This window comes from Candoia aspera, chromosome 8 (genome assembly GCF_035149785.1).
Source record: "Candoia aspera isolate rCanAsp1 chromosome 8, rCanAsp1.hap2, whole genome shotgun sequence".
In the NCBI taxonomy this organism is placed as follows: Eukaryota; Metazoa; Chordata; class Lepidosauria; order Squamata; family Boidae; genus Candoia; species Candoia aspera.
In genome coordinates this window covers 64,058,789-64,187,028 of record NC_086160.1, presented here as the reverse complement: position 1 = coordinate 64,187,028, position 128,240 = coordinate 64,058,789, and the positions used below count along the sequence as shown (strand labels likewise).

Sequence of the window (128,240 nt, the reverse complement as noted above, 5' to 3'; positions counted from 1 at the left end):
TTAAGCACCAGTCGAAAACTCAGTCCCAAACAGCTGCGCTGGGCTGAGTTTTTCAACCGCTTTGACTTCACCCTTAAATTTATACCAGGCAGAAAAAATTTCTTAGCTGATGCACTCTCGCGCAGACCCCAAGATGCTGGCCCAGGGCCAACGGTCCAAGGCACCGTCTGGACCGACAAACAATTAGGTTTGGCAGCGGTGACTCGCAGCCAGACCCGAGCGCAATCAACTCCGCCTCCAGCCGCTCCGCCTTCCAGCCGCCCGCCTCCCTTGTCAATTCCCTCCGATTTGCAACAACAGTTGCTCTCCCACCTTAAAACAGATACTTGGTTGCAAGCCAATAGACACATTTTAACTTTCACCGATGATCTTGCCTGGCGCAACGATCGTCTCTATGTACCCGAATCAATGCGAAAAACCATACTCCAGCGCTGCCACGATGACAAGCTAGCTGGGCATTTCGGCTACGTGAAAACTTTGCACCTCGTTCGCCGCCAATTCTGGTGGCCAACTTTACTCAAAGACTTGAAGGAATATGTCACTGCGTGCCCTGTATGTGCGGCGATAAAGCGCAAACCGGGCAAGCCCCAGGGTCTCCTTCAACCTGTGGCCACTCCATCTGTCCCTTGGCAGGATATCTCCATGGATTTTATCGTTGATCTACCCCCTAGTCAACGCAAAACTGTCATTTGGGTCGTCAAAGACTTTTTCTCCAAACAAGCCCACTTTATCCCATGCGCTTCTATCCCCACCGCACAACAGCTGGCACGCCTCTTCCTCATCCACGTGTACCGCCTCCACGGTATCCCCGCCCGTTTGGTGAGTGACAGAGGCACACAATTTACGTCACAATTTTGGCGGGCATTTTTGAAACTTTTGGGTACAAAACAATCGCTTTCTACCGCCTGGCATCCGGAAACGGACGGATCTACAGAGGCGGTTAATTCTACATTGGAACAATACCTCAGAGCTTTTGTTAACTACCAGCAAGACAACTGGGTCGATTTACTCCCATTTGCTGAGGTCGCTTACAACAATTCCATTCATCAAACCACTGGTCAAGTTCCCTTTAAAACAGTTTTTGGACGTGAATTCGTTCCGATTCCTGAACTTCCTCATCCTCAACCGCTCCCAGCCACCCTCGCTGACTGGGCAGACTCTCTCAAGGACTCATGGTCTAATATTCTACTCGCTCTCCACCATGCCCAAGCTACCTACAAACGCCATGCAGATGCAAAGCGTTCCCCGGAACCATCTTTTGCAGTCGGAGATAAAGTCTACTTGTCAACTAAGTTTATCAAATCCCCACAACCCTCTAAAAAACTTGGTCCTAAATTTGTCGGTCCTTTTCCAATTGTTGCTCAACTCAACCCTGTTACGTTTAAACTTGATTTACCTCACAACCTTAAACGTTTGCATCCTGTTTTCCATTGTAGTTTACTCAAACCCTGCCTGTCGTCGGACCGTTGGCATCCGCAACCCATTCCTCCACCTCCCCTCATGATTGACAACCAGCAACACTTCGAGGTGGCATCTATCCTTGATTCCCGACGCCACCGCTCCACTCTGCAATACCTCATCCGCTGGAAACATTTCCCTCATCCTGAATGGGTTGCTGCTCCAGACGTGCATTCTCCTCGTCTCGTAGCCCAATTTCACTCTGCCTATCCTAACAAACCGGCTCCCTAATTTCTTTTGGGGGGGCAATATGTCATGTTCTCATTCTAATGTATGGTTAACATTGTAACGTTTCACATGTCATTCTCTGTTCCGTGTTCTTTCACCCGGGGTTTTTCCATTCTTTCGCCCTCTCTTGTTTTGAGGGCTTGGAATGCATGTTTGGGTTTGCGCTCCTGTTCAAGGTTACTTTCCCAGGCGCGTCTAACGGCTTCCAGCACCTGGGAGGGGGAGCGTCCTGACGGGCGACGGGGCGGGACCTGCTCACAAGCAAGGCTTTTAAGTTTGTATTTGGCGCGCTTTTGCTCATTCTCAGCTTTCTCTGTATTTGCATACTATTCCTTTAATAAATCAGTTATCTTTAAGCCCGAGCTTGTGAGACTGAGTATTTGGGTTTAGGCAATCATTACATATCCTTCCTCCAGACCACTCAAAAACATTCAGATGTTTTCTGATGCTTTTGACTTCATTCCATTGCTTTCTGTTAGCATCATCTTAATGTATTGGGCTCCCTATTCTTTTACTTACTTAAAATATTTGTATGGCTGCCCATCTTAAACACAACTCTGGGCAGCTCACAACAATAAAACCAGTAACTATAAAATCATAAACCATAAAATCAAAAAACGAAAACCTGGCACCTTAAATATTACTAAATATCTCTTCCAGAAATATCATACTGCTTTTATGCTAATCTTGTAAACCTATGCTTATTATTGGCACTTGATTGAGTAAAATTGTGTTGCCATCCTCCACATATCTATCTAACATATTAAATGATACTATCACATTGACTAGAGATATTTTACCGTGTGTATGTGCACATCTTTACATGTGAGTGTATTCATTTACTAAATCCTGCCTTATTTCCTTTTTCCTTCAATATAAACCAAATTGCCTGTTTTCTTCCTTTCTTTCAGACATTGTTGCTTCTTCTCCCTCCTCAAGAATATTCATACAATGTAGAATACTGAACAATAATCTACCTGGAGATAGGAATAGTTCCTGCTCCCAACCCCATTACTTCAGAGCCAGTTTTGGGAATTCCCCAAAGTCTGCAAACCTAATTTAAAATAGCCTGTAAAGAAAAGAAATCCTAAATAATTACAGTTTTTAAAATCTTTCATCGACCTACAGTATTAAGCTGTTGCTTTGAGTATTCCTCAAGACAATTCATGACTTTTCCTTCACAAAATACTTCCTGAAAAACTCAACCTACCCAATGAAACACACCAAATCCAAACAACACACATAGTAATCATATCTCAGGTTATATTACTTAGTTGAACTGAAACTTTAATCCACTACCTTTACAAGGGGGACCAGACAATATTTTTTCCTTTAAGTTACCATTCATCACCTATGCTCTTTCTGTTGGCAGATTGCTGGGAAAGCCTTTAGCCCAGGAGAGATCAGAAAAGTCACACACACCAGGCATATCTATAAAAATAATTTATTTACAGAAAGCAAAACAAAAGCAAAACATATTTAAAGGACTTAGCTCTCATTGAGAGCTACCTGGCTTGCTACATGCCTGCACAGAAGAGAAAGAGGAACTGAAACAAGTCCGGGCAGGTTCCTCCCCCCAGGTGCAATAATTAACATTCGAAAAGGGGGGCAGTTGAATTCAACCTCTGCACCGGGCCAAAATGATTAGATACAATAGCACCTTAATCTGTTAGTAGGAAAACCATTAACGCTTTCTACCATTTTCAAAGTGCAAGTGTCCATCTCCCAACACTCCTTCTAAGAGAGAACAAAAGGTTAAATTTCCCAAACATGCTTCAATATTAAATTATCCTGTAAATTTCCTTTTAGAGAGCTTCTCTACATGACTCATAAATGTTACAAAAGCATGATCAAGCACCCTGAAAATGAATCAGCAAATTTCAGTGTTTTCAGTTCTGCTTGCATGCTGTGGATTACTATTACATCGATATCAGGGAGAAAGTTCATTTTCCTGAGAGACGTTCGTGACCTCTTTAAACTGATCCATGGTATACTTACTTGCCTCAGTTTTAACTGATCCAAATATAGTAATACATACCTTGTTTTTTCAGGGCTTCATTTTGTACAGCCTTGTTCAGCTAAATCTGATTTTGCCATGCTAACTGTTTTGCAAGAGCTCAAAATCTCTAGGAGGCTCTGCTTCCCTGTGTCCCATATTTGATTGCATTCTGCCTGTCTGGGCTATCCACGGGGGTCAAAAAAATAAAGAGGGTGACCACCACCATGTGACTGAAACCCCACTCTTTTTTATTTGTGTCACATGGTGGTTGCTACCCTCTTGGCTTTTTTGATCCCCTCCTGCAGACAGCCTTGCTGTCTGTGCTGAATATTGCAAACTGTTAAACTAATGAAGACCTCAGACTCCACTGAAAGCCATTTCTATTCTGGAAGTCCTCCCTTTCCCCCTTCTCCATTCTCAACATATTTCTTAATTTTCTCCAAATGTCAGGACCACAACTAGATGTGGGGTTCAGGTTACAATTCTTATCACAACTCAGTGCATCATCCTCTGATACTCCAGTACCCATTGCTGGCTTTAAAAATTGCTTTGTTTCCACTTAGAATGTGTTCATCATAGTCCCAGTTGGGGCAGTAGTATCAGCACTGCTGTTACAACAGTTTAAAACACTGAATAGATGCCGTATTTAGTAAACCTATTTAGGCAAGGAAAGGGGGAAATTCCATTTTATTAATTACATGTTTAAGACATTGGATCACAACTATACCCTCTAGCATACTTTCCAAAGGCTACCATTACTCACAAGGCCACAATCATAGCAGAAGATATAATTACCAAAAAGGACGTCTCCCTGCAGTCTCAAAGCCAGTCTTGTATCTTCAGGTAGAAGGGAACAACCTTTCTCAGTTAGTCCAGGGTGATGCTCTAATGAAAGAAAAAGTAGTACATCCTCGGATCAGCTGAAGAGGGAGACTTTTTGAAGTCTTAGGATCTTCACCACAGTTGCAGCTGGTGCCAAATAACTCTCAACCTTTTTCTTGTTCTTCCAAACGTAGAGAAAGCCTTAGTAAGCATCCGGGTGGAAAGCAGAAGTGCCTTATTATGGGGCAAAGGCTATATGTTTCTGGTTCTCATTTTACTGGAGCATAGAAACACCATTGCCATGCCCTTTACTTTTTTTTCCTGCTTTGATCACATGCCATGCTTGGTCCACATTTTGTCAATTCTGCATGTGTCACTTGACATTCATTAATACCAGCTTCTCAGATCAGCTGAACCCAGATCAGAATCCATGGTAACTCATCCACTTCACTGTTTTTTTCTACATGCAAGGAAATATTTGTCTCATGGGCTTACGATGGTGGCTTTCCCCCAAAATGATCCAGGCCCCCATGTGCAGGGGGGATGAGCAGGTGGGAGAGGGTACAGTTGACTTCCAAACCTTTTCACATTGCTTGAGAGGTAGTCAGAGGGAGGCCAACAGTATTTGCTGTGTAATTAAACACATTGCCCTGCCTAGAAAGCCAGAGGTCTGAATTGCAGAAATGAACCATCTTTCCTTAGCCAGAGGCCACCCTGGGCATAAGGGCCACAACTGGTGGAATAAGAATACAAAATGAATGGGGCTTCCTGATTCACCTGGAGGGAGGTGAGATTAATGACAGTTAGTTCTGGAGCTTCTCAAAAATGATAGAACCATAGAGTTGAAAGGGACTGGTGGTTACCTAGTCCAATCCCCATCTAAGGGCAGCAGTTTTCTTGGGTTCTCCAAATGGTGCTGCCAGTCTTAGATAACTGTGACTGGAAGGACATTAGGAGATGCAAAGAACTCCTAAACTAGAAGTAGCCTTACAGTAGGTATAAGAGATCAAGTGTGGCAGTGTGGCTGAGATGTTGGACAAGGACTAGTTCAAGTTCACCCTCAGCCATGGTAGTTCATTGAGTAACTTTGGGCCAGTCACTTGTTCTCAATCCAATTGACCTCACGCGGGGATAAAAAATTAGAGGAGGGGGTACTGTGGCTCCTTGATAGGCAGGATGTGAATCTATAAATATTAAATACTACTTTGTCTAGCACAGCTTTCTGCCAAGATCATCCTCTGATTTTCCTTGCATGGGCCCTCAAAAGCTTTCTGATTAGCAGGGAGAATAGATAGCATTATAGCCCTTACTAGGCTGCCATTCTGATCTCAGTGTGGAACTGTGGACATGATCTCTGGATGTTGTCTGCCTTAAGGCCTGTAAGTGATTGTGGGGAGGATGGAAAAAGAATGCAAGGGAGAATACTGTAGATGTGAACAGCCAAGAGCCAGGAGGACAGTCAGCTGGTAGCTTATCTATAAACAACAGCTTAGTTCAGCAGAAAAAAATCTGGACTGAAGTGCTTCAAAGCATTCAAAAAGTCTCTGCCTTCATGAATTCACTATAAATAAGGGTGGAGAGATCCTTTTACAGTGTCCAAGATGCCATGTCTTTTCCCTAGACTAGCATTAAAAATTGATTGATTGATTGATTGATTGATTGATTATGTGCCATCAAGTTAGTGCTGACACTTAGCAACCACATAGTGAAGATAGATTTTTCACCATGATGATCTGTCCCCAACCTGGTCCTTCTGGCCTTCCAATGGTGAGCATTGAAGATATTTCCCTGAAATCTGTGCAGTTCTTGTTTTCTTCATCTTGCCCAGCCGAGTGGATCTTAACAAGGCACTTCACTTTTCTCAGAAACATCTAGGCATGCAAAGATGGCCAAAAACTGATGTACGCAGGATGAAAGGTAAGCTTGGAGCTCACATTTTGTAAAAGGGTGTGATGCCATGCACAATATCATCTCTCACATTTTCTTGGAGGAGAGAGTTAGTCTACGGTGGCAAAAAATCAGGAGTACAGTAGCACATTTTCCAACTATCAAATTTTATTGAAAGGCAAAACAGTTGTAATGATATTGTCATATCAAGCAAGAACAACAACACCATACATCTCTCTTAACACAAAAGATTATGACTCAGTTCCTCCAGTTCCTGTATATGTAACTTAGAAAAGCATTTCTTTGCAAAGATCAGTGGTAGCCCCTGGTGGCCTACAGTGGTACTGCAGGTGATCCCTGATTCTTGAGTCTTCCTTTGTTGTTGTTGTTTATTCGTTTAGTCGCTTCCGACTCTTCGTGACTTCATGGACCAGCCCACGCCAGAGCTTCCTGTCGGTCGTCAACACCCCCAGCTCCCCCAGGGACGAGTCCGTCACCTCTAGAATATCATCCATCCATCTTGCCCTTGGTCGGCCCCTCTTCCTTTTGCCTTCCACTCTCCCTAGCATCAGCATCTTCTCCAGGGTGTCCTGTCTTCTCATTATGTGGCCAAAGTATTTCAGTTTTGCCTTTAATATCATTCCCTCAAGTGAGCAGTCTGGCTTTATTTCCTGGAGGATGGACTGGTTGGATCTTCTTGCAGTCCAAGGCACTCTCAGAATTTTCCTCCAACACCACAGTTCAAAAGCATCGATCTTCCTTCGCTCAGCTTTCCTTATGGTCCAGCTCTCGCAGCCATATGTTACTACAGGGAACACCATTGCTTTAACTATGCGGGCCTTTGTTGTCAGTGTGATGTCTCTGCTCTTAACTATTTTATCGAGATTTGTCATTGCTCTTCTTCCAAGGATTAAGCGTCTTCTGATTTCCTGACTGCAGTCAGCATCTGCAGTAATCTTTGCACCTAGGAATACAAAGTCTTTCACTGCTTCTACATTTTCTCCCTCTATTTGCCAGTTATCAATCAAGCTGGTTGCCATAATCTTGGTTTTTTTGAGGTTTAGCTGCAAACCAGCTTTTGCACTTTCTTCGATTTGGGCAGGGTTCTTATAGATCCATGTTTGCTAGAGGAATAAGCATCTCTGAAATATTTTTAGATTTTCATGCAGTACCTGTTTTAGACCCTGTTGCTTTTAATGGATCGGCATTATTTTTATTTCTTTAAATATGTTATTTTTTAAAATGTGTATTAATTGTATATGTGACATACTGAGAGCCATTAGCACAGTGTTTTCCAACCTTGGCAACTTCCAAGTGTATGGACTACAAATCCAGAATTTTCATCAATGGCCATCCTAGGTGTGGAATTCTAGGATTTGAAGTCCACACGCTTGGAAATTGCTATGGTTGGGAAACACTGCAAAAAGTAATTCACACACATTAGGAATAAGTTAATAAATAATAATGTACACAGTCTCTAACACAATATAGGAATAGGTAGAACACATATTTTGGTTTTGTTGTGCTGTGCTGTACTTTTCAGGAGCTATTTATTGTAGCTGCTTTGGTTGTGGATGACTTTTTTTTTTTTAGACAACCAACAAAAGCATATCTCTGGTCAGATAACCAGCAGTGGGCATTAATCAAATCCTTAAGGGATCTTTTCCTAGAATCCCTACATAATGGAAAACACTGCTTCAGGGAACAGAGAGTAAACATGGTTGCTTTGCTCTAAATTGAAGTTACTACCCATGGCTTACCCCTGGACTCGCTTTCTGTAGCTTGGTGCTTTCCAAATACGGTGGACTATAGTTGCAGAGGAACTGAGGAGCCTCATGATGAAGGTGAAAGAAGAAAGTGCAAGAGCTGGCTCGCAGCTAAACCTCAAAAAAACCAAGATTATGGCAACCAGCTTGATTGATAACTGGCAAATAGAGGGAGAAAACGTAGAGGCAGTGAAAGACTTTGTATTCCTAGGTGCAAAGATTACCGCAGATGTTGACTGCAGTCAGGAAATCAGAAGACGCTTAATCCTTGGGAGAAGAGCAATGACAATTCTCGATAAAATAATTAAGAGCAAAGACATCACACTGACAACAAAGGTCCACACAGTTAAAGCAATGGTATTCCGTATAGTAACATATGGCTGTGAGAGCTGGACCGTAAGGAAGGCTGAGAGAAGGAAGATCGATGCTTTAGAACTGTGGTGTTGGAGGAAAATTCTGAGAGTGCCTTGGACTGCAAGAAGATCCAACCAGTCCATCCTCCAGGAAATAAAGCCAGACTGCTCACTTGAGGGAATGATATTAAAGGAAAACTGAAATACTTTGGCCATATAATGAGAAGACAGGACACCCTGGAGAAGATGCTGGTGCTAGGGAGAGTGGATGGATGATATTCTAGAGGTGACGGACTCGTCCCTGGGGGAGTTGGGGGTGTTGACGACCGACAGGAAGCTCTGGCGTGGGCTGGTCCATGAAGTCACAAAGAGTCGGAAGCAACTAAACGAATAAACAATAGTTGCAGAAGGTCATGTTCACTCTTTTCTGATGGGTTTTTGTTGTGGACAGAGGGCCTGGGCTGCCTGTGTTTTCATACTGATGTTTATTTTTTGTGAATTTCCATGGGAAATTAGGGTGGAATAGAAATATTGAGGGGCTGGGGAGGAGAGAAAGAGTTCACAATTGGAAAGGAACTTCCTGGGAAAAGTTTCTCCAGAACATCTGAACCTGTAACGTAACTTCAGTGAAAAATCTGGCAGGCATGTCACCTGTGCGTAGACATCCATAGGAAGAGAGCACAGGGGTGAAGTGATGAAATCTGCATCACAACATCATGATGCAAATTCCACCTCTTACATGTTTGTGTCTGACATTACAACACAAGTACAAAAGGGCAGAATGTTCAAATGACCTCAAGACAAGCATCATGATTTTGGCATCATCATAGCTCAGAAGAGCTGTCTATGCTTCTATGCATACCTACATCTAGTCAAAACATATTTATATCTCTCTGCTCTGAGAGCTTAAAGGAAGGTGGACTGTATATATTGTTCGGATAGATTCTATTCATTCCTTCCTGCACTTGCTGAAAGCCAAGATTTGGAAAGCTCTTAAAGGTAATGCACTGTATATAGTCACCTAAAGTGCAGGGGTCTATGAGTTCAATTCCCAGTTGAAGGTTTGAACCCCATAGAATAACATCTGGGTCTTGCAGCTGAACAGTCCCAAGATGAAACTGATTACATAATGCCTGCCTCCTGGTGGTCAGTGTGACTCAAACATCAGGAAAGGGCCTTTAAACAGCTACGCCTGGCCTTCAGGAGACAGGACACTTCAAACAATGAGCACAGAGAGGCATTTCAGTGGTTTTGTGAAGTGCTCCTCAAAATACCTTGTGTAGTACTACTAAGTAGGCATGGGCCGGGTTAATTGTTCAGGCTACCCAGAGCTTCCTCTAACTACAGTATATAAGAATAACTTTTTTTAAAAAAAATAATCCATATTTCTCTTTATTTAAAGCTGCATCCCTCACTGGCTGGGGGAATTCTGGGAGTTGAAGTCCACCCATCTTAAAAGTGGCTGAGGTTGAGAAACACTGGTCTAGATGACAGCAGGGGATTGCAGGGGTAAGAAGCCATCGAGGAGAAACACAGGCACCTCATGTGGAAGGTCCCGATAATATTTATTTATTTATTCTGGAAAGGAGTAAAGACCTGGCTCTGCCATCTCGCATGGGGTGTGAAGAGGGGTGGCCAACCCTAGGGTTGGTTGGCACCCTAAAGATGCTCCCTAGAAATTAAATTAAGAACTTTTGACCAGCCACTTCTTGGAACATATTAAGAAAACTATTTTTAATGTACTGTTTTATTGTTTTACTGTTTTATTGTATTTTAATTAATGTTTTATTCCTATTTTATATAAACCGCCCAGAGTGAAATGGGCAGGAAATAGATAGATAGATAGATAGATAGATAGATAGATAGATAGATAGATAGATAGATAGATAACTCGGGGCGAGCCATTCTCAGTCAGTGACCTTGATTGTTTAGCTCTAAATGAATGTGTGTTGCTTATTTTGCTCCTAAGATGGAAACTTATCCTGATGCTTTTTTTTCTTTTTTACTTTTAGAGGGGAAGGCTCTTTGTAACTTGGCAATCCAGTGAATGCACTGAGGAAAGTGCCAGCTGCCTCGATGGAATATTTTGGCTCCAGGCAACACTCTATGTTTGGCATGAAGTTTGAAAGAGGGCTGGGCATGCAGAAAAAGCTACGATTGGAAAAGGCAGACCACACCTGCTCAGGCATAGCAGAATGGTGTTGACAGTAAGACCGTCTCTGTTGCTGCTGCCAGTCCTGTGATGGCTTGTGCAGATCTGATCTGGCTCTCTTCAAGTTGGGCTGCTGTAGGACCAACTAGAAAGACTCTTTAGAAAGACAAAATATTTGCTACTCCTCGAAAAGAAGGATGTTTCAGCTTCCTGATAACTGAGATGATTATTTCTTTACCAATCTTTCATTGCCAAGTCACACAACCCCTGCTTAGAAGATTGGGAGGGAGCATTGCAAATGCTTCTTCAAAGATGAACCAAATAGCATCCAGTAATTTAAGCAGAGGGCTATCTAAACAGGCTTTTTTATTCTTCAGTCATTCTGCTCTCATCAATTAAATTTTACAGAGAATCCAGGTGGTTAGGAATTAGTTTTATGCTGCCTTTGAATTGGTGGGGCCTACCTGCCAGGAAACATTGGGTGAAATTGGGGTGTGACTATTTTTCTGACCCAAGTTTAGCAGCCAAACCAGAAATGGCATTGTGTGAGAATGTAAACCGCCCAGAGTCAGTTTATTGTACACCGCCCAGAGTCCCTCTTCTGGGGGAGATGGGCGGTGGCTAAATATGAGTAATAAATAAATAAATAAATACTCTGTCTGGAAGGACCTAAGGAAAGACAATCTACTTGTTATTAAACATTTTAACTTTTTAACATTGGAAAGAATTACTGCTGGAATTTGCATCTTGTTCTGTTCCAATCTCTTTTCTAGGATCAAACTGATAAATTCGAAGGGGGGAAGATGGAGAGAGAGTAAGCAAAGTCTTCTAGCTTTACAGGGTGTGATAGGCAGGGCTAAGCAACCTGGGTTACAAAATTCCAGATGACTAGTAAGGTCAGCAAAGAGGCACAAAACTGCCAACTTTTTGTTGCTAACTATTGGGTGTCCAGATGTTTGCTGTCATATCAGGTAGGCCTCCTGACAGGTGAATTTTTCCATTCTAGCATTTTAACTGGATTATTATAAATTGGGAATACTGGGATTTGAAAGAGGAATGCTGTATATTAAAAAAATGGTATCCTGTGATGTTGAGTTAGAAACATAGCTATCCACAAAAGGAGGTGGGAAGGGGTGGCAAGTGGTGTCTCATGAATCATGGTGTCAAGATACAAATCACATAATTCAGGACAGGTATGGCATCAATGTACCTTTGACCAATCTCCTTGGCTTTCATCTTTCTTATGACTCTTGTGTAGTGATATTGATCTATTCACATTGCTTAATATTTCAAAAAGCATGAGTAATGTTGAGATTTTCTGCCTATCTTAGTTGTTCTGTTAATACATTATTTTAAAAAGTGAGTAAAAAAAATCACAGGAACAGCTTTCTGCAACCTGCTGTGACTAGCAGGTGTGTTAAGACTGCCACCAGAATTTCCAACCAGTATTGGGAACTCCAGAACTTGTAGTCCTGACACATCTGGACTGAACTCTGTAATGGACAGTTGGTTCAAGGGAAACATTATTCCATAAATAATAGAGAAAGTTTTGCATTTTCTGAATCAGAAACACATGTCTTTTGCAATATATGTACTCAAACTTTTTTTTTCCACTTCTAGTCAATGGAAAAAACAGTGCTTTGTCTTCCCTGGCAAAGCTGAATGTTCCTTCCCCATTACTATCTTGTATATACATTTGGAGCATGTAAGATGATGTGGCAGGTGCTTCTCCACATGTGTCATAGTCAGTGTTGGCCAGTATTTTGAAAGTGATTTTTATATCTGGGTCACAGCAGCTGTCACTAAAGAGGGCATATCTTGCTCTGTATCTGAGAACTTGAATTTAGCAGTAAGATCAGCCTATTTGGTTTCTGTCGCCAAACAATTTGGCTTAAAGTGACGTACTTTTGAAAGCTGCTACTTCAATTACTAATTAACTTGACAGGCCCTTCTCTCTGCTTGCTAGGGAAAGCCCTGGCAAAAGTTTACAAATAAGAATCTCATCTAACATGGCTGGTTGCTCTCAAAGTCTGCCATGGAGAGGATCCAACTTTGCATTACCTAAGCTGTTTGACATTATGATCACTTTAACATGTGCTCGTCTCGTGCCAACATCTTCCACTTCATGAATTCATTTGTCCGAATTTTTGCAGCTGTTACTTAGCTATTCCTCCACGTTATACTGTATATTGCAAGCAAACATGTAGAAATAGCTGCCTTTGCCCTTCAAAATAAGGCTTACATTTTCAGTGTTAGTGACATGAAGTGGATCTGCTTGAAAAAGGAATGAGTAATACCATGCTTTTACTGAGCTCCCCTTTCAAGAACAGCTTCTAACACAGGGTGATCAACCATCATTCATGGAAGCTTTCATTTGGATTCCTCCAATCTGTGATTCTGTGAATGGAACACAAGAGCCTGGTTCACACATTATCCTTAACCATAATGTAATTTGTTTTATTCAGGCTTAGTGTGTTGTGTAAACTTAACCATTACAGTTTGTCAATTAGGGTGATAACTTATCATGTGAACACTCCAATGGTTAAGCAAATTGCTGCTGAGCACCATGTGGTCAATATCAATGGTCTAGGGCAGACTCATGTAACAAGTCAGATTATTTGGTTACCTAACCCAGCATTCTCTGTTCAGGCTGGCAGTAACAAACCATTGAGAACTTTTTAATTGGAGATCCAATTAACATCTGTATAGAAAGGGCACATTCCTTCAAATTACATCCTTCTTCTTCGACAAAGTAGTCTGAAATTCTGCCTTAGGTCCCCACCCAGCATGGCAATAAAGCTCAGAAGCATAATTCCAACCACAAACACTATGGCGTAAATGTGATGCCTACCGGTAGACTATTTCCAGGCAAGGGTTCTATTGTGCCATCATTCTGTCTCATTTATTCAACCTCACAGGCAAGCAGGACTCCAAGGTTGTCTTCTATTATAACCCTCGTGTGTTATCCTGCTTCTACTTTTTTCCCCATTGCTGGCTGGGAATATCCAAGGGATGCTAGATTTGGGAAAGATTGTGTATTTATGAAAATCTATGCAGTTGAAGAGGGGAGAAAAGGAAGAGAGAAAACACTTGGGAACAAGCTCTTTATTAAAATGTGTTTTATTCTTCCACCTGCTCCATGACAAATACAGATTTGTAAAAGCAACCATTTAAAATGAAGTAGCAAACCAGTCACACAATCTGTACACTTGTTCAATATATGTACACATCTGCTCACAATTATAACCCAGATTACAATCGTCTGATACTGTTTTTCCTGTACAGGCTATTGGACACAGTCTTGCCTTCAATCCAAACAATTGAATGGTAGTGAAAAGCAACCAAGAGATGCAGTGTCATGCATGAGTACATGAACAAAGCACCTCACTTTGCATCATTAAAGCAGCCATGTCTTTTGCAAGGCCTGAGCAGATTCTCTGGAAACTGCTTCCAGGGAGTGCTGCATACAAGAACATGCATCATCACTTTGCTTCACTGGAAAGAAACAGGAAGAAAATGTATTGTACCAACAAAAGAGTAAACAAGTCTGAGAAATAAGTGTATTCTCATAAACACTTTCACTACACTAATCATTTCCAATCTCACATCCTACAGAAATACAGCAGCCAGGACCAGCACAGATCTTACACCATAAATTTAAACACCTCTCCCAGGAAACTGGATTATCAAGTGTACATTTTCACATGCATCCTAAAACAAATGTACAAAGCAATTTATACACACGCATATTAGAGTCTTTAAGTCATTTTGATATGCCAAGCTGCCAAACCATTCTATGTATCCAGGAACAGTAATCATTTTCTAAATATTATTGGCTTCCTCCTGTGCAGGAGGCTCTGCAGCTTAACAACCTTGGAAAACTTTAGAAATCCTCCCTACAGTACATTCCATGTGGTGAAAAAACTGCCTATTGTTTGGTATCGACAAACTGTGTGTCAAAACACATCTAAGCTTCCTTTGTCCAGCCCCTAAATCCCAGCTAGTTTGCATATTCCCTTTCCCAAATGTATACTTATGCAGCTTAAATATGCTGGAACCAAAGAACGTAAACTTATGGTGGCTTTCACTAGACCATCTGGCTACCAAACTCACCTTAAATGAGCTGGTCATAGCACACTAATATGCCATGCAGGTAAACCATCCCAATCAGCTGGTAGTTCCATCTATACAGTACCACCATCCAGTTTCTCCTTGTTACAAAGGAGATGGGCAACTGTGTTCAGTTCCAAAATGTCTACTGAACAATCACCAAATCAAAAAGTGATGCAGGAAAATAAATATCTTGCACAGTCCTGTGCAACCTGTAGCATTCTAAGCTGAATGGGGATGACTATTCTTGTAACTCAGATGCTCGATAAACCTCTTTTTGCAATCCACAGCAGGAAGCAAAGAAATAAGTCTTCCAAGCCCCCATTTCTTGACAGACTGCTACACAGGGCTAAGATTGGCTTAGTGCCCTGATGCCTGCAACCACAACCTAAAATAATTTCTTTGGAAGTTTTATGCATGTTTTTTTCCCCACCATAACCACCAGCTGCCCATCTCTCCTTTTAATGTTATGCCTTAAAAAAATCCTATTAAGATTAGCTTTATGAATTTCCTGATTCGGATTCCCTTTATTTCTAGATTTATGAGGGCCAAAGGAGGTATGATCTGCATGTCCTGGTGTCTACTGTGCAGCTTTTGAAAAAAATATGCAAATGTCAGCTGGAGGGATGGATAATTAGCAAGATTAGAGCAGGGGTGGCGAGAGAATTTGTGCTCTGGAGGAAAATTCCTTCTTCTGAAAAAGGTATTTACTTTGTAGGGGTAGAGTTCCACCGGGCTGGGCCAGAGTAAGGGAAAACAATTATGTTTGCTTTCTTTGCCTTCAGTAATTATCAACTTCCTTTTCTCTAGCTGCTGCTATTAAGATTTTTTTTTTAAAAAAAGAGAAATGGAATCATGGCCAAGAACTGCCCGTTCACCTGGAAGGAGGAGAAACCGTAATACAATTTATTTGCATCATGTATTTACATTAGATAATGGTGATAATTCTGATCGCTTGCTAAAGTTTGAAGCATTGCCTTTCTTAGCCCACGGAAGAGCTGGTGTTTTTGTTGTAGCAAACAACAAGAACAAAAACCCTTGTAAAAAAAGAACCTAGGAAGAACAAAATGTTCTTAACATCAATACACACCCCTGTAGTGTCCTAAAGTGACAGCAATGGATATAAGTGTGTATACAATTTTTACACATACCTTTTAAAGCCTATATAACCATGTTACAGTATATGGGCATACAGAACACAAACAAATAAAAATATACAGCAGATAAAAACAGAACAATACCAGGGCACTGTCTGCAAAGCATTTCACAAGTTCAAAGGATCATTCATGAACAGAAGGATTTACAGCAGCAGCATTGGAATGATTGACACCAAAAATGGCCCTTGGTGCTACGGGCTTTCAGTTCAGTTGTGTAAATCCATTGTTCACATTGTGACCAGGGTTCAACTAAATGGCTCAGCACTATTATTCCCAGATGCAAAGTAACTCTATGGAAGGGGAAGGCGAGTATTGTATTTTTATTTAATGTTATTTCCCTTTTAGCCCAAGGAAATGCTTCACATATTTATACTGGAGCCATAGGCATCTGTTAGAAACCACAGTAGCATCCAAATTATGAGACGTGCATCATGACACAATTACAACGTTATGGAATTTGCATCTGTCACAGCTTTGACTGATGCCAATCACAACATTTGTCTGATGATGTCATGACACAGGTCACATCGTTTGCTCTCCCAAGGACACCTATGACTCAGAAGAGCTACTGCTTCTTACACCTTTGGGGTACGGAAGTAATGTTAATAGGGACTGGAAACTCAGTGCCCACCAGTAATATAATCTCAACATGTGTAGATGGCACTGGCCAAAATTAGGGGTGTTTTCAAAATCAGTTGGGTTTTTTTCCACAACGGCTGGAAGCTTCTGAGATCCTCAGATCTCATGAGGTTGCAGCTTTCTTGCTCAGGCAAGAATGCATATTTTGGCACTGTCATGAGATCTCACAGCTGAGACTGAAAATTTCAGATTTAGAAATTAAGATGTTAGCATCAGTACTTTGGCTTTCTTTTCCACCTGATATTCTCTAGATGAGCTGGATACTGAAACTCCTGAAATTCCCAATCAGATGTGTACATCTGCTCACCCCCGCCAGTATCTTAAAGACAGAAAGTTGGGGAAGGTTCCCAGAGAAACTGAGAGATACCTGTGCCACAAAATTAAACCTTGCTTTTATTTCAATTACTACAGACTTGCTGAGAAACACACAGATTGTTCCCTTCTCAGCTGGATTTTAAAATGGGAAGGGATAGAATCTTTTGAAAATATATTACTGGTCTCTCTAAAACATTCATTTCCCTCCAAGTTTTACTTTAGGTAAAAGTTAAGGGCAATTCTAAACAGTCTCAGACTGTGCTTTTTTGATAGCCACAGTGCAGAAAATCAAGTGGGCATACTCGTCTTCTTGTCAACTATGAAACAAACAAAAAACCGTATTGCCAAAATTAATTGCATTAATGCTCTGCATTAATATTTAGGAAAGGAACTGCCAAACGTTTGTTTAACAGTAGCCAATGTGGAACATTTTTTTTTTAAAAAGGGGGTTCTTAGCATTGGCCCCTTTAAAGAAAAAAAACTAGAGAATTCATCTGATCTCTTTTGGAAAGGATACTAACGTGGTATGCCCTTGTTGGTACTGTGTCTCAAGGACTGCAGTGTCTCTCTCGAGCCATACACTAGACAAAGATACAGATATTTAACCAAGTGTAAAACTCTCTCTGCTTTTCAAAAAAAGGACATCAATATAGGAAGTGTACTGCTGACTGTCTCTGCCACTGGACCTCCACAGTCCTGAGGCTTATCCCCCTGAGACCAAAATACATCCTCTCAGAGTTGAGCTATCTCTGATCTGACAGTGGTGGTGAGCTAGCAATTAAATCCACCTCTCACTCTCTCCAACCTTCTAGTAGCCTCTGGATTTCCTTTAGGCAGGATGGCATAGCAAGGGAGATAATTTTTTTTTACTTGTTTTCTTGTCCTTGGCCTGTGCTTCCCCAACTGCAATGCTGTGCAGAGCCTGCTTGCATTTGCCATGTTCTCCCACCCCCTAAAATACCTCAAGAACATCAGGAGAAACAGGTGATACCACAATGACAGCCAGAGTCTCTGCAAAGAGTCAGCATCTTGCTCCTGCAGAAATCCACAAGTGAGGACCGAAGGTGTGAGAATGCTCAGTTTGAGATAAGCAGTAACAAAGACATTTGTTAAGAGGTGACATCAAGTTAACAGCAGTTTGTTACCCAGGGAGAAAAGGCTTGTTGCTCGAAGAGATGGAGGTCTTCTACCTACATACCACCTTTCTGCCTTCTATATCTTGAATGTTCAGCGGCTTGTTGCAGAAGATGCTCATGCCCACCTCCCGCTTGAGCCAAAGCTCCGGCTGAAGGAAAAGTTAATCTCAGAGTTTTTGTATTTGCCCCACGCTCCAAATGGCACTACAACAGCAGTGCTGTTATCTTCTGTCCCATACTGCACAGCCTTGGAGAACAATGAGAAAGGGCAGAAACTTTAGTTAAACTATCAATCACCAATCTTCAAACAAACAATTTCAGCTGCACTCTTGAGGAATCTGACATCCACAGGTAGCCATTATAATGCCAGCCTCAAATGAAATTTTTAACGGCTATTTTAAGGAAGGGGGGGAGGACGGGGGGGAGGGGAAGCTGCCATACTGCAGAGCAAAGGTGAATTTCTACTATCATGTTCCTTTAGACATGATATGTGGTGACAGCTCATTGCTTTGTTGGGAAGTATGTCCAGCTCTCACAGAAGAGCAAAGATAAGCTAAGCAAGGGCCCAGCTACAGCAAAAGTATTAAACTACATCAGGGAGTCTTCTTAGTTACTTCTAACTAAAGAAAACTGTAAAATCTAATGGAAGATTTCCCTATCAGGACACCCCGTAGAGCAATGCTTCTCAACCTTGGCAGCTTGAAGATGTGTGGACTTCAACTCCCCATGGCTGGCTGGGGAATTCTGGGAGTTGAAGTCCACACATCTTCAAGCTGCCAAGGCAGAAGACTGAAACCCTGCTCCAGAGAGAGAGGGAGGGAGGGAGGGAGGGAGGGAGGGAGGGAAAACTTCTTCTGGCTCCAAAACCAAACTGTTTCTCTGCGTATCTTATCGGAGCAGATATTATCCAGGTGTGAAGGCCCCCACAGCCCAAAGGATGGGCAACTTTTCCTGCCCCTCCCCCCCAATCACGCTGGAGAGCCCCAGGTGCTAGCTGGAAGGATGCCAACATTACCAAAAGGAACAGGGATTAATTTTTTGGCCTTTTTCAAAATTTTGGGCAGCAGCTCAAGGGTGGAAATTTTTTCACACTTAAGCCTTCCAATATTGGCGACATTGCCAAATCAGGGGCTTGAGAAGGGGTTTAAGAGTAGAAATGGGAGGGAGGGAAGAGAATGCTGGGGGAGCTGAATGTGACCCACATATGGCCTGTAGACTGCCCCCCCCCACAAACTCATAATCTCAGAGACCTTATCTGGGTGGCAGGCTGCAAGCTCTCCATGTTGTTTTAGAATTATCACCACCCCCTCCAAAGACATGAAACAAAATAGGCTTTTCTGATTACATCAGCTGTAAGAGTTTGTAACAGGATACTTCATCTATGAATTGTGGAATTTTGGGTACTCTCTGAGCCTGGTTGTTTGCTTGCAGACATTTCATTACCCAACTAGGTAACATCATCAGTGCACTGATGATGCTCACACCGATGATGTTACCTAGTTGGACAATGAAACGTCTGCATGCAAACAACCAAACTCGGAGAGCACCAAGAACTCCACAGTTCAACCCTGAGCTACAGAGATTGTCTTCTACTGGAATCATCCATGGTCTCCCAGAAATGCAGGTACATTTAGCTGAAGGCTGGTCAGTAGCAACTGCTCACAAGGCAGAAATACCTACCTGCTCGGTAATGATGTGGGCTGCTTCGGTTGGATCATGGCACTGGTTAACAAAATCACAAATCTCTTGGCTGTTTACCATAAAGTTGATGCCATCTGTGGTCAGGACCAAGAAGCTGTCGCTTGCATGGTGCAGCTAAAACAACACAAACAGTATGCAACTTGTCCAGACATATGATGCTCCAGTAGAAACTGCTACATAGCGATGAAGAGTAAAAAACTGTTTGGATTCTATTTTTAGGCCAACTGACCTAATTTGCTTTTCCCAAACCAATAATGGGAACACAGAATCTAGATGGCACATGTCCCAGTTCAAAACTCACATGCAAAAGCATGCATATCAGATAAAATTGCAATTAGAGCAATAATGGGCTTGTTTGTGAAGTGTTTAAATAGTTGGCTCCAGTCACTCAGGTGACATCATCACATCACTGCTAGGGCCCCCATGGCCCTTGGAGACCTATTATTATTATTATTATTATTATTATTATTATTATGTGCAGTTTTCAGCTGAAAAATACTTGCCTATCCCTGATTGAAGAAAGGGCAAGCTTCTGAATTCTGCAGGGTGGTAGACTTATATGTATGTATATGATCCATACCACACCCACAAAGTACTAGGGGCTCAGTACCTATGTACCTTTTGAGCTGAGCAGTGTTATAACTATACAATGAGGCAATAAAGTTCATAGATATTTTTAAAAAAACATTTCTCAGTCCAGGATATGAGCATCTGCACACTCCGTGCAGCCTAAAACAAGGATGTCACAAATAGGTTCCACTTCCACCCCTACAATTTCTGTTCCCGTACCAAATCAGCTTTCAATAAAGTGCACCTTCAGATGTGTGAGGGGAGGCATCCTACACAACCACTGACCTGCACTCGTTTGGTTTCAGGTTCTGCAATCACGCCACATTTCTTAAGATCCAAATCTCCAATACTACGGCTCATTGCAAGCCTGCCATTCACATGGGGTTGCCCCAAGCTGTTCCAGGCGATAAAACCACCACATTTCTTGATCCTTTAATTTAAAAGGAAAAAATATGAAATAACTGCCACCATCATGCATATTATGTTTCTACAGCCAATTCACACAATAGTTTTACTTGAAGGATCCTGCCCCCCTTCACAAAGCATCCTGTTTCTACAATCCAAAAGACGTCTCTTTAAAATTGGGGAAAAGAATTAAGCCCAAAGCTGCACATTTTGCAGAGGTACCTTTCTTTCTCATCCTTCCGTTCTGGAGTATGATCAATGGTCAGCTTCTCAGCTTTTCCTTTGCGGCATAAAAGCGCCCGGCTATCACCCACGCTGGCCACCACCAGCTCAATGCCATCGCGCAGCAGGGCCACCGTGGCTGTGGTCCCAGCATTCAGCAAGGTAGCTATAAATGTCACACAGAGAGAGGTGATCAGCACCTGAGCCCCCAAGTTGCCTGCAGTATCATTTCTTCAGCTTTAAACTGCATGAATGGTGCTAACTCCACTAAAGAGTCATTGCTTGAAAATGTTTTAGCTATGAAGACAGAAAAGGATGGAAGAGCAAGAGAAACACAACATGGCTTCATGCAAGGGGAAGGTGGTTACTAGCTAACAAGGCCACAAGATACTAAAACGTATATTAACGGGCACATCCCCCCCCCAAAATGACACATCCTATAGAGTCCTTGACATTCTTCGAGGACAGAAATGGACAGTCTGGAGTCTTAGGGCATATGTGAACCCTAGAGACCATCTCTAGTCTTTTACTGCAAACCATCTCTAGTCTTTTACTGACTCTGGACAGGGTCACACTCTCCCTGAAAAAGCAAATCTGAGATTCAGGAGTCCTTCAGGCCTACTATGACTCTTTTGAGAACACCAAGCCTCAGCAACAGTGATTCATGCTTTTGTCATCTTGAGGTTAGACTGCTGTAAAATACTATACTTGGGGCTGCTTTTGGAAACCAGTTGGTCCAGAAGGCAGTTACCTGCATGCTGATGGGTGAAAGCCACTCTGACAGCATAGCATCTGCTGAATTGTTCACTGCTTACCAGTAGGTTTCCAAGTACTATTCAAAGTACAAAGCTGATGTCGAATTTAAATTGGGGGGTGAATGGGTAGCAAGATGCTTGGTTCCTGGTTATCTGAAAGGATCACATCTTCCAAATAGATTCAGCCCATCCTGGGCAGATTAAAAAATATGCATGAAGCCTTGTTGTGCCACGAAAACTCCACAGATCAAAGAAACAAAAAGGAAAGAAAATAGAGATAGGTCCCTGAGGCATTACTACTACTACTACTACTACTACTTAAAACAGGTATTTAAAATAATTCTTAAATATGGTCCTTGAGTTTTATATAAGTCTGTCTATTTCCAGGGAGGTAAGTTTTCTTTCTCCTGTTCAACCTCCACTCCTTTTCTGCAGGCTGCATATTGTTAAAAGTCAAATGTTCCTATTATTTTACAGCACATGTTGGCAGCTAACTCCAAGGATGCATCTTTGGAAATGCATCACAGCATCGTGCTGAATGAATCTTATTACCAGGAAAGTATGCTTAGGATTTCAATTTCTGTTTCATTATTATGAAGTACAAAGAATTAATGTGCATTACATGCAGCCTACTCGGAGTGCTTAAAATAAGAGAGTTGGGAAAAGAAATAGGGCAAGCATAACTGAGACAGGCAAGCATAACTGAGACAGACAATTTGAATCTTTTTGTGTTCTCAGTATAATACCTGTTTTAATCAGTGAGTAAAACATTGTGAGATAGAAGACAGTTGCTTTCTTCCCCTCAATCCCCTTCAACGTTTAAAGCAGTGTTTCTCAACCTTGGCAACTTTAAGATGTGTGGACTTCAACTCCCAGAATTCCCCAGCCAGCTTTGCTGCTGGGAGTTGAAGTTGAATTCTGGGAGTTGAAGTCCACACTTCTTAAAGTTGTCAAGGTTGCTTAAAGGCTAGGTCTCAAGACCACCAAAAGTCTCTCCCAGTTGATTCCTTGCTTTAGGAAATGCTGCTTCCAAGAACAGAGTCCTTTTGTCCCAAGATGCAAACCCTGAGCCACCCAGAACTCCCAACTCCTACAGGGCCAACCTAGCTTGGAATGATCAGAGTGGCAGTCCAACATCTCTGAAGGGTACTGGGTTGGGGAAGGTCAATCTAACTGCTGAACGTACCAAATCAATGGACTTATTTTTTCATATATTTCAGACTGCATTTAAGATCAGATGGTCCTCCATTTAAAAACAGTGGAGAAGAAAATGGCAGATATGGTTTTGCGGTGGAGAACACACTAATTTTTTCAAGGTCAGGATAATGTTTCATAGTATCAATAGGAATTAAAAAGTGATGATTCTTGGATCTGGCTGACACCCTGGCTGCATTCACACACAACACTAAACCACAATGCTCCAACTTCTCTTCAGATTATATGTGTTTCATCTTTTTACTAAAAATTACAGCAAATGATGCCTTAGCAAAATGCATGAACACAGATACTATGAATTCAGTACTTCCCTCCCCTTTGAAGCTACCAATGCAGCATCCTTAGAAAACTGCATGACTTAAGTTTGCACATGATGCAAAACTATGGTTAGATTAGCCATTAATTGGCTGGGTTCACACAACAGTTTAAGCCTTAAGCCATTGTTTATAAAACAGCTGAGTTCACATAACATACTAAGCCAAAAGTAAACAAACCATAAACACTGGTGTAATGTCATGAGAATCCAGCCAACTGAAATTTGAGAAAGCTCCAGAAAGTAACTATGGATTAGCACGAAATGTGTTGACCCAGTCTGAGTATACTATTCTTGAAGGCCTATGAGAGCCTATTCATGTAGCTAATCCATCTACAGAACCCCTGCATTGCATCCCTGTTATCAGGATTGGACAAGTTAGCAATGCAGCACCAGGGACCAAAATTGTGAAGGCTGTTTCCAGTGAAGCTAACTCTGCCCCTTTATCAGATCTGGGTGGAGTCAATTTGTTTCAGATTGTTTCAGAATATTTAGGATCAACTGGGTTGTTTTTCAACTGATGAAGTCTTACAGGGTCAAAGAAGGAGAACAGAAATTTCCTACTTCATATGTACCCATGAAATGAGTGCCAATCCTGTGTCCTCAGTTCCTAGTTCCATTAAGTGGAATCACTTATTCACCACTGTAAGATTTTAGACCAGCAAGCCTTCTCTAATCTGGTACTAACACCCATGAAGAGCATCAAGTTAAGGAAGGTGACCGTAAGAGAAATTTAGGTCCACTTCAGCTTGGGCTTAAAGAAAAGCCTTCACAAGCTACAAATGAATGGAATGAAAAGAAGCACAGCAAGAAGGACAAGATCTAAGCAGCAACACAGCTCCAAAATCAAGGAATCACATCATTAATCAAAATCACTTATGCTTATTTCCAAATATATTTATAAGCATTTTTTTAAAAAAAATCTGACTACACAGCTTAACTTGTAAAGCATAAATATGACATTGGTGGTTTCCCAAATAGCATCCATATATTATTATCTAAAAATCTTTCAATAGGTATCTTTGCACTCACTGGACATTTTTAGAGCATGTCATCTCAACTAATGGGACAAAGTGGATGTGGGAACCTTCCAGCAGTCCAGGCTAGGAACCCGCCAGACTCCTTCACCTGGGACCACCATAAGCAGATCTCTTTTTCCACTGGAGCCCAGCATATAGAGTCCCGGGCCTCCAATTCTAGAGCTGTTGGTCGGATACCGTGTCTGCCATAAATCACATGTACACACAGAGGCAAATAGGAAAAATTCACCCAGGAATTTTGCTACAAATAAAGAAAGAAAACCTGCAACCGCTGGAAGGACAAGAGCTGCAAAAGAGAAGCAGAATTCAAACACTGTTCAAAGAAGTTATGGGAGCAAAGAGGGGAAATATTATTGTTTCCCATTTTTATATGCATTAAATTCCCCAAGCAATCTCATCAATCTATTTGAGTGCTCACTACGGCTACACAGTGGTAATTTGAAAGGTTAAGGTACTCAAGGGCTTTTAAAAAAAAGCATTTTGTTTTGAACACATGTACAGTTTTATGTACCTTAAGAAAGAATGCAAAATTCCCCAGAGGCAAAATAAGTAGCATTTCTTCAGAGGTTTTGCTTTGAGAATATTGCAAAACACTGGGATAAGAAATCACCAAATAAGACATAAATGTGCTATTGTACATGTGTTAAGAGTTACAATGTTCAGACACAAACTGCTGGTTTCTATGTGTCTTGTAACTTTTAGTAGGCTTCAGTCATGTGCCTAGTATCACTATAAAAAAAGTTCTGCCATTTATACAATGTCATTTTTAAGGGCACAGTAATTACTGTACTCCAATGGAATTAAAAGTTAAAGAACAACCTGACATTCTTAGAAATACAATTAACTGCAATCTCACTAAAAAGAATTAGAAAGGAACTAAACTTTAGTTTTTATAAAATATATTCGATGATGCAAACTAAATAATTTAGTTTTTATAAAATATATCCGATGATGCAAAAAATGTTTCTGCAGCTCTCTCACTTCTTCAGTGTTGCAGGTTAACATTTTAAAACTTAAAAACCATGGCTTTGACTGACACCTTCTTCAACTAGGAAACCCCCAACATTTTCATCTATTATACTTTCACCATTTAAGTTAATGTAATAAACATCATAAACATCATTCTCGGAAAGAGCACATTTAATTATCTGTAATAAAGCAGGAATACTGAAAATGGGTGGGTAATTCTTCAGGAACTCTTTCTTTTTCCTTGCTTGCTATATAATGTAAGCCAGCTTCCCCAAACTGATGGCATTCCAGTTAATTGGACTCCAGTTCCCATAATTCACACTTCACGTGGATGTACACTTGTGAATTACATGAGTTGAAGACCAATGCATTTAGAATCCTACCAGATTGGAGACAATTGTTGTAAAGGATCCATGTGGGCTGAGGGGGGTTTTCCACCCCAAAGGCTAAATATGTGAAACATATCAATGAAGGTTTGTCTCTGCCCACTAGATGTTTTTGATTTTCCTGGTGATCTTAACACTTCCCCCCTCCCCAATTTCTCCATCTTATTTACTAGCTCAAGCAAAGTTAGAAAGACTTTTCTAGTATTATGTCCATCATCTCTCACATGGACACGGTTCCATCTTCAGATGTACACGTTTCAGAGATGGGATACAGAGCTGCTTTTATTTTTTACATGAAGTTGCTTAAAGTCCTTAAATATGAGTACCATCTAGGGTGGCAGTTACGCCAGGAAACAAAACAAAACAAAAACTGTTCCTGCACCAACACCATATATGTACATCAAGAATATCATAATATATTCTTGATGTAAATATATATTACACAGAAATAATATTTACATAGTAGTAGAAACCAGCTATCTAAAAGCTAACCTGCTATTGATAATTATGGAGCCAGCCCAGAACAAGGTTCAGCATTGGGACTGCACACATGTCATGTTGTGTGAGAAAGCAGGATACTGATAACTGCAGGCATAACTTATTATACCAGGGTGAAAAACAGTTGGTCAGCAACCAAAAATTTCTTTTGTCTCCCTTGACTGGGCTGATCTGAGCAGACCTAAAACACTCTCAGAACCTCACAAACCACTTTTGGCCAATACTCTTCTATGAAAGCACAATCCATCTTGGGTTGGTCTGTTTCATGGGAAACCAGAACATTCCAGAGCCAGATCGCTTTGCTTCACACGTTTATCTGATACCATCTGCCCATAGCTCCAGGCAGTTGTTTCTGCATTGACTGGCAGTAGCTTTTCAAGATTTCAGACAGCAAGGGCACTTAGAACTTTATGACTTCAAAACATATGTCTCATTCTTAGGATGGTTTCCATTTGTTTTAGCTGCTACATTAATGGGCTTTTCACCATACCTAAGTTGTTTTAAGAGATAATACAGAGCATGTTCTCCATAGCCACAAGCTATAATGCAAGACTATTTTGCATAACACTACAGACTCTGAGCCATGTCTGTTTTGTTTACATTGATTGCCATAGAATTCAAAAGCCTTTAGTACTGAACTGGCATCTCAGATTAACTGTAGCCCACACCTTTTCTACAGCCTGAAGGAAACCTCAGTGAAAAAAGGTGCTTAGTCCTAAATAGAGTATGCCTAGGATCATAACATAATCTTTATATGCTTAGAACTGATGTATACAGTGTCAAAGCTGCTCAGCATTACATGGAAGCTGATGCATTACTGTTGATGATAACCAACTGTTTTAACAGACCCAACAGATTTGTTCACTGAGTGACAACTGATAAATTTTTGCTCATAAAACATTTCATTTTCAAAAAAGCCTTCTAGATTACAGCCAGTTTATTTTAAATTAAGTATGGGGTCTTCTCAGTAGTGACTTCCAAATAAATATTTGGAATCAACTTCGAGAAAATTTGGTCCCAAAGCAGACACCACTTAATTTTGAAATTTCATATTTTTCTCTTAAAATTGTTTGTAGTTCACAGACACAAACTTATTCCTGATTTATCCAAGATACTGATTTAGCAAATCCTTGCACATTCAAATTGCAGTTTTTCCCCTGGGACAGCTAGCCTGAAGCTTCAGTACCACTGGTTGCTAGATGAATAAATTTCATTTCTCTGTTACCAATGAACAGAAGCACATTCAGTACTTACCATCTGCAGACAAATGGGCATGTCTCATGTATGCTTTGTCTATTTCTAGAAAAGCTTTAATCAATACTAATTCCATGTTGTGTTCCTCAGAGAGAAATTCTCTAAAAAACAAAAAGTAATCATGTTAAAATATTGCCTGAGGGAACTAACCATTTGCTCTCATCCATAAATTATTACACATCAATATTCCAACTGGTATGGCTTAAATCCTATAATGTTAACAAGTGGCCTCATGGATTACAACTAGACAGAGTAAGATAAGCTTTCATTAATAATTCAACTATAGCTATTCAGAACACAGAGTCAGTGGTTTTGTTATGCTATAATATTTCTGTTTTACCAGCTCTGTGTGATATGTGAATTCAGACATTATAGTCATGACATCTTAGCTGAGATCTAGATCTTGAGCAGAGTAAATTCTTCTACAGTATTTCCTTGCCACTCCCAAATCAAGCACAACTTCCACCAATATTAAGAAGGTTCATATAGGAACCACACACAACAACTTCACAATACTAAGGTTTGAGCATAAATCTCTCTAAGCCACTTATTTGGCACTTGAGACAACAAAACAAACATCAGAAGATAGCATACAGGGATTAAAGCTGTGCTCAAAAATAAAGAATTGATGATCCTTCTACCTTATTCTCCCCATGGGGCCACCTTACTAAGTACAGGGTTGAGTTCAATGCACTATGCTTTTCATTCTGAGACCACCTGGAATAAGATGTAAGGAGGGTGACAAGTATAATCAGAAGACTTGAAAATTAAGGTATAGACATAGCTGTCTGTGATCAGCTTGAAGATGCCTCACTAACCTTTCTTGAAGGTCACATTCTCATGATACAGTACAACCTTCCTGGGGCCTCCTAGCTTCATGGTGATCTGCTCTAATATTAAAGTGGTGCTTCCAATCTTTTGACACAAGCTAGTTACATGCATGATCATGGTGATGATGCAGCAACGACTAGGATTTATCCAGCTTCTACTAGCTGCTTTCAGCAGACATGCCTCCTTCCTCTAGTTGCTGAGAGTAGCAAGGGTGATCAGGCACATCTGCTCATGTAATAAGTGATCCGCAGGCTCATGTATACAGGTCTAATGGTCCAACATATAAAAAAATGCCTGAACTAAGAGGTAGCTCATGCAGCAGATCAGCACTGGCTAAAAAGGGAAGTCTACCCACTAGCATCTGTCAACTCCCCCCCTTCTGTTTTAAATAGAGCAAAAAAGACAACGAGAGAGCATAAGTGAGAGAGGACAGGTGAGCAAAGCAAGAAAATCAAATGAGCAAGAATTAGAGCAAGAGAATGCAGGACAAGCAAATGATTGAGAGGCAGAACAACCAAGAGCTAGCAAGAATATCTGCATATCATCCTATTAAAATAGAAGAGGAGCAATGTTTTTCTCCTGCTTTACTAGGAAGCCTCCACCCATCCTAAGTATTAGCCACAGCGCATGATCTGTGAGGACTTCACAGTAAAGCAGAATAGATGGAAAGCCTTTCCCTACCCCCACAGATCAACGTCTGAGAGATGGCCACACCCATAGGTCTAGCTGTCTGTCAAAACCCATCACCTCTTCCACCAGCCCCAGCCCTATCCTCTCCCAGCCCTCCATTAGGGAGAGCAATTGCTGGATGTTTTCCTGCTAGCAAAAAATCCTCCAGTTGCTACACCTTAACTTGTCCTGCAGTAGACTGACAAGACACACCACTTGCCCGCCTTCTCATTGAGACAGAGTAGAGACCAGCTCCCAGGACAGAGCATGTGATGCTAGAGTGCTTTTCTTTCCCTACTGACTGGAGAAAAGGATGCTAAGCCAGTTTCTCACACTAAGCCAGTCTAACCTGGGCTCACTGACTAAATTTGAATGGCTGAATTTCTGCACCATGCTAAGCCATAAATCACAGCTTCTGCACACAGTAGCTAAATTCACATGTTTCACTAAGGCAAAACCAAACTATATGACTAAGCAACTGAGCAGCCAATGTCTCTCTCCTTCCCTCGCAAAGCCAAAGAATCCATGTACTCACTGAATGTACTTCCGCATGTACTTGTTGCAGAAGTCAGCTGCTGCCACCCCGCCATGCCCATCGTAAATAGCAAAATATAGGACATCCTCAGTCAGCTGGGCATAATCAAAGCGGTCCTCATTTTCCTTCCGTTTCCCAATATGGGTGGCACAGCCCACGTTCGACAGGCTGACCTTGGGAATCAGCTTCCCATACTTGATGCTGGGGGGGAGCAAGATAGGCTCATCGAGGCGGTTGTCCCAAATCCCAAAGGAATCCCAGGTGGCAGGGCAGCCACTCCCATCCAGATCGAAACGCGAAGCCCTGCAGTCACTGGTGGAAATCTGGCGCTTGGGGCTGTGAACCGCACAAGATGCGAGCAGTGCCCTCTGCAATTGGTGGCCTCTGTTTCGAACCAGATTGATTAAAGCAGCCGTGGACATAACTTAATTCCAGAGAAGGTGATAGGGAACCAGACAGTGGGAAGCTGGCTTTGAAAATGTCCCCCACTAAAAGAGAAGCCTGAGGAAAGAAAAATACATAGAGTTGAGATCTAAAACATCTGCCCCACGTATAATTAAAAGATAAAGTCTCTCACAAGTTGAGCTCAGCTCCCGGGGAGTTCATGTTGTTTCCTTGGCAGCAATATGGACATGGTTTCCATGGGAAATTCTTGCTGCTGGTCAGGTTCTTTAACAGCTAAGCTGTAAACTGGCTGTTTGGCCTCAGCTTAACATGTTATGTGCATAACCCATGATTTATAAACCATGATTTTGGGGCATGACGTGTTCTGTTGACTCAGCCAACTGGCAATTATTCGATGAATAAAGAGCAAGTGGTCTAAGGCCCAGGACTGCATGCAGCCTTCAAGCTTTGGGGGTTAGGGGGAGGGGCAGTTTTACTGGACAGTTCTCACCTCATCCCATGGATTCTCTGTCCTTCAAGCTTGTTTTGAGTGCGGGTTCAGTGGGAAAACAAGCCTACTGAAAGCTAAGCATGAGGCTGGGGGAGCTGTCCAGTAAAGCAGAGTTATCCATTAAAACTCTTTCCAGGCCTGTGGGACAGATAATCCTTCCCAGGCCCACCCACCACCCCAGGAAGAATTACCTGTCCCACAGGCTGGAAAGAGTTTTAACGGATAGCTAGACACTCAAGTCCATTCATCTTTCAATATCATCTGCCAGCCACAGCAATATGGTGATGGGCAGATTGTTTCCCACCAGCTGGTTATGTTGAAAAGAGGTGAGGGCAACTAAGCCAACAAGTTCCACCTTCATACTTCCTGCACATTTCAAATCAGGACACTGCTATTTGGCAGCAAATCAGAACAGAGGCTATAAAGACATAATAAGGATGGGTGGCAGGGTTAAGAAATGTTTCACACATTTATTCTGCTGCCAGCTCAAGGATGAATGGGTAGCATTAACTGAGCCATGTGGAAAAGGCCCTAAAAAAGCTTGCAAAATTACTAATGTGCAATATTTCCATTTAGGTGTTTATGTGTATGAGAGATTTATTTTTATTTATTTTCCTGCAAGTCAGTCCAACTACAGGGACAAGACATTTTCAGAAAGGGTTTGCCATTACATTCTTCCAAGGGTCAAGAGCCATTTGGCTTTTGTGTCTAAAGCAGGACTGGAACTCAGGGTTCCCTGCTCCTAATCCATCATCTTAACCATTAGACCAGGGTTTCTCACCCTTAGCAACTTCAAGATGTGTGGACTTCAGTTTCCAGAATTCCCCAGCCAGCCTTCTGGGAGTTGAAGTCCACACCTCTTAAAGTTGCCACGGTTGAGAAACCCTGCACTAGACCAAACTGGCTCTCATACTGTTATGTATGTGGTCTGCCAAATGAAGATCAGAGACCCGTACTCTTTCTGAAACCGTTTTCTGCATCTCTGTGGTGGATATCCTTTCACTGACCATTGTGTTTCTCTGCTAGGCCAAGAAACAGGGCCCTCTATCCCTCAAGTCAACCTGTTCATTCATCTGCAACACAATCCTTAACAATTCTTTGGCAACAAGGCATCTATTACAATTCAAAACTGCCCTACTTCAGGAATGCTGTTACTGAGAATTTGAGTACTGAGTGGTTGAACCTCAGCTTGGGTAGTAAAATAATGCTTGATCTGCCACTGTAAGAACATTTTTTTCAGTAATCTGCGGTAATTTTGCCTTGAGAGTAGAATCTTCCAGTCACTGCTCAAGAATAAGAGCAACTTAAGGGAGCAGCCCAGCTAGCAGAACCAGAAGAGTTAAAATAAGTTTAGTGGAATTTTTTTTAAAGCTACACAAGGGGGAGGAGGGGAAACCAGAGCAGTGACCTTCCTTGCCAAAACTTATCAAGCATGACAAATGGAAATTCTTCAGGAAGATGTCTACATATTCCAAAAGACAGTGAAAAAAAGCCTCTCAGGCTCAGAAACATTTCAGTGATTATAAAAGGTGTATGTGGGGGAGGAGGGAATAATCCCTGTGTTAAAAAGAAAATCTGTATTTCTCACTAAGTGAAAAAAGGCACAAAACTGCTTCCTTCTTTGCTTCACTGACCCATCACCTATCCACTTTCCTTCAAACTTAACTGTTTTCAAAATTTCCAAAGACATAATTGATGGGGAAATACAGATTTCTTCTTTCACATAATCTAATTATTTACAACCATGCAATCCAGATTCAATTGATATAGCCTTCTGCATATCTCAAAGAATGGAATGCAAATAAGCTGGTCATAGCATATGACTCAGTTCTTCAACAATGTACTTGCAAGTATGGTTCAGAATTTCACATGTCTAGAACTTGGGATCCGTACAGCTGCTTTTACAATATCCAATCCTGAATCAAAGAACCAAGACTAGCCAAATAATAGTGTGAACTATATAGGATGTGTGTGAAGAGCTGGAAAAATTGCAGTCACCACCAAAGGGATGCTTCTATTCATCCTAGTATATGGTAATCAGCAAAAGTTCAAGGACTTCCTTCCTCTAGCTCACCATGCACTCAGATAACAAAAAATAATATTTTTAACTATTAAAATTAATATTGTGAAAGGTGAAAGGTCCCCTGTGCAAGCACCAAGTTATGTCTGACCCTTTGGGAGGACGCTGCTTTTGCGACATTTTCTTGGCAGACTTTAGCGGGATGGTTTGCCATTGCCTTCCCCAGTCGTCACCTTCCCCAGCAAGCTGGGTGCTCATTTTACCGACCTCGGAATGATGGAAGGCTGAGTTGACCTGAGCCGGCTGCCCAAGGATCCAGCTTCCGCTGGGATCAAACTCAGGTTGTGGGGAGAGTTTCAGCTGCAATACTGCCGCCTACCACTCTGCGCCACAGGAGGCATCCTAAAATTAATATTACCACTGAATATTAAAAACAATGGCTGGACGGTAATGCAAGTTACCTTGTATTGGTGAGCTGACTGCATTTGGACTAAATCACAATTTCATACACCAGGGTTTGAGAACCACTAGTGTTCCAGGAATTGTGAATTTGCAGTAGCTCCAGCTAGCATGGCCAGCAGTAAAAGATGCTAGGGGCTGTAATTCAGCAGCTTTTAGAGACCCACAGCCTCCCCACATCTCCTATAAGCATTTAAAAAGTTGTAAAACACAACAGATATACCAGCACCATCATTCCAGTGAATCTGACACTATGATACAGCCCATGTTCTAATACTTATTTTTTAATTGGGGGAGCTGTAGCCTGTTTTTTGCCCATATCAGGAATATATAAGTCAAGTCAAAACTGAGACAACTCCTGGGATTATTTTGTGACTTCCCGGCCTATGCTCTGGGACTTCCTGATCGCCACTCAAGTCTTAACCAAGTCCTAACCTGCTTAGCTTCCAAGGTGTTGAGAAAGAATGTAAAAACTGTAAAGAAAGGAATGATAATACTCTCGAGAGGATAGGGAGAACCAAGCAGAGCCAGGCGCCTCGTCGCGTGTCAAGAGAGAAGGAAGATTAAGCACCGAGGCGCGCCCCTGGGAGAGCCACGCAACCAGCCCAGCAGCATCAGCGCAGAAGCCTGGCAGCCCAGCCTTCCCTGTACTGGGCACCTCCTTCCAGGGTCTCGCTCCAAGTGCTCGGCCTTCCTCTCGGGCGAAGCGAGCGCCATCCACTACCCCCGGCGGGGAAAGACGAGCCGGGCGTTTTCCTCCTTCTCCGTCCGCTGATCCCCGAAATAACCGGAGCGGTCTCCCTCGCGCATCCCCGTGCCTTGGCGCAGAGACGCGGAACGTTCCCGCCCCCAGTTCGCCTTTCAAAGCTACCACTCATTTCCTCCCGGGAGGAAGGATCCTGCTAGGCCCCGCGTCCCAAAACCGCGGAAATCCGCGCGAAACAGAGAAAAGAAAGCGTCACCACTCAGCAACTTGGCCATTAGTCACGCCACAAAAGGGTTGAGTAACAGGATAGTAAAGAATTCAAGAAGCGCGGAGGCTTAATGGCAAATTAATGCTAGTGGAGTATTAACAATTATATTATAGCTCAACAGCAGTGCCAGATACAGATGTCTTGGACGGCAACTTCATAATCCCCAGGCGTCCAAACTGGGAATTGTGGGAAGTGACGTTTACATCTGGAGGGCACCAGGTTGCTATACAACGGGAAGGCAATCCCGTTGAACTTAATAGGGCTGCTGAGGATCCGTACAATAAGGTGCACATTTAAGGTAGCGGGAGAGAAGCAATTAAAGAGTTTATAAGTGATCTTTATCTGTGATAGGAAAAGTATATTGTATTCATGCTTGCACGACCGAAAATGAATCCTCCGCGTTCAGAAGCGGTGTCTCTTTGCAAGACTGGAGGTGACTCGCTTAAATTCATTAGGTGGCCTTAGTCAAGCCCCCTCCCCATACGGATCAGTCTCCAAATGCATTTGGAGTAAGAGTAATTGGAAAATGCATTTGAAATATTTAATATATAAATATTTAAAATACTTCAAATTGCTAGATAATTAGCACTTATAAACTAATAGTCAGCTAATTTGGTGTACTGGTTAAGACATCAAGCTAGAAACCGGGAGATTGTGAGTTCTAGTCCCGACTTAGGCACAAAGCCAACTGGGTGACCTTGGGCCAGTCACCCTCCCTCAGCCCTAGGAATGAGGCAATGGCAAACCACTTCCGAAAAACCTTGCCAAGAAATCTGCAGGGACTTGGCCAGGCAGTCTCCGACAATCGGACACGATCGAACAAAAGAATACTAATCGTAAAAAGATTCTCCCCGTATTTCTTAAGATCTGACACACACACCCCCAACTGCAAGAACCGGATGAGGGGTGCAGGTGGCCCTCGAATCTGCCCCCTTCAAACTGTTCTGGGGTATGTCGGAAAGCTTCCGCGGTGTTAGGCAGGTCCATTCTTAAGCGAAGACGCAACCTGCAGTGCACTCCCAAACAATTACTCCACTGGTAATTAATGCGGCAGCGCTGATGCAATTTAAGGTAGCTCTGGCGTGGCCGCGCAGTGACCACGAAACGACAGCGACCCGAAGGAAAGGTTACTTGTTAGCATGGGCGGAAGGTTCGAGGCAAGCCAGCGCCCCACCCTGTTCTCCACCGCAAAGCATCCCTCCCATAGGAAGGCTTTGGTTGGGGACCGCCAAAGTGCTCCAAACGCGCGGCGTCCCGCCTTCAACCCGACCGAGCAAGCAACAGAATCGCGGCCCCACCCGGGATGAATGGAAAGCGCGTAGGCTCTCGCCTCGACAGTACCTGGCACCTAGCCGGCTCCTGGAGGCGACGCGCAATTACGCGGAAGGCGCAGCCTCTCCCGCGGGACCCCTCGGCTTTTTCCACCTGGGATCGCTGCAGAGCGACAGCGGACCGACCGCCCCGGTAAATTCCCGAGCTCCTTCCCGGATAGCGAAGCCCCAAGCGAAAGGCGCAGCCCTGCCCCGCGGCTCTGCTGCTCTATAAGGAGAGCTCGCGGCCCGCCTTCTTTCGCTCGCTGGCCCAATGGCGGCTGCGGCACCGAACGAGCCTCTTCCCTTCCTCCTTCTGACAGCCAGACTCGCTGCGCAGCGAGTGATGCAACGCAGAGAAACGACTGCGGTTCGGCCTCCAGCGGAGGCGCCTTCCGACCCACCCTCCGCCGGGTCCAATAGCAACCGCGCGCGGACTTGCGTATTGAGCGGTTGTCGCGTCCCCCTCCTTCCTCCTCCTGGCGGCGTCTCTGGGTTTTTTTCCAGGCCGCTTCGGAGGAGCGTGAAGTTCCAGCTTGCAAAGCGAGCGGGCGGGCGGGCCGTTGCGCCTGCCAACCGGCGCATCCTCTCCCTGTGTACTGACAAAACACGGTGAAACAGACTGGCTCCAGGTGGGCAGAGAAGTGTGACAAGGCTGTATCCTCTCCCCTTTTTTATTCAGCCTATATGCCAAAGATATATTAAGAGAATCGGGATTGGAAGAAGATGAGCGTGGTTTTAAAACTGGAGGAAGAAATGTCAATAACCTGCACTACACTGATCCTGATAGTCAAAAATGCAAAGTCAAAGAGCACAGTAGGAAAATGATACTGAGATTAAATATAATGATCAGACTAATGACAACAGATAGAACAACCAGCCTTAGAATTGACAATGAAGATATCAAAGTAGTGGATAATTTCTGCTTTTAGGATCAACCATCAACAGTAAAGGAACAAGCAGTCAGGAAATATGCCACAGATGAGCACTTGGTGGAGCAGCCATGAAGGCCTTGGAAAAGATATCCAAATGCTGTGAGGTGTCTACAAAGATCAGAATCATGCAAACCATGGTGTTCCCTGTGACACCCTACAGAAGCAAGAGTTGGACTTCAAAGAAGCAGGATAGGAAGTATTGACACCTTTGAACTTTGGTGTAGAGAAGATTCCTGAGAGTATCCAAGAAAACATACAAATGGATCTTCAAACAAATCAACCTGGAATTCTCACTCAAGGCACAAATGACCAGGCTCAAATTATCCTGGTTCAAACACTTTATGCGAAGACCCAGCTCTCTGGAAAAGGCTCTAATGCTGGGAAGGTGGAAGGAAAGAGAAGAGGACGACCAGCAGCAAGGTTCATGGGCTCAGTTACAGTGGCGATGAGTATGCCATTGGGAGACAGGTTAGGGGTGGATCGTCATGGAGAAAATCTATGTGGTTGCTAGGAGTCAGAAACAACTTGATGGCACATAATCTGTCAAAGGGAGCATGCAGTAAATCTGGACCTCTGGCTGTACCACCTAGATTGAAAAGTTGGCAGCCCTTAATCCAAACTGAATCTTTGTCCAGAAGAGCGCAGACCACCTTTATTAGGCAATAAACCCCATTTATTATTGTGATGCTTACAATGTGAGGCTGTTTATAGGTTAGTATTTTCCCAGGCGTAGTTCTAGATCCAGTGGTCTTTATCTAAGGCATGGGTCTTAGATAAACTTGAATGGGATCCCAAATGATTGGCTGTAATCTATATTACATGGCCCAAAACATGCAAATTATTATTGTGCAACAGGTAATAAAGGCAACAGCAAATATATTCAGCATTTTTCCTTACAATAAGTAGAAGAAAACGTTTAGAGTCTGCAGTTGGTCCTGCTGGTCTGATAAGTGTATTCGTTTTTTCTTTTAAAATACATTGTCCTTTATTGCTATAAGATTAATTCTTATTCCCAAACAAAATGGTATGAATTGCTTAATAAATTGCGGGCTTTGTAACTGAACCATGGCTAAATAAAGAAGGGTCCTGTAACCCCACTGAATCTAGAGTCTGGGGCGGGGGGGTGGAATTCCAATAGATGTTTATGAATGAAATGAGACATAATTATTCAATCTTCACTTCCTGATTCACTTCCTGTTACTAAAAAGGCACTGTTCTAGGAACACATTTGTTGCTAAAGAGAACCATAATAGGTCCTGTAAAGAAAAGTCTGCCTCCTTACTATTTCAGAGTTTTTTGAGAACGTAAAGTATCAGGAGAGCCTCATCCAGTTCTTGCAATGGGAGGGGGCATGTCAGATCTTCCAGAAATACATGGAGAATCTTTTTACTATTAGTTTTTTTTATCCATTCAATCATGTCTGATTCTTGGAGACTGCCTAGACAAATCCCTGCAGTTTTCTTGGTAAGGTTTTTCAGAAGTGGTTTGCCATTGCCTTCTTCCTAGGGTTGAGAGAGAGTGACTGGTCCAATGTCACCCAGCTGGCATCATGCCTAAGGGGGGACTAGAACTCACAGTCTCCCAGTTTCTAGCCTGATGTCTTAACCACTAGACCAAACTGGCTCTCACAGGGTCTTACAGGATGCTAATCAAAACCAAACAAATGACTATCACCTAGAATGGGGAGCCTACAGTCTAGGAACCTTTCGCTTTTGGGTTTGATGTGAAATGCCATAATGTGGCTTCTCTGGCTTTGACTTAGTGCGCTGTGCGAACCCAGCCATTGCTGTTCAATGTCTTAGCATTATGCTGTATGTGAATCAGTCCAGTGTTCTTGTTCCAGAAATCATAGAGAAACAAAACAAAACAAGCCATAGTTTTTAAATGGTGGGAATGAATTCTGTCTCAGATGTTGCCAAGCCACTGATAACCAGATTAGACAATGCTGAGCATGATGGACAAACAACCCAACATAATTTAAGGCACAATCCTCTGCTCTTCAAGGCAGTAGTGCCTGATGAGTGAAATGCATTCCTAAACTGAAATTACACTACCATCAGAGAACAACCATTCCAAATATAGCTTCCTACGTAACTGACACAGCCAGCAAGCAGAAGTATGCAATGAAGTTACAACCGATCTCAGAAATTGGGCCTGGATGATCTCTATGAATGCAAGAGCACCAGAACTTACAGTAGCATATCCAGATAGGGGTCACAATTGTTGGCATTTGTTTGCTTTTGCAAGGACCAAGCCACTACGTTACTTTGGTAACAAATCACTCTGGCAGGGTGAACAGGTCAAACTTAAGAATCCTCAGTTTGGGTGTGAAAAGAATGACCATATAAGGAAATTGCCTGGAGGGCAGCTTGCCTGGGCTTGTTACTAGTTTCAGTTTCCTTTCTACCAGTCTCCTTCCAGTCCTCTCTGAGCTCGTGTGAATGCATAAGCTTGTAAATATGTTTTTACGCTTTCTGTAAATGCATTTATTTTTATAGAAATGGCTGGTGTGTGTTTTTACTGATCTCTCGGGCCAAACGCTTTCCAGCAATCTCTGACAACAATGCTAAAAATGATGTTCTTGTTTAGCCATTCTCTTAGATGTGAACACCAAGGCAACACCTCAATTAAATGGGTTTGGACCTCATTTCAGCCATAGCTGTGCTCTGCCCCTGCTATAACTGTGTATTATATTGTTACCTTATTGAGAATGACTGCTTGGGTTTCTAGGAGAAACCTCCCCCCCCCCAATAGTTTTAAACCAATGGTAGGAATCAGATTTTTAAAACATAAACTGGATGTGCTGGCTTAATTTCTTTTTTTAAAGGGCCAGTACAGTGCCTCAAATAGGGATGGGACAATGCAGGCAAATCTCAGTCCTTAAATAGGATGGCTCCATTTTAGCTCAGCTCAACCTAATCTGTACATCCATCTCTAGCCCTGTACTAGACACCCTCCCATCATCTGTCCAAGGAAAACAGCCTGAACGTGAAAAAGAACTCACAGGCAGCAAAGAAATAATACAGAGACAGTGATCCCGTAATACGTTTACCCATGGCTTACTCAGTTAACTCAATTTACAATGCTTGTACAGCATACTGAATTATAAACAAGTTTCATGGGTTGGATATGTACCACGCACAAGGCTGAAATGTAATTGCCTAATTTCTAGTTCTAGTTGTGCAAACAATGCCACAGTGGAAAATTCTGTACTGCTAGCTTTTAAAATCTCTCTTTGGCTGTAAATTTACCAAGGAATCATAGGTCTTGCTCAGCTGAGCAGGAACAGAAAGTTGTTTGTCATTTGCAGCTATTATATATTTGTCTATATTGTGCAAGAGAGCCAGTCTGATGTAGTGGTTAAGGCATCAGGCTAGAGACCATGAGTTCTAGTCTTACTTTAGGCACAAAGACTGACCTTGGGCCAGTCACTTTCTCTCAGCCCTAGGAAGAAGGCAATGGCAAACCACTTCTGAAAAACCTGCCAAGAAAACTGCAAGGACTTGTCCAGCCAGCCTCCAAGGATCTGACACAATTGAATGGATTAAAGAGAGAGAGCGACAGATAGATATATAGTGCAAAGACACCAGTGACTTGTTTTACTTTGGCTTAGCAGCCAGCTGTAGTTTAAGCAAATCATGGTTTGGCATGAAATATGAAACCAGTCAAAGGGAGGCCTTGCAAACAGCCTCTTCTGTCCAAAAGAGAATCTCCTACCAGCTGTTTCCAATTCCTTGCAGGGTTTAGAAAAGTAGCGTAAAGGAGCTGATAGGCAAGGGGAGACTGAAGGAGAATGCTAATGGGGCTTTTTGGAAAACACATTTCTTTTTAATAGAGGGTGGGACTGAAACTGAATAGTGCAATCTCCAAATGGAATTCACTTTTTTCTTCTCTTTTTTTAACCCAGTAGATCATGTTTCTCAACTTGGCAGCTTGAAGATGTACGGACTTCAACTCCCAGAATTCCCCAGCCAGCCATGCAGAAGACTATCTATAGAGAAAATATGGATCAGATTAACTCTCAAAGCAGAAATCTGTTGCAACAAAATGTTTTCATTGCAGCATGTTGTCGTCAGTTCTGGAGCAGTGAGAATGTTGCCCTGGAAAATCTCCACACAGTGAGGAGGAGTTGCTTAATAATGGTGCTAGACTTTGCAGGGGTGGAGGTGCACAAAGAATTAGCTTGAAAGCAGATAATAACCATCTTCTAAAGAACGTGCATTAGACATGGGAGACCATCCTGCAGGCATTTTGCCCTTTCTCTGGCAATAAAACCATTCAATAACTCACATTAAATCACTAACAATTTGCTACCCTTTCACAGATCCCAAACTCAGTTTGTACAGCTGCTGTATTTTGCCATCCAGGAGAGAGACAACAACTTCAGATAACAGTAAAGGAAACCATGGTCATCTCTGGTGAAAGGAAGAAGTCAAATGCACCTGATGAAAGGATTTTGCAGACTTGGTATATCTATGGAGAAAGACCTGTCTCAGGTCGATGGCAGCTTAGCATACAATAACGACGGGGTGAAGACCACATTCTATTTAAACTCAGGTTAGCTTAGATTATCTTCAATCAAAGTTTATTGATTAGCCCTTAGGCCATATCAGAATACAAGATCAAACACTGCATGTTAATAAAACTCTATATAAAATTAATATAAAAAGACAAGGAGTAAATAAAAATACAGTAAATAAGTATACATATAAGTGAAAATACACATCATATTTCCGTGTCACCTCTACAGTTTATCCCAATCAACCCCACATATGTAGATCTCAAGTGTATTGGTTTACTTAAATACAGAGCTATATTATATGTTATTTTGGGGTCTTGGCCACACATAAAATACGTTGTTCTAATATGTGATTCCCAGTGGGTCGTTGGTTTAATATGTGGGCCAAGTTGCAGATCTCTCTTCTTGTACGAATTACAATCAAATAATATATGTGCTATATCCTCAATTTCAGCCTTCCATCCTTCCAAGGTCAGTAAAATGAGTACCCAGCTTGCTGGGGAAGGTGACAACTTGGGAAGGCAATGGCAAACCACCCCAGTATAGTCTGTCAAGAAAAGGTAACTAAAGTGGTGTCCCCCAAAAGGGTCAGACATGACTCGGTGCTTGCACAGGGGACCTTTCACCTTTTTTCATATCCTCAATTTCAGGCGCTCCGCATATACAAATGCTTTCATTATAAGGGATGCTGTTACATCTCCCATATCTGACCATTGTATCAAGCTGATCAAATCTAGGTTATCTTTACTTGCAGTTAGAGGCCATGATTCACCAACAAATCCATAAGAAGACACTGAAGTGGAACAATGTAGATAACATACAAAATAATAAAGATTATAATACTGTGCAGTAGATGGCAATGGCAGTTTAACAGAATTTCTCCTTTTCTTCCTGGACTGAATATTTTGATGGTCTTTTTGGTGGTAACAGCACAGACACAGCTCTTTGATCTCAGCGGATGAACAGATTCATGAAGAAGTGGGTGATCCTGACATATCCTGAAGCCAAGCTTCAGGGGTACAGTTTTCACTTGGAAAACTGTGATCAAAGAAGTATTAGAGTAACACACTCTGTACAAAGTACTACTGTGCAGTATATTGCGAAGTATTGCAGTGCCTATCTACAGGCCCGTAACTAGGGTCTGTGTCACCCGGGGCAAGCATGGATTCCACACACCTCCATGGGTTGGTGAGGGAGGTGATAGAAAGTTTTATTATTCTATTATACATTAAATTAATAAAACATTCAGTATACAAATACTATTTTGTCATTTTGGCACACACACCCCCAGAGCAGCGCCCAGGGCACACGACCCGCTTGCCTCCCCAGCTGTGGCTCTGCCTATCTAGAAGGCCCATTCTAATGTTCCTTCCTTTGTTTTATGTCCAAGTTCTCCACAAGTAGGCAGTATTCCATCTCTACCAAGGATGTCCAGGCTTCATTGGGTTATCTTGGTTTATTCTTCTCTCTTAGGATTCCCCCCTTCCTATACAGACTTTCTTGAGTTACTTTCCCTGATGTACTTTCCTGTGTAGGCACTGAAACTGCAGCAGCTTTCTACGCAAGCAAGCCTGTGGTCCTAATGGCTGAAGGTGGCAGTCCAACAAGTGTATTTTTAAAAAGAATTAAAATGGCAAAAATCTGATCTGTTTTCACCTGAGATTTGTGCCATTTTTAATTCTTGAAATAGAGCCTGTATAATTTCATGATAACATCCCCTCTCTGAAGCATTGGTTGGTCCCTGGTCTATGCAATCTTATATACAATATAGGAAGAACAATACCTTTTACATGCCTTGCTTCTACTGTTATTTCATATTATTAAGGAAGAAGCCTCTGTGAAAAAGAAGCTTGGCACAGTATGCAGGCAGAATAGTGGGTTTGACACCATCCTTAAATGTTTTCTAAATCAGATTCTTCATTGGTCTCTGATTCTTTCATTTGGTGGAAAAAATGGGAGAATACAACATGATTGGCACATTTCTATACATCCCCTACATGTAATGGAATAAACCTACCATTACCACTAGAAGGCTTTACTAATGAGATAATTGCAGTGAATTGCATTTTGGCAATAGCTGCATTCCATATGGTGCCAACCAAACACACTGGATGAATCCCAACAAAGTAACACTAAACGTGGCTAGTGTGAGAAATTAATGTATTTATGCCGAAGTTCCACAAGCAGTGAAAAAGTTGAGGAACAATGCTACAGGATTCCATGATATCTTGGATAAATTGTACCACCACTCAAATGACATAGCCCAGGTATTTGCTGAACTTTCTTACATGTTGACTGAAGCACTAGGTTGGCAACGCAGCACTTCCAGATGTCATGACAACAGCCATTCTCCTGAATACTGTCCATGGAAACACCATCTTAATTTTAAATAAAGAAATCTTCCATTTTCAAGCGGCCACCAAATCTGGTGAGATTTCAGCATCCTTGTGTGACATCTTGTAAGGTTCCAGGAATTACTCTGTTAATATTTCATGAGATTTCTGCCCTTTCATTTGTTTTCTTTTCAGTGTTTAATTTGGGTGCTTTACTGTTCTCAAGATTACACAATGCCCCCAGCATCTGAAAATATAGCTAAACCTCTCCTAAGTCATGATTTAGCTGTGGCTTTTTAAATAAACCACAATTGGTTAGGTTCTCAAATATACTGAATCATAAGCCACAGCTGACAAATTGCAGTAAGAGCTCACACAATGTGCTATGCTAAAACCAAACAAACCACTTCTTGGCTTAACATAGTTTGTAAGTCCAGACTTCCCCTCTCTCTTACTGGGTGCATGTGTTTATCTATGATAAGAATAATGTATGACAAACAAAAAATAAAAACATGTGAGGATATTGTGAAATATGTTTTTTTTAAAAAGCCCTGACTTCAGGCCATACCTCTGACAAAACCAAGTTGATTTCATGTCAGCAAAATTCATTCTTCTGTATCGGTGTTTCTCAACCTTGGCAACTTTTAAGATGTGTGGACTTCAACTCCCAGAATTCCAAGTAAAGCAAATGCAATTCAAAAAGTAAAAGTGTTTATCATAATATGGTTGTCTTAGATGCAGACTAAAAGCCTGGCCCAGCTCTCAATGCCAAAAAGTAAATTTATTTTAAAACACAGAGGGTAGGATAGTTTCACTTCAATCTAAACTTCACCTTGAAGAGAGAATAAGGCAGGCAGTTCCCTTGTTTCTAATTTTACTAACAGTAGGCCAGGTAAGAGAAAGACACAGGGTCCTGTGAAGATACTTCTCTTCATCTGTCTCACCATTTGCCCTGGGGATCAAAAGGCTCAGAGGTGCAAAGGGATGAGGTCATGTCTGACAACTCCCACCAGCACAAGTTTTTTGCTTGGAAGCTGCCCACTGTTTATTTGGAGGGAAGCCTCCTTGGGGCTGGTAAAGCATAATTGGCCCCAAGCCCCAAAACACATCATCAGCCTCAGAAATCAGCTGCTGTACTTACATCAGCTTGCAGTTCTTGGAGCCAAAGGTTTAAAGGTTCAGGATTGCACATGCGGATGAAAACAAATCCAGCCCGAGCCTTAAAATAGCCTTAAAGTAACCATACTTATTGTGCCTCCAGGAAAGAGATCTCCTTAATTTGGGGCACAGGAGCTGACGCCTGTGTAAGCATGCTTTGAACTGAGATAGAATTGCACAGGAAATAAACTCCGTGAAATCCTGCGCAGCCATTAGAAGCAAATCTTACCCAGTGGGATTTACTCCCAGGTAAGAGTGTAATATTGTATTCTGAAGAAATATGCAAATGCACATTTGCTCACCAAAGCTCATCTGTTGCATTGTTGCAACATCTGCCAGGTCTGTGTAAATGTACGCTTTTGCAAGTATATATTATTGACTAACTATCAACACAGTACATGATGCTTTGCAAAACATAAAAAGGCAGATCTGTACTGTGAGAGGCTCATAATCTAACCTGGTGTCCTCAGTGACACCTACCTTTGATATTTATCAGACTACTAAGCACACTTCACTTTTCTTTTTCCTTTAAATATTCTTAAAATTAAGTAAGAAGCCAGCATGAGTAAAGCAAAGTTGGTATCCAGCATGATTTTTTTTTCTAAGAAGGCTTCTGGATCCCAATAGGCATCTTCCACATTCTTTGAAAGTCACAATGCTATATGGCTGAAGACCATGGCTTCTTTGGAAATGTGTCCTATGGCCCAGAAGAACAGCAACATAAATGGTAAAATGATGTTGTAGGAGCAAAGAAAGTAGTGAGAAACTCCCCCCGTTTTGTACTAATAAGTTTTTGTGTCTGTCCACCATAACAATAATTTGGTCAATGGAGAAAGCTTCTCCATGGCAGCCATTTTATATACTCTGAAGATGTCCCATAGACCAGCACTTCTCAACTGGGGTCTATATGGGCCCCCCGAAGGCCCTAGGATATTTCAAGGGGGCCACAGGTGAAAAACATGTAACTGGGGCCATGGCACATGCCAAGAGGGCCATAGAAAAGCTAAGTGTATTATACTGCAAATATTGTTGATGCCAGAAAATGCACCAGTTACTGTCCCATGTCCATATCTGACTGGCAGACTTTTTCACTGGTAATGGGACCTAGACAGGGGAAGCCACAGGAGAAGAATAAGGTTGGAAGGGGGGCATGGGTGGAAAAACAGTTGAGAAACACTGATATAGACCATCTGGCCCAAAAAGTTTGAAAACTGTCACCTGAACTTTGCCATGGGAAACAACATAGGAAGGGCATATACAAGGAGTCACAGATACACATAAGAACTAATGTGTGTGCATTCCTGACATGCATTTTCATTAGGGCACTTTCAACAACCACTAGCTTCACCCAAACCCTGAGAAGCGTTTTTGTACTTCCCACCTACAGTATGACTTCTTCATTACCATCTTTGCAATGTTCAGTTCTCCCCAGGGGTAGGAAAACACTCCTTCCAGTGTACCAATGAGAGAGCACAGAGCTGGTCCTCCCTCCTTGCCATTACTTCATTGGGTTGTTTTTTGTGATGCCATCCTTGCTATTACCACAGTGCTTTTGTCTGCGGGGAGAAAGGTCACTCTGAGAGATTGTTGCAAAGCTCATCTGCTTACTTTGAAAAGCATGATGAAATGGAAGGTGAGGCACCAAAGTGCTTTGACTTCAAAAGGAGGGAGCCATGAGGTTGGATGAACTGAGAGGGTTCTCACCAAAGGGAGATGGCCCACCTTATAGGTCCAGTTACAAATCTTCACAGATTCTGCAAAATAATCTTCACAGTACCAATCAAAGAGAATTATCTGTAACTCAGGGTTGAACTGTAGAATCCTTGGTGCTCTCTGAGCCTTGTTTTCTTGCAGACGTTTCATTGCCAGACTAGGCAACATCATTTTCGCACTGAAGATGTTGCCTCATCTGGCAATGAAACATCTGCAAGAAAACAAGGCTCAGAGAGCACCAAGGACTCCACAATCTTCACAGTGGGTCCTGTTGCACTGCAAATTAATCACCTCAGCTGCAGAAGAATGCTGAAGAACTCTGTGGTCTTGAGAACCCAAGGGCAAAGTACCACTCCCAAATGTACACAAATGGTGAAGAATATTCTGTACATTTAGACTAAAGCAGTTTTCTCTAACCAGTGTCCTTTGGTGATGTTAACTGTCTTTCATAACTACCTCACCCTCCAGTCAACATGCAAGGAAGGAAAAGGGTAAGCTACAGATTTTAAGAAAAGGTGGAGGGGTTTGAAGGATGCAAAAGATGTGACATCATCATTATCTTCTGCAAAGTAAGAGACATTGGCAGCTTTCCAGAAAGAGCAAATGATCTCCAGGTATTCAAAAGCAGTCTTGATGGAACATAGTTTTCATACCTCGAACCCACTTTTGGTTTCAAAGATCCATTTAGGATCCCACTTTTAATTTCTTTAATTATTATTGACTTAAAGTAGTTTACATTCTACTGTTTACCCGAGTATTTTGTCCTATGGTAAGTGGCTACACTTCCGCAAAGGATCGTTACCTTGTTGTGGTGCTGGAGCTTGAGCACCTCAATGATGCCATGAGCTAAACCGTGAAGGGCCACCCAAGATGGGAAGGTCATGACAGAGAGGTCAGACTAAATGTGATTCCTGGGGAAGGTAGTGGCAACCCACCCCAGTATTCTTGCCGTGAAAACTAAATGGATCAGTACAACTAGAGATATGTCGGGATACCATCGGAAGATGAGACCCCCAGGTCAGAAGATGGTCAAAATGCTACTGGGGAGGAACAGAGGATGAGCTCAACTAGCCCTAGATGTGATGATGCAGCTAGCTCAAAGCCAAAAGGATGGCTAGCGGCCGACGGTGCTGGTGGTGAACGGCGAATCCGATGTTCTAAGGATCAACACACCATTGGAACCTGGAATGTAAGATCTATGAGCCAGGGCAAATTGGATGTGCTTATTGGTGAGATGTCAAGATTAAAGATAGACATTTTGGGCATCAGTGAACTGAAATGGACAGGAATGGGCCACTTCACATCAAATGACCACCAGATCTACTACTGTGGACAAGAGGACCACAGAAGAAATGGAGTAGCCTTCATAATTAATAGTAAAGTGGTGAAAGCAGTGCTTGGATACAATCCAAAAAACGACAGAATGATCTCAATTCGAATTCAGGGCAAGCCATCTAACATCACAGTGATCCAAATATACACCCCAACCCCAGATGCTGAAGAAGCTGAAGTAGAGCAGTTCTATGAGGATCTGCAGCACCTACTGCACAACACGCCTAAAAGAGATGTTATTTTCATCACAGGAGACTGGAATGCTAAGGTGGGCAGTCAAATGACACCTGGAATTACAGGTGAGCATGGCCTGGGAGAACAAAATGAAGCAGGACATAGGCTGATAGAATTTTGCCAAGACAACTCACTCTGCATAACAAACACTCTCTTCCAACAACCTAAGAGACGGCTTTATACATGGACTTCACCAGACGGACAACACTGAAATCAGATTGACTACATCCTTTGCAGCCAAAGGTGGCGGACATCTATACAGTCAGTAAAAACAAGAACTGGAGCTGACTGTAGTTCAGATCACGAACTTCTTCTTGCACAATTTAGGATCAGACTAAAGAGATTAGGGAAGACCCACAGATCAGCTAGATATGAGCTCACTAATATTCCTAAGGAATATGCAGTGGAGGTGAAGAATCGATTTAAGGGACTGGACTTAGTAGATAGGGTCCCGGAAGAACTCTGGACAGAGGTTGGCAGCATTGTTCAGGAGGCGGCAACAAAATACATCCCAAAGAAAGAGAAAACCAAGAAGGCAAAATGGCTGTCTGCTGAGACACTAGAAGTAGCCAAGAAAGAAGGAAAGCAAAAGGCAACAGTGATAGGGGGAGATATGCCCAATTACATGCAAAATTCCAGAGGTTAGCCAGAAGAGATAAGGAATTATTTTTAAACAAGCAATGCGTGGAAGTGGAAGAAGACAATAGAATAGGAAGAACAAGAGACCTCTTCCAGAAAATTAGAAACATTGGAGGTAAATTCCAGGCAAAAATGGGTATGATCAAAAACAAAGATGGCAAGGACCTAACAGAAGAAGAAGAGATCAAGAAAAGGTGGCAAGAATATACAGAAGACCTGTATAGGAAGGATAACAATATCGGGGATAGCTTTGACTGTGTGGTCAGTGACCTAGAGCCAGACATCCTGAAGAGTGAGGTTGAAGGGGCCTTGAGAAGCATTGCTAATAACAAGGCAGCAGGAGACGATGGCATCCCAGCTGAATTGTTCAAAATCTTGCGAGATGATGCTGTCAAGGTAATGCATGCTATATGCCAGCAAATTTGGAAAACACAAGAATGGCCATCAGACTGGAAAAAATCAACTTATATCCCCATACCAAAAAAGGGAAACACTAAAGAATGTTCAAACTATCGAACAGTGGCACTCATTTCACATGCCAGTAAGGTAATGCTCAAGATCCTGCAAGGTAGACTTCAGCAATTCATGGAGTGAGAATTGCCAGATGAACAAGCTGGGTTTAGAAAAGACAGAGGAACTAGGGACCAAATTGCCAATATCCGCTGGATAATGGAAAAAGCCAGGGAGTTTCAGAAAAGCATCTATTTCTGCTTTATTGACTATTCTAAAGCCTTTGACTGTGTGGACCATAACAAACTGTGGCAAGTTCTTAGTGGTATGGGGATACCAAGTCATCTTGTATGCCTCCTGAAGAATCTGTATAACGACCAAGTAGCAACAGTAAGAACAGACCATGGAACAACAGACTGGTTTAAGATTGGGAAAGGAGTACGGCAGGCCTGTATACTCTCACCCTACCTATTCAACTTGTACGCAGAACACATCATGCGACATGCTGGGCTTGAGGAATCCAAGGCTGGAGTTAAAATCGCTGGAAGAAACATTAACAATCTCAGATATGCAGATGATACCACTTTGATGGCTGAAAGTGAAGAGGAACTGAGGAGCCTTATGATGAAGGTGAAAGAAGAAAGTGCAAAAGCTGGCTTGCAGCTAAACCTCAAAAAAACCAAGATGATGGCAACCAGCCTGATTGATAACTGGCAAATAGAGAGAGAAAATGTAGAGGCAGTGAAAGACTTTGTATTTCTAGGTGCAAAGATTACTGCAGATGCTGACTGCAGTCAGGAAATCAGAAGATGCTTAATCCTTGGGAGAAGAGCAATGACCAATCTCAATAAAATAGTTAAGAGCAGAGACATCACACTGACAACAAAGGTCCGCATAGTTAAAGCAATGGTGTTCCCCATAGTAACATATGGCTGTGAGAGCTGGACCATAAGGAAGGCTGAGAGAAGGAAGATCGATGCTTTTGAACTGTGGTGTTGGAGGAAAATTCTGAGAGTGCCTTGGACTGCAAGAAGATCAAACCAGTCCATCCTCCAGGAAATAAAGCCAGACTGCTCACTTGAGGGAATGATATTAAAGGCCAAACTGAAATACTTTGGCCACATAATGAGAAGACAGGACACCCTGGAGAAGATGCTGATGCTAGGGAGAGTGGAGGGCAAAAGGAAGAGGGGCCGACCAAGGGCAAGGTGGATGGATGATATTCTAGAGGTGATGGACTCATCCCTGGGGGAGCTGGGGGTGTTGACGACCGAGAGGAAGCTCTGGCGTGGGCTGGTCCATGTAGTCATGAAGAGTCGGAAGCGACTAAATGAATAAACAACAAGTGGCTACAATCAATTGGGGCTTAAGCATGTTGGAATAGCACTGATTTTACTTGCCTGAGGAACAGAAAGAAGGCTGGGCCCATTCATAATGCTATGGGGGCCATCCCAGGGAAGACCTGTCATCTAGTCCACACCCCACATATTTCTTCAGGAGCCAAGACTCTCAACAAGCTTTCCGTAGAGGTCTGGGCTGGACAGTGAGATTCAGTTCCAGCATGGCAGTGGAATATGAAAGACATTTGCTATTTCTTTCTTCCAGGATGTCTTCTCAACTTTAGTCTTGCACCATTGTCCATGTGTGTGACATTGACACACATGCAAATGGGGATGAATTTGGATCATGCTATCTTGTCTTTTTGACACACACATAAACATACACACACACCCTGTGAACATTTGGACCGTTTCCTCCTGGCTTTGGGAAATCTTCTTAAACCTTACTTTTTCAATGGGTCTTTGATGCTCATGAGGTCTCCTGGGAAAGGAAGATGGCCATCTTTTTATTTAGCTTTTATTATCATCTTTATGTGATCGATCATTTGTTGAGCTTCCTGTACACTACCCAAAGCCATAAGTGTGGGCAAATATAGAAATTATGTTAAGAAATAAAATGGTAAAAATAATGATGTAATGGATGAAATGAAGGATGGAGAGGTTCAAAAAATGGTGTTGGTAGAACCTACTGATGCAATTATATTTCTTTTTCTTATTTTAATCCTTTAGTTCTTTGGCTATTTCTTGCTCCCTCCCTATTTTGTGTAACATTGCTTAACCCCAAAAGGAAAGATTACAATGGGTAGTTACATACAGTATATGGAAGAGGCTAGGAGCTCACTTTTGCTATGGAACAACGCTGCTCAAACTTGGCAAGTTTAAGATGCAGGGACTTCAACTTCCAGAATTCCCCAGCATGGCAAGTTTGAGAAACATTGTTCTTTAGAAGGTCGGTCTAGAAAGAATGCAGTTTCTTGCCTTATCTCTCAGCTCTACTTTAAAAGATCAAAATTTCCTGATTTTCACGCTAGTTATTGGAAGAACTAAAATATTACAATGAAAACTTGATTCATTGGATTGAACTACCCCATGATCCTGAAAGCTGGTTGTAAGACATACAAAGTTTTGCTTCTTTCTTAAGATGAGGAAGGACGGAAAACCTTCCTGTACTTTAAGAGCTGTCTAATAGGCAGAAGATCAGCAAGGAGAGCTTGCCTTCTCAACAAGCACCACCAGCAGAAGACTATGGAACATTTGCCTGAAAATAGGAATAGGAATACAGAAAGCTGGGGGGGAAAACTCCTACTGACAGTTGCCACTTTCGGGGGTTAGGGAGCTTTTCCTCCCTGTTATATTTTTAACACTTGCACGACCCAGCAACGTTTCAGAAGCAGCTCCGCAGATCCCTCCTAAGAGATCCAGCCCGGGTCAGAGGACGTTCGCCTTCCTGAACTTCAGCGCATCCAGTGGGACCGGGAAGGGCCAGAGCCAGTGGGCAGGGCTGGCTAGGAGGGCAGCATTTTCTGACGCTCGTCAGTCTGAGCTGAGCCGCCTCGAGGAGATGGTCGGTGTGGAGAAAGGCTGAGCTCCGCCCCGATTTGTCGGGCTGGGAGAAATCGCGGAGTGAAGGAGCGAGCGACCAAGAGCCAGCTAGCCATGCTCTTCTGCTGGGGGAACGGCTCCTACGGGCAGCTGGGCTTGGGCGAGGAAGGGGCCTCCCAGCCGGTCCCTCTCCGTCGCGTTCCGCCAGCGGGTGGGAGGCAAGAGGTGGCCCTGGCGGCTTGCGGGGAGCGGCGCACGCTCCTGCTCCTCGCCGACGGGAGCCTGGCTTCTTGCGGGGACAATGGCCAGGGGCAGCTGGGAAGGAGGCTCCCCCCGGGACAGCGGAGAGGCTACGTGCCAGATAGGAGCGGGCAGGGGAATAAGACCCAGCCCGGTTCGCTCCAGACGGGCTTCATTTCGCGCACCGAGCGCCGTTTCCACCAAACGTGGCCCGGGTTAGCCCTTCGCACCCAGGTGTGGCTTGTTTGATCGTGGTTTGTTGAACCGACTGCCAACTCAACACCAAACTACCTCGGTTCGGGCTTAGCTCGATGGCTCGGCCGGCCTAGATTGACCAGCAGCGAATCCACAACCGCCGGGTCCTCCGGACAGCCCGCGCCGTTTCAGTTTCGCTTTCCTTTCTCGGAGCGGAGTCGGCGCGCTTCGGCTTCCTCCGCAAAGGAATCGCTTTCGCTTTCCTCTTTTCTGCGGCGGGGCGGGGCGGGGCGGGGCGAGGCGGGGGTCCCGCCCGAGTTGGGGATTCCAAGCGGGGTGGGGGGTCCTATCAAACTGCACCCCCTCCGAAATAGACACTAATTTACATGGCTGAACGGGAAAGGCTACAGACTATCGCTCTTTTAAAAAAAGGGGGGGGGATTTCTCATCGCGGTAAACTAAACTTGGTGCGCTGTCCACAAATTGAAGTGTTTATCTCCCTTTCCCTACTCTTAAATCTCCCTTTCAAATTATGTTGTAATTCCAGCCGCATAAATGGATGGCACGCACAAGACATCCCATATTTTTTGTTAGGGATTTTCCTTGAGATTTTTTCTTGCTCCCTTTTGCCTTTGTTTTGGTCATGGTTTGTAAGAAAAGACAAGACAGGGAAAAGTGAGCAATTTTGTTCCCCCACACCTCTCACCCCTGTTCTTAAACTAGCTATAAAAATATCTCTCTGTAGAAACAGCCTTGTGCCCCCCTTGACTTAGAGGACCCTGAACCTAAATCATGTTTGTCTCTACTTAGGTTAGTGCTTGTGCATATGATGGACTGAACGCATCCAACTAGCATTTCTTGGGGGTGGGGGAGATTATATAGGGTAGGGTTCCTCAACCTTGGCAACTTTAAGATGTGTGGACTTCAACTCCCAGAATTCCCTTGCTGGCTGGGGAATTCTGGGAGTTGAAGTCCGCACAGCTTAGAGTTGCCAAGGTTGAGGAACCCAGATACAGGGCACATTTTGGATGCAGTCCTTCAAGCAGAAAGGAGCGTTTCCTGCCTCGTGTAGCTCACTGGAGGAACTAGCTCTGGAGAGTTCATGCCAGGTGCATGTTGGATACACAATGAGTGGTTTGGGTTCCAAAACCTGTCTCAGTACAATGGGAACAAACCTCAAGCATGCACCCTTCTTTCGGATTCCATCTGTATACATGCAAAAGAGATTAAAAACTGCTGTATTAGCAATTCCTGGGCATCAGAAACTTCAAAGAAATACAGTTTGCTTCAACTGCATAGTTAAAACAATAACATAATAATAACAGTTCTCTCTCTCTCTAGTCTGAGAACTCATATAAAGGAAGGTATACATTAGACTTCTATATGTCTCCCTGCCTACCAACCTAAAAAGCCACAGGGTGCTATAGCTCATAAAGTTAAGGGCACTGTATGCAGTTGAAGGGCCTATGAGTTTGATTCACAGTACTGTAGAGGGGTTTGAACCCCACAAAACCTAAATTAGCTGTAGAATAATGGCTATATGGGCCTGAAGAGTCCTCATAAGGATGCAGTTGGTAGCACACTGCCTCCTGGTAGTCAAGGGAGGGGTAACAGTCACAGGAATATATATTAAAATAAAGGAAAATCAGATTGCTGGATTGTTGCCTTGTCTTTCCTAAGGAATGCGTGTTCAGGGCTGCCTCACTCCCTTCCCCCACCAAAAAACTAGCATGAGAACTAGAAACTGTCTTTGGGGCCTTCCTTTCTCTTCTACTGAGTTAAAGCACTATTAAAGCACTATCTACCCTCTCTTAGGCTAGCCCAAAACAATATTGGGCTATATTTGCTGTCCTTGCAGCCAGTCCCCATCCTGCCTCTATTGTGCCTGTTCCACCTCCCTGCCAGATGGTGTTCTCCGGGTTTGTGGGTGTGGCATGCATTATAGGCAAGGTGAGCCATTTCCTCCCCTGGCTTTGCTTCCGTCCCCTTTCAGCCAGTCCCCAATAGGCAGGGGAAACGTCTCCGACACAGGGCACTGCAGAACCAGTGGAGTGGGTTGGATTTCAAGACTCTGCCTGGTTTAGAGAGGCTGATTAGTCTGCTTCCTTCTGGGAATTTCCCCAGTGAAAATAAGGTGGAAAAAAGGAACAAATGGGAAGACACCCAAAGAGGAGGGAAACAGACCTTGCTCTGCTTGGACAACGCATCTGTAGTAAAGTGAGAAAATTAAACTGGCTAATTGCTGGGCAATCACATCTCTTCAACAAGAGAAGAAAGCAATGAGAATAGACATGGACATGGACACTGGCAAGTCAGCATTTGCACCTTCAGCATTTCTTTTCTGCCATCTCCCCTCAGTCATTCCTAAGCTGTGTGTGAGCCAGATTCAACTCCACCTTAGCTCAGTGTTTCTCAACCTTGGCAACTTTAAGATGTGTGGACTTCAACTCCCAGAATTCCCCCGCCAGCAAGGGAATTCTGGGAGTTGAAGTCCACACATCTTAAAGTTGCCAAGGTTGAGAAACACTGCCTTAGCTGTATCAATGTTAAAGTTATGTTTTCTCCCTCTTCTGAGACTGTCCAAGAACAGGCTCAAGGGGTATAAAATCTGTTGGGCTGTGTCACCCATTACCTTGGGAAGAAGTCAGGGTAGTGCAGAGATTTGGAAAAGAGGCCCTAGAGGCAAGGTGAGGATCAGCATTTGGACAGTACCTTTCATTGGTGCTAGACCCTTCTCATAACCCTGCAAATGAATGTCCTTTTTTCTCCTTTGTACCTGAAAGAACAAGTCCAAGCCCTGGAAGCCCAGACTATCGTCTACATAAGCTGTGGAAAGGAGCATTCATTGGCCATCTGCAACCAAGGGAGGGTATTTTCATGGGGAGCTGGTGGTTTTGGACAGCTTGGCACTGGAAAACTAGAAGACTCTTTGATTCCAAAGTAAGTAACTGCTTGTTCTGGTTTTGGTTGACAAGTTAACCTTGCTTAGGCCATAGGAGTCCTGGGCTTCAGTTAGGAAAATGCAGGTTTGAATCCTCACTTCACTGTACACTGGGGGCCCTCTCTTTCTTCTAGCTGTGATCTGTGCTGCATTTCTCACTTAGAATAAATGTGTAGTTTCCAAACCCAAGTGGGAGATGTTAGGAAATGAAATTGTGACCCTCTGCATGTTCCTCTTCATAGATGTAGGGTGTTTCCTTGCTGGGTAAGAAAGTTTGGAAGGGCTGTTGCAACAGGAGTAAAAGTGCTTGGTTCACATCCCTTCTATAGCTGGGGATGGGAGGCTTCCTGATGATCAAGTAGATGCTGCTTGCTTAGATGGTTGAGGCAGGCTTTCCAAAATAGCCCTTGGTTTGAGTTTTATGAAATCATCAAAGCCTCTTTTGGAATGATGGAGGTTATAACTGGTGACTATGCATGTAGAATGCTTTGTTTCCTATGTGTACAAAACAATTGCTTATTTCTTCATTTGTGTATTCTTTCAGGAGACCCTGAGAATGTCTTCATTCAACTTCCTTAGCAATTAAATTTAAGCAAAAGAATTTTAATGTAGAAAGTTTTTTTTTCATTGCCTTTGTTTGTTGCTTTCTTGGATGATGATGGCCCCTCCTGTTTTTCTCTTTTTCTTGAAAAAATGATTTGTGCTTTTTAACAGGTGCTATAGCTGTGCCTTTCTGGTTTTTGAACTTAAAATAACTTCCCAGAAGAATAGTCATGTTAGCCTTTTGCAAATAGATAGATAGATAGATAGATAGATAGATAGATAGATAGATAAGGGTAACAAAATTATTCTTGCATAAGCTTTCATGGCCCTCAGTTTACTTCATCAGTATTCTTCCATTTTATTATTTGTTCTTTTTTTAAAAAAAGCAATGTTACCGTAGATTAGGTTTCCCTAATCTGTCCTCTCAAATATTTTGGTTTATAACTCCAATTAGACACCATTGAAGATGATGGGAGTTACAGTCCAGCTAACCAAAGGGCATCGATGTGGCAGGAAATCAACCTAAAATAGAAGCTAAAGAAAGAACTAATTTAGTGGATTTCTCCAAGAAGTCTTGCTTAACGTTCAGTTAAAATATTTTTTTCTCTGATTAGCATATGTGTCTAGTGTAATTAAGATTTGAAATCATTACTATTGATTAAAATATCAATTGGAAGATATTTTTTTTTTGTAATGCTTATCCTATTATTTGGTTAATTGACAAAGCCATTTTTAAAAATTTGGTAAATCCCAATCTTCATTTCAAATAGATAGAGCTGCAATGCCAAGAATCTTTACATGATGATGTGATTCTGTATCTGGAATGCTAATGAATTATTTCTCTTCTTTTTCGGTAAATTCTATAGGAAAATAAATTCTTTATCTAGGTACAACGTTATACAAATTGCTTGTGGACACTATCACTCCATAGCATTAACCAAAGGTAAGAACTGGTTTTACATTTTTTTTCAACAAGTTTTGCTTTTTTCTGCATGTAATTATTTGGCGGGGGGCTAATTGTTGTGCTAACGTCATTGTTCTGTGCGTCTACACAGATGCTCCTTCTTAGTTTAAGATTTTCCTAGGCAGAGACTAGATTCCTTAAAGATTAAGTTACTACAGATCTGGTTTTCATACAGAATTTAGAAGGCTAAGCTTGGTATAAAAGAACTGACAAGCATACAGATAATGCCCTTCTCATCCACATCAATGCAGTCAAATAACTACTGGTAAATTCCTTCATTTCTTCCTGCTGATTTTATGCTATTAACTGAAACCCCTCCCATTAACTGGCCTTTTTCTCTACTGCCTTCATTATCCAAGATGGAACTCTGATGATTTCTCGGAAATCATGCACTTGATGAACTATGGTCCATCCCCAAAGTTCTTGCTGAGTAACTGCAGGATCAGTTTCAGAGTTATAAAATAAATAATGACAAGCAGCTTTCCTCAGGGAAACCTGTCCTCTACCAGTGATGTTAACCTGAAATATGTAGCCAAGGAGAATGCAGATATACACATGTGATGACACTTAACTAGCCTGGTAGTTGTCATGTGTGAAAGCTCTCACGTTAGGCTCTGAAATCTACGGCCCCAACAGTTCAGAGAAGATAATGTGACACGGAAGGAATTTCCACAAAATAGAAAGCTTGAAAGCTGTCCTTCTACTTAGAAGAAATGGCAGTGCAAAGCCTGTTGGTATAAAAGCATTCGTGTTAACTTTCAATGGTTTTTATGAAATTCCACCAAATGGTTAAAATCTTCCAAGAGGTCTACAAGATTTCAGGAGACAGGACATATGATTTTGGGGTGTGATCACTGATAACTCATGAGATCTGGCAGACTTGTGAGATGTTTGTCATCATAAAAGTTGGGGGGTTATCTGTGCTACCTGAAAAGGTGCCAGTTGATATTCTAATGAATGTAATGGGTTGGTTTTTTTGTTTTTTCCCCCCTTTTTTCCCAATGAAGATGGTCAAGTCTTTTCATGGGGACAGAACATCCATGGTCAGCTGGGTCTTGGTAAAGGACTTTCATCCCAAACTAATCCGTGTAACGTTTCCTCTCTCGCTGGCATCCCCTTGGCTCAGGTGGCTGCTGGTGGGGCACACAGCTTTGTCTTGTCCCATTCTGGCATAGCCTATGGTTGGGGAAGGAACAGTGCCCATCAGCTGGGCTTGAGTCAGAGGACTTCAAAAGGTAAGGCTGTCTTCAAATTACTCAAGGAAATAGTGTCACTTCGATAATCCACGCTGCTTGATTACTTCCTTTATTGAAGAGAAGATTGGAGAAGATCAAGAATCGAATTATCATGTACAATAAAAATATAACAGTAAATCCTTTGATAAGTTTCTTATTTTATTGTTTCAAAAAGAAGGTATGTCAGGCTTGGCCCTGCAAAACACGTTACACACTGAATAAGTAAAAGTGGATTTTGTTTATTTAGAGTAAAATCCTTCCTTCTGGCTGACAAGTGCAGGTATCAGCATTATTGAAAGCAAGATTGGCCACACTAAGCCATAGTATGTCTGGTTTGGTTTGGGTTAAGTGTTATGAGACCCCAGCCACTGTGGGTTGTAAACATGGTTTCTGTCTAAGTGCGTTGTGCTAGTCTGGCCAGTTGTGGTTCATTCAATAAAACATGAACCTAGTCTGATATGTGACTCCAGATGGATAACCATCTGGACTTCTGCCTGTCAACTCAGTGAAGGTTGCCAGATGCTGGACCTTAGATTTCAGAGGTAGATACACTGCCTCCTTTTTTATGGATTATGATCATAATCTCAGCCTATAAACAAAAGAATCCATACCTAAGGGTTGGCTCTGTATGGATGAACAGGTCCCTCTCCTAGAGTTTTCCCTTATTTCCTTAAGAGCCAGTAAAGGCAGATAGCATATAGACTTGCATCTGGATATATCTGGTCCCTCCAAGCTGAGCAGAAAAAGTTAAATCAGCACAGTTTTTCAGTCTAATGTATTAAAGTCTAATGTATTGGTAGACTGACTGAAAAATCAGCAGAGATGAGTTAGAAATGGTAACTTGCTTAAAATAAAACCTAGATATATAAACAAATTGGAGATTTTAACCTTTGGGGAACTTCCAGAAGGACTCCTTGACACTGTAGAATATGATGAAGTCTTTTTGCCAACTTTTGAAAATTAAGTTTCAATAAAAGAAGATTTGGAGGGAGGGAGGGAGTTAGTTTCTAAGGATAGACTTGTAAGCCAAATCAATGGATACTTTGGGTGACCTGATCAGATTCTCTTAGGTGATTGCTAAAGGTCCTGTTCGACATAGGACTTAGTCCTAGGAAAGTCCGTTTCTCCCTAGATGACTTTATAGAGCTGACTCTGGTTGGTCCCTTAAGAATATATTTTTGCTTAGAAAAAAATTGTCTGGCACAGGATTGCAGAGAACTAGGTCTATCATACCCAGTCTTTAAAATAATACAACATAATTATTTGATATAATTATTAAAAGTTTGGATGATAGGATAGAAGGTGCCCATTCAAATTAGAATGTGAACTCTAAAAACTGGTAGTGATGGCTTGAGCATGTGCTTGTTCCCTTGTTAGAAAATGTGCATTCAGCCCATTCAGCAGCTTTAAAATGCTACCTGGCATAGTGTAGACAAGCAACTGCTTCTCAAGCCAAGTTCTTCCTCCCTCACTTCAAAGATAGAGACAATTTTAAGGTTTACATTTTGGAAACTGTGGCCTTCCAAGACTTGCGGTGACTACTTTAATCCAACATCCATTAATGGTTTCAGTCATAGTAGTTTAATAAATAATGGTATATTATAACAGACTTTGGGATGGTTCTTGGAATATTAATGTAAAATGTTACAATATCCTGGTGTGTGTTTTTTTCAACAGAACAGATCTTCAAACCCTATTCAATAGGTGCCTTGAGGAACCTTGAAGTGACTTATATTAGCTGTGGAGATGAACATACCGCTGTTCTCGCCAAGGTATTCTCTCCTTAAATGAAGTTTCTATATTGCTAGCAGCAGTTTGTTAAGTGGATTTTGGGAACATCACAACTAGCAGCTCTTGATGCCAATTACTTGATGACAACTGTTCCATTGCAAGTGATGTAATATAATAAGCTTTTTTGAATTGCCTGCGGCAGGACGTTTCACAAGACCATATGGCTTTAGCAGCTAAATGTACTGTGGAGATAGTGACTTACTTCACATGTGCCAAGCCATGTTTTCTTAAATCATGGCTTACTGAATATATCACAGTGGGTTCTCACAAAATGCTAAGCCATAAATTGTAATTTGCAAATCACAGTGGCTTGTTGCATGCAACATGCTAAGCAAGCCAGAAGCAACCAAATGGCATTATGGATGTGCAGAACCTATGAATGTAGAGCTGCTTCACAATTAGAAGTATTTTCAGACACTTCTTCATAAGGGTTTTATTTTAAATGGATCATTCTGGTAGGTAGGATTTGAATCGGCATTCTTTTCTAATTTGCTCATAAGTGAATGGTTTTTATTCTCATTGGCTAGAAGCGTTTTTAGCTTTTTTTAAAGCTTTAATCTTGCTCTTCTCCTTCTTGCTCTTCCCATCCATACCATATTTTCTAATGTTAATGCGGGGTCAGAGCTATGAGCTTACAGGTTCTAAGTGTGTGGAAGGGAAGAAAAGGGGTTGGGACTTTCAAGCAATCTTGGTTGATTTCTTTATCTTGTTGCAGAAGACAGGGTTTCAGAATGATGGCTGTAGTTGGGATCAGGCACATTTGCATGCAAACACAACTTTGGCGTCTCTAAGACAATATCATGTAGTAGCAGAAATGTATAATAAAACTAATATATCTGGCTGGGGAAAAAACTGATAGAAATAGCTGGCATTAGCATTGGTAATGGTGCTTGATTTGTTAAAACCCTTAATAGAGTGGCAGCGTTTTCACATTTGGAGATGACAGTGCTGGACAGCTAGGACACAACGCTTCAACACCAAAGACTGGTCCTCAGAAAATTGATGAGATAGATGGTCCAGTTTCCCATGTGTCATGCGGAAGGTGTGTATCATCCCTTTCCTCCCATGTCTGTGTGAGTGTTTGTGCATGTGTTTGCAAGGGAAATTAAATGGCTTAGGTAAAAAAAGAATTTGTTTAAGAACTAATTTAGTTGTAACCTCCATTACATTGGGCATGTCTAACATTTTGGAGGCTGCTGGTTTATCAGGAACTTTAGATGAAGAGAGGACTATATAGTACATCTGAGAAATATTTAGTGAACATTTATTAATCTGGTTACTCTAAACCATAACAGTCCAAAACAGAGTTAGAGTTCCAATGAAGGCTTAGGCTGTCATTCAGCTATTACTATTGGTCAGGAACAGCAATTATTGCAGAATAAAAATGCACTCTTCTGTGTAATATTGAATGAACGGTATGTGAAACTACTATGCTATTTTTTTCTTTATAAGAATAAAGTCCTGCCAGATCAGAGAAAGGCCCATATAGCATTTTGTTTCTCAACAGCCAAAAAGAGAGAGAGAGAGAGGGAGATTTCATAAAAAACAAACATCTGAGTAAAAAGAACTTCATCAGGAATTTCAAAAGGAAGATGAGAACAGAGTAATCAAGAAAGTTGCTTTTTCTGAGGAATGGTGTGTTTACCTCTGGTTTCAAGAGAACTCCTGATTGCCCAGTGTTGCGGATTGACTGATTGTTTTCTGCTGAGTAAGTAGAGACTGTAGGAAGGATATAAGGCATCCACATTCTGGGAAGCAAGCTCACGGAAAGGAAAAGAAACAGGCCTTTGCCACTGAAGTTTAAAAGGCAGTTTGTATAATGTTTTCCTCCATGTGAACTGTGTGTACCCTGTTAGCCTGAAAATCTGAGAAAGGAACGAGAAGAAATAAAAAATTCTTTGGTGGTACTGAAGAAACAAAAATTAGATGAGCTAATAGGGCTCTGCAGCTGGGACTTGCAATGCTTAAAGTCTGTTTATAGTCCTTCCTCAAAACAACTCAGCATATATTTTCAGCAAAAGTAGACTTGTAACAATGCCCAAAGAAAAACCTTATAGCCTTTAGAGGGGATTATAGCAAAAATGGTCAACTGAGAAGAGAGGGGAAGATTTAGCAGTTCTGACAAAGCAGTCACTGCCACCAGCTTTCAGAAAAAAGAGTTCTTCATGAGGAGGAATATCAAACAAGTAAACCCAACCATGACAATCTGACCCAAACAATGTTGGAAATGTTTTGCATCGCCAAACTCAGAAATTTGCTGGCATATAGCATGCATTACCTTGACAGCATCATCTTGCAAGATTTTGAACAGTTCAGCTGGGATACCGTCGTCTCCTGCTGCCTTGTTATTAGCAATGCTTCTTAAGGCCCATTCAACCTCACTCTTCAGGATGTCTGCCTCTGGCTCACTGACCATTCCATCAAAGATATCCCTGATATTGCTATCCTTCCCATACAGGTCTTCCATATATTCTTGCCACCTTTTCTTGATCTCTTCTTCTTCCATTAGGTCCTTGCCATCTTTGTTTTTGATCATATCCATTTTTGCCTGGAATTTACCTCCAATGTTTCTAATTTTCTGGAAGAGGTCTCTTGTCCTTCCTATTCTATTGTCTTCTTCCACTTCCGCGCATTGCTTGTTCAAAAATAATTCCTTATCTCTTCTGGCTAACCTCTGGAATTTTGCATGTAATTGGGCATATCTCCCCCTATCACTGTTGCCTTTTGCTTTCCTTCTTTCTTGGGCTACTTCTAGTGTCTCAGCAGACAGCCATTTTGCCTTCTTGGTTTTCTCTTTCTTTGGGATGTATTTTGTTGCCGCCTCCTGGACAATGTTGCGAACTTCTGTCCAGAGTTCTTCCGGGACCCTATCTACTAAACCAGTCCCTTAATCGATTCTTTACCTCCACTGCATATTCCTTAGGAATATTAGTGAGCTCATATCTAGCTGATCTGTGGGTCCTCCATAATCTCTTTAGTCTGATCCTAAATTGTGCAAGAAGAAGTTTGTGATCTGAACTACAATCAGCTCCAGGTCTTGTTTTTACCGACTGTATAGATGTCCGCCACCTTTGGCTGCAAAGGATGTAGTCAATCTGATTTCAGTGCTGTCCATCTGGTGAAGTCCATGTATAAAGCCGTCTCTTAGGTTGTTGGAAGAGAGTGTTTGTTATGCAGAGTGAGTTGTCTTGGCAAAATTCTATCAGCCTGTGTCCTGCTTCGTTTTGTTCTCCCAGGCCATGCTTACCTGTAATTCCAGGTGTCATTTGACTGCCCACCTTAGCATTCCAGTCTCCTGTGATGAAAATAATGTCTCTTTTAGGTGTGTTGTCCAGTAGGTGCTGCAGATCCTCATAGAACTGCTCTACTTCAGCTTCTTCAGCATCTGTGGTTGGGGTGTATATTTGGATCACTGTGATGTTAGATGGTTTGCCCTGAATTCGAATTGAGATCATTCTATCGTTTTTTGGATTGTATCCAAGCACTGCTTTAGCCACTTTGCTATTAATTATGAAGGCTACTCCATTTCTTCTGTGGTCCTCTTGTCCACAGTAGTAGATCTGGTGGTCATTTGATGTGAAGTGGCCCATTCCAGTCCATTTCAGTTCACTGACGCCCAAAATGTCTATCTTTAATCTTGACATCTCACCAATAAGCACATCCAATTTGCCCTGGCTCATAGATCTTACATTCCAGGTTCCAATGGTGTGTTGATCCTTAGAACATCGGATTCGCTGTTCACCACCAGCACTGTCGGCTGCTAGCCGTCCTTTCGGCTTTGAGCTAGCTGCATCATCATGTCGGGGGCTTGTTGAACTCATCCTCTGTTCCTCTCCTCCCCAGTAGCATTTTGACCATCTTCTGACCTGGGAGTCTCATCTTCCGATGGTATACCGACATATCTCTGATTGTACTGATCCATTTAGTTTTCACAGCAAGAATACTGAGGTGGGTTGCCATTACCTTCCCCAGGGATCGCATTTAGTCTGACCTCTCTGTCATGACCTTCCCATCTTGGGTGGCCCTTCACAGTTTAGCTCATGGCATCATTGAGGTGCTCAAGCTCCAGCACCACAACAAGGTAAGGATCCTTTGCTGAAGGAAGAACACTCTAAGCATCTTCAAAACAATATGCTAAGTATCAGATTTTAACAAGAATTTATCAAGAACAAGCCTTGCCGGAGTAATCTAATCTCATTTCTTGATTCAGTAACTCTTTAGTTGATTGTCAAATGCTTTGCTGAAATAAAAATGTATTACATCTACAGCATTCCCACTAAGTGTCCCCATGATATTTTGATAAGCATACTAGTTAAATGTGGGTAGATGATACGATAGTTAAATGGATACAAGAATTAAATAAAAGGAATGGTTCCTTATGAAAACAGAGTAAGATATCAAGTGCCAGAGGATTCATTCTAAGGCCTACATTTTTATTAATGATGTGAATAAAGAGATGGAGGAAATGCTTATTAACTTTGCTGTCGATATAAAATTGAGAAATAGGTAATATCCTATAAGACAGAAATAAAATTCAGAGTAATTCCAATAGGCTAGAGGGCTGAACATAACAATTAAATTTAACAGAGGCAAAGGCAGAAATCTTCAATCTGAAAAGAGAAATCAGATGCACAGACACAAGATGCAGTTAAGTGACTTGGTACTGGTACTTACGAAAAATATATTGGAATAGCAGCTGAACATAAACTGAATATGGCTGAGTAACATGACGTGGTTACAAAAAAGAGAAGTGCAATTTTAGGCTGCATCAATATTTTCCAGATCACAGAAGTAATAATTCTACTTTATTCTTCACTGATCATAGCCCATGTGTCCAGGTTTGGACACCATACTTCAAGAAAGGTCCCAGCTGAAACGAGTTCAGATAAGGGCAGTAAGGATGATTAGAGGGCTAGAAATGAAATCCTATGAAGAGAGATGAAAGGTGTTGAGTCTATCTGGCCTTGAGTAGGGAAGACTTGATTATGGCCATCTTCAAATACCAAAAAGATGTTGCATAGAAGACAGCCTATAGTTCTAGCATGCAGGGCACAGAATAATGGATTTAACATAAAACAATTAGATTCTGATTGAATGTTACAGGTGTTTTGTAACAATAGCAGCAGTCTGACAATGGAACCAATTACCCAGGAGCAGGAAGCTCTGGGGGAGGAGTCAAAAAAGTCATGATGGCAGCCTTTACTGTACAATCAACCGCCTGCCCCTGAAACACGTAAAAAGGGGTGGGACTTCACTCACACAGTCACAATTATCGTCTTGACTTTTTCAAACCCTTTTTCCTACTCGCAAACACCCCTCTGCCCAGACTCCCCTTCCCAGGAGCTATTGTTTATTGTCCTGCTCCGAGCAGGGGTTGTACTTAGTGGCTTAAATGGCTTCTTCCAACTTTTTTGCAGGGATTCTAGAGTTGAAGTCTCATTTCTGAAACTATAAAATCCATTTGATTCAGGTCCATCCTCACTTTGGATAGAACAAACAGCCTCCTTGAGAGGTGAAAGCAGAATAAGAATAAAACAATCACTTATACGTTGAGCAAGCTGTATCTAGTTTAAATACAGCCTTCCGGAACAGCTATATTGGCTGCACTGGAGTCTAGCAGAATTAAGTCCAATGAAAGTGGAGGGCATCCTTTGGTAGCAAGCTGTATAAAATGATGGATTAGATTAAATTAATTTGTAATTGGAGGGGGGCTGTCATAGAGTAGGGTTATATTTTCAAGTGGTATAAGGGTCCCCCTCTGAAGTGTAATATTCCACTAGACCAGTGTTTCTCAACCTCAGCATGGCTGGCTGGGGAATTCTGGGAGTCAAAGTCAACACAGCTTAAAGCTGCTGAGGTTGAGAAACACTGCACTAGATCTATATGACATTCTAACAGGAATAATATTATTTATCAAAAGTTTTGCTTTAGATTACCTTAACAGTAACTGGCAGGGGAAAAAAACCCTGGAGTTTTATAGTCTATGGGGTGAATGCAGAGTGGTTCACGTGGGAAGCTGACAGTGTCTTGGTTTTTCTGCAGCTATCACACGCTTTGTGTCTCTGCTTCTGGGCAACTGTGGTCTTTTGGACATGGACTTCTGCAGCCCAGGGAAAGTCCAGCATCAGACAGCAGACAGGAGGAGAGAAAGTGTATTGACATCAGTGCTCTTCTGGAACCTACTGGTACCTCTTTGTAAACACAAATCCAGAATGCAAAATAATGTTAATACTATAACACAGGGGGCAACATCCAGCCAAACATTTAAGACATTCCATTGCTTTGAAAGAATCAAACAGATGGTTAATTCTTCCTCTGAAAAAGTGATACCTACAAGTCAGATTTGATTTGAGGATATTTTGTTCAGTGTTTGATTAGCTTATATTTTTTGATATTCTGATCAAAAATTCTTGGAAGTTCTACTGGGTCAAATCTTTCTAGATCTTTCTAGATTTTTGTTGTGCATTTACTCTAGAAGCCTAAGGTGATATACGTAAGACTCCACATGAGGTGGTTTGGGTTGAGACTTAGTGGCCAGACCTAAGCCACCTGGTGTGCTTCCATGGCTGGAGGTGGACTCAAAACTGGTTATCCTTTGTCCTAAATCAAGACCCTAATTGCTGTATTATCATGGCTCTGAGTTACTGCTCAAAATGATTTTTAAAATGTGGGAACTATGAAGTTGTTTTTTCTGCCCATTGATGGAGCAAATGTCATCATTCCTTGGGTTTGATTAGCTGGCAACTTTTGAATTTCAGAACAAGATATTGTGCCATCTCCAGCTGACAAGAACTGGGAAAAGCACAGATGAATATACAATTATCCTGGGGGTGGAAGAGGATGCAGTAATTTCTCACATTTTAATCAGTTGGCAAGAGGGTAGAGATAGAAAATTGTACAGGCCTGTGAAAGCAAAATAAACTTTTTTTTAATACAGTAAATTATGAAATTGTAATCTCTTAAATTGCACAACATTCTGGTTGTAAAATTAAACTTAATGCATGATTGGGATGAACACAGAATTCTCTTTTTGTTTGTCATGCAAAGGAAACAGATTTCTGTTAATGGAGAAAAAGAGTGTTGCTGCATGTTATGTTAGGAAGTTTAATGCAGAAGAAAGATTTTGACGGATAAAGAAATTGTAAGTTACAGGTAGATTACTTTTGGAAATTTCAGAAGCACCCCTACAATGTTACACTGTAAATCCCAAGAGAAAGGAAGAAGAAACTACACAAATATTGTACTTAATGTGATAATGATTCACTTATATTCATATCATTGCAGAAGTGTTGGGAGTCCAAGTTTTTGCTGGAACATATGTCAACTTTGTCAATATATTTCAGGTACATTCCTTATTTCTTTCGTAAACTGTCTTGACTGCAGGAGTTATCCTAAGGGAAGATAAAACCAAAAAGAGCTTATTAATTAGTATACTACTTAGATCTCCTTCCTGCACACTTCATTTCCCATAATTTCTCATTGAGAATTAAAGTCCAAAGTATCTGGGAACCACCAGGGGATGTCTGACCACTTTTACTAAAGTAGTCATTTCCCCACTGGTGCGGTACAGTGTCTTTATCAAACCATCAGTATGCTAAATTAATAGTGATGAGGACAGGCTTTGTATCACTTCAGTTGTTGTTTATTCGTTCAGTCGCTTCTGACTCTTCATGACTTCATGGACCATGAAGAGAGCTTCCTGTCGGTTGTCAACACCCCCAGCTCCCCCAGGGACGAGTCCGTCACCTCTAGAATATCATCCATCCACCTTGCCCTTGGTCGGCCCCTCTTCCTTTTGCCCTCCACTCTCCCTAGCATCAGCATCTTCTGCAGGGTGTCCTGTCTTCTCATGATGTGGCCAAAGTATTTCAGTTTTGCCTTTAATATCATTCCCTCAAGTGAGCAGTCTGGCTTGATTTCCTGGAGGATGGACTGGTTTGATCTTCTTGCAGTCCAAGGCACTCTCAGAATTTTCCTCCAACACCACAGTTCAAAAGCATCGATCTTCCTTCTCTCAGCCTTCCTTATGGTCCAGCTCTCACAGCCATATCACTTCAGTTAGGAGATGCTATAAAGACACTATATGTGACTAATAGGGAAATAACTAGTTGTCCAACAATCTGAAGTATGATCCCATTTTGGATCCAAATTTAGATAATTAATGAAAGCTTTCAGTCTTTCTTTCCTGTGCCCTCTAAAATAGTGGAAGAATAATGGTTGGGTGAACACATCAACTTAAGTGTAATTTATTGAATAGATCACTGTTTGGGATCACCCAGCATGCTGTGTCATGAACTGTATAATATGGTCCACATGGATTGAATCCACACAATATACAAAGACAAGCCAAACAATCCATATTAGAACTTAGTATGATATGTGGAGGCCTCGTGTCCTAAGGCATCCCCCAAAGCCTTGGATGCAGCCTGCAGAGAACCACCAATTACCCAATTAAGATGTTTAATGAGACAGAAGAAGATAGAAAATTTGAAATGCGTGACTGGAAAGTAATCACGTTAATATTAGTAATTTAATATTAACACTTAAAATATGCAAAGGACTTCCTGCATCTGTGCATGTTTTGTGAATGCAGTTATCCTAGTAAGTACCAACTTGCCTAAATGAGATGTGTTTTTCCACTGCAAACAAAAGTTACTTCTCTCTGGATCAGGGTTTCTTCACCAGGGATCCATGGAACCCTAGGGTTCTGTGAAAGGTCACTAGGGGTTCCCTGGGAGATCATGATTTATTTAAACAAATTATTTCCAATTCAGGCAACTTCACATTAAAGAGGTAAGTATCATTATTTTTAGTTTAAGAACACTGTGAATGCATGTATACAGGCCTACCCATGAAACAAATATAATAATCTTGTAGACTGGCCTATATTTGAGCCTGGATGTGCAGGGGTCCCCGAGGCCTGAAAAATATTTCAAGGGTTCCTCCAGAGTCAAAAGGTGGAGAAAGGCTGCTCTGGATAGACATTTGGATGATTCATCAACGTACAACGTTTTCAAACATTACACTGATGTCAGTTTCCCCAAAGCTGCATCCCCACTTCCTACAGGAAAATTAATGAGAATTGACCATGGACCTCTACCTTCTCAAAAGTTTACATTATGAAGCATCAGTTGTGTGAGATAGTAACAACACTTTTTCACTTGGGTTTTTCTTTGTTAAGGCTTCTGCATGTACAAATGCAGCCACCTCTTTGGAAGTCTTGCCTAGGATCAGCCAGCTGGACAAAGGACTGATTGAGAAATGGAAGTCAGCAGAAGAAGGAAGTGAAATACAGCAGAATGCTAAAAGGTTGCTACTTCTATTGCCTTGTTTCTGGTGGGAGAATTGTATTTCTGTAAGCACCTGTCAGCCCTTTGTGGTAGTCCAGGCAAGAAGCACACCCAGTACTAAAGGTAAAGGTAAAGGTTTCCCTTGCTCTATCTTTATTGTAAGGTTACATTAGCAGAATCTTGCAAGTCTGAAAGTACATCTCTCCCCCCTTGCCTTTAGGATCCAAAAAACCAGGGAGGGTCCCTTCTGAGATGTTTGCCACACCCCCATTCCCTCTGCAGACTCAGCTGCCTCTTATTTGACTGTTTAGGCTGCAGCTTTTCCTCCTTCTCCCAGGGTCATTCCCACATACCATTACAGCACCCCTGGGCCATTAAGGAAATTGTGAAAGGTGAAAGGTCCCCTGTGCAAGCACCAAGTCATGTCTGACCCTTTTTGGGGGGACACTGCTTTCGCGACGTTTTCTTGGCAGACTATAGCAGGGTGGTTTGCCCTGCAAACCAGTCGTCACCTTCCCCAGCAAGCTGGGTACTCATTTAGGAAATTAATGGAATATAAATACTCTAAAATATTGTGTTCCATCCTGATCTTATCTCTGAACTTGGAAATTGTTCTCTAGCAGATAGATGAGTCACCCTTCTGGTGTTATTAGAAGTGGAGAAAGTTCTGTTTCTACCCTGCCCCCAGGGCAACTGATCACTGGATGGTTCGGTCACGTCTATGGAGCTTGAGCCAATGTTAATGAAAGCAACTAAGGTGTTATGCACTGTGCAGGTTCCCCATACAAAGACTAATGCTATTTTTAAATGTACATCAAAATTCATTCTGTTACAGGGAACCTGTAGCTCTCCAGATGTTTTTGAATCCTAGTTTCCAGCATTTCTCACCATTGGCCCTATCAAGAGCTGTTTGAAATTGAAGTTCAGCAACATCTGGAAGGCAGTGATTCCTTACACTCGCTGTATACAATTTTGCTCCCTGTCAATTGTGGCACTTCATTCAGTGCCAAAGTATGATGTAATTAATTATTTCTGGCATAATAGTTAACCTTAAAGTGAAGAAAAACACAGGATGTGAGACGTGTACCTGGATGTATCTGGAAAGTAAACTTTGTCAAGATTTACATGGATGTTGATGAAGTGTTGTTTATATTATCTGATTCATGCTTTATTCAGACTGTAAACTAAAGTAAGTGATTTAAATCACATTGAACACAGTTGGAGTTATTTCCAAGCAAGCATAATATTGCAATGGTCACCATACAGGTAGTCCTTGCTTAACAACCACAACTGAGACCAGAATTTTAATTGCTAAGTGAAGCGGTCATTAAGCGAATCTGTTCCAATTTTACAACCTTTTTTGAGGTGGTCACTAAGTGAATCACCACAGTCATTAAGCAAACCACATGGTCATTAAGCGAATCTCATGGTTCCCCATTGATTTTGCTTGCCAGAAGCTGGCCAGAAAGTTGAAAATGCAGATCATGTGACCACAGGATGCTGCGACGGTCATAAATGCGAACCGGTTGCCAAGTGCCCAAATCATGATTATGTGACAGTCATAAGTGTGAGTACCGGTTGTAAGTTGGTTCTTTCAGCACCATTGTAAATCTGAACCATCACTAAATGAATGGTCATTAAGTGAGGACTACCTGTATAGCCTATTTTTATTATCTCTGGTATTAATTCTGAAAATTACGATTATATCTGTAAATTTTTTTAGAGTGTATGAATCAAGAAAACAATCTGACTAGTCCAACATGCATAAAGCTGGGCCGGTATGCTATTGTTCATTAACTGCTTTTCTTTTTATCTTTTTGGTAGGGAAATAGAAGTAATCTTTTCCTCACCTCCTTGTTTAACAGCGAGCTTTTTAAAACCAAGGTGAGTAGCATACATTGTACGTAGCAGTGCTGCTCAGGTGGGGCTTTGGGAGGCAATTCCAAATGAATTTAACATCTGAAGGGATTGTTTGTTTGTTGCCACCTTTCTTCTATCTGCTCAGGACAATGTTTCCAGTCCAACTGTATCCTCCCAGCCTCTTTGCAAGGTCAGCTGGGTTAAGAGTAGTTAGTAGCCCAGTTACCCAATTAGCTCTCTGACTGAATTAAGACCTGGATGTAAGTCCATTCAAAATTCATCAAATCATTATGCCTTACAAGATGTCCCACTGTCTTTAAAGATGAAGGCCCTGGGCTCATGAGATTATTAAGGGATTTCCACATTGCCACTGCTTCCATACCCATAATCCTGCCAGATGGTTAGAAAACAACCTTTCATTGTCCTCAAACTAGTTCATCTCAAAATATTGAAAAGAAGGAGCAAAAATCATTGCCATGCTATGGGCTACTCTGAGTCTTACAGTGACAAACACCCCATCACCGCCCCACCTGAGGGGATAAAATAAACTGTTTGTCCTTCCTGCCCATGTTCTTATTTCAGCTTTTCTCTGGTTCTATGCTTAAATAAGTAAGCAAATAAAATCCCAGTGGTTTCTTTGAAGGACAGCTACAAATCCTGTTAAGTCAGCTTTCTCTCTGAAAGATCTGAAGCCCAAGAGCTGGGACGCCTAGTGTAGCATGTACAGGCGATCATTGTCTAAAATGCTATCACCAGTGATATAAACCACTGAGGAACATGTGGTAGAGCTTTTGGACTTTCCTTAGAAAATACTACAGGGATACTTTTTCCTCCTAGATCTGCTGTGTTGACAGACTATTATATCCCAGTGGATCTGCAAGAAGCAAGAGAAGTTTTGAAGGAACTTAGTGTGAGAGATTGGATTACTAATCAGGCAAGGAAGAATTATTTTTATTTTATTTATTTATTTATTTTATAAATTTATTCACCGCCCATCTCTCCCCAACGGGGGGACTCTGGGTGGCTTATAATAGAACAAGATTAAAATATACGATTACAAAATACAATAAAAATATAAATATAATAAAATCTACATGGCGAAGAAATCTTAATCAGAGCTTCAGTGTGGTAGGTCCCTCCGGATCACTTCATGGCACTAGCCATCCCCAGGTGTAATTATTCACCCTCCCATTCCAAGCCTGCCTACAAAACCAGGTCTTTAATCTTTTTCGAAAGTCCAGGAGCGAGGGGGCCTGTCTCACCTCTGGGGGAAGGATGTTCCAAAGGGCGGGAGCTACAGCAGAGAAGGCACGCTTCGGAGACCCCACTAGATGGAATTCCTTTATAGATGGGGCCCGTAACATGCCCTCCCTGCATGACCGGATGGGGCGGATTGATGTAATAGGGATGAGACGGTCCCTCAGATACCCTGGTCCAATGCCATGTAGGGCTTTTAAGGTGATAACCAACACCTTGAATTGGACCCAGAAGCAAACTGGAACCCAGTGGAGCTCACGCAACAAAGGTGTTATGTGTGCAAATCTTGGAGCACCCAAGATAGTCCACGCAGCCGCATTCTGGACCAGTTGTAGCTTCTGGATATTCTTCAAGGGTAGCCCCACGTAGAGCACATTATGGTAATCTATATGGAAGATGACCAGGGCATGAGTGACTGTTCGGAGGGCCTCTTGGTCCAGGAAAGGGCGTAACTGGCGCACAACACGAAGTTGTGCAAAGGCCCTCCTATACATATACAAGAATTATTTTTCTTGTATACGTATAGTGCATATACTCTTGTATAAGTATATGCACTAGAAATAATTGGATAGTCTGCTGATTGTTCTGTGATCAGGTGAGGGAACGTATAGATGGACTTATATACAGTATATTCCTTGTGTCCTGACTGGCGCTTCCAGAGGTGTGAAGGTTGTCCTAAGAGTGGGTGTAGGATAAAAACCCAGAATGCTAATCTAGAACATATGGAGAGCACCAGGCTTCCCACCCCAGCTTTAGATGCTTTGAGATAATCATGATCTCCTGTTGGAATGCAACTTCTATAAGAACTTGCTGCAGGTCTCCCATGGAATTGAGAGCCCTGCATCACCAAGAGTTCCAGTTCCATTTCCATTTCATTCATAGCCCATGTCAAACCAGAGTACAACAGAGTAAAAACATCAAATAACATTAAGAAAGAGCCCATCCACTTTCCCTTACCCTGACAGATGCCACAAACCAACAAGATTGAAAACACAGTGGAATATAGTTATGAAAAGCTAAGCAGGACGTGACTGTATGAAGCTCTGTGGGTAGAAGGTTCCAGAGCATGGGAGCTATGACAGAGAACGCCTGCTCCCTGATCCACCAATCCCAACATCATGGGAGAGGAGCGGTCCTTAGGAGGCCTCTCAATATCTTATTACAACATAGGCAGGTTCAATCCTGGCAAAGAAATGCCTGGTGCAACCTGGTGCTACACCATAATGGGCTGTATAAGCTGAAATTCAGGAGCAGGCAGGGAATCTGATGCAGTCCTTTCCCCTTCATGCATCTGCTTTTCCTCTGAAGCTAGATCGATCTGTACCTGGCTATACCTATTGTCTTTTGAACAGATCTCTTCTTCTCTGATAAACCACCTACTTCCTGCTCTTCCACTGAATTCTCCTCACCAAGAAGCTCTTGCTATTTTTCTTCTGGTGCCTGAGTGCTCTGCTGCTACTGAAGCCCAGAAGATTCTGTTGTTAACTAGTTATTTTGCAGAAGCTATCACAGGTCTGAGCAAGCAGTCTTCCAACATTCTAGGTGAGTTTGGAGCAATTCTCCCTTTCTCTTCCCACCCCCCGCCCTCCCATGTGCCTCTATTCATATATTACATTCCTCGGTCTCCAAGCTCAAGAGAATTCTACATTCCCTCAGCAAAAGCAGTAGAGCCATAGGCTTAGAAGGTACCTCAGAGATTATTTAATCCAAGATGGCTATCCAGCCTATGTTTGAACCCACCCAGTGAAGGGGAACCTACCTCTTCATGAGGCAACATATTCCACTGATTGAGAACTCTTACTGTAAATAAATTTCTCCTAATATCTCACTCTAATCTACTTCCCTATAGATTCAACTCACTGGTTCCGATCCTGCCCTCCAGGGTAACAGAGAACTAGTGCATTCCCTTCTCTATGTGACAAGCCTTTAGATGTTTGTTTGCTTGTTTGTTTCATTAAATTTAGAGGCCATCCAATTCTGGGTGGTTTCCATTATAAAATAAAACAGAAAAAGAAAAATGAAGGAATCAGAACATCTGGAAGGAGAAACCCAACACCTCAAAAAACTCCCCAGAGAAAAAACAACAGGAGCTCAACAGCTACCCTACTCCTTGACCTGGGAACAAAGTCAAGTTTTCAGTGGCTTTTGGAACACTATTCAGCCAGGAGCTGCAGGGATCTCCAGACAGATGCTGTTCCAGAAGACAGGTGCCACAACAGAGAAGGCATACCTCCTGATAGATGACATTGTTTAATTGAAGGGCCCTGGAGCATGCCTGATTTTACTACCTCGGGACTATCTGAAGACTGCTATCATACCTCTCCTTAGTCTTCCTTCTGCAAGATAAACATACCCTTTACTTGTAACCATTCCTCATAGGACTTAGTTTCCAGTCCCCTCAGCACCTTGGTAGCCCTCCTCTGAACCCACTCCATGTTTTTCAATGTCTTTTTCAGAACTGGACATAATATTTCAAGTGGGGCCTGATGAAGACATTGCAGAGAGGGACAATTTATTTCACAGCATTTGCATCACACTGTTGGCTCATGTTGAAATTGTGATCTACCAGACACTCAAATCTTTTTCACTTGTACTATTGCCAAGCCAGGATTCCCTCAACCTATTTTTGTGCCTTTCATTCCCACCATCAGGATTTTACATTTCTTCATGTTAAATTTCATCCTGGTTTTTTTTTAGGCCCAGTGTTCAAGCCTGTCTTGATCTTTATGGATCTTCTCTTTCTCTTCTGAACTGTTAGCCACTCCTAGTTTTGAGTCATGTTGGAGATCTGAAGTGAGCAGTAGATTTGAGACTATGCTGAGTGTGATGAAAAAAATATTTGTAGCAGAATATCCCATTTTTTAAAAAAGTTGATAATGTGTTGGGTGCAGTATATACTTAGCCCACTTATCAGTGAACGCTAGCAAACACTGTATTTGAAACAAAAACTAGATTTATTAAGAAATACATGAAGAGAGAAAAACTTAACTTCTATCTATACTAGAGCTTGAAGAGCAGGAAGCACAAGAGTGTAAGAGAAGAAGTTGTCAAAAGCCTTGCTGAAGTCATGATATACCTATATCATTCCATCAGTCTATTAAAGAAGCTAAGTGGATCAAAAATGAGATACATTATCATTTAATTCTTATTAACACTTCAGTGTAAATAGACTTAACATAGCTAACAAAGAAAACCATCAAATTCTCTAGAGGTAAAAGCCTTACTATCCCTAGGTGCACCCCAAATGTCTGAGTGTTCTTGCATCTTTATCTTTTTAAATCTAACTTTAGCTCCAGATTTGGCACATAGATATCCTTGGGGGGTTTCACTTTAGTGATATTCTTAATTTTCTTGGGGGCTTTGCATATTATTTAGTACAGTATGTTATTGGAACATTTGTGGGGAATTGCTTGGCTATGCCCCTTCATTTCAGTCCTCTCTCTCTGAAAGTGTTATTGGAGGACTTCTGCTCAACCCTTGGGAACTGTGTTGGATGGATTATAAGACCTACAAGATTCTTTCTTGTCTTTTATGTTAATTAACCTCTGCATGAAGCTGCCAGGACATCTTATTCACAGGATTAGAACTAAGTGCTATCAATATACTCAGCTGTAGTTCCATCCTATGAGTTCAAGGTTAGATTTTTCTATGACCTCCATGTATCTGTAGACTATAAAGGGATGGATATGGGCAAATAATCTGAAATTAAACTCAGAGAAGACAGAACTGTTACTGATGTTACTGATGCAGGCACTAGTGGAGACTTTGGAACATATGCCTGTTCTGGATAGGATTGTGTTTTCCTTTAAAATGCAAGCTTGTGGTCTGGGGGATCTCCTGAATTCAGCATTAACGTGGGACAGCCACAGAACATCAGTGGCAATGAGAATCCTTTGTCAGCTTTGGCTGATAAATTGAAATAATCCCTGCCTGAAGGAGGGAAACTGGGACTTATACTTTTGAGGCATGCTTTATAGGGCAGCCCCTGAAGAAACCAAAAAAATTGCAGAAGACATAGAACGTGGCCTAGAATGTACTCACAGTACTGTTTAAAGCCTTACACAGCTTAGGTTCAAGTTACCTACAAGGAATACATCCACCATACAGTTCTCGCCACACCCACCATGGGACACTTTATGTGGGTCCTCCACACATTTATCATCAACAATGAATTCTGCTTTGTTCTGTATTGCAGAACAAACTGCCACTGGGAATTGAGCAAGACTCTTCTGTATTTAAACTGCTTTACACAGGTCTTTTAATGTTTGAATATAGTTTTATACCGTCATATGTTATATGTCTTAATCATTATTTTATGGATGTTTTAATACGTTGTTACAAACCCCCCAGATTTGTAAGAAGAATGAGCAACCTATACATTTTTAAATAAATACATAAATATCTCACCATCCAAAAGAAATTAAGAGCTGCCTCCTACCTGTCAAAATATTGCTGATTTCTTCTGTAACCGCTTCAAGGGTTTTCATCAGTTTGGCTTACTTAAAAGGTAAAGGTTTCCCTTGACATTAAGTCCAGTTGTGTCTGACTCTAGGGGGCGGTATCCATCTCCGTTTCAAAGCCGAAGATCCGGCGTTTGTCCATAGACACTTCCGTGGTCATGTGGCCGGCATGACTAAACGGAACGCCATTACCTGCCCGCCAAAGCGGTACCTATTAATCTACTCACATTTGCATGTTTTCGAACTGCTAGGTTGGCAGGAGCTGGGACTAGCAACGGGAGCTCACCCCGTCACACGGATTTGAACCGCCGACCTTCTGTTCGGCAAGCTCAGCAGCTCAGCGGTTTAATGTCTTGAAAATCTTTCTTTCTTTCAGAAAAGTATTGGTCATTGTTGCCAGGTCCATTTTTAGAGCAAATAGTTCAAATGTTGAAGAAGGGTGTATCTTGTCTGTTGCCTGCTTACAATGTTCCTCCCAGGGGCGTGGTATGGATTCATCTCCTCAAAGTGCTTAAAAAGCTGTATAAGGTATGTGTGTCTGGTGACTTGGAAGTGATTGTGGAGATTTGGTACTGTTTCTTGATACAAAATCCATGGCTTTGAACTCAAAATATTGTCCCTCAAGGTCAACATGAAGGCTAAATGCAAACTGCAAATAAGTACCTTCTGCATAGATCAAATTCCTGAAAAAATCGACATGGTGCAAGATTTTTGGAGATGGAAGGAGTGGGTTGAAAACAGTGTAAGTATTGTTTTATGCTGTCTCTTGGCCTTCTGTGGAATGAAAGTATTTGAGCTCATATAGCTTGGACAGAAGTGATAATCTGATAAATGTTCTCGCCTATTTTAATTGGAATATATTCTTGCTTTACTCACCATCTCCCCTCAGTTAAAAGTAGTTTAGGCAGGAAATCCTGGTTAAAACATCGCACTAATCCATAATGTGGTTTGTTTGGTTTTTGCTTAGCAAGTTAGGTGAACCCTGGCCTTGTGGTTTATAAACTGTGGCTTGGTTGTGCAAACTAAGTTAATGTTAATCTTTCCAGTGTTATACTTCTCAGACTTTCTTACCCTGGGGTTGACTTGAAAATCTGAAAATCATGAAAGCCCCTACTTACAAAATGGCAGTAGGTTTGGGCAAGGTAGCACACAGAACAATTAGCATGTTAAGAAACCTAATTGCATTTTATGAGAGGAACATAAATATATAGTACAAAAATATTCAGTATTATTACCACTGTTATTAAATATCAACTTGCGAACCTCTACTCCAACATACGTTTAGATTGTTACCCTAAAGCTCCTAATCACATCATTTGCCTGAATTAAGGCAGGAATTAAGAATCTCCTGCCTATTTTTATTAGGCTTCCAACTCATGTCACGTATAAGCCAATGTACATGCAATTGTATGCTTGAAGGCTTTTCTCCCGGGAGAGTTGTGCTGCTTATGCTGTGGTTTGCAAGAAGCGGTGATTATTTCAATGACATGGCTGGGAACAGTGTCAAAGGATGTGGCTTAATCAAAATGCTCATGTGGTGACCAGTCTAGTTGTTAGCTTTCACCCCACAGGCTGGACTAGAACCACTTAAGCAAATTCCTATGAATTTATAAATTTAAATGAGGAACTTTTAATATTGCCATCTTGGATTTTATATTTATATTTGTATTTTAGAAGTATGGCTTTTTAGTGTATTTTAATCCGTATTGATTTAATTGTTTAATCTGTATTTATTTTTAGCTTTATTGTAAACTGCCCAGTCACTTCGTGCAAGATGGACGATGACAAAATTTGAAATATCAATCAATCAGTCTAACAAGAAACTCAAGAACTACAGATAAATATTATTTCCTGAGTTTCAAGAGCAAGCTTTCTATAATAAGAGTATTCAGAACCTCTTGAGTATCTTCCTTCTTCCCATCCTAAGCATCTACTTGCCCACTCTTTTGAGCAGTCTAGCCTGTCACCATCTGCCTTCTGTTTTTGCACTGATCAGATCTGCTGTTGCATCGTTTATCACTGACTGTGTGAGAACTCTCTGATTCATTTTCTTAACACTTGAATGGGCCTTTTCTCTTGCTATGACATATTAGCCTGACTAATTAAGAGCTGAAATGGACTATGTTGTGGAATTACAAAAATCAGAGCATGTGTGATTTTCCCTCTCCAGTTTATAGCAGATAACTACTTGTGCACAAGCATACACCCTTGTTTTTATAGAGATGACTAATTGTTTTTATTTTTGAGGAGACTCAGAAAACAGTTGAGTTCCTCATTGAGTAGTTTAGCTGTTGGGTAAATTCTTTTCTTACCAGAAGAGAGCAAAAATGTGTATCAATGCAGGTGGGAGGCCAATGGGACAAAGGCAACTGGGAAGGGAAGGTCGCATGAGATACTCTTCCATTTCAAAGTATTTCCATGCCCCATTTTGTTCCTTGCAACATGCAGAGTGTCGAAGAAGAAAAAAGCCTCATCTCTTTCTGCTGCTTTCCTTTCGTCTACAATGTATCAAGCAAAAGGGAAATACTTTATTATGGGTCCTATGTGGTACAAGAGGTAAAGAATCATCATCATCATCATCATTACTATTATTACTATTATTATTATTATTATTATTATTGCTTGTTGGAGAGTTGGTGGGGTTTCTTTTGTTTGCAGTCCAGTGCAAAAGAATTGGGGACCTGACAGGGGAGCGGAACTGTGTCAGTCTGTGAAAAGACTGGTCAGGCATTTGCTCTGGGGGGTGTAGCTGTCCTAACTGCCAGGAACCACGCTGAGCCAAGGACTTGTCTCTAGTGATTTATTGCAAGTACATAACAGGAATCCTAACAAACTGAAGAAGCGTGGGAAAAACCCAGACATATAAACCCCAAATGTTAAGGCGGTCCCAATCTGTGTCTCTTTGAATGGCTGCCCAATTCCTCAGTGCTACGCATGCGCTTAACAGTCTGGATGGGAGCCCCCTGCTTGCCATCCTTACTCATGACAGTAGCCTTTGTTTAGAGCAGTGTTTTTCAACCTTGGCCACTTGAAGACGTGTGGACTTCAATTCCCAGAATTCCCCAGCCAGCCTACCCCTCCCTTCTCTCACTTTTACTCTCCCAAAAGTAGAGAGGGTCTCTTTGGAGATGCTTTCGCCACCCCTCTTCCTTCAGGCTCAAATTTCTTTTATTGGATTGTTGTCTGGGCTGCAACTCTTCCTTCTGTCTCCTAAGGTCATTCCCACATACCTTTACTGTAGCAAACCCACTGCCTTGCCTCATCTTGCAGCCTGCTTATGTCCTCTTTCTACTCTAAGTAGCAAGCCAACCCCCACGTAATAATAATAATATCTTCCTGCCTTTGTCAACATGTTTTCAGTGTGGTCCTGCCCCCTTTGCCGTGCAGGCCCAAATATACCATTCAGTGACTAATGTGGCCTTCAGGCTGACAAATGTTAGACAGCCTATGTTTCGGGGAAGTCTTTCTGATGACAGGGCAGCTTTCTGATGAGGACAATGCTGCAGGGCTATGTTTTGAAGAAAGGAGGACTCATTCAGAAGGGGGAAAAAAGGTTATGTATGGCACAGAATGTAAAAAATAGCTACCTCCTACTGGGAATTCCCAGCAGAAGAGTTGCAAGGAGGATCATAATTGGTTGCAAGAGTTGTGAGGTGGATCCTACCACTGGTTGGAGAGGATTAGATTGAGTTTTCTCAAAACAAACTGAAAGTGTACATTTCCAGAGGGCACTGCAACTACTCAAAGGAACCATTGTTGAACAAGAAGGCTCATGCAAGGCTTGAAATCCCTGGGGGCCCCAGTCATTTAGGCCCCTTCTGCACATTTGACAGTTTGAGAACTTGTCATGAATGTTGAAAGAACATGGGTGCCCTGTTCACACACTTGCTGCACACTCTGTGCCTAGTCACAAGGAAACTCTGTGCCAGAAAACAAACTAGGGGTTCCCCATTGCTATCCTCTTTAGCCATTCATTATCATTATATATATTTATAAGCAGAACATAAGCTGTGTTCACTCACCCACTTTGTGAGAATGTGGGATTCTAAGGCCATTTTGGAAATTAAGATGATTTTGGGGGCTGATGCTTTGCTTTGCAGTGTGCCAAATTGTCAAATGTGAAAATAATACTTGAAAACGTTAGAAATGGGGAAAGGGAGGGGTATTCTGGTCCCAGAAAAGTGGGCATACTGGTGCCTTTCAGTACCATGTTGGGAATCCTGAACTATTCATCTTATTTCTCAAAGAAAGGAATGCAGATGTGATCTCTGATTTTCTAAAAAGGCAAAAAAGGAAGGAAGGAAGGAAGGAAGGAAGGAAGGAAGGAAGGAAGGAAGGAAGGAAGGAAGGAAGGAAGGAAGGAAGGAAGGAAGGAGAAGGCAAAAAAGAGAAGAGAAGCAGTTGAAAAATGCAGGACCTTCCTACTCAACCCTTTGTCCCGCAGCCTCTCTCCTCTTGTATTTTTGTCTCAGTAGAGATTGTGCATGGTACAAGGTATCTTGGACGTTGGAAGCAATATAAAAATGAATAGAATAAAATAAGTAATATTCTTAAAGGGCCCAATTTGGTTACCGTTTAAGGAAGCTCCAAGCCCGTTTATTTTATTTCATTCCTTACCATCTTCCTCTGCTAGGACTTTGGAATGGGGATCTAAGCAAATGGTTGAATGCTGCTGTGTTATTTTGGGGGGAAATTATACTTAAATATAAACACCACCATCGAAATTGCCTTAAAAGAAGTCTTCCTTTGATTTCCCAACATTTCTTCCATGGTAAATAGTGAAAACAATGTATTGGTTTTTATCTCTTTCCTCTTGGGCTTCTCCAGCACTTAAAAATACAAGCTACTCTGGATTTGCTCTACAAGCAAACCACTGAACGTCCAGACCTACCTACCTTTCTTCTGAAAGTGCGACGCCACCATCTCATTGAAGACACGTGGCACAAACTGGATAAAGCAGAAGACATTTTCCTGAAAAAGCAACTGCTGGTAAGCTGCCTATGGTCTGCTGTTACAAGGTTACCTGAGCTTTGAATTTCAGAACTCATTGGCATAGCCTTAAAAATTGGGACTGCATTTTTTAAAATATATCCTTATGTGTTTCCTTACTATTTATTTATTTCTCTAACAATTATATTTTGCCTTTATTCTAAGAAGCTAGAGGTAAAGTACAGGGTGAAGGTCACCCCTGATTTTTCTGCACCTAACAGCAGTCCTCTGGAATAGCTTGGCCGAGTGATTGTGCCTGGTCCAAAAACACCCAATGGCTTCCGTAGTTGAATGGGGGCATGGAACCTGAGTTTTGGATTGCCAATCCAACACTACACCACCTTAGTTTTCTTACACACAGGGGACATTTATTTCTGAATTCCGTGAGGCTTATTTCTGAAATGATCTATCTAGCAGGATTGGAAAAATCTTTTGGCTGAGAGCCCCTAAATCTTTAGGTAACATCTCAGAGGCGTAGGACTAATATAAATTAAATTTGATTTATTATTTAACTTAGATTAATTGTAATTACACTAGGGCTGTGTAAACTTCAAAAACAATGTGGAAGAAATGCTTTGGACCTTCTGCAAATTCAGAGCTTCTCTGTTATTCATTAAAGGACCCAACATTTTTCAGTTTTCTGTGTCTACCTGCTAGTGTTTTAAGCTGTCAGTTCATTGATGCAATTCATAAAACTGCCACTTTTTTTTTCAAACTTTGCAGAAGCTTGAGCTGCCTGTGCACTCTGCAAGTCTGTTCAGAAACCCTGGGGAACCTGCAAAGCAGATTTTGAAGCAGGATGGGGGGGATCATGGTAGAGGACTGTTCTATTATTGGAAGCAGCTTCATGCAAAAATTTGAGATCTGCTTTCAATACTTTTTATATTGATTACAATTCTTAATTTTATTAAGAATTATAAATGAAAAAAAAAAAAACCAATACAAGCCACAAAAATTCGAACAGAAAAATACAAAAGAAAAGAAAAAAAGTGTGAAAAAGAGAAAAAAGGGGAAAAGGGGGAAGAATAGAAAAAAGAAAGAAGTAACTTTCTGCTTCATCCCAGCAAGTAAAGACAATCTTAATAGCTTATCACTATCTCTAAATACAACATAATCTCTCTTCACCCCATATATCAACTATTGAATTAAAAACAAAAACAAAATCCAAATGGTCCATCAGTCATTTCTTTGTCAGCAAAAATCCAGTAAGGGCAACCAGATGTAACTATTCTTCTCCTTTAGCCCTGATCAAGTAAGCCAATCTTGTATTCCTTCCCTGGGCTTTTAAAAATATCTTTTAACCCCTTCAAAAAGAGACTTAGAGCTAGTTTTCTGTTCATCAGTGTTTCAGCCAAAAACCCTTCAGAATTTTAGCAGATTTCTTTTGTATATCCGATAAGTAAACTTTGTCCTTTTGTTTGTCACTTCTAATAAACTCCTTCAAAACCTTAACAGAGCTCTTTTGTATATCCAGTAAGTAAGTAAGTAAGTAAGTAAGTAAGTAAGTAAGTAAGTAAGTAAGTAAGTAAGTAAGTAAATCTCTCTCTCTCTCTCTCTCTCTCTCTCTCTCTCCAAGTTAGTTTCCTGGTTCAATATTTGTACATCTCCTTTTGGAAGTAAGTCATCCACCGGTTCCATTTATGTGCCCATGTTGTTTATTCGTTTAGTCACTTCCGACTCTTCGTGACTTCATGGACCAGCCCACGCCAGAGCTTCCTGTCGGTCGTCAACACCCATATGTGCCCATATCTTTCTCCATATCTTTCTCATTACTTGCTACATTTAAGTCCCCCTTCAAAGTAATTTCAAAATCATATGTTGCAACTTGTTCTTGTTCTGCAATTTCATGACAACATGCTCTGTCAATCTTGTCAAGAAATTTATCTTGTCAAAAGGCTTGGTGGACAAATCTTCCCAAATCTGTATTATAGATTTCTGCTCCCTTTTCTTTATCCTCTAGCTCCCTCTAGTGTCCAACCTTCAAGGTCCCCTTATCATGAAAAAACTCAAAACAATCACCATTTTTCCCATGGGAAAATTTCTTCTGGTTAATCCAAAGCTCTTTGTAGGCATTTAAAATTATACTTCCAAGTCTATCTGAGCTTTTAATCCATTGTTAAACTTTCTAAAGTCCATATTCTAAGCAAGCTTTTAAAAATCTCATTTAAAAGTTCTTTCTCTAAGGATATGGTGACTCACCCAGACTGTAACTTGCCATTCTGAAGGGTCTTAATGATTTTAAGGCAGCAGAAAAAAAATCCAAAGTGATTAAGAAGTGAGGCTCCATCGAGTTTATTGTCCTTTAAAAGGCTGCATTAACCTGAGCAAAGATGGTTCTTCCCTCCATGCCCAGCCACTCGACCCGTAGGCAAACTGCAAAATGACGATTCCTGCAGTTTGCTCACGAGGAGCAGCTGTGCAGAGTCACACAGGCTATCTCAAAGATCTCTCCTTAATCCAGAGAGCATTTCAGCAGCCAGGATCCTGCATCCTGTGCCAATCTCCATCGTAACGCCGTACCGCTACAAAAAGGGATGTTCAGCTCACCATGGCTCTCAACCAGTTTTGCTTTCAATCATATTTGTATTGATACACAAATGAGATTGCAGGATTAAGGCTAGCACAATTGCTAACCTCTGCTTGAGGGCTTCTATGGAGACTGATTCCTCAGTTGTTTTCTCTCTGTGAGGTCAATACAAATGCCTTGAACTACTTTTTCTTTTCTCTTTCCTTCCTTATTTTGGCAGATTCAGTTTGAAGGTGAAATGGATGGTTATGAAGATAAGGGTATCCTGTTGGAATTCTTTTCACAAGTGTTTAAGGAGGTGGTGCGGCCAGACTATGGGATGTTTATGTATTGTGAAGACAATTCCCCAGCATGGTTCCCTCCCAAGGTAAGCTTGTCAGACCTGATTCCGGTTCAAATGGACTCACAATTCATCAAGATGCTACCTTTCCACTCCCCTATCGACCCAATTTTGGGGATGCTGGATCTTAATGGGGAAAAATATATGCAAGTTTGATTTGTGAAGTTCTATGCATGGTCTTTTGTGCAAAAAAAAAAAAGTTTGAAAAACTTCAAAACATGCTAACTGGGAGATTATGAGGATTTGTAGTCCCAACACCTCTTGAGGCCCCAAGGTGTGGGAAAGATGCCTCAAGGCACTACAAAAATTGGGTTGAATGAATGGTAGCATTTAACCACTCAGCAGTATGCACTTTGAGAAAGAACACTAATTTGAAGTAGGTTTTCTCCTGATGTGTAGCAGGAAATTATAAGAGGTCTGGCAGGAAGAGATAAGACCTTTCATAAGGTCACTATTTCTCCACTGCTATTAGCTGCAAAAAAATAGGTATTCATTTCTAGGTGCAGGGAACAGTAAGCAGACTCTAGTAGAGTATGATAGTGCAGCTGAAGAAGCTGGTGGTTCATACTGTATGTGGTCTAATGCTACTCTTCATTTTACTAAGATATTTATCCCATTGTAGAAGCTTGTGTCCCTTTAAATATTGCAGAAGTACTGTTATCTGTATAACAGCCTTGTGTGGCACAGAGTGGTAGGTGGCAGTTTTGCAACCAAAACTCCCCCCACAACCCAAGTTTGATCCCAGCAGAAGCTGGATTCTCGGGTAGCCGGCTCAGGTCGACTCAGCCTTCCATCCTTCCGAGGTCGGTAAAATGAGTACCCAGCTTCCTGGGGAAGGTGACGACTGGGGAAGGCAATGGCAAACCACCCTACTCTATAGTCTGCCAAGAAAAGGTCGCAAAAGTGGCATCCCCCAAAGGGTCAAACATGACTCAGTGCTTGCACAGGGGACCTTTCACCTTCACTGTTATCTGTATTCCTTCCCATTGACTGTACTTGTCGAAGTTGTAGTGATGTTCTGCTGGTGTAATCTTGTGTTCTTGCAGCCTTCTGTGGAGAAGAATAAATATTTCCTTTTGGGTATTCTCTGTGGACTCTCCATAGCCAACAGAGTCACAGCCTACATACCTTTCCCACTTGCTGTCTTTAAAAAGCTGCTTAGCAAGAGACCAACTCTCAGTGATGTGAAAGAACTAAGCCCTGTCCTAGGAAAGTAAGTGAATTCAGTTCTATCAATTTACTAGGGTCATTGAATCTCTTAACTGATTTTGTCCAGTTGTTGCATTCACCCTATTTGATTGGCAATGTTTTAATATATGCTAAAAAAACTTTATCTAATACTTCATTTTCTATTTTCTTTCGTTATCAAGAAGTTTGCAGGCAGTTCTTGATTATGAACATGATGATCTTGAAGACATTTTTCAGCTGTGTTATTCTGTGAGTATCTGCCAGGTCCCAGAATTCCTTTATGATGCCTCTTCAAATGTTTAATAAGCTGGAATAGAGGCTAAAAATGGAAGAAACCCAGGGGCAGTAAAATCAGTTAAAAGATGGGAAAAGCTTTTTCTTGCTGTAAGTGAACAAATAAGTTGAATAAATAGGTGGGCGATGCTAGAGAGATCATTCTGAAGACTTATTGCCAATATTTGGAAAAAAAGATCTGATGTTAATTACCTTGTCTTGAGAAGAAGGGAGTCCTCCAGGGCTGTGGTCAAAAATATCAAGCTGGTACCCATGATAGTGCAATCAAAGCTCAGCCTTTTTTTTATGTGCATCATACTTTTTTGACTACATCAAGCAGACACCCTTGGGTCCTCCATAGAAGAGCCACCAAAGGCTGAAACTTGATTCACACAACACACGAAGTCATACGGTGATTTGTTTATTGTTGGTATGCTGGGTGACTCATGGCAACTCAAGGGCAACTAACAACAACAACAACATGCTGTGTGAATCCAGCCATTATGGTTCACAAACTGTAGTATAAAGTTTAATTGTTGTATGAGCCTTCCCAGTTATTTAGTAAACTACAGTTAAACAAACCATGGATTGAGACCATATATGAACCAGCCAAAGAATTATTCAGAGTTGCTTCATTAGCTGAAACTATTGATGCCAGCTATCCTGTAAATAGAAAGTCTTGATACTGTTCAGTACTAAGACAGCACTATTAAATTAATTTTAGTTTTTAACAGTTTTCCCTAAAATGCATCAACTTTATTTTTCAGATTCCCTGGGACAACATGGATGTAGACTTAATTACAAATGGCATTTTGACAGCTGTAAACAATTCCAATAAGTACGTTATCAATGACTCCTAAAATGATCTCCCCAAACATGCTATGATACCACTCAGATTATCCCCAGCCACCATGACCAGTGATGGTAAAAGTGATGGGGAAACATAGTTCAATACATCATGTTGAATGTAGGAATTGGAATATGTATATTTGTGTTTGTGTATACGTGTATATACATGTATATGTGTATGTGTGTGTGTGTATGTGTGTATATGAATGAATGAATGAATGAATTGGAATAGGAATAGGAATAGGAATCCACCATGTAGGAATCAAATAAGTTCTTAAACTTTCAGCTATCGATATCCCCAAACTTCTTGAATTTCTATGGGATTCTTCTTTTCTTCAAATCTAAACTACCAGGTAGTCCTTGAGTTATGACCACTCATTCAGCAACTGTTCAAACTTACAACAGCACTGAACAAAGGGGACTTAGGACACGAAGTTGTGGCTGTTGCATCATCCCCATGGTCACGTGACCGTGATCCGGGCACCTGGCTCGTGATTATGATGTCACAGGGAGCTGTGGTCACTCAATCGCTATTTGCAACCTTCCCTGCCGACTTCCCACAAGCACAGTCAATGGGAAGCCAGCAGCGAAGATCTCAAGTTGCTCCCATAAGTCACTCCCATCACTTTTTCTCCCCAGCACCTGCCTGCACCCCTCACCGCCCCACCGATGCTCCCCTGCACCCACCTGAAGCTCTCGCCAGCCTGCCTGCGGCACCCCCACCCACCCTTCCGTGGCACCCCCCCATGCTCCTTACCTGGCACTCTTCCCGCTTAACAACCCGTGAGGTGCTGGGGTTCCTAGAGCAACTGGGACTGCCAGGATTGCCATCACTAAGTGATGCAGTCATGTGATGTTGCGCTTTACGACTGCATTGCTTAGCGATGGCAATCCCAGTCCCAGTTGCCACAGTAACCCAAAGACTACCTATATGGTGAGAGTTCAGGAAAGGAGGGAAATGGAGGGGGAAAGGGGAAACTTACTTAACAAAAATGCAACAAGTCCAACCCTTATTTTTTTTATCCTTTTACAGGTAGTGCTCGACTTAGGACCATTTGTTTAATGACTGTTCAAAGTTACGATGGTGCTAAAAAAAGTGGCTTATGACTGGCCCTCACAGTTATGACCACTGCAGTGTCCCCCAGTCATGTGATCAAAATTCAGGCACTTGGCAACCTGCATGTATTTACAATGGTTGCAGCATCCTGTGGTCACATGATTGCCATTTGCAACCTTCCCAGGGGGCTTCTAACAAGCATTGTCAGTGGGGGAAGTCAGATTCACGTAATGACCACATGATTCACTTAATGATTGCGGCAAAAAAGTAAATTCAGGCATGACTGACTTAATGACTACATCGCTTGTCAACGGAAGTTTCAGTCCCAATTATGGACATAAGTCAAGGACTACCTGTAGAATTTCAATCTTGTTCTCTTTTAAAGGCCTAAATGTTTTTTTTAATAAGAACTTTATTAATTTCAAACTATAGTTAAAATACAAAATATAGAGTATAGAAAAGCTAGAATACAGAAATAAAGAAAAAACTATAAAAGTGTAAAGTAGACAGAAAATAGAAACAGAAGGTGACTTCCGACTTTCTCCCATTCAGATATAAGTAAATTTGCAAATATAATCTCATTGGTTAAACCTTAGTAACATTATTTCTATCAAAACGAACCATTTAATTACGAAAACCCAAAATCAAAGCTTCATTTTTTTCTGACACAAGCAAGTTATCTAAAAGTGGTTTAAAGGCCTAAATGTTGAGTAATGGATACATTTTGCATTGTGGTACAAACCAAATACCTCAAAAGACTAATCTTTAGTCCCAACTAATTCTTGTAAATATCTAGTAAAAGAGCTCGTGAATATTTGTTACATTAACAAATAAATGTAAGCGGATAGTTTTACAGTTATGTGTATGTCAACAGAATTTCGCCAAAAGAGACCTGTTTTTGAATGCTGATAAGTTTATTAAAATGCCAACTTCTATTTAAGAAGAAACTTGATTTCTTGGAAAAAAAAAACAGACTTAATGCTGTTTTATGGGAGCAAATTACCTAGTTCTGTTTTTTAAAGGAAAGACTTCGTTGACAAATACATGGATTACATATTCAACAGATCGGTGGATGACATTTTCAGAGAGTTCAAGAGAGGATTTTACAAAGTCCTTGATGAACAGCTAGTTGGCATCTTTGAGCCTGAACAACTGATGGAAGTGGCAATTGGAAATGCCAATTATGACTGGGATTTGTATGAAGAGGTAAGTAGATGGAGGGATGTATTTTACAGTAAGGACCTGCACGAGCGGGATCATGATCGGAGGGATGGGACTCTTGCAGCTGGCCAGGGCACAATTTCCCATTGGCATGGGTGGCATCTGGTAAATGGAATTAATTTTTCTCCATCACAACTCTACTCAACTCTCCTAGCTTATCAAAATAGGTGAACCATAGAATTGCACGGATGGAATTTAGGAATTTGGACACGGCTGCAGACAAAGTTTCTAAAGGCTCTATATGGTCTGTGGGTATCCCAGTTTTTTTATTCTTACTGCTTCTGTTGTTGACCTTTTCCCATTGTCTGATTTACTATTCTTGCACCGAAGAATGCTGCGTACTCTGGCACATACAGCGCAACGCACCCAACCATAAAGATGTTCTGGGAGGTTTTTCATGAGCTGACTTTGGAGGATAAAAAGGGTTTTCTTTGTAAGTATCTATATGCGACTAACTCATCACTCTTCAAAAGATCTTGAAGGTGAACCTCTTGTCTGTGTTGTGAACTGTTATGAACCTCAGCAGAAGGCATTCATAATCCTCCAAAAGCTTTTCCTAATACGGATAGACAAGGAATTGAAAAGATGGTCAAGAAGCAACTCTATAATGTAGGGCTGGATTGAGAATCACCACCATAATGGTCCCAGCAGGATAACAGATGTTTTATTTTATCATTTTAGAGGCAGTATTATCCTGATCTGAAGAATCTCATATTTTTAGAACTGTCTAGGTTCTACCTCACGTTCCGTATTCAACTGCTTATTTCCCACATTTCTAGTATTTGTTGTAGGAAGTGACCGGATCCCCGTGACAGGAATGAAATCCTGGAAGATAATTCACCCACATGACTCGCCCTCAGAGGATCTTATCCCCGAGGCCCAGATCTGTTTTCATATCTTATTGCTGCCAACTTATTCAACAAAACAAAAACTGAAGGAGAAGCTTCTATGTGCTATCCACAACAACCAGGGCTTTGGCAGAGGGAGGAGACTACACTGAAACAGGAACTTAGAGATGCCACCTTTGGAGCTGTATCCTTCTCTTGACCTCAGATGTGAGGACAGATTGTCCCAAGGGATTTTGGTCAGATGACTGTTCAGTGATTTTCTGCATTAAAGATGTAATATTTAGAAATAAAGTAGTTATAGACAATATAAAATCAAATATATAGTACTTCGAAAATACACAGTTTTGACTGAAATGTAATTAGATTGAGTTAATACGTTCTTTTTAAATATACATATTTTATTAATCTGGTTATTTCTGAAAATCCTCCTAGATGATCTTATTCCTACTAATTTACTGGATTTTATTATTTTTTAACTGTCATGGTGGCCAGGGATTGATTCAATCCTGACACAAGGTAATTATTCTCCGACATCTTGGATACTGATGGATATTGAAGTGAAAAGTTAGCATCTTACTGAGAGTACCCAGTTGCTACCTTGCAGTTAAGATCATGGAAAAAAATGACTAAGTTTTGGGAGAAAGTAGTGGATCATATAAACGCGACTGTGCAACAAAAGTAAAAATTTCAAAGGACAATATTCTCTTGAATTACATACCTAGTACATGGAATTTGACAATTGCCCTTATTATGGCCAAAAGACTGATATTGCAACATTGGAAAGACAAATGTAACTGCAAGGACCGATTGTAACTACCATTCCTTCAGTGCCATCTTAACTTCGGTAACTGAACAAATGGTGGTTAAGTGAGGAATACCTCTACTGATGGTACCAAATCCCAAACCATGGGATGACCTAACTCAGCATTTCATGTAGATGTTGAAAAGAAGGGGGGAGAGAACCCTGTAGCACCCCACAAAGGAGAGGCTAGGGTGGCAAGTTGAAATCCCCAAGCACCAAGAGTCCCCAAGAGCAATGGAATTCAGCAGCTCAGGTAGGAATGTCACTGGGCAGCAAGGAAGGGGGTACACCACAACAATCCCAACTGTTCCCTTAAGCCCAATGTCAGATTCCCCGGATCAAAGGATTCGCAGAAGCCCTTATCGGGGCATCTGCCATCGTTTCGTTCTCAATGGGTGTAGACTCTGTGTCGCCAGATGGGAGGGGGTGCGAGGTTGGAGTGTGAAGTGGATTATTATGGCTATGGAAGACATCAAGGACAATGACTTGAGATACACCAGAAACACCGCCTGGAGGGGAGGGGGGGTGACTTTTGTTTGAAACTTAATAAAATTCTTATAAAATCAAGACTCATTTGAGACAAGAGCAATTCCACATAGCAGCCTTAAATTGTTGGCCTTCCATGTTGCTCCTAGCTAATCCTATAGCTGACTTAATAAATTCCAGTCTGGATTTCAGTGCTCTGGCAACAGATGCTCAGTCTGGACTATGGTCACCACCACTGGTTATTTCCCAGTTTTTTGCCCCTCCCATTTGTGCAAGGAAGGCAAGCTTTGATGCTTGGCCCCTGCATGAGTGGGTCTACTAGTGCCACTTGGGGATTTTTCCCACCTCACCTCAGGTAGTCGTTTAACGACTGCAATTGGGACCAGAATTTCAGTTGCTAAGCAAAGTGGTCATTAAGTGAATCTGACTCAGATTTACCACCTTTTTTGCAGTGGTGGTGAAGTGAACCACCATGGGCGTTAAGCAAGCCACGTGGTCATTAAGCAAATGACATGATTCCCCACTGATTTTGCTTGCCAGCAGCAGGCCAAGAAGGTAAAAAATGGTGATCATGTGACCATGGGATGCTGCAATGGTTATAAATGCGAACCGGTTGCCAAGCACCCAAATCATCACATGACCATGGGGACGCTACATCAGTCGTAAGTGTTAAGAACTGGTCATAACTCATTTTTTTCAGCACCATCCTAAGTCTGAACTGTCACTAAGCAAATGATTGTTAAGTGAAGACTACCTGTAGTCCCCATCCTTTAATTTTGCTTTCTCAGATTTTTGTATACATGGATTTATTCGTTTATTTAATAAATGTATTCACCGCCCATCTCTCCCCAATGGGGGACTCTGGACGGCTTACAATAAAACAAGATTAAAATATAAAACCATTACAATTACAAAATACAATAAAAATATAAATATAATAAAATCTACATGGCAAAGAGATCTTAATCAGAGCTTCAGTGTGATAGGTCCCTCCGGATCACTTCATGGCACTAGCCATCCCCAGGTGTAATTATTTGCCCTCCCATTCCAAGCCTGCCTACAAAACCAGGTCTTTAATCTTTTGCGGAAGTCCAGGAGCAAGGGGGCTTGTCTCACCTCTGGGGGAAGGATGTTCCAAAGGGCGGGAGCTACAGCAGAGAAGGCACGCTTCCGAGACCCTGCTAGATGGAATTCCTTTATAGATGGGGCCTGTAACATGCCCTCCCTGCATGACCAGATGGGGCGGGTCAATGTAATAGGGATGAGACGGTCCCTCAGATATCCTGGTTCCATGCCATGTAGGACTTTAAAGGTGATAACCAACACCTTGAATTGGACCCAGAAGCAAACTGGAACCCAGTGCAGCTCACGCAACAAAGGTGTTATGTGTGCAAATCTTGGAGCACCCAAGATTGCCCGCGCGGCCGCATCCTGGACCAGCTGTAGCTTCCAGATATTTTTCAAGGGTAGCCCCATGTAGAGCGCATTACAGTAATCTATATGGGAGATGACCAGGGCATGAGTGACTGTTCGGAGGGCCTCTCGGTCCAGGAAAGAGCGTAACTGGTGCACAACACGAAGTTGCGCAAAGGCCCTCCTGGCCACGACTGCTACCTGCTCTTTGAGCAGGAGTCGTGAGTCCAAGAGGGCCCTCAAGTTATGCACCGGATCTGTCTGGGGCAGTGCGACCCCACCCAGCACTAAAGATGACAAGTTCCTGGGACACGAGGAGCCATTAATCCACAGCCACTCCATCTTACTAGGGTTCAGTTGAAGCCTGTTGTTCCCCATCCAGACCCCCACAGCCCCCAGACACTCGGAAAGGGTGGTCATGGCGTCAGTTACTTCACCCAGGATGGAGATGTACAACTGAGTATCATCAGCATGCTGATGATACCTCATCCCATGGTGATGAATGATCTCACCCAGCGGTTTCATGTAGATGTTAAAAAGGAGAGGGAAGAGTACTGATCCCTGCGGCACCCCACAAAGAAGGGGCCATGGGGCCGATCTCTCCTCCCCTATCAACACCAACTGAGACCAGCCCTGGAGGAAGGAGGTGAACCAGCACAAGACCATGCTGCCCACCCCCAACTCCCTGAGCCGACCCAAAAGGATACCATGGTCAATGGTATCGAAAGCCACTGAGAGGTCAAGAAGAGCCAGGATGGATGCACTGCCTCCATCCCGCTCCTGCCAGAGATCATCCATAAGTGTGACCAATGCCATTTCCATCCCATAACTGGGTCTGAAACCTGACTGAAAGGGGTCTAGATAATCCGTTTCATCCAGGATCCTCTGGAGCTGCAACGCCACCACTTTCTCAACCACCTTCCCCAAAAAGGGGAGGTGGGAGACTGGGCGAAAATTGTCCAGCATGCTGGGGTCCAGTGATGGCTTCTTGAGGAGGGGGTGCACCAGCACCTCCTTGAAGGCTACCGGAAATACCCCCTCTCTCAAGGATGCATTTATCATCGCCTGGACCCAACCACATGTCCCCTCCCGAGCTGCCTTCACCAGCCAGGAGGGGCATGGATCTAATTGGCAAGTGGTGGTGTTTACAGTTCGGAGGATCCTGTCCACTTCCTCGGGCCCAACAGGATCAAGCTGTTCCCAGATAACAGGGTAAGAACATGCCCCGGGTATCTCCCCAGATACTGCCTCACGCTCAGAGTCCAACTTGGAGTGGATCTGAGCGATTTTATCCTGCAGATGCCTGGAAAACTCCTCAGCTCGGCCCTGAAGATGGATCTCTAGGTCCCCTTTCCCCAAAAGGGATCGGGTAATCTTGAACAGGGCCGCCGGGTGGCATTCTGCATATGCAATAAGAGCGGAGAAATACTGGCGTTTCGCCACTCTTACCACCACAAGGTAGGTCTTAATAGCCGCTCTAGCTTGTGTTCAGTCAGATTTGGTCTTTGTCTTCCTCCAGCGGCGCTCCAGATGTCTCTTAATCCTCTTCAGAACCTCAGCTCCTCCGTGAACCACAGGGAGTGTTGGGTTCAATGGGATGAGAGAGGCCGCACAGGGGCGATTCTGTCCAAGGCCCCAGCCGCCTCCCTATTCCAGGCGGCAGCCAGGGCCTCCGCTGGACCGTGCAGCAGATCCCCAGGTATAACCCCCAGCTCCAAAACCCTGCTGGGTCAATTAGTCGCTGGGGGCGGACCAATCAAATAAGTCCTGCCTCCCTGCAGAGGGTGGTGGCATAGGAGAATCTCAGGCTCACCAGGGCGTGATCTGACCATGACAGTGGGGATAGCTGTAACTCTCCCCTCAGATCACGTTGCCACTGCTCCAACAAGAAAACTAAGTCCGGGGTGAGGCCAGTGTCCCGAGTTGGGTCTCGAATGATCTGAATCAGGTCCATGGTTGCCATGGTGGTCATGAACTCCCAAGCTGCCTCCGAGGTCCGTCCCAGGGATGGTAAGTTGAAGTCCCCCAGAACCATAAGCTTGGGGAACTCCACCGCCAACCCCGAGATGGCCTTCAGCAGCTCAGGCAGGGAGGTTGCTACGCAGCAGGGAGGCTGGTACACTAGCAACACCCCCAACTGTTCCCGAGAACCCAACTTGAAAAACAGGGTCTCACACCCAGTCACTTGTGGAGCAAGGCCCCTGAAGGCCACAAGAGATTCCCGGATGACAACAGCCACCCCACCTCCCCTGCCCTGAGATCTCAGCTGGTGCCATACTCGAAACCCGTCTGGGCACATCTCTGAAAGAGGGACACCTCCCTCCGGGCCCAGCCAGGTTTCAGTAATACATGCCAGATCCACCCCCTCGTCTGCGATCAAGTCGCAAATGAGGGGGGCCTTGTAGTTAACAGACCTGGCATTACAAAGCAGCAGCTGTAGATCAGGGCCTCCATGGGTCTGCTGACCAGGGCCTGGGTTTGAGCATGGAGGGCCGGAACACGCCACTGGTAGTAAGCATCGGGGGCATCTTCCCCGTAGATGGCCTGCCCTCCGGCTCCTGTCATAACGTCCCTGGCCCATCACCACCTCGATCCTCTGTCCCGCCCTACAATCCCCTGAAGTTTGTAATCCATTCACCCCCAATCCTGGACTCCAAAGACCCCTGGTTAAAAATAGAGATTCCTCCATCCAAGCATACAATCACTCACCCCCTCATACACTCACTCAATCATAAGGTGGAGGGCCCTTCAAACACATCAGCCCAGGCTCTGGCATTGTCAGGCCCTCACCATCGCCTACCCATTCATTCACTGTGCCCCCCTTGGCTTCTCTCACTAGTTGGGGGGGGCACACAACCACTACTCCTCGCCCCGTCTCTCACTCAGGAGGCGAGTATTCCCATACAGTCCTTCCCAATCAATAACCCGTACTCCCTTTCCATTCTCTCAGACGTGGGAGGGAATACCCCATTCAACTTGGAGGAATCTCGACAGAACTGATAGGCTGTTGATGACTAAAAGAATGGTGGGTGATCCACAATAAGGTCTCAGTTCTTAAAACAAAAATCAACACCCGCAGACCAATTCTTCTATTGGGGAGTCTAGTTCTTCTATAGGTCGCTGGACCCCCACTCAGTCCATTTATCCAGGGGCTGCCCCGATGTTGCTGCTCACCCTGCCTGCTGCGCCGTTGATGTTCACACCGGTTGAGCTGGGCCAATGCCCCGGGAGCAGTTTTTCACAGCCAGGTGGTTCTTTCTATCGGCGACTCACACAAGGTCCGCAGCGCTGCTGGTATTCGCAGCATTCACTGCTCTCCACAATTGCCGCCCCCCCAACTTGTTCAGGGGGCTTCAGCACACTTCCAAGGCGTAGCTCCGGCCACACCTCCAATGCCCACATGATGCCCGTTGCGCCGCGGCTATCCCCCGCATCCAGTCGCCGCCGGGTCCACTGTGCTGCGGGCATCCGTGTCCGCCGGGTCCTGGTGTCGTCGAGGCCCAGTACAGCCCAGCCGGAACTCCCCCTTCATTCAGGGGGCCCCAGCAGTAGCAGCCCCGGTTGCAGTTCCAGCCGTGAACAGTTCCAGCCATTCCAGCCTCCACAATTCTCCGCTCCGCTCCAGCTCCCACTCCGGTCCCAGGTCGTCCCAGCTCTGCACTCCGCGCCCCGCTAGGACCTACCTGCCTCTGCTGTTGCTCCATCCAGGGGGCTCCCCAGTCCCACACCAGCCCATAAGGTAAGGGGTTACGAACATCCTAACCTCAACTGGCGGACCAGCGGGCTGGGGTGAAGTTTAAAATTTAAAATTGGAGCCCATACCCCAGAGCGTTTGCTCAGCGTTCACTTGCAGCCGCCATGTTTTTTTCAAAGTTGCTGCCATGGATGCCTTCCCACGTTCTCTTATTATTTATCCAATTTTTAGGCTGCCCAACTCCAAAACAATTCTGAGTGGCTTCATAAAGTTAAATGGAATTTTATTATATAAAAAGAACAGATGTCCAAAGTAATTACATAACCCTTCCATGTCACTCTCAACTTAAAGGGGCCTGTCCAAATACTCTAACCCAGCATTTCTCAACTTTTTGACCTGGAGAAACCCTTAAATCTTTTTCAGGCCTCAGGGAACCCCTGCACATTCAGGCTCAAATATAGGCCAGAAGTTACAAAATTATATTCATTTCACGTGCAGGCCTGTATATGTGCATTAACAGTATTCTTAAACTAAAAAGAAAGAATGAAACTTACTTCTTTAATGTGAAGTTGCCTGAATTTGAAATAATTTTTTAAATAAATTGTGATCTTCCAGGGAACCTCCAGTGACCCCTCCTGGAACCTGGACAGGCAGACCTGGTTCCTATGGGGCACTAGGTTTGTTCAGTTCTGTCTTGTGGGAACCCAGCACTGTAATTTGTCCCCCATGGGTTCTGGCTTAACATCTTATGCACTCACCTGCCTCATCCAGACTTACCACACATGATTGTTGGGAGAATAAAATGCATTTTCTTCCCTTTGCAAAACCTGCCAAACGCTCTTAAGTGACCAGACCCAGCTGTCCACGTGGAAGTAAAAAAAGTCAAGATGTGGCCATAATGTGATCATACCTCTGACCTATTTTACACCCGTGCTAAAAAAAAAAAAAGGCGGAGCTTTGATTTCATGGTTTGGCCACCATCTTGACTTTTTTGAGCCCCCCGCCCTGAGACTCCCTTGATGGCTTTGGACCAGTTCCTCCCCGCCCAACCTACTTCACGGATTATGGGGATAAACAGGGCAGTCGTCCATGTAAATCGTCCAGAGCTTCCGAGAAAATGCACGCAATCACGAAATAAAACGAAATCCTGGGGCCGAAAACTCAAGCAGCCGGCGGCTGTGTTCTCCGTGCAAAGCGCCAAGGTCCGGATAGGCTTCCAAAGAAGCGACACCCGTGTCAGGGACGAATCGACAATTGCTCCCTTATCCTCCCAGCCACCACCTCCTTCCTTACACCGAGAACGAATCTGTTTACGGACTACGACAATCACCGCAGTTTCGATTTCCTTGCAAGACACGCCTTCTCTTACGTTTGGAAAGTCCAGCCATCCTAAAACAGCCCAAAGGAGAGGAGAAGACTCGCGTCGGTTTGGATAACCTCCCCGTCCTTTCTCAGGCGCTCAGAGGCGAGCATCCTCCACTCATGCGTGGCGCAAGGGAGAGAAGCCTCCGCGGAGTCCGTAGTTCCGCCGCGGGCGCGCGGTCCACACCTGCGCGCCCCGTCCAGAGGCCGGGGAAGACAGTGGCCGAAAAGATGCGCAAGCAGCGATCCGGAGCCAAAGGGAGCGGCCGGTTGGACTCGCCGGCTGCCTCCGCCCCGCCACCCAGACCCCCGTTGCTCTTGTTCCCACAGGCGGGCTACCACCCCAGCATCTTCGAAGAGGATCCTGAAGCCCTTTGCCAGATCACCTGTAAGCAAGGTTACCTAGCGGTGGCAAGGACGCCCCAAACTGTGCTCCTTTTTAGCCGGGCGACAGACGAACAGCAGCAGCATCTCGTGGGCAGTCGCAGTGAGTAGCCAACGTCTACATCCTCCAAATCCGGACGGCCGCCAGGTGGCAGCAAAAAAAAAAGTTTATGTACCTGTTTGGTGTGTGGGACGCGGTGGCGCTGCGGGTTAAACCGCTGAGCTGCTGAGCTGGCCGATCAGAAGGTCGGCGGTTCAAATCCGCCTGACGGGGTGAGCTCCCGTTGCTAGTCCCAGCTCCTGCCAACCTAGCAGTTCGAAAACATGCCAATGTGAGTAAATTAATAGGTACCGCTTCGGCGGGCAGGTAACGGCGTTCCGTGTAGTCATGCTGGCCACATGACCACGGAAGTGTCTACGGACAAACGCCAGCTCTTCGGCTTTGAAACGGAGATGAGCACCGCCCCCTAGAGTCGGACACGACTGGACATAATGTCAAGGGAAACCTTTACCTACCTCTTTGGTGCCCTCTCGTGGTCGTCCGGTGGGTTGGGTTTGTTAATATGTTTTCTACTACAGATTAAGGTTACTATGGTAACTAATCATTTTGGCCAGGTGAAGAGGTTGAATTTAATTGTCCCCTTTTCAGTTGTTAATTTTTGCACCTGGGGGGAAGAACTTGCCTGGACTTGTTTTCGTTTCAGTTTCCCTTCTGTGTAGGCACCTAGAGAGTTAAGCAGCTCTCACTGAGAGCCTTTAAATGTTTGTTTTCTGTAAATAAAATTATTTTTATAGAAATGCCTGGTGTGTGACTTTTCTGATCTCTCCTGGGCCAAAGGCTTTCCTAGCAATCTGCTAACAGGGTTGAGAGAAGGTGACTGGCCCAGAGTAACCCAGCCAGCTTCGTGAATGAGTGGGGATTTGAACCTGGGTTTCTCAGTCCTAGTCCAATACTCTAACCCAGTGTTTCTCAACCTTGGCACCTTTAAGATGTGTGGACATCAACTCCCAGAATTCCCCAGCCAGCATGGGTGTCTGGAGAATTCTGGGAGTTGAAGTCCACACATCTTAAAGGTGCCAAGGTTGAGAAACACTGCTCTAACCACTACAGCCTATTTACTCTCTTCTTCTATCTTGTTAAAAATGACAAGTCCTACCAAACTAACTTGCGGGAAATAGTTTATTAGCATGTTAGTTTTTTCTGCTAGACAGGCAACCTATGCAATCCTAGAACTGAAAGCAAAAAAGTTGGCAGGAGATGAGGCTTTTCATTTGGCACCTTGGCTGTGAGAAGCTCTCCTGGATCTTTAGAGTGGAAGCCTGTGTAAACAGAGGAGTAGTTTCCCCGGACTTCTGATAAGAAGGCAAAGATATCCTTCAGTTAAGCCTGTGATTATATCCATGTTATGAAAAGTTTGCCTTCTTATGGGATTTTTTTTTCAACTTCCCAGTTCAGCCAACAGGCATGATGTCTCTTTTTTTCTTTTTTCTTGTTGTTATTTAGAATTTCCAGGTGGTTTCTATCCAATACTAACCAGGTCCAAACGTATCTAGCTTTGGAGATCGGCCTATCACCATCTGCTGAAGTTTTAACATGTGGAGTCCTTGGTGCTCTCTGAGCTTGCTTGATTGATTGCTTGCAGACATTTCATTACCCAAGTAGGTAACATCATCAGTGTGAGTGAGTGTGGGATTTGTGCCCTGTTTATATACAGTAGCTTGCCCTGCCAGTGTTGGTGGGGGTGTGGTTTTCTCCTTGGTCATTCCTTTGTATGACCAGGGTAGAATGACCAAGGAGAAAGCCACACCCTCACCAACACTGGCAGGGCAAGCTACTGTATATAAATAAACAGCAAACCTCATACCCACATTGATGATATTACCTAGCTGAGTAATGAAATGTCTGCAAGCAAACAACCAAGCTCAGAGAGTACCAAGGACTCCACAGTTCAATCCTGAGCTACAGATACTCTCTTCTGTTGGAAGTTTTAACATTTAATAGCTACCTTTAATAATACAGCTATATATATAGCTATATTTAATAATACATTTAATAATACAGGGAAAAACATTTGAGGAGGTAGAACAATGCCTAACTGAAGCCCTGGAAGAGCTGGATCAATACTATTGTGATATCCAGTTAAGGCCAAACCCAACAAAATTCAGATACATATCTTCCATATTCACAATAAGCAGGCTGCTAGGAAGCTGCAAATTACATGGAAAGGAGTGTTATTGGAGCATTGCTACAACCCTAAATACCTAGGGGTTACTTTAGACAGGGCCCTAACATGAACAGCACTGTATCAATACTAAATTGAAGGTCAGTGGAAGAAACAACATTCTCAGGAAACTAATGACCCCTACTTGGGGTGCCAAACCAATGGTCCTTAAAACAACAGAATTAGCCCTTTGCTGCTCGGCAGGTGAATATGCCTGCCCAGTTTGATATAAATCAGCACATGCTGGGAAAGTAGATGTTGCTTTGAATGAAACTAACAGAAATATTACTGGATGTCTGAAACCTATGTCTCTAGATAAGATCTACCATCACTCCGCCTGCTGTCAGTAGAGAAGCAGCAGCGTATAGAGAAGAGAGGCTTAAATCATCAATATCCAAACAACACCACCTGTATGGCCTACAACCAGCTCCTCAGAGATTAAATCCAGGAAAAGTTTCCTTAGGTCGCTGGAAGATTTTGATGAATTTAAAAGTAGGGTGGACCTATGGAAAGCTACAAAGAACCAACACTGGATGGAACCAGCAGAGGAGCTGGCACCTGGCTTTGGCGAAATTTGGGAAGTATGGAAATCGCTGAACAGACTGCACACGGGCATAACAAGATCCAGAGATACTCTGAACAAATGGGGCTATCCAGTGACCTCTGCCCTTCGTGACTGTGGAGACATGCAGACAACAACACATATGTACACTTGTCCTTTGTGCCCTGATCAATGCACATTTGAGGATCTCATGACAGCACGACAGAACACAATGTTGCCAATTTCTGGGCAAGATGTTTAACTTTTATATATTTTAACCTCTATATTATATATTTTAAATTCTGTGTTTTACAGTATGCCTTATTCTAACTGTGATGCTTCTGACACGAATAAATAGATTTAATAGTTGAGAGAGAGGGCTTTCCCTCATGACCCCCTAACCATGGCATGCTTGTGTCCCTGTAACTGTGTGTGTGTGTGTGGTGTCTTCATGATGTCATCTTCTCTCACCTCGAGCCACACTGAGGCAGCTTCAAGTCATCTTTAGCTGTTCTGTGGCCAATAAATATGGTCAGTTACCTATTCAGCTATCTTGGTGTTTTCCCACCTCAGTTTTTTAAAAATGGTTTTTGCATATCTCAGGGCTTCCGTGTATTTTAATTCTTCCACCAAGCTTGTGGACACTTCCCTCAAGGAGACATTTTGAGTGCATATAATATTGAATTCTGCTTTTTGTTAGGGCATCTATCAATACATATAGTTCTGCTTTAGCAGCCGTATGCCTAAAAATCCTACCTATTTTGTCATTCAGTATTTTTTAATTATTACTCAAGGAGCTAAAGGCAGTGCAGTTGAAGGTCTCTCCTCTTTTAATCTTGTTAACCTCCACATAGGGTAGACTGAGCTGGGAGATAGGAATTGCCCCAGATTAATCTAATGAGCTCCATAGCTGGGTGAAGATTGAAAGGTGATATCCTCTGCTCCTATCTAACACTTTCCCACTTCACAGTGATTTCAACCTTTCAGTCCAGCATGTATGTATAAATTCAGCACCAATTAAAATAATAATTGGTGAAAATCATGGTGGACTTTCTCTTGCTGTGTCTTGCAGGGTGCATCTGCCTAAAAGAGAAAACCAAGATACATTCACTGGATTGTGAAACATCTCATCTGCTCGTTCTCTCTTCAAATGGAAAACTTTCAGAGCACAATATTGCAACCAAAGGAACACAACCAAGGTGAGAGACCTCCTATTACATGCTAATGGCAAGGCAGTTGTTTCTCAAACCTGAGTGAACATGGCTCACGGGTGGGAGAACAACTAACCACCCGATTTACGGATTCCATGAATTTATACAAAGAAACAGATACTTTAATTAATAAATAAACTTTGTAAAAGAATGCAACATTCTGGGAGTGTCAGGGTGGCTGGCACCATAATATATCCCTGAGAAATTTTAACATTCACCATTTTGAGTTTTAACTTCCTATTTTATATATCTAAGAGCTTTTATTATATTGTATATTTGTATTTTATGGTATATTTTTCGATGAGCAATTAATTGTTTTAATTGTAATTGTTTTAACTGTTTTATGGTTTTTATTGTTGTAAGCCGCCCAGAGTCACTTGCTGAGATAGGCGGCTATAGAAATCAAATAAATAATAATAACAACAACAACAACATTAAAACAATAGGGGTAATTTTTCCTGCAAGTTTCTGCTTTCCTTTTTGCTGTACTTTTGATGGCATTGTTGTAATGAAAATAAACTTAATGCAAATATCTACCTGAAAGTCTTATTCTAAAAAAAAAAAGTGTTGCATTGTTCTCACTATTTCGGGGCACATTTAAAAAATAAGATACTCTCATGCCCAGATGGTCTTCTGAATCAACTACTGTCTTCAGGATGACAACAGCAGAATGTCTCAGCTTTAAATGTATTGCACTTTTTCTGCTGTATAAAACTGGACACTCCTGGGGAAAATATAGAATTCCTAGCATTATGAGAATTATAATCCAGCCCACCTGGAGAATACCAGGTTTGATCACGTTAACAACAGGGTCTGCATTAGTGTTGTGACAATTAAGGGCTCTCTGGCCAGAACTGTCTGGCTCCAGACTACTCTATTGCCTGATCTCGGGAAACAGAATAAAGAAGAAGATGGAAGAAATTTGAAAATTAGAGGTACGTGCAGTTTTTTTTTCTAATTTACAAGCTTTCAGAATCAGAGTTGACAATGGCTATTTAGCCCCTCAAGCCCAACTGCCACTCAGTGCAAATTGAAGCACCCCTGATAGATGGCTGTCTAGCTTTCACGTGAACAAATTCTATGAACTGGAGATGACCACTCTGAGAACTAGTTCCGCCGTTGAATGGCTCTTACTGTTAGGAAGTTTTTCTGTCATTCCGTTGGTCTTTGCCTGCCTGTAACTTAAATCAGTGATTCCATCTTCTTCATGCTGCTACAGCAGAGAAGAGGACTTAACTTTCTTCTGTCCTTCCTTCCTTTCAGGTATTTGATGAGCTCTATAATATCCCCTCTCCATTATCTTTTCTTGAGGCTAAACCTATTCAGCCCCCTCAATCTTCTTCATAAATCTTAATTCCTAGTCTCCTATCAATTGTGTGGCCTTTCCCTGAACCAGTTTCTATTTCTCTGAATCCTTAAAGTGTGCTACACTCTTTGAGTATAATTTTCAAGCCAGCTATGTATATATTTAATTGTCTTGCCATCCAACCCTCATTTAACTAAGTTGCTAATCAGAATGCTAGAGTACTTTGTCAAACACTTTGCTGAAATCAAAATATATTAAATCTACAGCATCCCTACAAACTGCTAAGGTTTTGATAAATCCATGTTCACTTCTGGTAATTCTTTTCAAGTTCCTTGCAGAACAACCTCTTCACTGAGAAGCTGATATTCTGATTTTTTTCCTTAAATAAGCCCTAACTACTTCATCTCATCCCATTCTATCTCACTCCATCCCCTACTTTCAGACATTTGTAGGGATTGCTGAAAAAATTTAAGGCCTGTGCAAACCATGTAAACAAAGCAGAATTACTAAGTCCACCTTCTAGTGCAAGGAATGGGAGTTTAGCTGGCTGGCTGAGGACATTCTAATTCAATTTTTTTCTTCAAATTCTATAAACAGATCTTAATATGATGGAATTGAAAATGGGAGCTAAATTCATTACCCCTGGGTTGATCCTAATATTTGATTGATTGATTATGTGCCATCAAGTCGTTTTTGACTCCTAGCGATCACATAGATAGATATTCTCCATGATGATCTATCCCTAACCTGTTCTTTCAAGTTTCCCAATGGTACATTCATTGCCACTCTGAGTCATCTACCTTGCTGCTGGTCGTCGTCGCCTTCTCTTTCCTTCCACCTTTCCTAGCATTAGAGCCTGTTCCAGAGAGCTGGGTCTTCATGTAATGTATCTGAAGTAGGATAATTTGAGCCTGGTCATTTGGGCCTTGAGTGATAACTACTGGTACAGATAATCCTTGCTTAACAACCTTTCATTTAGTGACAGTTCAGACTTACGATGGTGCTGAAAAAACCAATTTACAGCCGGTCCTCATGCTTACAACCGTTGCAGCATCCCCGCAGAACTATTTTGTGAAGTGCACATTTCAATGACAAGTGTTTTTTTCCTTGACTCTTGTCCAGTTCATATATAAGAGATATTAATGACTGAGCAACATTATTAGTATGCATTTCTCCTTGTTTTTTTGCAGACTACTGAAAGAATTAGGAAACAAACAGATTGTTCAGATTGCATGTGGTGACCATCATTCCATGGCTCTTTCAAAAGGTATTGACTGTTTGCATGTTTCTTTTAATAGCTATCTTACTTGCCTTTTGTTTCAGTTGGAATGTCCCAGCTGATTTGTATAAACAGTTTGGTCTAATGGTTAAGGCATCAGGCTAGAAACCAGGAGTCCATGAGTTCTAGTCCCACCTTAGGCATGAAAGCTGACTGGGTGACCTTGGGCCAGTCACTCTCTCTCAGCCCAACTCACCTCACAGGGTGGTGGTTGTGGGGAAAATAGGAGGAGGAAGGAGTACTTGGTATTTATAAAAATAATAAAGGCAGGATAGAAAAAATAAAAATAAAATAAAAAATAAAACATTTCAAAATTAAACCCTAAAACCAATAAGGAATGTAAGTAATGAAAACAAAATCATTCCCAATCCCAAACATGCATGGACACAGAGAGAGAAGGGGAGAGAGAGAGAAGGGAAAGGGAAAGAAAGACCGAAGTAACCAATCTAGGCCTGGATTGGTGGTTGGACCAAAAGTATGGGAGATGTGTTGGGAGCTAGAGTTTCTTAACGCAGGAGTGCTGATTCTATCAACAGCTGACCACTATCTACCATCAAGCCTGAAAAATGCTAAGCTAGGTATCTATAAAATCATGGGAAAGATGGGGGGGGGGGAAGTATTGGATTTAAATGGAAGTGGGTATAAGAAAGGACTACACCCTTATGTTGATGGAGGGCAATCAACTGCTGTAAGTGGATTCATTCTAATATACAATAAATATTCCTATCTAGCAATGCTGAGCCAAGGTGTCTGGGTAGCATTTGCCAAATTCAAGCTAGAGAAGCTAATAAAAGAGTCCTGAGAGATTTAGACAGGAAAAAGCATGCATTCAAGCAATGTCTTATGAGTGGCATTCTGAAATGGAAAATTTTATCAGTAAAAATCTGCTTTCCCCTCATCCCAACAGCTCAGATGTTGGGGAAAATGGACAAACATCCTCAGCATATTGGGACAACATGGAGAGGAATAGCCATTTATGTTTTCTCCTTTCTGTGTGCAGCAGGACAAGGGTGATTTTTGTTATGCCATAACTTGGGACACAGCATTGATTGAGTGATGGGTTTGGGCCTTGTCCTGTTGGTCAGCTGGGCAGCACACTGATTGGATTGTGCTGTTCTCTGCCTGTTCTCAATCTTCTGAACTTGGCAAAAGTGAATACAACTGCTTTGGAAGAATCTAGTAGTGGAAATAGTGCCATATAGAAGTGTCTTAACCTATGGCCATAACTGTCTTTTGACCTCTATCTTACAAGCATTTTGTAAAAACAAAAATATAATGGAGAAAGGAAGGAACTGCAGACTGCACCACCCATGCTTCTCCATAGGGGCCTGCTCCCTACTGGGTCCAATACGTTTAAATCTTTCTGGAAAGTGTATAGCATAATAGTTAAAATGTTGGGGTGGGACATGGAAACTCAAGTTAAAGGCCTCATTTGTCTATGGAATTCTTGATTTGGGGTTGTCAGTCATTTCTCTCAGCCCAAACTATCTCACAAGTTAATATTGTGGGGATAAAATCGAGGAGGAGTTTCATGTGTACCATTTTGAACTCTCAAGGCAAAATGGGATAGAAATAAATACAGATAACTCTGTATCAACAGTTTCCTTTTGTGTGTTGTGCTAAGGAGGAGAACTCTTTGTCTGGGGTCAGAATGAACATGGCCAGCTTGGCGTGGGAAGGGAGATGGACCTCATTAAGGAACCACAGCTGGTACAAGTGCTGGAAGGCATTCCTTTGGTTAAGATTGCAGCTGGATCTGCTCACAGCATGGCCATCTCTGTGTTTGGTACTGTCTACTCTTGGGGAAAGAATATGTTTGGACAACTAGGCCTTGGAGACACAGAAGGTGAGGAGAAATTCTGTAAATGTGGTGGAGGGGGCATCTGAGATATACTCATTCATAATCACCTGAAAAGGGTCATCTAGATTAATTGTCTCTAGTTTTTCTCTTAATCTTTTGGGCTATGACTTTATAGCCATGCTGTTCAATAGATTTAAAAGATATCAGGAAGAGATGGATCTAGCTCAATACTAGGACCTGCAGCAGCTCTTCAAGATGTCAGGCAGGGTCAGTTTTTCTAGGCTGATCCCTTGGAATCTTCTGCAGGAAAGAAGATTCCTTTGCCATTAACCCAGGATGATAAGAAGAAAGAAAGACTAAAGAGGATGGGGAAGTTCTCCACAATTACATATCATCTAAGCCAGTGCCAGACCAAAGAGAATTTGTTCATTGCTTAGTTACTAGTAGCAATGTCTAGAATGATAGGCAGCTGGGAAGAGGTTCTTCTTTCTGTTGAGTTTCAGTCATATATATTGTGGAATAGCCACTCATTGCTTACCAAGGGTCATTTCTGCTGACTTACTTTAGTTACATGGCCAACAATGGCCCCAACTGCACAAACATTGCTGGTTTGTAGTATAGTATTCTCCGTTAACATAACAGTCCATATCTGAAGAAAAAGAGATACAGCCACAGGTTTTAAGCCTTGAAATTATTCTGGTCATTCATGTACTGTAGATCTTGAAAATGTGATGATTGTGGATTTCAGTGGAGTTCTTTTGCCACACTAAGGTACATTATTTTCCATTATCTTCCTTAACCTGCTGTCCTCAAGGCATGTTGAACATCAGCTTCCTTTTGTTCTGTTACTTCAGCCTTCCCAAACTTGCTGCTCTCCAAACCATACTGGCTGGGTATTATGGGATTCATTTGATTAATGATTACATCACCTGTATCTCCACTTAATTCAATAACACTGAGCGGGCTTACATTAAAAATCCCCAAAGCAACAAGAGATAGTTATACTGAAAAGCAGAGATTAAAAAAATTAGAAACTCTGACAGTGAAATGACTTAAACATAATCTAAAAATGGTCAATGAAACCCTGAAGCCTGAAAGGCCCAGCTACTTTCCTAGCTAATAAGAGGGAATCATCTGAGCCTTGGGGGCCAAAGTATCCCATAGAGCTGGGACAGCCACTGAGAAGGCCTGCATCTCAGTTCCTGTCCCTCCAGGAGGAAATAACTGTAGTACTGTATCACTCATGGGATGATCACACAGGATGGGCAGATTCTTCTAGGAGATGGTCCTGAGGGTAATTTAGATCAACACATCTGGAAAGCTCAGATACAGCTTATGTTCCTAAATACAGAAAGGAAGCACAGCGTCAGGGCCAGCCTCGTTCCGAATAAGACACGGACTCACCTAATAGGGATTAAGGATTTCCGGTTTATTGCAACGGTACTGACAGAGAGAAAAACAGGAATGGAGGTGTGGTGGCATGGTGTCCTGTTTATACCCTCTTGCCTGCCCCCGTGCTCTTACACCTTCCATTGACTCCGCTCCCCTTGATGGGATTTGTGACGGTTGGTTGGGCGTTTTCCCGGCTGCCGTCTTTGTCCTCTTGGCACAGGTGCAACCTCCAGGGCATTAGGCGTGGGTTCTTCTGTGCCGTTGATGCTTATCTGCATCACCTTGCGAAGTCCTTCCATTGAGTTGTAGATTCATTCCTGGGTGTGGGTGCTTTGGGTGATTAGTTTGAAGGTTGATTTAATCATCTCCTTCCTCTCTTCCTGATGATCATGATCCACGTTGTGAGGCTCTTTGTGCCTTGCAACGGGGTCATGACACACAGTACTTCATAAAGAATCCAAAAGCAATTTCCAGCTCTGACAAATGAGTTATTTTGCCCATTTTTTAAAAAAAGCATCTGTTGTCACTATCTGGAAGTGGTTATGTTTAACTTTCCTTTCACCTTTCAGACAGATACATTCCTGCAAATGTGAAGGCATTAGACCATAAGAAGACAGTCTTCATTTCATGTGGTGGCGAGCACACTGCAGTTCTCTCAAAGGTTTATTCTTTTTAAAACTTTTCATCTGATTTGTATGATACCTTAGATATCACCTTTCTCTCAGATTCACCTCTAGGAGTTTATCTCAATACACTCAGCAATGAATTCTATAAGCTGTTTATGTTGGGTATAACCACTTCCCTCAGGGTACCTTATCATGTGTTCCTTCTTATCCAGCAATTGTCTGGAAGCTCAGATGCTTGAGATGCTGCCCTTGTGTTGTCCATTTTCACAACCCATCTCTGGTTATCAGGGACAATGAGTTGAGGTTGCATCATACACATTACTGGAGAAAAGGGAGAAGTAAGGCTAGTAGCAGCAGTGGGGTCTTATTTTCAGTAATGTCTAGTTCCACTCTCAAGTATAGCAGATTACCCTAAGGTTTTTAATTACCCTAGGACTGTGACTTGTATTGTCTTGGACTGTGACTGTTATTTAATTTCACACATGCCAGAATTTCCTCATTTCAGGATTTAGTTTAACTCTTTCCCCTTTTTAACATGAACAAAACATAACATAACAAACAGTACAGGTTTCTAGCCTTCATGGCTGTGAAGGTACAGTTTCACAGAGAGCAAAATGGAATGGCAAAAGCCAACATCAACATTATTTCCTACATCTTTAAGTCTGGATGCATTCATTTCTCTGCATGGAAGGGTGTTATCTAAATTAAGCAACAAGTGGTTCCTGAACAGGTAAAGGGGTAGGACAAGCAGAACAGCAGAAAGTGGACCACTGAGATGGCTTCCTGCCATTATATAACTTACAATTAAATATTTTGGGGAAAACAACAGAACAAGGGAGAGATAAAAGAATGTGGCAAGTAAAAGTGCATGTATTTATAGCTCAGTTATAGTAGGGGATGATGAAGGCAATAAATCAAAAGCCACACGGAAAAGGTAGGTTTAAAGTGTCATGGAATTTGTCAAAACTTCTTCCATTCTACCAAGCTGTATTTCTTACTGAACTGATTTTACACTATATTGCTCTTCCATATTAATGTAATATTTCGATATATTAACTCCCTTGTCTAATAGGAGAAAAATGTTTCAGAAAAAGCTCTGATGTAATACAGTCTTCTCTAGAATTCTGAACCACATTCAGATACAGGTGCTTTGCAACTTATTGTCAAACAAACACACAGGGGACAATCCAGACCAGAATCATGATTGATGGGGCATTCATAAATACTGTAAAATAAAACATCTTGCTAGAATTCCTTCTTTTCCTGCATCAATAGGTGGATGGGGAAAAGGGTGCATTCAGAGTCAGATGGTGAGGAGGTAAAATCTCTGAAGAAGTTGAGGAATTTGGAGGAATGGTTCTTGTACTACTTCAAAGAGGAATCAGCTTCAAAATTTGGGGGGGTGGGGGGTGTCAGCACAATTTCTCTTGAATGGCCTTATTAGGTGACAGTTTTTCCACAATGCTTCACAGCAATTGTCAGGCTCTTTGGCAGCTATCAGAACCAAAAGTGATTCTTTTCCAAGCTCAGTTCTCACAGTTCTTTTTAGCAAGATTTATTGAGCTGAAAGGGATATGAGTACAAGTATTTCTTCAAGTGACATGCTTTCAATTTAGAACTAATATATCTGTATGTACATTGGGGTGGAGACTTTCTGATTCATTTTCTTACAGCCTTCCTGTAAAGGTGGATCTCTTTCCTGATAAAGGAGAACTGATGGTTTCCTTAACAGTTTTTAAAATCTTGTTCAGTTTTGGAATCAACTCTTAGAGCAATTGTATGTCAAGGGCACTGTGGGAAATTAAAAGGGATGTCTACCTTTGCCATGTAGGTCCATGGCTATAATCCCAAGGCTTACAGGAGGGCATGGCAGGGAGAAAAGAGCTGAGCTGTGATAGTGCCCCTTGACAGCCTTCCCAGGTAGACCAAACAGGAAACATGACCAGTTGAGCTAATTCTCCTTTATTGTAAGGCTACACTAAAGAATCTGAAGGTACAAATCTCCCACCTTCCCCTTTACAGCCTGAGAAGTTAGGGAAGCTCCCTTCTGAGCCTCTTTCTCTTCCCATTATGCAGCTGTGGGCTGTGCCTTCTCTTATCTGACCATTCCCTAAGCAGCATCTCTTTGCCTCGTTTCTCAATCAATGAGCCATGCAAAGTCCAATACAGCTCTTGAGCCAACAAAAGCTGCACACTTCTGTCTTAGCAGGAGTAAAATATACTCATGCATGGTTTGTACAGGCTGCAGTTACCACTTTCCTTGATAAAGATTTAAGTTTCCTTGGTGGTGCCTCTGTAGTACAGAGTATAGACAAGATACTCTGTACTACATACTACTACTATTCCTCCTTCCCCTCACAATCTGTACAACTTTTAATATTCCCAGCCAAGTGACAAAGAGTTTGTGCTGAACTATGCCATGTTTTTCCTCTTTCCCACCAAGAATGGGTTGGTCTGCACCTTTGGAGCTGGCTGCTATGGGCAGCTTGGCCACAACTCCACTCGCAATGAGCTGTTTCCACGTCTTGTGGCAGAGCTGTTTGGTGCACAAGTGACTCAGGTAGCCTGTGGAAGGTAAGAAATCCCTGTTCCTTCCAAATATTTTGTGTTGTCAAGAAGAGAACTGATATCAAGTGAAATCAGGAAAAGGTTTCTATCCTTAAAAGTTGCAGATCAGTGGGGCAGAGGCAACAACAAGGAAGCAAAACTTACACATTAAAAGAGACCCCAGTTTTATCTTTCTTCCAGACTAGACAGGAGGATGGCAGAACTCTTGTCAATTTGCCCTGTTGTTTTTGTTGTTTTACCAGTGCATCAATGGACCAATGAAACAAAGGGTTTAAAAAAAAAGAATCAGAGGCTCACTGTTTAAGTGGTGAAACACTGAAAAAACCCAGCAGAGGTTAACCAGTCCCCCAGCAGGCAGCCTGCCAGCCCAGGACAAAATGGCCATGCCAGAGAGCTACCAGGAACTGGAGGGGAGGGGCCATTCCCCCCCAAGTGCTCCTTAGCAACTCAGAGGGGAGCCATTGCCTACAATAGACTAAAAGACAGCAGATTTGTAGGTTGTTGATGATATTGTTTATTTCTGCCCTTGAGTAATGGTTAGTGGGCAGTTCTCTCACTAGGGCAATCAAGAAGTGCAGATCAGCCCTAGAGCAAGGTCAAAATGCATTTATTTTTCCAGTGTTTATCATTTTACAGCTTTAGTTTATATTTCATTTTTGTCTCACTTTTAATGCCATTTTATGGAAATTTGTATTGTAGCTTGCAAGCTGCCCAGAACCATTAATGGAATGAATTGCATATACATTTATTCAAATAAATAAATTAAGGGGCTGGGCGGGGCTGGGCACTCTCTGAGGCAAAAGATTCTCAGCCTTGAAGAGTTTATCAACCACTGTTCCATTGTTTATTGCAAAAATGCAAATGATTCCAACTGAACCATTTATATTTCTCTGTCTCCTGCTTAAGATACTCTCTCCAACTGCAGTGCACCTACAGCTGTTAGATTATTTTTACAACCTTGTGAAAAATAGAAAGCAAACTATGTCTCGCCACTGGCAAGGCATCTGTGGGGTTTTGAAATAGGTGGGAGATTTTCAAGGTTAAAAACAGGCAGTAAAGAACTGACTCCTTTATTCAAGATTTTCAAGGAGATCAACCTGCATAGGACTCAGTAAATAAAAATGCAGGGAAGGCAGATCAAACAATTGCAAAGAGAAGTATTTGCCAGAGTATTGTAAGTGGCATCACAGTAAAGCTAATGCCCTTTTCAGAATCAAGAAATAATAATCCAAGAAATGGGGCAGGATGCAGAGTTTGTTTTGTTGCTGATCAAAACCTATTGTTCCAGAGTCCTAAAGAAACAGAACAGAAATGCTCTGTTGTCAGTGGTCATAATACCGTACCTTTTCAATTTATAAGGGTCTGATGAAATCAGTAACACTTCTGCCTATGAATTACCTATGATTCTGCAAACAGATGGCACACTTTGGTCTATATCCCGGCACTTGAGAAAGTATATTCATTTGGATATGGAGCAAAAGGGCAACTTGGAGAAGGAAGAAAGAGTGACCAGCTGGTTCCCCTCCCTCTTGATCTGGCTGTTCGTGGTAAAAAAGAGAACTACAGTAAGTCACACTGTTTTCCAAGCTGAACGTTGTATGCAAAACACAAACTAAATTCCAAGTCTGAAAATGATTTGCAGATTACAGTAAAAACTAGAGTCAACAGATGCATACACAGGGATGTGGCTGGTAGGGAAAAATGTGATCAAGACACCAATGGCTATGTCAGAGAACAGAACTGGGATGAGAAAACCCATTTCTTTGGCTTGTGACTGTAATTGTTTTACCTTAGTAGACAATCCTGATTTGGCAGCAAAATGTGTTCCCAGGTAAGTATCTGATTATAGCAGCTGACACCAGTCAGTGTGCTGAGATGATTCTTGCCTGCAGTGATTTATTCTGATGACATAGGGAGAGGTTTCTTTGTGTTGAGTAACTTGCATTGTAAGTGGCATTAGTCAAACTTCTACTAACCAGATTTTAGATAGAAAACTTTCTAAAATTTAAGCAAGGAGTCATCCTTTTTTCCCATCTCTTACTAAAGGAAGTACCTCAGGCAAAGTGGTTAAAATCATTGCCAGAGACAACCAAAGTATTGTGCTTCATCTGAAAGAAAAGGTAAGCAGACGGTGAAGTTACAAACAAACATACATAATTTGTAACACAAAATGCCAACATTTGGCTTATAAAAAGTTTTCCTTTAATTCCTTCCAGAATTGGCCATATCATAGATCAAACCCGACTTGCTTGAAGCTTAGAGTAGATGTCCCATCTTACTCATGATAAGCCTAAACTGCTGCTTTGTTTAAAGACATAGATTATTGTTCCAAAATGTCTTGTTGGTTATTCAATGTCTGTCCAGACAGTAAATTGTTGTCTCAACCCCATTTTGTCCTTTATCAGTAGAAAGATAACTATATTGTTGGGTCAATATAGTTCTAGTTTCTTGACTTATTAGGAATGGGTGAACATAATCATGCTGCTTAGGTTCAGGGCAATATGTAGACACGACTCACCATGGATTTCTTCCTTAATATATTTTTTTAACTTCGGTCTAGTCCAGTGTTTCTCAACCTCAGCAAGGCTGGCTGGGGAATTCTGGGAGTTGTAGTCCACACAGCTTGAAGTTGCTGAGAGTGACAAACACTGATCTAGTCTATAGTCCTTAGTTTTCCCTAGTGATCTCCCATCCAAGTATTAACCAACTTAACTTCCAAACCCAAGCCAGATCAGGCAAGGGCTGTCATCTGATCATAACTCTTTTCCCAATAATCTCTATTTTTAAAAAGTAACATGGTATTCAGGGCTTCATATACAGATTGGGATTCTAATAAAAGGCCATGTTTGTGCTTCTAAACTGAAACAGAGCAGAAGAAGAGTATCCATAAATAAAGCCTGTCACAACTTGACATCTGCTAGGAGAGGCACGCTAAGTTATGACTGTTTACATAACCAGGCAGCATCTAGTATTTAAGAGAGATCCATGATAACCTAATAATATAACTTTACCTACCTAATAACCTAATAATATCATGATAATCCATTATAATCTAACCAAATTATATATGGAAATGCCACATCAATGGATACACAGTCTGAGTTGTTTTTTTTGGGGGGGGGGAAATAATTTCTACCCTTAGCAAGAGTACAATTTAAGGGAAGATAACTTTCATTCTGCTAAAAGTGGTTCCTTAAAAGGCCAACAAAGCAGCATACCTGTTAATGGTATGCTTGAAAAGTCAACTTCACTCTTTATGGGTTCTGCATGCCACAGTTTCTATATTTTTATAATGCTGCTTTCTGCATAGGAGAAAGTACCTTTATACTGTATACAGCTTCTTTTGATGTGTGGTTTAAACATGAAGCCATACATATTGTAGTAGAATATAAAATATATTTTTATCTTTTTTTGTTTTTTTACAGAATGCATACACTAATGTAACGCAAACACTGGCCACAGTGGAGGAGGCAAAGGTTGATAAGTGGTTGTCTAATTCAGATCCCAGTTACTGGAATAATATAAAATGGTAAGTACCACCATAGATAATCTGATTTCTGTGGTTGTTGCAAACAAATATACAGGTAGTTCTCTCTTATCAATAGTAATTGGGCCCGGGAACTCCATGCAGTTGTAAAGTGTGATGTCACATGACCACGCTGACTTACGACAGTGGTCCTGCTGCTGTTAGGCAAATCCCATGAGGCTGCAGCATCTTGCAGTCACATGATTGCCATTTTCAACCTCCTGCTGGCTTCCCCATTGACTTTGCTTGTCAGAAGCTGGCAGTGAAAGTCACAAATACGCAATCATGTGACCGCGGGGACACTGCAATGGCTGCAACTACGAGGATCAGTCATAAGTCCCCCTTGTTCAATGCCATCATAACTTTGAACGGTCGCTGAAAGAATGGTCATTTAATGAGGACTACCTGTACCTCTGTCATAAATTAGCATTTGTGGAATAGTCTTATAAATCCAGAGTCAAATGCAATTGTGCAATATCCAATCAATGGAAAATACAGTAGATTGGTGTGTTTCCCTACTTGGTATGAGTCTCCTTTTAGGGATTCCTAGGCTTAAACCAGAGTCATTGGTCCTGAATCCTAGCCTAAAAGCCACCATTATTCTTTATACAAGAATATGTACATACATACATGCATACATCACACTGTTTCCTTTTGAAATAAGCACTTCAAAGAGCACAGAAACATATGTGAAGATATGTGAAGATTAAACCAAACAACTTCCTAATAGATATGCCAAACAGAAAGAACAATAATTGCCACCACCTCCTTATAACCATTGGGTCACGTAGACTGCAATCTAAACCTATCACCCTCCAGGAGTATTAGAAATTTCTCTTTGCATTTTTAGTTTCCTGATAAACTTTTCTAGTCTTCTTTACTTACTGCTAACCAAGGGCAATAATCTGCACCTAACTATGGCATTTACAATATATCTGGAAGGTGCTAAACTGAAGAAGGCCATTAGAGGCTTTTTGACATTACCTCACCAGCAAAATTGTAACTTCTGCCTACTACATTCCCGGATCTATCAACTCCAGCAAGTGACTTCAGGGCTTTGGATGGAAGAACAGGCCTGTTATGTCTGTCCTGTAATAGAGAGTGTGATAGACATGGTCCTGCTGTTGCCTCTTCTCTCTTGCCCTTTTGTTACAAAGACTTCAGTACTATATATGACTTTCTGCAAGGGGGAAAGGTATCACAAAGTTCATTCTCATATAGGAGTAGGAAGCAGCTAGATAGCTTCAAAGCCAAAGCTTCTTGTCCATTTCATCTTAATTTTTTTTACTGAGTTTTACTCAGATCAAACTCCAAAAAAAACACTGCTTGTGTTTCTTTTCCATAAACAGGGATATTAAGTTGATCTTCTCATCAGCAGCTTGCATCAATGGCAGCTTTCTACAAAAGAGGTAACTTGGATCCATCCAAGAACTGATACATTTTCTAACTGTTATTAGAAATACGGAAGACATACTTAATGTAGAGGAAAGCTAAGGAGGAGGTGTGTTTGTCAGTCCTGAGGACCATGCTGGGATAAAAGGGATCCGGTTGCTACAACTTTGTGATCCACTGAGTGATCTTCATACCCGGATCTAATCCAAATCTTTCACAGTTTACAAGTTTCCATGAAGTAGAGACGAGACTATGATGGTGATTGGTCCTTATCTTTCCTGCAGAGAGGAAAACTTCAGAACATCTGAGGAGACTGCTGGTGTTGATATGTCAGCTGTTCTTCTTTTCTTTGAGCAGATTGCCACTAAGCCTAAAATCTTCACAAAGGTATAATGTGCCATTGAGATTTCACGTATAGAATATAATAGAATATTTCCTGATGTTTGTCTTCGGGGAGTCAGTTCCAAGTAAATAATTCTGAGTGGGCAGATCAGCTTACAAGAAAGCCTATCCAAGATAGGTTCTGTAATGTATGGATGCAGCAGAATACAGGGTTTATTCAAGGCCAGCAGTTATTTTACCTGGAGCAATGTTTCTGAACCTTAGCATGCTGGCTACGGAATTCTGGGAGTTGAAGTCCACGCATCTTAAAGTTGCTAAGGTTGAGAAACACTGACTTGGAGGATCAATTGATAATTGCTAGGCAAAACATTTAGTTTGTTTGTTTGTTTGTTCAACGAACCCACTACAAATATACAAAACTGAACGTGCAGGGAGCAGAACATTCTCTTCCTCCTCCTGAACCTGGTTGGCTTGAAACAGGCATGCTTCATTTGGAACACCATAAATTAATCCCAATTCAGAGGCTTAATTTCCAGAAAATTGCCACACCATCTTTGGAACAGTTGGAATAAGCATGCTCCAGAGGAGGAATGGACATATCAACTTTGCCTGTCCCTGGAAATCATAAGCCTAATTCATTTTTTAATAACTTATTTTTTTATACTCTGCATTAGTTTCATTGACAAAACAAGTGATGAAAATTTATAGCAGCTAAGTCAGGCGGCTAAGAATGTTTAGGAAACAACTAATAAACTACACCAGCACAATGGCATCCACAGCAAACTACAGTGTCACCAAAAGGATGACAAGTGCTCAGTGACATCATCACAGAAATGCCACCATTACACACTTGCATCCCAATGTCTGATGCAGGTAGGTAGATTGTGGCATTTGCATGGTTGCAGCATCACTCTCATTTTGTCTTTTGCCCCCCATGAATGCCCAGGCAGCAGGGCAATATAATGAAAATATAGACTATAAGGCAAGGCATTGTTAGTCTCTTTGATTATCTGGTTCTGGTCAAACTGGCTTCTCAAGGGAAAAGGGAAATCAAGTGCGAGATAAGTATTCAAATTCTTAACAGTTCTGAACATTTCTAGAGGCTGTTAATGGAGCTTGGCACCCCAGCATACCTGGAAAGCACAGGTTGGGGAAGGCTGTTCTAGATTATGCTGTCAATTCATGTGCATTCTCCATGCAGAACACTGGTGTTACATGTTGGCATACATGTTTACGTAGAAGGTTTCCCATGATAGAAAATAATGGGAAAAAATGCTGAACCCAGAGATATCACTAACAGATATATGGGACTCTCAGTCTGAGTTCCTAATTCACATTTCAAATGCTTCCTCTCTGACCTTACTCTCCACAGTAGACTTTGTGTAGTGTTCGGTATATTGTCTGGTCCCATGTATTTACTGTAGGAAAGGTCAGCAAGCAACTGAAAGGAGCCTGTCGGGATACTGTGCTCAGATACTTCATATAAGGAAGCAAGAAGGAAAATTGGGCTATCTCCTGCCCAAGGAATGAATTAAATACATAAATTCTTCTTCCTTTCTTCTCTTCAAGGTGATAAAGTCTCTCAAGAGCCTTCTGCATTGTCCCCCTCGCTCTCCAACCTCACCAGAAGCACTCAGGTTCTTCCTCATTGTGCCGGTACTTTTACGGAAGCAGGATCTCAACTCAGATAATCTCCTCAGTCAACTAGCAGAAGCAATCTGGAACCTCCCACAGAAAGGCAAGCAAGCACTTGGTAAGGCAGGCACTCAATTGCACATTTCATCGAGTCCCAAAAAGCTCATCTCATGCAAACAGAAAGGGTTTTCAGACAGTCCGGGGTAAGAGGCAGATCATCTTTATTTCAAGTTTACTTTATTTGCACCCTGCTCCAAGCCAAAGGCTCTGAAGAGCATACATGCCATTTTAAAAGTTGTATTAAAAATGGGGAGGGGAAAACTTCCATAGAAATAAAATTTTCCAGGCTGCTTGAGGAATCTCTTCTTCCCGATTACATCTGCCCGTCCCATCAGGTCAGGCAGGAGAGGCATGTTATGGGTCCCATCTGTTAAGGAGTTACATCTGACAGGAGGTGGGCCTTTTCTGCCATGGCACCTGTCCTTTGGAGCATCATCTCCCCTGAAGTGAGACTACCCCTAGTGATCTGGAAATCCCTCAAGACATGGTTTTTCCAGCAGAACTGGGGATCCCTTGGAAACAGGGAGCCCACAAGATGGCTTTATTATGTGTGAGTCTTTTACATTCTCTCCCATGGTCTTACTTATTTGTATGTTTTCTTGTTTTTAATGGTTATTTAAGATACGTTTTTATACTTTGTTTTATTGTACACCACCCAGAGTCACACTCATGAGATGGGCAGCTATATCAATTTGATTAAACAATATAAATAAATAAAATATTACCCAAACACCCACGGTAGTAATTCTGAGGTTTACTTGAATAACAGAGGTACAACATCCCAATAACTCCTGTTAGGCCAGGAATCAGGTTTGCCACTCTCATCACCACCATCTCTGCTGCAGTCCCAGCTCAGCTGATCTCTACAGCAGAGCCCTTCTTGAAGGAAACAGAAATGTGGAATGTAGAATAAAGAGTAAATGCTATAAGTTAATTGAAGTGTCTTCTATGCAGATTTGATAGCAATGGGTCTTCTGTCCAAATTTAATTTGACATTCAGGGGCATCTGCCAAGGCTGCATATACTGTAGCATTCACTTTTTTTTTTTTAATATACAAGATGGACCAAGAAATCAAGCCCCATAGGCTAATCACCCAGCTTCTACAAGACCACCAACACTAGTTCATGGGAAAGGTATTCCAATGGGCTTCCTATCTTGATGCATTTGATACACCAAATACTGCTTGGCCTTTACTAGACACGTTGCAATGCCCTCTCCTGTGCCCTATTACAAGGCAGATACCGTAATGGTTCCATAACATATCTTTGTCCATGTGACACAGAAGAATTTGAATAAATCCCACGTTCTTTGGCACGGCAGATTTTACAACCGGCCAAAATCTTATTTTCCCTCTTTTAGCAGCAATCCCTGCCCATTCAGATACCTTCTGTGTTGATTTCCTTCTTCCACACAAGGCCTTTTATAGTGCTGTTAAGTTTTGTTACCTAACCTCAGGTGTGCAGTAGGAGATCCACAGAGAAAAATAAACCTGAATGCTGTATATGCTCACATGGGGTTTGTTTATTTGTTTTCTTGTATTTCTTTGCTAGCTAATGGCCATAATAAATTGAAATTGAGTAGCATATCTATACGTCATGACCTCATGACATCCCGTTGGCAGAGAATTCTGAGAATGGGATGCATCTAAACGGAGGGCTGTGATGGTACTGCTAGACACAGGATTGTTGCACTAAACAACCCAGAGGCATTAGGCATCTATTCCCATGTTCTTCCTGAATGGGTTTTCATTTCTGTAAATGAACTAGTGCAGTTGTGCTACAGAAACCTTCTTGGGAATACTGTGGACTAACTGCTCTTTCAGGCTATTTTAATGCTATATATAGTGCCAAGCCTTAAAGATGTTGAGAGATTTTGATTCTAACTTGGGATGACTCCCAAGAGGTAGTTTTTTCAATCACATTATCAATCACAAGATGGAGCTCTTCCATATTTAACAGTTCTTCTCTAGTAATAGTAATTCCCTAATAAAAAAGATGGAAAACAAATGGAAGATGTTGTCTGGACTCCCTGTAAAATTCTGTCCATACTGAGGGGTAATATTATCATGAAAGCCTTATCTAGAAGCAGTATCTTCAATTTATTCCACTGTAAATCAAAGTTAAGACAAAGGGACATGATCCTATTGTGTTTGTGACTGTCTGCTCTCTTTTCAGGAGCTCTGTGGTCCAATTTAGAAGCTTCCTTCTTTAAGGATCTGGTGGCCATGTTTCAGAGGCTTGTTAGTATTAAGTTGTCTTCCTTCACAAAGACTTGCAACAAAAATGAATATATTACACCTCTTCAAGTCTTCCAAATGCTTTATAAGGTACGAAAAAATTTGGACTGAAAGTAGGAAGGATGAGTGGAAAGAACAATAGCAAGAGAAGTATCAAAGATAAAGGAGATGCATTCTTTGTGTTCAAGATTTAATTTGTAGTTTAAAATGGAACTGTATTATTTCTTATTTATATACATCTGTTTGCTGTGTTTTGTTGTGATTTTCGTTTCAAAATTCAGTTTGAATAGTGGGTTTTGTTTTTTAGTTTCACTTACCTTTCCCCCCCCCCCCTTTATGTTTTTTGGTACTTTATATGTTTTGCTTTCTTTCATTGAATTAAAACAGTACAATCAATACAAAAGAGGAAGAAACACACATATGCAACACCCACAAAGGAATGGTCACACACACATATCTGTCTTTTACTGGCTTTGAACCTGTTAAGTACTGGCTTTTGGCAATGGATAGATTGGCCTTGAGTGAACATGGCCCTTAACCAAAAAAAAAAAAAAAGGAATTGCCCACTGTTGATCTAGGGCAGTGTTTCTCAACCTTGGACACTGGAAGATGTGTAGACTTCAACTCCTAGAATTCTGGGAGTTGAAGTCCACACATCTTCCAGTAGCCAAGGTTGAGCAACACCGATCTAGGGTATGTATGTATGTATGTATGTATGTATGTATCTACCTACCTACCTACCTACCTACCTACCTACCAAATTTGTCACCGCCCATCTCCTCCGACCTGAGGGACTCTGGGCGGTTTACAATATAGAATAAATATACAATAAAAATGTGAATAAATATACAATAAAATTCTAATAAAATCCCATTAAAACTAAACAATTTCTTAACTACCCCAGCTCATAAAATCCAGATGGCTATGATCTCTTCAATCATTATGTAGGAGGGGCACTTCAAGGCACTAGCCAACCCCAAGTATGTCGATTCTCTTCCCTGCCCCAAGCCCGGTGGCAGAGCCAGGTCTTCAACTTCCTCTGGAAGGCTAGGAGAGATGGGGCTAATCTCACCTCCGGGGGCAAGATGTTCCAAAGGGCGGGCGCTACTGCCGAGAAGGCCTGCCTCCTGGACCCCGCCAGATGGAATTCTCTTATTGACGGGATCTGCAGCATGCCCTCTCTGCATGAGAGGGTGGGACAGGCTGATGATACGGGGAAGAGGCGGTCCCTCAGGTAACCCGGTCCCATGCCATGTTGGGCTTTAAAGGTGATAACCAACACCTTGAATTGGACCCAGAAGCAAACTGGTATCCAATGCAGCTCATGTAGCAAAGGTGTTATGTGCACCCTTCTAGGGGTGCCAAAAATAGCCCGCGCGGCCGCATTCTGGACCAGCTGGAGCTTCCGGATACTCTTCAAGGGTAGCCCCATGTAGAGCGCATTGCAGTAGTCTATATGGGAGATAACACGGGCATGAGTGACCGTCCGAAGGGCTTCCCGATCCAGGAAAGGGCGCAACTGGTGCACAACACGAAGCTGTGAAAAGGCCCTTCTGGCCACGGCTGCCACCTGCTCTTTGAGCAGGAGCCGTGAGTACATGAGAACCCCCAGATTATGCACCGGGTCTGGCTGGGGCAGTGCAACCCAATCCAGAACTAAAGATGACAAAGTCCCGGATACAGAGGAACCCTTAACCCACAGCCACTCCGTCTTACCAGGGTTCAGCCAAAGCCTGTTGCTCCCCATCCAGACCCCTACAGCCCCCAGGCACCAAGAGAGGGCAGTCACAGCATCACCTCACCCTGGATGGAGATATACAATTGAGTATCATCGGCATACTGATGATACCTTGTCCCGTGGTGACGGATGATCTTGCCCAGCGGTTTCATGTAGATGTAGTATTACTCTTACTTATCCCAGCAACAGCAAAATCACTGGCCAGGATGGGTGCAAAGTATTATGTCTTCATCCCCAACAGAGGCTGCCACACCATGATATGAATGGACTGGTCTGAATATTCCCAAAATAAGATACTGCTTAAAATGATGAAAGCTGATAAAGCAGCTTTTTCTGTGAATTGGCTCAGACAGCATGGAGAGACTTCCTGATTTCAACAACTGCTACTAGGCATCCAATGACTTAATCTTAAGTGACTAGGCAGCCACAGTGCAGAATAAATCAAGGATAATCTAGTCTGCAGAGATTATAAGAAGCTGGCTCCTAATATTATGTAGAATCCAACCCAGAAACAGGTGAATTGGTAAGCAGATGCTGCTTGAGCAAATAGAAATTCAGAGGAAAAGGCCTTTAAGCCTGAGCTGTCAAAGTGGAGCTCAGTGTTTCTTCCCTGAACTACTTGGAAGAAGAGGAAAGTTAAAATATAAATTAATAATACTCTGGCTGGAATGTGTATTATGGCTGAAATAAACTTCAGTCTTAATGAATCACTCAAGAAACATCTTAAAACATCCCCTTACCTATCTTCTCTATACAGTACATGTGAAAGTGTCAGATGTGTGGCTTGCCACATAGCACCTTGGTCCTACAATCAGAATATTTACGTAGCATAATCAGGACAATTATATAACACATTTATAACTTCTAATATCAAGATTGAATGAGATATTTTATTTATTTATTTGCAGGACTTACATGGCTTCCAATCTCATACAATGACTCTAGGTGGCTCACAACCATCCATAAAACCTAGTTAAAAACAATCCATAAAACCCCCAGGTACCAGACCAAACATCCTCACAACTCAACCCCCATCCTAGCCCAATACTTGGGGGAAGAGTCAGGTCATCACAGCCCTCCAGAAAACTAAAAGAGTAGCGGTTCCTCTGATCTCCAGTGGGTGGCTGTTCTGAAGGACTGGGGCAGCCACCGAGAAGGCATACCTCTTGAGGTCCCATCAGATGGCAACATTTCAGGGAGGGGACCTGGAGCACATTCACCCTATCTAATCTAGTAGGAAGGGCAGATACCCTCAGGGGGAAGCAGTCACACAAGTAACCTGGCCCTGTGCCATGTAGGGCTTTAAAGGTGATAACCAACACCTTGAATTGGACCCGGAAGCAACTGGAAGCCAGTGCAGCTCATGCAGCAGTGGTGTTACATGGGTGAACCATGGGGCAGCCAAAACTGTGCATGCTGCTGCATTCTGGACCAGTCGCAGCTTCCAGGTGGTCTTAAGGGCAGCCCCATATAGAGCTTATTGCAGTAATCCAAGCGGGAGGTGACTAAGGCATGAGTGACTGTGAGCAAAACCTCCTGGTCCAGGAACGGGTGCAATTGGCACAGAAGACAGATTTGTGCAAAGGGCCCCCTGGCCACGGCTGCCACCTGCTTTTCCAGCAGAAGCCGTGAGTCCAAGAAGACCCCCAAATTGTGCACCAGACCTGTACGGGGGAGTGTTACCCCGTCCAGAGTCAGAGATGTAAACTCCCTTGGCCCTGGAGGACCAAAAACCCACAAGCACTCTGTCTTGCTAGGATTGAGTTGCAGCCGGTTTCTCCCCCTCCAGGCCCTTACAGCCTCCAGGCACTGAGCCAGCACCAGAACAGCATCACTTGCCCAGCATGGGGTAGAGATGTATAATTCAGTATCATCAGCGTACTGATGATACTGAACCCCATGCTGGCAGATGCCCTCTCCCAGTGGCTTCATATAGATGTTAAATAGGAGGGGGGAGAGACTTGAGCCCTGAGGCACCCCACAAAATAGGGGCCTGGGGCTGGACATTTCCTCCCTCACCAGTACTGACTGGTACCTGCCACAGAGAAAGGAGGAGAACCACTGCAAAACAGTGCCCCCCACTCCCAGTCCCTGGAGCTGGTCCAGCAAGATACCATGGTCAATGGTATCAAAAGCTGCTGAGAGATCCAGAATGGACACACCATCCCCATGCCGAACCCTCCAAAGGTCATCCACAAGTACAACCAATGCTGTCTCAGTACTATGGTCTGGCCCAAATCCTGACCAAAATGGGTCCAGATCGTCCGCTTCATCCAAGGCCCTCTGTGGCTGGGAGCTCACCACTCTCTCAACAAACTTCCCTAAAAATGGAAGGTTGGAGACTAGATGGAAGTTTATTTATTTATTAAACAAATTTATATGGCCGCCCAACTCACATATGGTGACTCCAGGCAGCTGACAGAATTAAAAGCCCATAATACAAAAAAAAGTAAACCCCAACTGCACCCTCCCACCTGCGGTGGCAACAGACACACTCAACCATTTGATCAGCTCCACAGAAGTTATCCAAAACCATAGATTCCAAGGATGGCCTCTTGAGGAGGGAGCAAACCACCACCTCTTTCAAGGCTGGCAGAACCACCACCTCCCACAAGGAGGCATTTATCACCACTTGGACCCAACCACATGCCACCTCCCGGGAGGCCTTAAACCAGCCAGGAGGGGCATGGGTCCAGAATACAGGTGGCTGAGCTCACAGCAGTAAGGGCCCTGTCCACTTCCTCAGGATTGACTGACTCGAACTCTTCACAGATAACCAAGCTAGGACGTGCCTCAGTCACTGGATTTGCCCAGCCAGAATCCAACTTCAAACTAAGTCAAGCAACTTTATCCAACGGAGGCCTAGAATAGTTCTCACAGTGACCCTGCAAGGGCTCCCCCAGCTCCCCCTTACCCAGGAGGGCCCTGGTCACCTGAAACAGGGCCACTGGCTGGCCATCTGCAGATGCAATGAGAGCGGAGAAGTAAGCTCACTTCACCGCTCTTACTGCCCCAAGGCTTGTACGTGTGCTCAGTTTGCTTCATCCCATGTCTTCCTTCAGCAGCCCTCTAGGTCCTCCTGTGTCATTGCATTTCCCTGAGCTCAGCCATAAACCAAGGGGCCCTATGGGATCCGCACTCATGGAACATGACACATGGACAGTCTGCACAGGCGCAATCCGATCCAAGGCCCTCATCACGTGCTTATTCCAGGCCACAACTAAGGCCTCAGCCAAATCGTGCACCAGAGCCTCAGGAATAACCCCAAGCTCCCACTCAAACCCTATTGGGTCCATCAGTCGCCTGGGGTGGGCTGATTGAATAGGCCCAACCTCCCTGTGTTGTGGGGCAGCTGCAGAGAACCCCAGGGCCAAGAGGGAGTGATCTGTCCATAGCAAGGGACTGATATTAATGTCCCCTAACCCAGATCACCTTGCCACTGCCCGGAGACAAAGAGCAGATCCAATGTATGACCCCTTCTGTGAGTTGGGCCATCCATAAGCTGGAGCAGGGCCATGGCTGCCATGGTGGCCATGAACTCCCGGGCCACCTCTGACTCCAGGCCCAGAGAAGGCAGGTTGAAGTCCCCCAGAACCATAAGCCTGGAGAATTCCACTGCCAACTCCACCACAGAGGCCAGGAGCTCAGGCAGAGCCGCTGCCACCCTGCAGGGAGGAACGTAGGCAAGGAGCAAGCCTAACCCCTGCAACCCAGCTTCACAGAGAGCCTCACTATAGATTCCTAAATAATGATAGCCACCCCACCACCCTTGCCCCGAAGTCTCCGCTGGTGCCACATTTGAAACCCGGGAGGGCACATTTTTGAGAGAGGAACACTCCCCTCTGTGCCCAACCAGGTCTCAGTAATGCAGGCCAGGTCGGCTCTCTCATCCACAATCAGATCAGATCACAGATGAGGTGAGCTTTATTGCAGGCCAACCTGGCATTAAGCAGCAGCAGCAGCCGGTGTCCAGGGCCTCCAAGGCTCTGGAGACCAGGCTTTGGGGCTGTGCATAGGGGGCTGGAAAGCAACATCGGTGTTAGCCATCAGGTCTACTTTCCCTGAGAGCAGCCTGCCCCCTTCCTCCCACCATATCTCCCCATGCCCATCACAACCTCATTGCTGCCCCCTGCCCACTCCCTGCTGCCGTTTTGCCATTCCTTCTGTATTTTGGTTGGGTTGCATCAAAAGTACAAGAGCATGCTTTAAAGAAGTGGACCAAAAATAAATCCTTAAAAAGTGACAGAGCTTGGAATCTTTGGTCCATAGTTCAAAGTAATTCATAAAGTTTTCTGCTGTGTTTTGCTTTATAAATGTGAAATCTGAAGTCATTAGGAAAAGTTCTGCTTAGGGCCTGATTTTCCTAAAGGTAATGTTTATTGGATTAGGAAAAAGTCTTTTTAAAAGTTACACATCTTGGGAACTCCCTTGCCAAGGAAAATTCTTCTGAAATATCTGTGTACTTGTTTTTATATTAAAATTAGGTGCAATTTTATTTGAGGTTAGTGAGCTGTTTTTTTAAATTATATCTAATGCTGCTGGATTGTGAAGTACAGTTTTTTTTTTTTTTTACTTATTATCTTCTCCCCAGATTAACTTCTGCTTTAATCCTGTTTATAAATGCAGGTAAACTGCGGGTCTGGCTTCAAAATTCAGGAAAGTAATTTTTATATACCAGAAGTAAAGAAAATATTTGTAATGCCAAATTGGAATCACATACGAAATGAACAGGTAAGTTCTGTTTGTTTGTTTCATTTGTAATTTAGGGTCGCCTGACTCTTGGTAACTGGATATATTGCTTCCTACATAAAGGGTACCTCAAAGTGGTAGAATAACATTCATCTGAGTTACAACCTTGCGTTCAGCTTTTGAGATTATCCAACATAGACTAAGGACAGTTCTTCAAATAAAATCACATAATGTCCCTTTACAATATTTCATTGGCATTGTTACAGTACATATTTCCTTTCTAATTTAGCTGAAATAAGTTGTGATTGTACCTGAGATCTCATGACAAGCTTTTGAACATTTCTCAGTGGGAACAAGCCATACAGATACATTTTTATGGCCTGAACTAAACAGACTCAAGAGATTTGAATTTTGTTTGCAGAATACAATAAACTATAATGTAGTTTCCTACTGTAGCTGCTGACACAGTATACTGTATGAATCCCACTGTTATAAATCCTGCATTCATGGCATAGGCTATTGTGTGAACCTAGCCAATTACAGTTTAGTCAATTCACCAGTCCTTTCCATGGAGTGGCTAAACTGATCTGGCATTTCGATTAGGGTGAGGTAGAAGGAGAAAAGATGGGGGAAAGACAAGGTGGTAATGCAGATACAGCTTACATATGAGACAGATTTCAAATATCTTATCAGTTAACAATTGTAATGTGTTGAAAACCCATTGTGTTAAGACCTTTGTTGAGACCTTCTGAGATAGCCTGTTGATGTATGTGTGTTCAGCTATCTCTTGGTCAAAGATACTGGTAAAGTTTCTTTTTTCCAAAATGGGTACTTTGAGATCTGTAGTGGAATGTCTTGGGAGGTTGAAAGGCTGTGCTATTAAAATCTTTGTTACAAGTCCTGATATCAAACTTGTGCTCATTAGTTCCTTTGTGCAAAGTCTGACCTGTTTGCTGTACTATAATTCAGAAGGGCGCTGCTGGAAGATAGTAACATATTAAAGGACGAACTTGTGAAGGTGCCTTTAGGTTTTTGTGTGAAATTGTTGGAGATTGTGATGGCACTGTTGGTCTAAATGTGGGAAAAAAGGTACTGTATCCAGGCTTGTTACAGAGTCTGTTCCCCATGTTAGCACCATTGTCTGGTTGTTTTTGTTCCTTGTAAGAACCTGCTTTAGGTTGAATGGCTGTTGATTTACAACTATGGGCCTGCTGCCCAGTGGCTGACTATAACTTTTATAAGAAAGTATTCCTGAGGCTGGGGCTTGCATGAAATAGATATATAGACAAGATACGTAGATATCAAAAAGACATGATGATAGCAAAGCATAAGTTGCTTCAGTCTAATTATAGCTAAGAGCCTATAGGCTGGTCCCCCTCATTTGTCAGAACATATCAGATAAGAACCTGTCCTGCACAGTTCAGTCAAAAGAGAAACTGAATTGAGAGAGGAAGAAAGTGATAAAGATCCTGAGAATATCAGGCCAACCAATAGGAGATATGCTACACTACAGTATAGAGAAACATGCAAAGCTGTCTGTTAGGCAGGGCAAGGAAATAAAAGTGCAGAATTTTCAGCTTTCTCTACATCTATTGCCCCTACATCCGCTGCCCCTACAGAGCCAGTTTGGTGTAATGGTTAAGGCACCAGGCAAGAAACCAAGGGACTGTGAGTTCTAGTCCTGCTTTAGATACAAAAGCCATCTGGGTGACCTTGGGCCAGTCACTTTTCTCACCTCTCAGAAGAATTACCAAGTCACTTCTGAAAAATGCTGCCATGAAAAGTGCAGGGGGCGGTTGCCAAGAGTCCAAACAGACTTGAAGGCACAACTTTCAAGCGTGTATGTGACATACTATTATACTTTCTAGTTTCTATACTTTAACTAAGAAATATGTAAATATTTTAACATGTCACTGTTATAAGTACTTGCAATTTACCCATATTCTTGTATTGTGCACAAATTTGTACTTGGTTTGGGAAAAGCTACACAAAACATTTTTTTTCCCCACACATGGGACAGCAGAAATTAGAGGGAGCATTGGAGGGAGTTGGTAAGTGGAAGTAGGAGGTGAGGTGGTTTATGTGATAAGTTGGAGTTAGCCTGGGAAGAAGCTGGGGGGATGTGTGCGTGTGTGTGTATTTGTGTTTGTCTATCTAGCTACCCTGTATGCACACAAATGTATACTGTATGAATACACATAAATACTGAGTCAATTCATAATGATGTT

At 42.3% G+C, this 128,240-nt stretch overlaps 3 protein-coding genes across 4 annotated transcripts; 2 read left to right on the top strand and 1 right to left on the bottom strand.

Annotated features, from left to right (window-relative positions):
• Positions 1–13,755: 13,755 nt before the first annotated feature.
• Positions 13,756–35,336, bottom strand: PPM1K (protein phosphatase, Mg2+/Mn2+ dependent 1K). 2 transcript variants are annotated; one of them, XM_063309593.1, is made up of 7 exons: positions 35,032–35,336; positions 29,386–29,886; positions 27,351–27,451; positions 20,921–21,086; positions 20,579–20,723; positions 19,703–19,837; positions 13,756–18,269 (listed from the first exon to the last, which is right to left on the bottom strand). In XM_063309593.1, exons 2-7 carry the CDS (start codon positions 29,805–29,807, stop codon positions 18,138–18,140), a joined length of 1,101 nt encoding a protein of 366 aa, XP_063165663.1. In that variant the 5' UTR covers positions 29,808–29,886; positions 35,032–35,336; the 3' UTR covers positions 13,756–18,137. The 2 variants fall into 2 exon arrangements, with proteins under 2 accessions (XP_063165663.1, XP_063165664.1); XM_063309594.1 differs by having other exon boundaries at positions 35,075–35,336.
• A 15,953-nt stretch (positions 35,337–51,289) lies between these two features.
• Positions 51,290–89,623, top strand: LOC134502198 (probable E3 ubiquitin-protein ligase HERC6). The gene is made up of 23 exons (XM_063310407.1): positions 51,290–51,605; positions 54,463–54,613; positions 56,024–56,100; positions 57,129–57,356; positions 59,034–59,128; positions 60,062–60,189; positions 65,190–65,332; positions 66,432–66,490; positions 68,329–68,456; positions 70,262–70,321; positions 71,135–71,231; positions 72,907–73,096; positions 76,391–76,542; positions 76,640–76,756; positions 78,463–78,570; positions 80,842–81,003; positions 83,751–83,897; positions 84,917–85,083; positions 85,241–85,307; positions 86,099–86,169; positions 88,260–88,443; positions 88,789–88,891; positions 89,238–89,623. Exons 1-23 carry the CDS (start codon positions 51,353–51,355, stop codon positions 89,456–89,458), a joined length of 3,108 nt encoding a protein of 1,035 aa, XP_063166477.1. The 5' UTR covers positions 51,290–51,352; the 3' UTR covers positions 89,459–89,623.
• A 7,293-nt stretch (positions 89,624–96,916) lies between these two features.
• LOC134502193 (E3 ISG15--protein ligase HERC5-like) lies at positions 96,917–127,706 on the top strand. The gene is made up of 15 exons (XM_063310403.1): positions 96,917–97,550; positions 101,283–101,409; positions 103,918–103,994; positions 105,631–105,852; positions 107,769–107,860; positions 110,269–110,399; positions 111,810–111,958; positions 112,440–112,513; positions 113,819–113,922; positions 115,269–115,328; positions 115,596–115,698; positions 117,223–117,406; positions 119,524–119,675; positions 125,950–126,054; positions 127,632–127,706. The coding sequence occupies exons 1-15, from the start codon at positions 97,184–97,186 to the stop codon at positions 127,689–127,691; spliced, it is 2,007 nt and encodes a 668-aa protein (XP_063166473.1). The 5' UTR covers positions 96,917–97,183; the 3' UTR covers positions 127,692–127,706.
• The last annotated feature ends 534 nt before the right edge of the window (positions 127,707–128,240 follow it).

Coding starts and splice junctions, on each gene's coding strand:
- PPM1K (XM_063309593.1), bottom strand. CDS start 29,807: ATGTCCACGGCTGCTTTAATCAATCTGGTTCGAAACAGAGGCCACCAA. Junction 20,724..20,920: donor CGGAAGGATGAGAAAGAAAG/GTACCTCTGCAA, acceptor TTTAAATTAAAG/GATCAAGAAATGTGGTGGTT. Junction 18,270..19,702: donor CCCACATCATTACCGAGCAG/GTAGGTATTTCT, acceptor TTGTTCTCCAAG/GCTGTGCAGTATGGGACAGA.
- LOC134502198 (XM_063310407.1), top strand. CDS start 51,353: ATGCTCTTCTGCTGGGGGAACGGCTCCTACGGGCAGCTGGGCTTGGGC. Junction 66,491..68,328: donor ACTTTGTCAATATATTTCAG/GTACATTCCTTA, acceptor TTCTTTGTTAAG/GCTTCTGCATGTACAAATGC. Junction 83,898..84,916: donor CAGCATGGTTCCCTCCCAAG/GTAAGCTTGTCA, acceptor GTGTTCTTGCAG/CCTTCTGTGGAGAAGAATAA.
- LOC134502193 (XM_063310403.1), top strand. CDS start 97,184: ATGCGTGGCGCAAGGGAGAGAAGCCTCCGCGGAGTCCGTAGTTCCGCC. Junction 103,995..105,630: donor TTCCATGGCTCTTTCAAAAG/GTATTGACTGTT, acceptor TGTTGTGCTAAG/GAGGAGAACTCTTTGTCTGG. Junction 126,055..127,631: donor ATCACATACGAAATGAACAG/GTAAGTTCTGTT, acceptor CTGCCCCTACAG/AGCCAGTTTGGTGTAATGGT.